Source organism: Rhea pennata, chromosome 2 (assembly GCF_028389875.1).
Source record: "Rhea pennata isolate bPtePen1 chromosome 2, bPtePen1.pri, whole genome shotgun sequence".
Classification (NCBI taxonomy): domain Eukaryota; kingdom Metazoa; phylum Chordata; class Aves; order Rheiformes; family Rheidae; genus Rhea; species Rhea pennata.
In genome coordinates, this window is record NC_084664.1 from 157,234,702 (window position 1) to 157,378,880 (window position 144,179).

At 38.3% G+C, this 144,179-nt stretch overlaps 1 protein-coding gene across 3 annotated transcripts; it reads left to right on the plus strand.

Annotated features, from left to right (window-relative positions):
* Positions 1–1,428: 1,428 nt before the first annotated feature.
* KHDRBS3 (KH RNA binding domain containing, signal transduction associated 3) lies at positions 1,429–92,317 on the plus strand. 3 transcript variants are annotated; one of them, XM_062568431.1, is made up of 10 exons: positions 1,429–1,668; positions 31,613–31,731; positions 40,522–40,638; positions 47,477–47,623; positions 52,301–52,440; positions 62,479–62,589; positions 63,949–64,141; positions 73,904–73,986; positions 88,594–88,652; positions 91,930–92,317. In XM_062568431.1, the coding sequence occupies exons 1-10, from the start codon at positions 1,581–1,583 to the stop codon at positions 92,019–92,021; spliced, it is 1,149 nt and encodes a 382-aa protein (XP_062424415.1). In that variant the 5' UTR covers positions 1,429–1,580; the 3' UTR covers positions 92,022–92,317. The 3 variants fall into 3 exon arrangements, with proteins under 3 accessions (XP_062424415.1, XP_062424416.1, XP_062424417.1); XM_062568432.1 differs by having other exon boundaries at positions 62,482–62,589; XM_062568433.1 differs by lacking the exon at positions 62,479–62,589 and having other exon boundaries at positions 1,430–1,668.
* The last annotated feature ends 51,862 nt before the right edge of the window (positions 92,318–144,179 follow it).

Genomic DNA, 144,179 nt, shown 5'->3' on the forward strand with positions numbered 1-144,179 from the left:
GACCTTTCCAGTAAATGTTGGTTAAAAATGTTACTCTAGCATTATGTTTTGGCTTTCATGTTTTAGAAATGTTCTGTTTCTCCCTTGTGAGGGAGAACAGGGGAGAACAGTTGCTCTCTCTTCCCATGGGTTTTTGTCACCACGGTCTCATTGGTGAATCTCCAAAGGTCAAGCGAGGTTCTGCAAAGCCTCAAAGCTAAAGACCAAAGCCAACAGTGATCTAATATACTACGTGTATCCTCCGGAAAGTATCTAGGAATGAAACACGCTCGAGTGCAATCTCAAACTTGGCTTCTCCTACCTGTGAGAGGGGCTGTTCGCGGTGGAGCGGCGCCAGCGGACCGGGTTTCCCCCCAGCAGCGCTCCTGCCCCTCCGCAGCGCCTCGGGCGGCCGAATCGCCACCCCCGTCGGCGTAACCACGCGGGAAACAGGATTATTCGGCTTGCATTTATGAAACGCTTTGTACTACTAGAGAGACAAGTATAAAATACGGGCTAAAACGTGACTTTTAGGGGAAGGCCCAAGAGGGTTTTGGGGCTGCTTCGGGACTAAACGTCGCCTCCGAGTCGCGACAGCCAGGCCAGGCCGGGCCGTTGCCTCCTTCCCCCAGGCCTCTGCGCGGCCGCTGCCCTGAGGGGAAGGCAGCAGGGCTGCTCCTCGCCGCCTGGCCCTTCCCGCGCCGTTCAGGCCCGCGCGCCGAGCTGGATGCGTGCCCACAGACCCCGTAAAATCTTACTATTTTAGATTTTATTTTATTCGTTCGAGGCCATTGGGTCTGCAGCACCAAGGGGCACTTGAAGGGACTCTGGGGAGCTCCCGCAGCGCCAGCCCTTCTCTCGGGGCCGGCGAGAGCCACTGAAGCGCGGTGCTCTGCCGGCCGCGTCCCCCCCAACCGCAGCCGCCGCTCCGCGCGGAGGCGCCGCCACCGCCCACACGCCAGCGAGGTGAGGGAGGGCTTCGGGCTAGGGGGTGGGGCGCGAGGCACACCCGCCAATCCCAGGCTGCGGTAGGCCGTTGACTGACATTTCAAATCACCCAATAGGAGGCGTCGGATGAGTAGGCGTGGCCACAGCGGAGGAGGCTGAGCCAGCACCGCCCGTTGGGAGGAGCCGGCGGGCGGGAGGGGTGGCGGTGGCGGGGCGGGGCTTGGCGGGCAGCGGGGCGGGGCTTAGGGGCGGTGACAGGGGGCGGGGCTCGCCCGGGGGTATTTAAACCTGGCGCCGAGGGGCTCGCCCGCTCAGTCGGCGCAGCGCGGCTGCGGGTGCGGCCGCTCCGCCCCGTCCCTGTGAGAGAGCGCGCGCGAGAGAGGCGGGGGGCGCCCGGCTGGGGCTGAGCCGCTCTCGGGGCGCGGCTCCCCCTCCGCGGAGGGATCCGCCCGGGGCCGAGGTGGGTGGGGTGGGGGCGCCCCCGGCCTGCGCCCCTTGTGCTGCCCGCTCTGGGCCGGGGGCTCGCGGCGCTTCCCTCTGGCTGCGTCCCCGCCGCCGCCGCGGGCGGGAGGCGGCCGGGGGGGAGCGCTGCCTCGGAGGATTTACCGCCGCCCGGGGCCGGGCCCCGCGCCGCCCCGCCGGGGCTCGCCGCCATGGACGAGAAGTACCTGCCCGAGCTGATGGCGGAGAAGGACTCGCTCGACCCGTCCTTCACCCACGCGCTGCGCCTCGTCAGCCAAGGTGAGACCCGCCGGCGGGCCCCGCGCGCGGCCCCTCGCGCCCCACGCGCGGAGCCGCCGCGGCGGGCGGCAGCTCCGGCCGGGCGAGGGCGGCTGCGGAGCGCGGGGCTTGGTCGCCCCGGCTCGTCCATATCTCTCTCTCACACGCACTTCCCTATTTTTTTTCCCTTTCCTCCCCTTTTTTTCCCCGCCTTGCGCGGAGCTGTCCCGCCGCGCAGCGCGGGAGCCCGCGGTTCTCAGCCGAGGCGGAGCGGCGCTCCCAGGGGAGAGGAGCCCGATCCTGCTGGAAGGGCCCCTTTCCTTTACTACTTATTTATTTTCCCTCCCCCGCTCGCAAACACCTGTTTTTTGCTGGAAGTGCCCCAAGTTGGGGCGCTGCGTGCGGAGAATTGCGCCAGCCCTCTTGGGCTCGGGGCAGACTGCCCCCCCCGCCAAAGATGCTCTGCTGTTCAGAGCGGTTTTCACCTCTCTGAAATGCTCCTGCATAATAGGTTGTTTATAAACAGTATGTTATTGCTTCCATATGCCTCAAATTTATCTTAAAGGTGCTTGCAAACTAAGCCTTTTCCTGGAAACTTGGGACTGTTAAGGAATTAAAAATGCATCTTGCTGAATCTTTGCAATACCTAAAGCAGGTTTTTATTGTTTTGCAATCAGATAATTTCAGATTATCAGCCTTTTTTCATGCATTTTGCTTTAAAACATTTTGTATGTCATTTTGTTTAAGTGCTAGCTCTTTAAGTGATGCTGTACTGAATATAGAAGTAATTCCATGTGGTTTGCATGATAAGGCTTGATGTAAATTTGGGGTATTGTATAATGGATAGGTGACTTTCAAATGCGAGTCAGAGATAGACACTTAAAACAGTGCTTATAATGGTCAAAAATAACAAATTATGGACTGATTATATAATATAACTTAAAATGATAGCCCAAAGGATTTTGGCTTCAATTACTTGAAGCAATTAAGCTGTGCTAGTGTACTTCACAATAATTTAGAGCTGTTTCAATTATGTGATTTCTCTCAATGGCTTGTTATAGCTTTTTGTGTAATGGACTACAAAATGCTAATGTCTAAACCTGAAGGGGAGTCAGCTGTTCTCTGAAATATTGCATCTTTCTGTAGGTGTGGAGTGCATGTGCCCTGTGATCTGTAGCTGCATGTCCTTGGACTTGGTGTTTTGCATATTTTTTGGGAACTTCCTAGCCTTAAGCAACGGATCTGTAAAAATGCCATTGTTCATACTGGTGTTTTTGATGGAGTGGCACTACTGATAGCATTGAAGGGGAAATACTAGCAAATAGTTTTGTGTTATGTGCTGCAAATGAGCTTGTTTAACAACTTTTAGCTTGATAGCTGAGATTTTTATGGTTATAAATTAGGGAAGCTCATCTGAAGATATTGAAGGAAAAAATGGTTTTGATGTTTTTTGCTTGTGTAACCTATTTTAAGGACATTATAAAAGCATGTGAAATTCTATTTTACAATTAGGGTTAATGAAAGAGTATGATTACATATTTGTAATGATTCTTGGGACTATTATAGTGTTTTGGATGTTATCATAGGAAACAAGTAGAACTACAGAGGAAAATAACTCTTGCCTGTTCTTTTAATCATGTAATACTTGATATCTGCATGTTTACTTTCAGCACCAAAACCAATAAGCAATACATTCACTGAACAAATGAATGTAGATGAATACATAGATGCAACCTCATTCTAGTATGTCTGATCTTTTTTTTGCTTGGTTTGAAAGAGGAGTCTTTAAAAATAATAATAATAATAAAAAAAACAGATTGAGTATTTTGCCTATTACAGACAAATAACTAAAAAGTAAAGCACAATGACCTGTTAGCTGTACAATATAGATTTGGATAATTTCTGTGTAAAATAACTGTTTTGGTTGTATAGTCACTAAGGAACCAAATGAGGTGAAACATCTTCATAATCAGTGGGGAATGGACTGCTTTAAGAAAGGTGCTTTGCAAACTCATCCCATTCCGTCATGACACTAACTTGACTAGTGACTAGTTCATTACTTCACTGTTCTAAATTGTTATAATTATTTGTGGTTAATTGTAAGAAGCTATTATTGAGAAGGTATCTGTAACTACCTCTTTGCGCTTCCTAAGTCAGATCCCTCAAGTTTTCCTTTCCTTGTATAGTAGTTTGTATGAAATGGCTGGTGTAGTTTGTTTTAACTTGGAAAGTTGTATATTAGTTTTTCAAATTAGAATGGAATGGGTGTTTCTTTTAGTTTGATTTCAGCTAGGTATTTGTGAGACTTAAAGACAAGTTGTAATTGCTTAAAATACTGAGCTTAATTACATAATACTGGTTTGACTTCTGGCTGCCCTGGTACTATTGTGTTTACTTAAACTGAAATACTGTAGAGAAGCCAGCTTTCTGCAGAAACTTAGTATTGATTTGTAAGAAATAGTTGAATTAAACTGTTCTGTGAGTCTGAAGGGACTGAAGTGTGTATATTGCAAAAATCACTGATCTCTGCTCATGTTGAAATTTGGTTTCTAAGGAGAAGTGGTCCAGACTTTGAAAATCTGCTAATTATAGTTCTTAAATGGAAGTGGACATATTTGCATATTTTATGCTTATAATTGCAAATTATAAATTGGATACACAAATTACATAATTGCAAGTGATATGGGGCAAGGGGAGGAGTAAAAGAGCTCAGCATGTTTTTTAGCATTCCTTCATAGCCTTTCAGGGGAAAAAAAGAACAGCATAGAGATCCCTAGGATGCTGGGAGAATACTTACGGTAGTCCTACTAATCTTTTTTTTTTTTTGGAATTGGAGGGCAGCAGCTCCCCTCACCCTGTAAAACCTGTATCAATTCTGATAGCATTGCAATCTATATGTATTTACATAGATATATATCCCTCATTGTTGCTGCATAGTATGTGGAAGTACTGTTTTTTTTTTTATTTAGAAAAATCTGTTGAAGTCAGACTTGCCTTTTTTGGGAAACAAATGAGAAAGGTATTGTTATAATTGTACTTTAAACAAGTGTTGAAATACTCAACCACTGCTTAAATCTTTAGAACATGAGAAATCTTTTGCAGGAGACTAGCGTATTTTTGGCTTCAAATCAGATGTTTTACTTGTATACTTGAGGACAGTTAAGCCTTAAAGTTTATAGATAAACTTTAAATCTATAGAGGCAAAACAAACTGGCTTCTAATGTGTAGCAGGATGATCATGCTAATAGGATTAATCTGTAGCTGGTAGCAAATAGTGGGAACTGCAATGTTATGCCCAATTACTGTCCTGAATATTGCAGCTTCTATAGGTGACAAATCTCGAGAAAGACAAAATTCTCTAGTTATGAAGCAGCAGGAGATTAGTATCTTTACATTGTGCCTGTTTCAAATTTTGTCAGATGCTACATCTTTACAGGCAAAAATTGAAAAATGTTTTTGTATATGAAAGTGGTGCTTTTCTTGAAATCATACCAGTTCTGTGTGTTTATCAGTGGAAGGTAATGTGGGTAGTTTTACTTTTCAACCTTCTTTGAGACACAACAGCAAGCTATTTCAACCTTTAAAAACAGCTATGGCTTAATAAAGTGTCAACTTGCTTTTTTGGACTTAGCTTTAATAGGAAAATATTTGCTGTTTCTAATATGCATATATATACATATATTCAGTTCTATTTATCTGAAAATTGTAGCTATAGCATACTTCTGTTTAAAAGGAACAAGAGCAATTCAAATAACCTATGAAGTAAGGGAGAAGCTGTTTTACTGTGTCATAGTTAAATTTGACAGATGTTTAGAAGTTAATCTTGTTGTCAGATACTTTAGAAGTATCTGACAACAAAACCACTCTTTAAAACCGGAAAAATTTTAATAAAGTGCCAATGGATTTGGGGAAACCAAGCCAAGCAGCTTGTCTGGCTTTAGGTATGCTGAACCTCTCATGGTTCACTGTCAAGTTTCCCGATGTATGATCGTGTCACCCTTTCCCAAGCTAGGTTTTGTTAGTAAGGCTGGCTCTTTGTTTGCCTTATGGATCGGACATAAGATATCTGTAAATATGTAAGTATACTATTGATTATTATGGCTTAGTTTACAAGTAGTGCTATAAACAATGTAGAAAGATCAGTAAGAAGAGTTTGCTACCTTAATTTCATTCTCTTCTTTTAGACCTATGTATAATACTGATTTATGGCAAGTGTTTTGTGAATGTTGGGAAAAGTATGTGAATTTGCACATTGAAGAAGCTAGCTGTAAATAAAACATGTTGGTACCAGACATGTTTTGTGACAAAGGGAGGAATTAAACCAGTGTCTGGCAGTTGTTTATTTTGTATAATATTAAATGTGTAGGGGTAGAGAAGTCTCCTAGTTCAAAGTTAGGACAGCTAAAATCTTCACTCCAAAAGCTAATGAGTCTTGGTGCTATTGCTGAAAGACAGTTTTTTCCTTGTGTCTGTGGAACTCTTCCATGTAAACTTGTTTTAGTTGCTCTGGAATTTGAGGCTGTCGTAAAAATTGGTAAGTCTATCCCTTTCTGTGATAACAAGATCTACAGGAATAACAAGCCTTCCCAACAGTAGATGGCTGTATGTGCTAGCTATGTATTGAATCACTTTACTGACTCCTGCAACTTGTAATGACCATTAAGGTTTACTTTATGCTGACTTTCAGGAGTAGTGTGTGTGTGAGGGGGGGGAACCTAGAAATTTCTTAAACCCAGGATTTCCCATATCCCAGAGTCTTCTCATATTGAGGAGGATTGAGAGTGTAAAAGTGTACTGACTTACTGCACTATGCAGCTTATTAATAGTCTGATTTTCTGTTTAGTGGGAAGGGACTAGCACTGTAAAAGTAACTGAAATTGGAACTTATTAAATTAAGGTTCCATAGACAATATTGACTCTGTAAATCTCCCTTGGAATGCGAGGGCTGCTGGACACATCTCAAGGATTTTCTTTAATTTTCGTATAGTTCTAATCGTCACAATTCTAAAAGGTGCACTTAGTTAAGTGATACTCATATTTTCCGTGATGCGAATCAGTTTACTAGTGTATTGGTGTCTCAAGGATGTGTTCTGCAATGTGAAGTAGATGTGTGTTGCTGTCTGTTCTCAGCCCATAATGGGTCTTATATATACATATACTGCTGTATAACCTCAGACTCCTTCATTTGTCATTGCAGCCTCTCATAAGAGTGAGGAAGAGGCAGCACTGGTTTCAAGTGTCCTTCTGAGGCTGTCAAAACGCTTTATGCAGGTTATAGGCATTTTGTAAAAGTATAGATAAAGAAATCTGTGTGTGTATGCTAAGTTAATAGGATGTTCCAGATAATCCTGAGGGAGATACTCAAGTTTTGTGACTTAGGCATGTTCCTCAGCCTGTAAGATTTTTAAAATATAGAGTTGTTTTAAATTGTCCCTCTTAAAGGTTAATTGGAAAGTAAAACCCCTTCTATTACCTTCTAATAATCAAATTTTAGAGAAATAAAGCCTGTGAAAACTTGATGGACAGAGAAAAGTTATTTGGCAGACTTTATGTACAGGAGAAACTTAATAGTGCTGGTAACGTGTGTGAATGCGGTTTATTGACAGCCCCATGAAGCCAAGGCAGGGTGAGCTAGGTTTTTTGTTTACTTAAAATACTGTGTATAGTAGTGAAGAAAAGTCAGTGTTAGATCTGTGAGTGAAGTGGCAGTATTTAGACTGATTCTCTCATGTCTTAGCCTGGCTGTGTCTTGTATGTCCACAAACGTGCTCGTTTCAGAAGCTGAGGATTGTAATGTCTGTCCGCTTTTATTTCAACAAAACGGTATTGGGGGAGTCATGAAGCTCTTAAGAATTGTAGAAACTCAAATCTGCAATTGCTGAAAGGAGAGGGAAGTGACTTATCAAGCATTCCACTCGTGTTATCAGGGAGGCTGCAAAATGCAGCTTAAGATAATCATACATACTTCATCCTAGGCTTATCTGCTCTGAAGCATGACTCTAGCCTGCAGCCACTCACCAATGATCACATTTAGTCTAAAACTGACTTCTAATTTACTTGCACACTCACTTTGGCAGTCAATGAGAGAGATCGAATTTAAAGCTTTCAAATTTGAACTGACACGGTTTGTCACTTCTAATCCTTTTCGACACCAGCCATGCAAATTAAAACTGTAACCTTCTGAGTACTTATTTACTGGAGAAATCAGAAGGAAGGTCACAGTGCTGAAAGGCTGCACTCCTGGCCCTTGGCTTGTTTGACTTAACTTGCATGGAGTTAAAATCTACGTATGTGGCCTTCATGCCCTCTGAGTTGTCTCCCTTCTAACTTCAAGTATAATTGAGAAATAAGTTTTGAATGCCCTTTGGTTGGAAAGAATTAGATATTAAAACTCAGGGTTGAGTAGCTTTTATAAGATATTTAATGTGGTACTGCATGACTTCTTAATTAGTACTAAGCAATTTCAGTAAAATGTGTTTAAATGAATTAGCTGGTAACTGACATACCTAATATTTTATGGTGAATTAGCTGATGGTTCTTACATTAAGCTCCTGTGGAGCTCAGCTAAGCTTAATGTTTACATTATTTATACTGTTTTTCAAATAGAAAATGGTAAATAAGGGCATGACAGTTACACTGGACAAATTCAATGCCTTGAGAGTGGGGTTATTTGCAAATATAAGTATCCGAGGCTGAGGAAGGCAGGTCTAATCTACAAAATGAGAGCTGGACTGAAGGGTCATGGTGGTTCTGGGAATGACTTAGGGGCCTTTTACTGCTTGCTGAGTGTCACTTCCAAGTGTGTTACTGTAGCAAGAGAGCAAATACTGTCAATGGCCTTACAACTAAGGGTATATGGAGTAAGAGAATCTTTATTTTTCTGTCATTCTGCGTGCGGAATTCTGTGTCAATCTTTGTGGAAGTCTACAACACACTTAGCAAGCATGACGAAACATCTGTAAGCCTGTTGCTAGTTTGTTTGGCTTGAAAATCATGATCACTAACTTCCATCTTCAAAATGGAAGAAACAGCAATATAAAGGTATTAAGAGACCCTTTAATCTAGAGGTGGGATGTGTAGCAAGAAGTAGTGACTAAATTTAAATGAAGAAAACACATTCTTCAGCTATGGGGTGATTAGCTGTTGACACAAATGTGGGAGGTGGTAGGTTCTCAGTCTCTTGACATCTTTGAGTCAAGTGTGCAGAAATGTATTTCACTTTGATCTTGACCAATAGATCTTTGGGCTCTTATGAGGAGCTGTCAATGAATTGGGGTGTATAGTAAGTGCAGGTTATTTTCAGTACAAGGAGCAAGTTGAAGAGTAGCAACTGGAGAGGTGGAAGGAAGTAACCTTCTCAGCTTATGGCACAAAAATGTTTCATTTTGAAAGCTGTAGTCTTGACAGCTAGGCAATGCCTGTTTTACTCTTGTATTTATCCTATCTTAAAATATTCCTTTGCTAGAATTCAGCTTTGTCATATTTATCACTTCTTCCTCTTTAGTCTGTTCTGGTGTTGTCATCTTTCTTCATATCTCATGTCTTTGTCAAGTGAAAATTAGTAAGAAATAGGAAGGTTAAATTAATTTCCTTACTTCCTATTCTCCATTTCCAATTGCTGTTACATTGCTGGATACCATTCTTATTTGATGTATTTATGAAGCTTTGCTTCAGCTAACAGCTCAACAGGAACAAAGTTGTGAGGTGACATTCTGATGTAATGTTAGTTGCTAGTAAATAAATTCTTCCCTTAAAAAAAAAATGAAGGCCTATAAAGAACCCCTCTACACTCAGAAGAATTAATCTCAGAATGCTTTATCTCAGTGATTCAGAGTCATTTCAGTAAGCCCTTGCTATTGTTCATTCACTGGATAACATTCTTTTGGATTATAACTAACCTAGGTAAAATATAGTGACAGTGTGAATTTGAAGTTTCAATTTCTTGGAAGTTTTTGAGCTTTAATCCATGTGGACTGTACAAAAGGAATAATCACTAGAAAATGTTTTTTAATGCATGTGACAGTTAAAGATCTTGAATGAAGTTCAGATTGCTGTAGTTAGCAGGATATCCAGTGTCAGACCATGTTCATTGTTCCATGCTTGGAGAGTAAATGCATCTGCAGTGTCTACCTCTGATATCCATCCACCTGTACTAACAGTTCTTTCTAAAGTAAGGTATTTTCAGCCTGTTCTGCTGCTTAGGAATAATAGTGATGGTGTTTGCAAGATGTAGAAGCTGAAGGGCTGGTCTCTGTGCGGTGAGAGCTCAGATACCTCCTTTTGTTAACTGGTAATGGATAGTAGTCATTGTTACTGGCCCTTTGATGTGCACCCCAATTGCTGTTTCTTGGGGACAGCCAGAGGTCTATCAGGATGATGCAGACTTGGGGGGTTGGACTAGATGATCTCCAGAGGTCCCTTCCAACCTTACTGATTCTGTGATTCTATGCCTGGTGGCAGTAGCCCAGCTCTAGCTCATTAGACTCCTTAACCATCAGACACTGCGTATGTGTTCTTCATGTTTTTATTCATGTCTTTAGATGTTAGCAGGAGAAATATGGGAGAAGTGACATTATCATAGAATCAGTAAGGTTGGAAGGGACCTCTGGAGATCATCTAGTCCAACCTCCCTGCTCAGCAGGGTCACCTAGAGCATATCAGACAGGGCTGCATCCAGGCAGGCCTTGAAGATCTCCACAGAAGGAGACTCCACAACCTCTCTGGGCAACCTGGTCCAGTGCTCTGTCAGTCTCACAGGGAAGAAATTCCCCCTCACGGTCAGGCGGAACTGCCTGTGCTTCAATTTCTGCCCATTGCCTCTTGTCCTGTCACCTGGGACAACTGAAAAGAGTTTGTCTCTGTCTGCTTGACACCCTCCCTTCAGGTGCTTGTACACATTGATCAGATCCCCCCTCAGTCTGCTATTCCCCAGGCTGAAGAGGCCCAGCCCTTGCAGCTGTTCCTCATAGGGCAGTTGCTCCAGCCCTCTGATCATCCTTGTAGCCCTATGCTGGACTCTCTCCAGTAGCTCCCTGTCTCTCTTGTGCTGGGGAGCCCAGAACTGGACACAGGACTCGAGATGAGGCCTCCCCAGGGCTGAGTCGAGAGTCAGGATCACCTGCCTCGACCTGCTGGCAACACTCTTCCTGATGCACCCCAGGAGACCATTGGCCTTCTTGGCCACAAGGGCACATTGCTGGCTCATGGTCTATCTGTCGTCCAAGTCATCCATTATTTCCCATGCAGACTTAAATGATAGTTTTATGGAGTAAATTAGTGAAGTGGACATGTGCATTAATTCACCCTTCTCTGTTCTGACTTCCTCCAAGCTAATTATGTCAAATGGTAGATTCTTTTACAGAAGTGAAAAGTTCCAACAATATTTTTTTTGGTTGTTTCATGGCTTTTTAGTATGCTTAACTGTTGCATATGTCCCTATCTTTGATCTAAATCATATCTTTCTCTCCTGGGTTTCATGTAGGTTGGGTAAAATGTTATTAGGCCATTTGTATAAGCATGGCAGTTAAACCTAAGTGATTTTTTCACTATATTAATTATCTGTATCTTCCATGATTAGTATTTCAGCCTACCTTCATTCTGGGAGTAAGATGCCCTAATTGCAGTAAAGTGTCAGTTCTTTGGGTTTTGAGTTTTCTGCCTTTACAGGAGTTCTGCAAAATTTTGGGGGTAGGTGGAGTTCATTTTATTTAAAGAAACACAAACTCACCACTTTCTAGTGATCTGACTTGGTTTATCCTTTTAAATCCTAGTTGTGTGTGAGGGAACTTTTGCTCATCTATGTTGAAGCAGTACCTTTAACTCTAGTTAACACTGTTCTGTTTATAGGACTGTCCTAATGATATCTTAACGTGAATCTGGAGTGTAAAATGTGCCTGCTCAACACTAGATTTTAATATTGGAAATGAATGTTGTGATTCACTTCGTCTTCCAGCGCAACTGTAATTCAACTTGGTCTTAAAGATTCTTTTATCATATATCCTTGACCTTTATATTACACTGTTCATCCATGGTCAGGAAGAATGATTAGGTTATTAGCCTACTTGATAACAGAATGCAACAGAGGAGTTCTTAAAGTTTATTGAATCAGTTCTTTAAGCACTTTTTTTTCTGCAGACAATCCTATTTGAAGTCTTCAGAAGTCTGTTAAGACAGTGTGAAAATGTCAGGAATGACATAAATACAGTAATCTATCAGGCATGTAGGAAGTCTGTCAGGAATTAGGTATTCTTAAGATTTCTTCCAACTTTTTTTTCTGCAGACCTTTCTGAAGGTCTCTAATTATGAAATAGTAATCTGATTACAGCTTGGAAAAAACAGAAGTTCTTCACCATGACACTTCCTATAGGATAGGTATAAAGTATCTTAATGCTAATGTTTTAGACTTAGCTTACCAAGAGTGCTTTTTGGTTCTCTGTCAAGATTTTATCTATGTCAAGAAAAGTTAGATCCATCGCTATGCATTTTTATTTTGCTTACATTTTTTTTCTGAATTGCTTTCTGGATTTTTTTTGTATGCTAAAAGCAGCCTGTGTCTTCAGGGTGATGCTGTAGCCCCTTAGCTAATACTGAAAATGTGCCAGCAGGGGGAGCCGATATTCAGCCTGAAAAACATCATCTGAAATGTGAGAGCGGAACTTTTCAGTGTGGTCTAAGGTTCCAGCCTGGGAAAATGAAATTGTGTCCGTTTGCCCCTTGCAAGGTAACCAGGGAGCTGCTGTCCTGGGAACCATGTGTGACTGCTGTGGTCATCAGGGCTCAGCTGGTGTAACTTTCAGAGCCAAACATGTTGTGTTCTTTCTGCTTCTTGAAATGCAGATCTCTTGAAGGAAAATAAATATGAATGGATAATCTGGAGACTTCAGTATTTATAGCCTCTTTAAAAAATATTACTTGTAGGCATACTCTGTGAATACGAAAAGCTACTGCTCAAACTATAAAGGTTTTAATTGATAACTACCTGTTTGAAATCAGCTCTGATTGCATTTCTGCTTTGCCACCTCACAGGCTTTTGTCTCTTCTTGTACCTTGACTGCAAACTTAGGCTCAAATATGGACCGAATGCTGTATTTGTAGCCCATAGATAAAATAGTTTAATTACAGGTTTACAAATACAGTAGAGGTATGTTGAAGTGGAAACAATTTCTACCAGTGCTGTTCTCTATATACTTGCTTTAATAAGTAAGACTAAGTCTGTCCAATTTGAACAGTAAGTGAAGTTTTAAAATCTTACATCAAACTTAAAACTGACCTGTCTTAGAATCTCACATAATTATCAGCTGATTAAATGGAAATTGCAGGGAGACTTCCATAACATGACCTATTGGATCACTTGTTCATAGATGTGCTTACAAAACATGTGCAAAGTCCTCTGAAGTAACGGGTACTGTTTGGAACACCAAGTAATGGTTGTCCCAGCTGAATATAAGGTTAATAAGTGTTACTGTAGTTCATTAATGTGTAAGTGGCAAGTAGGTGGCTGTGTAGTGCAGATCTTTATGAAGAACTCGAGTGCAATATCAGTTGTAAATTAATATCTGTTGCATGGAAATGGACTTAGATCAATTTCTTTAGACTTGAGTTAGTGGCATGTTCAGCATTAACATCTCATGTTTTCTGCCTGTGAGGAAACTATTAAATCCTTAAATGATTTTTTTTTGGGGGGGGGTCTGTGTGCTCAAAGCAATGACCAAGACTTTGAACGGCTGCTCTCAGTGGCTGGTTCTCTAGGCTAAAGGCTACCTATTTATGTTGGCTTTCTTGAAGATACTGAGAAGTGAGCTGATTTACTTCCCTGAGAACTTCAATTGCTGAAGAGTTCCCTGCTTGGACTCTGTGTTGGGAGAAACTGAGAAGGATGGATAAAACTGAGCTTAGGTGCTCTTACTAGGCACTTGGATGAAGAGGACAGTAAAACTTTATTGACCACATTTTACCTAGTCTTTCAGAATCCTTTGCTTAATTTGATATTATCATATTAGAGTAATATTTGGCTAGAACATCAGTCTGCAGTTGAGTAAATTTTTCAGAAGTAACTGTTCATTATTCATAAGTCTGTGCAAATAGTGCTAATCGTGTAGTTGTCTCTTGTCAGTGTTTGTCTGAGGTACTTTTGGGCTCTTCATTTGGAAGGTTTTGATGTTACCAAAGCAGAGACTTGATGCTTTTGTGCACAGCCATCTGAATGAAAGGTGCCCAAGTGCTGAGACTACAAAAACTAATAGAGCCCATTTTTTGTTACAATTCAATACCTTAAAACATGACTGTGTATTTGTCAGTAATAGATGTCAAGCTGTGTTGTAATAAAACACATAATAGAGAGGATTATTTTCCCTTCATTTTATTGATGACTAATTGGTTATTTGAGCTGTAAAAAAATTATAGGCAATCCACTTTTGGTAATAACCTCTTTTCTTCACCTTATAGCATTTCATCCTCAAGACAGCCTGAGATGGAAGAAATTTTTGTGTGTGACTAATTGAAATCCTAACAGGATGCTGAAAGCTGATTCAGGGTAGGGCATGAAATGAAGAAATAAAAGCAGGTTGCTTCAGAAAAATTAAAGAGAATAGATGCTCCTGGCCAGCTATGCAGTGAATCCCTTGCCTCTTGTCAAGAGATGCTGCCAATTACTGGTTATTATGCAAGAAAGCAGCTGTATGAATTTAATGGAAAGGGGAAAAACACATTTTTCCTGTGTCCTAGGACTTTCTGAATCAGTGCTGGGGCTATCTTTCTAGTTTAAGGTATGTAGTAAATTGAAATAATCTCTTTAAGATCCATATTGCTTCAGAAATAGCTACTAGCAAAAACCAATTTTGAGTGAAGTTCCTTTTTTATTCAATGGAGAGTCCTTCTGGCATAGCTGTTATTTCCTTGTTTTATGAACTGCACTGTGACTGTCTCATGTCAGAAACTTTAATAGATGGCTTTGTGCATGTTTATGTCTTATTAAATTCTCTTCCTCAAGCCATCAACTTTCCCTTGTTTAATGTTCTTTCCAGTTTTAGCATTAAATGGGCAGTCAGTTTCTGTTTAGTTAAGCACCTTATTTCTTAAGTTTATATTAAGCAGCACACATTCAAACATTTTAAGTAGTTATTCTCTTTTTGAACTAGCTGAAGTCATTCCTGCACTTGTTTTGGAAAACTGAGAACCAAATTCTCCCATCTAAAAGCAAATGTTGCTGAAACCAGAAATATTGACTCCTTGGGTTCTTGGCATTTCCACTTCCCTTTTTGTGCCTCAGCAGCAAAAAGTGCTGGGAAACAGCAGAACTTCGAATGTATGTGATTATGAAGGTAGATGAGATAGGCCAGGGTGACAGCTACTGTGTTTTATCCCCAGGATTGTATCATCTCAGGCCAGTAGTACTTGCTGAGCTTTGTTTTTGCTCTCTTGATATTTATGTAGGTGCACCTCACTGGTTGTGAACTACTCCAGCAAATATTAAGCTGCCTTATGCATGTGCTGCTTCTTAGTAGTTGACCACTTTGTGTAAAATTTTGTAGAAATAAACTGAAGTTTAAATAAACTGTTAGAGAACTGTCTGATGCAGGACAAAGTTTCTTACAATCTTTGCTGGGAAAAAGTTGTATGTAGTTAAGTAAAAGGCAGGAATTTTAAACTTGGGTGGATTAAAGTTGTAAAAAACCAATACCAATTCTAAAAATCTGGTTATCATGTAACTACACAATTTGGTATTGGTGTTTTAGACTAGAACTGAAGTATCAAATTTTACTCTTCCACATGAGCAGTTGACTTTGAATTGCTTTGAAAATAAATTCTTAGATTCAACTAAAGATTCAGCCCAAACTACAATATTTCTACTGTACAAGGTCCTTGTTTAGAAAGGCAACTTCATGCAAATGTTCTTGCATACAGCATTGGACAGAATCGGTGTATTTTGGATAAACTTGACCTCAGGTTTTTTAAATGCTACTTGCACACTTAAACACATTTATCTACCTGAAATACACCACTGAAATCAATGATCTATTTTCAGAGGAAATGGTTTAGTTTTACCTAGGCATATTCATGTTTTTTTAAACCTTGGATTAAAAAACAGTGATATAAAGCTACTTCCTGTGGCAGATAAAAAAAAGCTTATGGAGGGATTCTTATACCATAAACACTGCTAGAACTATAGCCTGTTTTAAAACTTTTTTCTGACTATACAGAAAAAGTTCCAATTCAGCTAAAGCTTACTGGCAGAAAATGGATATATTAGATTTATGCAGATATAAATCATAGATCTATTTCATTTTCAGTCTTAACTGGAGAATTACAGCAAGGGTGGTGGTATGCTGGGTGAATTCTGGAAATATTAGGTTGAGAAATTAAAAGAAAAAACTCTTAGGCTTTGCTTGGCAAATGTCTTAAAAATTGGAAGGTAGCTTTCCTGAGTGAAGTTACTAAATGGATAAGTACATGGTCCTACAGAGAACACTGATTGCAGACTTGGCCCTCACTTCCTTCCCTGAAAACCTTGCCTGTTAGCAGAGAAGCGTAGTCTGTTATTGGCTTGTGAGAATTGCAGTTGGGATGGTCTGTAAATTGGATTTTCCAAATTGATCTCACTTGTAAGGAAAGCTGGTTTTTAAATATGAAATTCTTTGAATTTGGAGAGACTCTAATATAAGGTAAAATCCACAGGGCTAAAAAGACAGAACAATGCCCTCATGCTGCTCCTTCTACACGGAGATATCTTAAATTCTACTGTGTCATTTTGGGTAATGCTTTCTTTAAACTTTATGATCATGAATTATAATGAAGAGTATTTTAAAACACGCCTGCTCTAGTTTCTCTAGTCTTGTAGAGTGGAAATGCTATGTTTTCTGTAGTATGTTTATCAACGATATTCTTGTTAACTATCTATTTTGCAGTTAACTACTTTGCAGGACTGTACAGAGCTTTAAGTAGAATTGGGTGATGTCACTTTGTACTTTCTCAAATTTATCAATAGTTTCTGTAAAAAATCATTCTGGAAATGATATTGGTCAGGTAACATTATGGGTCTTGGGCCTGTTTGACTCTTGTGCCAATTTGACAAATCTTAGATGGGTCAGTGGTCTGAAATCAAATTAAACACACTTATGCATTTTTATCCTTACAATTTAAGGATCTAACCTACTTATTTGTTTTTGCAGGGTGTGTAAGTAAAGGATCTATTTAAGAGTAAAGGCAGAGAAATTTCTTGAACTGGACTGCTGAAACCATATAGCTGTTCTCCTCACTTTCCAGCGTATGTGGAAGTTCACACAAATGTAGTATTTAGAATGACTTCTGAAAAACCTATGAGTGTAGGTAGTGATGCTAACAGAAGGAAATCTGTACAGCTTGGTTCTCTATGTTGTGAATCAGCCTTGGTTCTCTGTGTTGTGAATCAGCCTTCATACACTTCACCCTGAGGATAGTTAAGCATTGGAACAGGTTACTCAGAGGTGATAAAATAGGCTGTTGGATGAAATTTTCAAGATGAGACTAGGCATAGCTACAATAAAATATTTGAGTTAACAAACACTAAAACTCAATGTGTTGGATCTTACACTTGCAGTAATAGTTATGTTAGATCTACTGGATATAGATTTTTCTCAAGGCCTGACAGTGTTCTCATGTCCAGTGTTAACTGTTTAGATTTACTGAATGCAGTACAGGAACAGACTCATGATTTTTTCTTCCATTCTAATACTGTGTGAAACATGGTAAGGACTGAAATATGTTTTAGGCAGCGTGTTCTCAGGGACAGTTGAAAGAGGCAACTTCGGAGGTTTGGATATGCTTTCAGACATGCAAGAACAATAAGGAAGATATGGGAAAATGGAAACAATTTTACTGACATGAGACATTGCCATAAAAGCTACATTTCATATTTCAACTGATTTTTCATACAGTATTTTAGCAGGATATGAACTGATTACTTGAATATGTAGAAGCCTTCCTTTTAGAGGAGGGAGAAACCAACTAGCTTAATTGTAACCAGCTATCTTCATTGAGGAGGGACTGATGGACATCCTGATAGTTGGAAGGCAAGTGTCATGAGTCACCAATAAAATTCATATAGTTAACAATGCATGAGTGAAGAGAGCTGCAAAATAGACTGCAAAAAAGTGCATTGCTGTTAATTTCGAGGATTACTGGTGAGATCTCATGAAAAATTATTCTTGCGGTGGTTGCAGAATGGAATTCAGGAAAACTAGTATTATCAAAAGAAAAAGATGCAACAAAACTTTGCTTTAAAAAAATCCTTTTAAAAACTCCTACAGGATTAAGTAGAGATTCTCAGACATGAATTAAGTGCCTTCCTAAAACTTCCTCTGGAGATTGCCCAATCCAAATCCTCCTGCTCTCAGAGCAGGGTCAGAGAAGGTTGCTCAGGATTTTATCCAGTTTTGAATATCTCCAAGGATGGAGATGGATCAGTTCATTGAAATATTGTTGAAAGTTGTTCTCTGACTTACTTTAAAATGAATAAAACCAAGTTAAATCCCTAGACATGGGCATCAACTATATGTTCTGGAGATCTCTTATGGCTGTAGAAGAGAACACGAGAATTTGAGATTCTTGCAAGTTGCTATAGAAACAGAACTTTTTGCAATTTGTACTTTTTGCTTTATTTGTACTTGAACTTTTTGCTCTATTTTTGAACTTTTTATTTTTAACTTTTTTAACTTTATTTAACTTTTGGCTTTATTTGTACTTGCAAAATCTTTTGCAAGTATAAATAAATTATTTCAGTGCTCCAAATGCATGCTAACCTCTGCCTTACATTAGTGTTTTTTTTTAAACTGGTGTTTCATAAATTGTGGTGTGCCATTTCCCACCGTATTTGATAATAATGCATACTTCTGGAATAGGGTGGAATATTTCTCTTACAAAATTACCAGATTGTATTACTGTGTTACCAAAACTTTCTAACCTAAATACTGAATTTCAACAGCTTGTTACCTTAACAATCCAGCTTCTCACTCATGTGATGTGTTGACTGGCCTTATCGATGTAAAATAGCACTTAGTTTTGTAAGACAGAAAAAGCTTGAATCAAAAGTTCAAGAAACTAGCTGAGTAATCAAATGCATGATAAAGTTCTTTAATCTGAACAGAGAAGCTCCCAGTTTCAGGTGTTTTCAATTCTGTAGTGTTATTGAGGTTGAAAGGGACCTTTGGAGAGTATCTAGTCCAATCTGTCTGCTCAATACAGGGTCTGAGCAGGTTGCTCAGGGCCATGTCTAGTTGGATTTGGATGTTTGACAGCCTGTTGCAGTGCTTGACTGCCCTCAGTAAATTTTATTTGAATGGAATTTCCTGTGTTTCACTTTGCCCATTGCCTCTTGGCCTTTCTCTGGATACCACTGACAATCTGGCTCAGTTGTATTTATTCCTTAGTTGCATATTTGTGCATATTGATAAGTCCCCCTGAGCTGCCTGCTAAGCAGCTGGAGAAGCTCTTGTGCTCCAGATGTTCTACTCCCTTAATCATCTTTGTGGCCCTTTGTGGTTGGACTTGTTTCAGTATGTCTGTGTCTCTTGTACTGGTGAGCCCAGAAATGGAAGCTGCTCCAAATGTGGCTCACCATTGCTGAGCAGGGAGGAATGATCCTCTTCACCTGCTGTTAATATTCTGCCTCTGGCTGTTGGTCACCTTTGTCATGAGGGCACACTGCTGGCTCATGTACAATGTGTTCACCAGACCTCCCAGGTCCTTCTTTGCAAAGCTGTTATCCAGCCAGTTAGCCCCCAGCCTGTACAGACTGCATGATGCCTACATCAATAGTGCTAGGTAAAAAACTTGTTAATTATCAATTATAATGTACAAATATTTATACATACCCTCATAATATTGTGTGAGATGGAAATTCTGACTGATGTTTTGGTAGTGTATGTATCTCACTACCTCATGTGTAGTGTTACACATGATACTTATTTGAATCCCTAGTCAAAATTATGAAGCCTTTCCCAATCAATACATTAACCAGTTTAAAGCAGCAGGTTTGTGATTATGCCTAGGCCTGTCTACTTTAGATTACAAAAATTGGATGTGTTGTGGCTATAAAATAACTATTCTAGTTTGACAGCCTCTTGTAGTGTGTATATACATGTGAAGAGCTGCAGACAATATCTGCTCATCAGATATGAGATCAGATTGTACTCTCCATGCCTGTGGATGGTAATGAAGCAGTTGGTGAGAGTTAATGGTATAAATAGGGCTGTGTGTATATAATGAGGAAAGGATATACAAACTTTCTCAGTATAGAAAAGCCTTGCACAAGGGTTATATGATCTTCATAAGTTGAGAAGACAGAATAATAATAACAACTATTTGTAAAGGCTCTTGATGCAAAATACTAACTTCATTTTTGTCTAAGCCTTAAGCTTTGTAGATTCTTATGTTGGATCCTCTTATAAAATGAAAATAGTTATCTACATTTGCATTATGCTTTATAATAATAGCTTTATAGATAGTTTTCATGCTTGCACATGCTTCTTTTTGAGGGGATTATTTTAGGCTAACGTTTAAAACAACTTTTAAGGTTGTATCAGGACAGTATATTCAACTTCACTATATAAGCTTCTTTTTGTCTTTGGGTATCCTACCTTTTATACTGATGCCATTCTGTTTTCCCATGCTTTCCTAATGCAGTGTTTTTTTTTTTTTAAAAAGATTATTAATACTTGAACATTTGATAATACTGAAAGCTGCATGTTTGAAATGCTCTGATGTAGTAAATAGTGTGGGGGTAATTTTTTTTCTGCTATTGTAATTCATAACTAATTCTTTATATTTAAACTGTGAGAAACACATACTTAGAAGCAATGTTCGGTGCATCTTTGACACTAATTTTAATATAGGCTATTTCATACTTAAAATAAAAGCCCTCCCAATAATGTCATACTACCTGTCTAGGAAAATGTATGTAGCAAACCAGTCAAAATGTTCAATATTTTTCTAGATTTAATTGGGCCCTCTTTGTTTTAGTGCAAGTCTTCTAATGTGAGAATCATAGAATCAGTAAGGTTAGAAGGGACCTCTCGATCACCTCGTCCAACCCCCTTGTTCAACAGGGTCACATAGAGCATGGTAGACAGGGTTGCATCCAGGTGGGCCTTGAAGATCACCAGAGAAGGAGACTCCACAACCTCTCTGGGCAACCTGTGCCAGGGCTCTGTCACTCTCACAAGGAAGAAATTCCCCATCATGGTCAGGAGGAACTTCCTGTGCTTCAATTTCTGCCTATTACCTCTTGTCCTGTCACATGGGACAACTGAAAAGAGTTTGTCCCCATCCCCTTGACACCCTCCCTTCAGGTGCTTGTACACATTGATCAGATCCCCCCTCAGTCTTCTCTTCCCCAGGCTGAAGAGGCCCAGCTCTCACAGCCGTTCCTCGTAGGGCAGGTGCTCCAGCCCTCTGATCATCCTTGTAGCCCTATGCTGGACTATCTCCAGTAGCTCCCTGTCTCTCTTGTGCTGGGGAGCCCAGAACTGGACACAGTACTCGAGATGAGGCCTCTCCAGGGCTGAGTCGAGAGTCAGGATCACCTGCCTCGACCTGCTGGCAACACTCTTCCTGATGCAGCTCAGGAGACCATTGGCCTTCTTGGCCACAAGGGCACATTGCTGGCTCATGGTCTATCTGTCGTCCACCAGCACTCCCAAGTCCTTCTCTGCAGAGCTGATCTCCGCAAGGTCAGCCTCCAGCTTGTACTGGTGCCTAGGGTTATTTTTTCCTTAGGTGGAGGACTCTGCACTTGCCTGTGTTGAACCTCAGGAGGTTCCTCTCTGCCCAACTCTCCAGCCTCTCTAGGTCTCTCTGAATGGCAGCACAGCCCTTGGGTGGGTCAGCCACTCCTCCGAGCTTGGTATCATCAGCAGACTTGCTGAGGAGGCACTCTGCCCCCTCTTCCAGGTCATTAATGAAAAGGTTGAACTGGATGGGACCCAAGACTGAGCCTTGGGGGATACCACTAGCCACAGGCCTCCAGCTAGACTCCACGCCACTGATGACGACCCCCTGAGCTCTGCCTTTCAGCCAGTTCTCAATCCACCTCACTGTCCACTCGTCTAACCCATGCTTCCAGAGCTGCTCTGCGAGGATGTTATGGGAGACAGTGTTAAAAGCCTTGCTGAAGTCAAGGGATACAATGTCCGCTGCTCTCCCCTCATCTACCCAGCCAGTCAGTCCACCCTGGAAGGCTATCAGTTTGGTTAAGTGGGATTTCCCCTTTGTGAATCCATGCTGGCTACTCCTGATCACCTTCTCCATATGCCTGGAGATGACATCCAGAAGGAGCTGTCCCACCCCCTTTGCAGGGATGGAGGTGAGGCTGACTGGCCTATAGTTGCCTGGGCCCTCCTTCTTGCCCTTTATCAAGACTGGAGTGACATTGTCTGTCTTCCAGTCCTCAGGCACCTCTCCAGTTCTCCAGGACCTTTCAAAGATGGAGAGCAGCTTGGCAACAACATCTGCCAGCTGCCTCAGTACCCGTGGGTGCATCCCATCTGGGCCCATGGATTTGTGGATGTCTAGCCTGCCCAGAAGGTCTCTGATCCTTTCCTCCTCAACCCAAGGAAAGTCTTCTCTCTGGACTTTCTCCCTCACATCCAGGCTCTGGGATTCCTGGGGCTGCCCTTAGCAGTGCAGACTGAAGCACAGAAGGCATTCAGTAATTCTGCCTTCTCTGCATCCCTTGTCACCAGGGCCCCTGCCCCATTCAGTAGTGGGCCCACGTTTTCCCTAGTCCTCCTCTTGCTGCTGATGTATTTGAAGAAGCCCTTCCTGTTGTCCTTGATGTCCCTTGCCAGACTCAATTCCAGCTGGGCCTTAGCCCTTCTCACAGCATCTCTATGTACTCTGACGACATTCCTATTATCCTCCCAAGTAGCCTGTCCCCTCTTCCACTTTGTGTTCTTTCTTCTGCCTGAATTTGGCCAGGAGCTCTTTCTGTGTTCTTCTGCCTGAATTTGGCCAGGAGCTCCTTGCTCACCCATGCAGGTCTCCTGCCCCTTTTGCTGCCCTTCTTACTCAGGGATGCACTGCTCTTGAGCTTGGAGGAAGTGATGTTTGAATAGTAGCCAGCTCTCCTGGACCCGCCTTCCTTCTAGGGCCATAACCCATGAGACTCCACCACTTAGGTCTCTGCAGAGCCCAAAGTCCTCTCTCCTGAAGTCCAGGGTTGGAATCCTGCTTATTGCCCTAGTTCTTTCCTGCCAGATCCTGAACTCCACCATCTCGTGGTCACTGCAGCCAAGGCTGCCCCCAACCTTCACATCTCTAACCAGTCCCTCTCTGTTGGTAAGGACAAGGTCCAGCAAGACACCCTTCCTCGTAGGCTCCTCCACCATTTGTGACAAGAAGTTATCATCGATGCATTGCAGGAGCCTCCTGGACCGTTTGTGCCTTGCTGTGTAGTCCCTCCAGCGGATGTTGGGGTGGTTGAAGTCCCCCATGAGAACCAGGGCCTGTGATCTTGAGGCTACTTCCAGCTGATCAGTAGGGAAAAATGTGACTTGTTCTACTCTTATGTATAGTGGAAAAATACAGAATTAAATGTTACTTTACACTTTTTATAGACTCTGTTAATGCAGTCATTCATACTGTCTCATAGTGTGGTGCCAGCAGGATAAACAGGAGATGATGAATCTTCAATGAAGTGAAATAAGTTTCATAAGAGTATGTCTGAATAAAACTCATCTCTTTGGATCATTACTTCATCTAATCAATATATATATATTTTTTAATTCAGATCATTTAAGGCACTTAATTGATGACATCAAGGTGGATAGCTGTGTGCAACAGCTAGCCTTTTGCAGGATAGCTGCTGGTGTCTTACAGGATACCTACATAATCTTTAAAAGAAATATAACTTAACCCTCAGACTCAATTCTATCCTGTTTTCAAGGCTGTATAGTGTGTGAATTTCAGTGATGTTTTTGTAGTGTAGTTTAGGAAGGAGATGGCATAGACTTAAAAGTTTTACTCTAGTTTTCAATCTCTTGTGTGTTGCTTTCCATTAATTTTTGGTTTTCATTTTGACTCAGACTTGTGAATCTTATGTAAGGAGATCTGTGCTTTGTTCTAGTGTATTTAATACTTGTGAAAATTTGAATTCACAGATTGGTTATAGTAAGCTTAATTTGGAATATTGATTTTTTTTGTCATAAAATGCCTCAGTTCTCAAGCGCAAGCTTTTAAGGCCACTGTCAATTCATGAGGAAGTAAAAACTCATTGAAAAATCTATTTTGATTTTAAACTACCCTAGTCACTTTTAATGATATTACGAACAAGCATAGAAAAGTGATAGTGCATGCTAGTAAAGCTAGTAAAGAACACTTGTGTTAACATTTATTTTAATGCAACACAAGCTTGTTTATTTAGGTTTAAAAAAATGCTCCATGTGCAAGTCAGTTTGTGATATACAGCACTTATCCTAAATACATATTGCAATGTGAAATGAATAAAGGAATTAAAACTTCCACAAACCAACTAATATAATGGAAGTGTCATTCCTTCTCACTAATGTAGGCCAGTGCAGTTTGTTGCTTTCCAGTATGCTTTTATTTCACAGCAACAGTGCAGCAATTCAAGACATTTACCACTCTGAAGGTTCACTGTGTATTAAAATATTTGCTGTTTGTTTGTGAAGCAGAAACTGCAAGATGTGTCTGACTCTACTGCAGTTGCATGAGAAATTCTAATCAGATTACTGAAAGTATTGAATAATAGAATAAATGATTATTGGGAGCAATTCTTGAACTTTGTCCTTTTTTTCAATAGTTTTTTGTGAACAGCTTGTGCTGCCATATGACAGTGCCAAAAAGTGTTTGCAAAGAGAATTGCATTATCTATAGTACACGGTGGATAAATTCAAGACAGCGGGGTCTATTTTCAGGTACCTTCCCCTTACAGGATAGGATCTTAGGATAGTTGAGGTTGGAAGGAACCCCAGGAGGTCCAATCCCCTGCTCAAAGCAGGGCTGTAGACTGTTTGTCTATGAAGGCCAACACTATCTTCTCAGTACTTCAGGAGACAGGATTAGGTATTTTTGAAGTGGGGAGGAAGATGGAAGTCCAGTGACTTTCCCCTCCTTGTAGGATGCAGCACCCAAGTTAGAAGTATTTTTAGTGTAGAACAGCAAGTGCTGCATATCCACTTTGGATATTTAAGTTGGAAACTTACTTTTTTTTTTTTTTTTTTTTAAGGCATGGAACAAATTAGTTGTCTTTTTAGCAAGTTTAGGAAGGAACTAACTGCAATTTAAAAATGCACATGTCCAAAAAATTGTCAACAGTTGCTCAAGTGTGTGGGAACTTGTGATAATCTTATATAAGTAAGATTTCAAAACTATCTTCACAATCAAATACATTATAAACTTTGGTGGAGCAGGGTGGGTATGTGGGGGGCTTTTAAATGAAGCCAGTATTTGCATCTTTTCTGAATGTGCCTGAACATCTGAACGTATTTCAGATTTTACTTCTCTTCTGACAACTTCTATAGTACTCTAGTTTATTGCTAATATTAGTCTGAACAGATTTTAGTCATTTTTGATGTGAAATTAATAGGTGTTAAATTAGTTTTGAATTGCTTAAAGGTTATTCAAAATATTTGCTATATTAGTGACTGAAACTTATTTTCAGACCAGTACAGACAGGAGTATTTAGACTAAAATAGAATTTACAATGCAGTTCTTGTCAAAATTGATGCAAGTCCTTCACCAGGGATGTTACATTAATTGAGTATGCTGAGTACTGAAGCTCTCATTTTAGCATAAACTGCTCATTAATTCAAATTGGGTTCATTGTCAGATGTCTACAAAATTAATGTAGCAGATCAGTTCCTTTGAATTCAACATTTGGAATACCATGCATTTGTTAAATTCCTGTGCTTGAAAATAGTTCATGTTCTTAATGTGTTCCTTTTTACTCCAGTTCAGGATTAGGATTTACCATAGAGCATAAATTTACGGTTTAATTTTTTTGTTTTAAATTGCCAAAATGATGGTGGAAGCGGGAAGGTGGACTCTTCTAAAGTTTATACAGAGGAATGTGGATAGGTGCAGTGGTAGAGCAGCTGCATTAAAGACTGAAAATTTCATTGCATTTTTGAGTAACTCATTTAAGATGAATATAGATGTGACTGTTCATGAAGATACTAATCAGCACTTTTTTTGAGAAAATAAATCCTATGGATGGGAAAATAAATACTTGTTCAAGTGCATCCTTCTATCAGTAAATTGCTAAGAATTTTCAGAAAGCCTTGTGAAGTGTATGAAAGCCTTGTATGCAATTGAGTAAAGTGCATGTTATGCAGTACTATCTTCTGCTGAAGAGACAAATTTGTTGGAGAGGTACTGTTTCTGATAATGTTTTATCACCTCATTAGGACTCCTCCCTTAAAGAGGGTCAAAAGGAGGCCAACCTAGGAGGTATATAAGCTGAAGCTCAGTACTAGTTTTACTATGGCAATAACCTCTTTGAACCCGATAATAGTCCTGATTTTGAGGAGAGCTCATCATCCTGCCCTGCTGCACTTTGGACTAACCAGAACTAGTCATGGAAGGACTGTGAGCAGTAAATCGGCGTGTGTTACAGGCTCTCTGTGGCTTTGCTGCAGTGCAGAAGTCCTCACTATTGGTATTTTCAGAGTGAACCGTAGCTTTGAATCTTGACATACAAGAATGGATTTGCCATGATGATTTGCCACAATTAAAACTTTCTAATAAGACAGGAGGATTTTACATGTGGTGTAAAGGTAATATTTCTTCCAAGAGTTCTGCTTCCTGAGACTCTTGTAGTTACTGATGCTTAGAGCTGGAAGAACTGTGGAAGTTGAAGAAACTGAACAGCTCTTGTATTGTCCTTGTTTTTTCCTCCATTGAGGAGAAAATATTTTTGTCTTGGAATTCTGCAGAATATTTTTCTATTCTACCTGACTTTCCCTCCTTTCCTTGGAACCTTTCATCTTTTTTTTCTTTTTTCCAGAGCTTGAATATGTTCCTTGAAGGTCTTTATAGAAATGCAAGCTAATAAAGTCAAGAGTTCTTTCTATCATTGTAGTATGATCACTTTTATTTTTTTTAACATGAGAACACGAAGGCTGTCTGTGTCAATAAGGCAAGATAAATATCTGGCTCAGTATTGCACCTCTAGCAGTGGCTAGTAGCAAGTATCTTTTGAGAAACAGAAGGATAGAGAAAGCATATAATGATGCTTCTTCAACCTTTCTGAATGAAAAATGTTGATACTTAACAGTAATGTTGAAGTCTTGAATTTACTGAGAAATACTGTTATTACTGGATCGTATTTCTGCAATTTCTTGTGACATGCTGATTTTGGCTGGACCTCATCTTAAGGTTTAACCTTTATTTCTCTTAACTATAATTTTAAAATTGGAATTGACCAAATACAGCAATGTTTGTTGCTCCTATTGTATGATGTTAGTCATCTTCAATACCTCTTCGGTAGTAACTTCATAATCACGTGTTATTTAGGAGTATTCATAAGGGTAACATTCTCATGGTGGTATTTCCAAAATGAATGTTGAAATTATTCCAACTTCTAATGAAACTGAATATCCTAGAAGTGCAATCACTGCCTCAAAAAAAAAAAAAAAAAAAAAAAGCTTCAAACAGCCTTGGATTCTTCATTTACTCTGCCACCTGAAATAGAAAAACCAGATTTTTACATGGAATGGTCAGTTGAATCTAGATTTTCTGATGAGATTTCTGAATCTAAGGTGAAATGGTAGAATTTTTTCTCAAGGACTTCCAGATAAACATTTAGTTTGTTTCTGATTTTGTAAATATTTACTGGAAAACATTATTATGTGTTTTTATGAAATACTCAATAAAGGAGATTCAAAAGGAAAAATGCAATAAACATTTCTGTTCCTTTTGAGTTTGTCATTTGGTCCTACACAGACTATATCTACTTACAGTTACAAGTATGGAGCATCACTTAATTCTGCATAAACATGAGTATTTATACCCTCTTAGTAGAGGGAGTGGGATTCCTGGCTTGTCCTGCCATAGGAAGATTAATTCTACCTTGAGATTAAAGTGAAACAATTCTACTTTGTCATTAGCTGATGTATCTACTAATATTATTCAGTGGATTAACTGAGGAGTAATTGTGGCTTAGATCTGTTATGATTAAATTTAAACAACAAAAATCTATGCAATTAATACTTCATTGAGCTAAATTCCTGTAGTTTTGCAGTACCTGCATCCTTGGCCTGAGAACACAGGATTTTTAATCCCTAGCATTATGTGAAGCTTTAATCACATCTTCATTTCCTATTTCTGATCTAGCAAATGTCATGACTTTATATAGCTAAGCAGTGCAGAGTGTAATCTAAGGATTAGGAAAAGGCAAATCTTCCTATCCACTTGACCTTGAAAATCTGATTGGGTCTGATGTGTGATCTGGCATGATTTTTCCCTAATTATCTGAACCTTGATGTACATGAATGATAGCTTTCAGATGAGTTGTGCAAATCTTCTAGGTCTAATGCTTAACTGTATTTCATATTCCCTAAAAAGCTTCAAGTGCAAAGAAAGGACAGGAAAAACAATCACAGGAGAAATTTGTGGTCTTGACATAAGATAACTGTTTTTAGGGCCTGCTTTTTCTTTTAAAATTGAAAGCTTTTGATAGCAGAGAAGCTGCATAAACTCATGAAGAGGAAATAGGAAGAACTTCTATTTTTAGTGTGATTTCTTATGGTTTATCATAAGACAAGTTGTTCAAGCTTTAAACAAATGGGAAAAAAGTGTTCATCTGTTTAACAGTTTATTGGCTGCCCCTTATGGGTTTCAGTGTATTGATCAAGCAAGTGGAAGCTTGGTTAAACAGTAGAAATAAGCAATAGGTAAGGAAATGGAAGTCTTAAAATGATCAGTAAAAAGTATTTGGTAATTCAGGGGAGGAAAGCTGATCTCCAGACTAATTTTGTCTGCCAAATTTATCTTGGCCTCTTCAAGAGGAGTGATTGTTGGTAAAAGAAGGGAATATTCTTTTGCAACCTCTAAAAGTTTTTGTATTATATAGTTGTGTTACTATAAGTATGGATGTAAGTGAATCAATTCATGAATGTATGTATTACTAATCAAGTTATGACCATTAACAAATCCTTCAGATACAGAGTTTGGATAACATTACTGTGTAAGCTAAAATATTTAGGAAACTCATATGACTTTGATCTTTTGAAAAACTTATGCAGTTGGCTCATCTGCATTACAGTAGATATCATTAGAATCGTAGAATCACGGAATCAGTAAGGTTGGAAGAGACCTCTGGAGATCATCTAGTCCAACCCCCCTGCTCAGTAGGGTCACCTAGAGCGTGGTAGACAGGGTTGCATCCAGGCAGGCCTTGAAGATCTCCAGAGAAGGAGACTCCACAACCTCTCTGGGCAGCCTGGTCCAGTGCTCCGTCACTCTCCCAGGGAAGAAATTCCCCTCACGATCAGACGGAACTTCCTGTGCTTCAATTTTAGAGCTGCTTTTCTAACTGTTCAAGTGCATTTGAACCATGACAAATTTTAGACCTCTGAATATTCCTGAATGGAAGCTCTTGCTTTCAATTTTATATTTCCTTAATTTTCTGTGGAGGTCCTTGAACCACTGTTCATAAATCCATAAATATAGTTTACAGTGACTTATTCTTCTACAGTCTTTATGAAACTAAATTTCTAGATGGACAGAGGATAAAAGGGCAACATACTTGTGTACAATAGCACATACCTTTGTAGGAGAAAAGTTTCTAGCTTTATCTTTGACAAAGTGAACTTGCTTTTTTGATGTTTTTAAAAAAGCTACTTTTAGTCTATAAATCCAAGTCACCTGTTAGCTCATGTCTTTACTATAACAGTAATTTTAAGCATATATTTCCTTTAGTTATTGGAAAATTAAAAAGGGCTTATGTCAGTCTACCGGAAGTCTTCTATGCACTGATCTTTTCTCAAATACTGTATCAGTATTTCACTTTGAATCTGGAGTTTTATAATTCTAATATCTCCCTGAAACAAGTCCAACTATCTTGGATACTTCTGTTTTTCTGAACAACTAATCCTAACATGAATCAAGTAATTTTATTAAATTGTTGTAATTGCATTTGTTTTGGTCATGGCAAAGGTTAACATTACAGTTTTAATATTTGGTATATCTGGGTGTAAAAGACTCTTTCAGAACAAAGACCCTGAAGAATAGAATCTCAGTCACTTAATTATGCAGTCAGAGGAATGAGCTTAAAATGTGTGTAAAAATGTATGACTTCTATAAGTCATATAAAACTTAAAGTATCTATAAAACTTTAAGTATCCAGCCTTATTCTCCAAGAGAAATCAGAGCTTCATCATAATCTCTCTATTATATTGGGGAGCAGGGAAATTAGTAGTTTGCTAGTATGAGTATTGCAATAGTATTAATCAAATGTTTCCAGATACGTCCAGATTTGAAGTATAGGGCTTCTAAAATATCAGGCATCTGCTTTCTGAGTGTGAACACTATGCCCTATAAAATTTCATGATTTCATCTGACAAGGAATTTCAAAATAACTCTAGTTGGCCATAACACTCTAGGAGATAAGTGGCATCTGGAGAAACATGTGAATTATACTTCATTAGTATTTACCTGTTAAAATGTTCCTAAAATAGTGGTTGCTCAGCCTGTGGGTCTGTGGACTGAGGGATGCTACAGCATAAAAGGTGCTTTAGGAGATTTAGGGATTATGAATCCTCTAGATCTTTTCTTTTTAAGATTTCTGGGTTAATAGAAAGTTTTGGAGGATCTGGATTCTAGGGACTTACCAAAAAGTTCTTCAAAAGCATAACCATAGACTCCTCTTTCAGAAGCATTGAGAATTAAAGTCTAGTTACTTGTTTAGTTCTTCAAATTTAAGAAGTTAACTTGGCTAAAAAGTACTTTCTATTTGGTACTAGTGAGATGGGAACTTGTAAAACTAATACTTATTAAGCTGAACTGTTAATGATGCATTTTTTTCAATAGGAAGAAATGTATTGATTTACTAGTCATGGTTCCTCCTATCTTTTCATAAGTGAAAAGTCATTTCAAGCTAATTAGTTTTCTGAAGTGTAGCTAGAGGATTTTTTTTCTTTTTAATCTTTTTTTTAGTCAAACTTCTTGACTGCACTCAAATTCTGTGACTCTCTCCTGTTTACCTGTTTTGATTACACTGAAGAAACCTCTAAAGTTTTTTTGACAAATGTCATTAACTTCTCCCTTCTAGTCAAGTAGAAGTCAAATTTAAGTGGTGGCATGTGGGAGTTTGTTTTATTTTTAAATTCTGGAATTTAACTCGCAAGCTACTAAGATGATTGTGGAGGACATGTTTATTCTAGAAGACCTTTGGTAGCAGTTATGTATTTGGTTGTATTTTGATAGTCTTGTGGTGACATGTTCAGTGTACTGCAGCCTCCAGCATGCTGGAATCTAGTCCAACAAAGACTCAAATGTAGAGTAGTTCAGTGAAAACATCATTGTTAGTGTCTTCATAAAATCCTTGTGTTCACCTGTGAAATGGAATTTGCCATATGCTCATTAGCAGAGAAGATGGTCAATATTAAGAGTTTTAGTAAAATATCAGTTCTCTGTATACTTGAAATATGTCTGGAATGCATAGTGTGAGGTCTAGGTTTGGACTTTAAATATTATTCCTAACGATCTGATCTTTAATGTAACATTAATCCAAGATTTTTGGGTATGATTTATGTGCTTATTAGCATTTCTGGAAATTTTGAAAGCGAATGGATTGCTTGCAAATGTGCATTAAGCCTGGTTAACGCCAGGGTCCTGTGTATCTAATGCCATTGTGCATTATGCTGTAATGCATTAATGTGTGATTTTTAACTTACATTGTTTTTTGGTGAGTGACGACATTTTGATTATAGTCTTAATCTGAGAAAATAACAGACTTTTTTTTCTTGAACAGAAATTGAAAAATTCCAAAAAGGGGAAGGGAAGGAGGAAGAAAAGTATATTGATGTAGTCATCAATAAAAATATGAAGTTGGGACAGAAAGTTTTGATTCCAGTAAAACAGTTCCCTAAGGTAAGTCCACTTGTTATACTTTACAATTCTAAGTGCTTTTAAGAGATAGTTACCTAGTTAAGATATTGGAGGAATTTGTTACACTTGTGTTACATACAACAGTAATAACCTACTAATGCTATTCTGTGGTCTGTTCTGTAGAAATTCTTATGTAATTGTTTTTACAGAAAATAGATTTGAACATAGATGTTTTTGGATATTTACTAAGGTAAACTGTTGCAAGCAATATTCCCCTTGATTGTGCTGGAAGAAAGAGCATGTTTTCCATTTATGTAATAAAAAGGAAATGATTGTTCGAACTGTATTAAATATATTCAGAGTTCCAAGAAACCACCTCTCAAAATCAGCTTTAACAATTATAGCTTAACATGAGAATTATATGCCTAAATACTCTGCTTATAGTCTGAGTCTAAATACCTCTAGATATCTAAACTTTCTAAAATGCTGTTCTGTATACAGTACTGAATTTTCTGTTTGGAGAGCTGGGATCTTTCTCTCTCCACTTTGTGGATAAGGTTTTGACTTGCATTTAATATTGGATTATTCAGGCTAATAATTCTCTTCTAATAAAGGTTAGAAAGGTGATGGCTTAGTTCTCTGCTCAAAGTAATACTTGGTAGCATTTTGCTTTGGCACTGACACAAGTGAACTCTCCAGTAAGGAAGATTTCTTATTACAATAAATGAGCAGGAGAGTGTTGCTAGTCATGCAAAAAGGTGGTATTTTGAGAATGGGTGATAAGGTTTTTCAGATAGCTAAAAATAAATCTTCTTCAGAAAGCAGAATCTTTCTCAGAATAGCAAAAGGGACAAATTATATTTGAGTTGACTCTAGTGCTGTACTCAAACTTTATTATAGGCAAAAGTGCAATTTAAAATGCACTACTAGAAAATGAGTTCACTATGTAAATTTACTTTCCTCTACAATACAGTATGAATGTTGATTAGGTTTACCTGCACTACTAAATTGTATAGTCTTCTAGGGAAAGTAGGGACTACTTTGTTCATATATTTGGCCATCGTGAATTCTTAATGTTTCTTTCCTGCCAGCTGTTGTTCTGGAATAAAGAATTGCAACATGGAAGCACTTATTCAACATTCAGTAGGCTGTGAAACTTTATCTCTTAATATTTAACACTTATTCTATGGAAAGCAGGATAGTATCTTTTTGCTTGTTTAAAATGGCTTTCTTTTTTCCTACTGGAAACTTCAATATTGCTTTTGTCTCTGCTTATGGAGCAAAGAAATTCAGGTATTCTTTCTTCTGTTTCACTCAGTCTTTTCTGAATATGCTATTTGTGTTTTCTTCCTAGACCATGCTGGGTTACTTGGAGGGGTTACTTTATATCTGAGCTTCAAGGTTTCACGGAAGGTTGCTTCCATGAATTTTTCTGAGCTTGTGTAATCCTTGTATATAGGCATCTGTTTGAAGTCAAATTCAGTTCTGTCTTTAATGACTGCAGAGAATTATATGCAAACATATGCAGAATCATAAAGGGAAGCTAAACTTTTTTCTAAAGCAAACAGTCACTGGAATTTGGTAATGTCTTATTTACCAGAACCATGTGTGCACTTGTTTTTCTTTTATAATCTAATAAATGCAAATGTTGTACAATATGATATAGCTTCAACATAGCAAACTGATAGCCTTATCCTGGGATACTATTTAGTCTGTGGTGAGTGATGTCAGGCTTGAATGCCTGTACACAGGAGATCTGAAAGTCTTTTGTATCGTAACATTTGCTGTAAATACTAATTATTTTTTCCTGTCAGGTGTGTTCAGAGGCTCAAATCAGAAATGCTTTATCAACTCTGTAGGGGATAGATATGAAACTACTCCAGTCACCTTACTGTCACTGACCTGGATTTAGAGTGCATGTATTATATATTCAGATTGTGCAGAGTTGAAGCAGAAGGTATTGCGCTGTGAGTATAAAACCTGAAATGCTTCAGGTAAATGACTTCTGCCTATAGGCTGTGGTTTTCTGTGCCTGTGTGTGGTTTGCCAGACTTCACCTATTCTGCCTGCAAGAGGAGTGAGTGTTAGAGTATTTAATGATGCACACATCGTTAGAAGAAAGCCAAGTGATGGTGCATCACAACTTGTTAAAAGGCTGATTTTTCAACACTTCTCCTTTCTGCTAATTTTTAGTGATAAATGCTTCACTAGCTTGGAGCTTAAGACTCATTCATGGGCAAAATCTGTGCAAGAAGCTTATCTGTGTGTAAATGTCAAATTAGAGGTATTTTTCTAGCAAGCTAATTGTCCTGTTGCTTTCTGTATGTCTACAGTACCCACTGAAGCTGTTCATACAAGGTCATGGACAAAGGTACCTCCAGTCTTTCCAGAGGTAGCCTTCCAGGTGTTGGCAAACTGTGGATCTGCTGTTTAGGCCTGACCAAATTCAGTAACAGAAATCTCCCAAACTAGTGTTGGGACATCTCATCTACATACTAGTCTGCGTTGAATTTGACAAACCTGGACATTGAGCAAGTGAGGAGGAAAAGCTAAATTCACTTCAACTTTGGAAAAACAACAACATTTTTTCCCAAATAAAAACTACATTAACATTCATCACATTGCAAAACTAGTTATTAAATCCGTAGAGTTTAATATCTGAAAACTAAACTAGCTGTAAGTGAAAATGACTTTTTGTTTGCAGAAACTATTCTTTTGTTTATATTTGCCAAGTGATTCTTCCCATTCAGACAGGTCATGATACCAAACACAGGGTTAACTGATCCAATATAAGCTTATTTTTAATGTTTCTTTTTTCCCCTCCAGATCTTCCTCTTTAACTCTGATTCTCTGAATAAATCAAGATATCCTTGAAACTCTAGCTTTGATCTAGTCAACCTATCATTGCCATGCCTAGTTGTGTTATCTGTCTTTTCAGATGTTCTTGCAGGATCATAGCTAAGTCCTGTGTGTACTCAGCATCATCACCTCTGACAGCCCTAGAAGATGACTGAGTAACTGCAGCAGAAAGCTGTTCAATTGAAGCTCAGAACATCAGATTTTGTTTGTTTTTTTTTTTTTTTTGAAAGAAGTCTGCTAGGCCTCAGAACAAAGTATTTTTTTTCTATCTGAGCATCTGTCCTTCCCCCCCCCCAAAAAAAAAAAAAATCATATGCCTTTACTTGCCTTCTGCTTAGTGCTCACACAGATGAGACTTTCCACTGTCTGTGTGGATATGTTATACTTGCTTCCTATGTAACAGCTCTTGGTTGCTTCTCTGTTACCGTGTGTGTTTCAGACTTTTGTCATGCTCAAATCTGAGTGTTAACATTCCTAATATCTCATACTGAAACTAAACAGCCTAGACTGCTTTATGGAGTAGGTAACATAGAAGAACCAGTACGAGGTGTACTACTAGAAGTAACTGAGTTACTTTACAGTAATTGACCAAGTTTCATGTTGAGTGTATGTTTAAAGATTTGATACTGTACTGAGTTGTGTGAAGGAAGCAGTAATTTGATGTGGTATGACTCAGATGCTTGAGGTACTTACCTTTCTATAGAAACCTTATTATTTGAAATAATGAAGAAAAATCTTGAGGCTCTAGTTTCAACTCACTGTAAGGGTGTAAGATTCAAGGTGCTCTTGAATCTTAAAGTAACTATCTATATCTTTTCCTTGTGATCCTGTCACTGAAGAACCATTAGAAAGCTAAATATGCCAAAAGTTTTCTGTGGCTTTGACATTGGCTTGTAGGAGCTTAACAGTTGAGCATTTGGTCAAGCATTTATTCTTTCATTAAGTATTTAAGCTGGATGAAGTATTCTCAGCAGACTTGTCTTGATGGGGATAAACAAGGATTACTTTTTCTATTATATCTCCATTTCTGTAACTTTTCCTTTTAAACATGCAGTAGCACTGGCATAGATTCCTTTTCGCTGAAATTCGTAAGGTAGATCAAATGCTCACAAAAATGTTTCACTTGTATGCTTTCTTCGTAGCAGTCTTCTCCAGAACTGTTCTTGGAGAGTAGTTTCAAGCAATGTGCTGCTACGAAAATATCTTCAGGTTACTGTTGTAGGCATATTTTGGCAAACCAAAATTCTAAAGGAAATGAGTTCTAAGCAGTGATTTCCCCTATCTCCATTGTACTATGTCTGTGCAAAAAAATGGTCCTTAAAATAAGGACTGACAAATACTTAGAGATGAAACAATTTTCATGTAAAAGGACTGACAAATACTTAGAGATGAAACAATTTTCATGTAAAAGGACTGACAAATACTTAGAGATGAAACAATTTTCATGTAAAACATGTTGATTGTTAGAAAAGTTTTCTGGTTTTATTAGTATAAGTCTTTCTGTACATATATTAAATTGAAATATTTCGTAGCTACACAACAGTTGAAAGTAATCTGTAAAAGGGGAATTACTGCTTTCAGTGTAGTTCAGCTGTACTGGTAGGCTAGTGGACAGCATGGCCAAGAGACACTGAACTAGGGTGCTAGTGTTTGAGGAACTAGGGTGTTGACACTTAATGCTGTAATTTCAGTCAGATTAAACCAGTGGTGGAAGAGAGGGATGTACTTTTAATGATGCAAGATAAAGTTTTTGGGAGACAAGGAGAGGAATATTCTGAATCTCATGTCCTGTTGCTCACTAATATATATCTAGTGATATGTTGATACAACTCTGACAGATTTTGGTGGGCATCACTTGTAACTGCTAGCGTATGGCTTGAATAATAGCTGCTATGACATTTCTTTACCTTCTATAATCCTTTCAACAGTTCTGTTCTGGATCTTGATGCTATTGCAAAAGTGGCTTAAGTGATAGCTGTGGCTTATATTTGACCCATTTTTTGGAGCAGGTCCAGAAGCAGCTTTGAGATACGGACTTCATTGTCATGTTTATATACAATCAACCAAAATAAGTTCCTAATTCTTACCTAAGACATCAGAAGCTACTTCAGCTTATAGGCAATTCCTAATTTTAAGAGAAGTGATTCATCCACACTGGAGAATAACTCTTCATGATTGGCAGTTGCTCAAAGTTCAGGTGTCTATTTTCATTCTGTAGTGTCCAGACCCCCTTGGCTTGGAGAGCAGTGCAGCTGCTTTCATACAGTGTTAAACTGATTGATTACAGGTTCAGGTAATCGCATGCGGTTTGGATATGATAATGCTGTACGAGGGAGAAAATTGAATGGAGAAAGGAGTCTGATTTTGAGCCAGAGCTAATATGATTGATTTGAACTGACTTGTCTGGAACTACTGACATACCTTGCTGTTTACCAGTGCCTCTAATTCAAAGATTATTCGCAAGTTGGAGCTGGTTGTCAAACCTGAATTTATTTTGCTCATTTTTGTGAGAGCATACAAGCACATAAGAGGACAAACTCTAGAATGTGATGTTTAGGATGTGATCTGAAGTGCCTGTGAAATTCATGCATGAGCGAACTTAGGTAAGAATTAACTTGGATCCTCCAGGATTATTTGCTTCTGGTTCACCAGCAGCTGGGCTGGGTTTGTTGTTGAAGACTTATCTTCTATGTTTTTATGTATTTAGGTCTGAGTTTTCATATTCCTATTGGTGTGTAAATAATAGCAGTAACTTAGCAATTCATATATCCTAAAGTGTTCAAATATGCCCTATAAATTTTTTGAAAACAAACTTCTGATCCAATGTTTACCATTTGAAGTGAGAGAAAACAATAGTTCAAGGAAAACTCAGTACTTATTAAAAGTAAATGATTTCTTTCTATTTTCTACTGAAAGTATTTATTCAATACGATCAATAAATATCTATTATTTCATAAATAAAACTTGAACTCTGAAATACACCATTGCTTTTCTAGCTGTGAGCAAAGTCTTTGAGATGACATTACCAAAAAGTTTACAGTCTTCACTAATATTCGCATGATTTTAGGCTATATCTAGCGGTACTGTATCCTCAAATCAGCGAGGTTTATCAAATTTGCAGCCCAGATTCTTGTGCTTCAGACTTGTCAAATCTAATATTTTGAGCCTCAGTGCACAGGAAAGAACAGTTCACTCTATCTCAAGATACAACTAATACATTTTCATGTTCACTAAATGTATTGCCTGGAACATCTGTGCAGCTACCTGTACAGCTACTATAATGTCTAATTTCCACATTAGAAATATTTTGCCTTTGCAGAGAAGACTATTTTTGGCGGTAGCAGAGCTTTGTAGGGCAAGCTTTAGGTAGACATAAAAACTGTTTAGTTTTAATTAGAATAATACAGCTGGAAGAAGCAAACTGGCTCTGGGGCACACAAGTCTCCTGTTTAAGTACTTTTGTTCTAGGGCATTTTTCCAGAAAAAGGTACACATGCAGTGGAATGTACTTTTGTTGCAAGTGTGCACTTTAATGTTTTTCAGTTTCTTTTAACTGTTGAATGGTTGAATTTTTCAGTTAAGAAATGATATTCAGTGCTGTGTATTACACAGTTAGATATAAGCTTTCCTTTTCCTAAATCTCTGTCAATTTGTTTTGTATTAAAATTAGATCTGGATATACTAAGGTGTTGAAACTATCAGACTGGGTGTGCAGTATTCTGAAATAGATGTGTAGTGTGAATGGAAACTTATTTAGAAATATATGGAATATCTATGTTCCTTAACTTAGAACCTATTTTTAAAAATAAGCATGTTACCCTAAGTAATGCTTTAAATGTTGATGAGATATGAAGACCTCTGGGTTTAAATATAAAGTAATTTCTTAATTCTTTGTTTAAGATAATTTTTAACAAGATATCATTGATTTTCAGAAGTTCTGTATTTATTACTCATTCTTTCAATTGCATGCTTTCCTTGTAGATATTACTTCCAGTAATCATAAAATCAGACTTCCAATTTGGTAGGGACCTCTGGAGAACATCTGGTCTAATCTTCTGAAATCATGGCCTTAAGCTCAGTTATACAGGGTTAAGTCTTGAGTACTTCCAACAGGGGAAATTCTACTTTGCTGGGCAACCTATTTCAAATACATATTTTTCTTGATGGTAGTTTAGGAGCTATAAAAATACTATTGTAATACAGTGAATCAGAACACTAAAACCACAGGATTTTTTTGGATGTTTGAACTCACACAATTTAAGGACTAGTTTATGAAAGACTTAATTCCATAGCTTCTGTGGACTGTCAATAACCAATAATTCAAGTGTGTTGGCTCTAACTCAAGCCCATAATGAGAATCAAACTTGCAAATACTGAGGGTATAACAATTAAGATTTTCTTATATAATAGACTTTTAAAGGTTACATTTCTTTTAAATGCTAAGTAAATTAGAGTTCTACAGTTTGTTTGTTGTAGGGTGACTGTGGCTGGGCCTTTTTCATCATTTTGATAGCAGCTCAGACAAGATCTGTTATTGCTGCTAGGCCATTGTCAAAGTGTTTTCAGGCTCCTGTATTTAGAGAAATAGGGAAATCAAATAAGCTTATCTTGGCCTTTTAATGACACATTAAAGAGTCAAAGATGACCTACAAACTGTTACATAAACCTGAGACCACAAAAGCAAATACTTCAAAAGTCTTTGCTTTACAGAATCATATTACTTGTACCTAAGATTCTCTTGTTAACATTTTTTAATATATTCCAACAGTCTGAAATCTTGGTTTTATAAAGTCTTATTGGGGATGGTAAATATTTCTGAATTGCGTTCTATTAAATGTATTTCAATCTTTTTGTTGGAATTAATCATTAGTTTAAGGAACCACTTACAACATTCTGTACAAATTTCAAAGCATTAATCTTTGTCGGTGCTTGGGGAGGGACAAAGAATAGATGTCTGATGTTTCCTTTAGGAGACCAAGTCTTCTCTGTAATTATCCTTCAAATTTCATATACCTTCCGGAACCAGGGTACATCTCTGGTATGCAAAGCAGAGGACTGAATCTACACACTACTCTTCCAGTCTGTGACTGGGAACACGTGTGCTGTGGAGCAACTCTGTCATGCCTTCTGGCTCCTCTAAGCTCAATTCTTTGTCCCTGCAAGTGGCAGTAGGCAGAGTCTCCTTTTTGTTCTCCTTTGCTATGGAGGATTTATTGATTTGTTTGCTTTAGCCTTCTTCCCATCTAAAACACCTTCTGGGCTGAAAGAGCCCCAAGCATCCACAAGTAGCCTCTGCTTCAGTGTCTTCCTATAAAGAGGAGTAGCTGTGTTTTTAAGTAAAAGCTTCCTTTATTTTATGGCACATCACTTTAAGGTAATTTCAGGAGAGGAATGTTGTTACGAACTGTAACTCATTTTGGAAAACTTAAAGTATAATAGAGGTTGGGTGGCAGCTGAGACTTCATGGGTTAATTTTATTTGGGCTGGATTTACATGCTTATGTTCCCTGTCCTTCTGTGATTGCATAGGGTATATTGTATGGGTTGCTGGATTACTTCATAAATGTTTAAAGGAGGTTGAGCCACTTTCCTCTGCAAAGACTGGTTTGATTGCTGTTGCATGTGTGGGAGACTGCTGCCAGTTTTGTTTTTATGGTTGTATACATATGACTGACTGTCAGAGCTGAGTTGTAGTTTAAGCATCTGTTCTCAGTTTTGAATGTGATGAACATGAGTTCCTTTAATACTATTTTAATTCTTTGAGTTCAGATATTTCTAATTGCTATCTGGAGGAGCTACTGAAGTGGTAGTAACTGTCCTACTCATCTGTATTTAATGATTTTAAAATTCATGATCTGGTGTCTGCATCCACAACAATGTGGTTTCAGCAAAATATTTCCCTTTTCCATTGACTTTTGATGGTTAAAAGTCTGATATAACGATCTAATATTCTGGTGTGTGTTTTTTCTTACAGTTCAACTTTGTGGGAAAACTTCTGGGTCCACGTGGCAATTCTCTAAAGCGCTTACAGGAAGAGACACTGACCAAAATGTCTATTTTGGGAAAAGGTTCTATGAGGGACAAAACAAAGGTAAAGACAAACTGTTAGCAAAGAGTAAAGTCTGGATTTCTTAACTTTCCTAGTTAACTCTTTTGTTACAGGGTGTGTACACCTCTCCAAATGTTGGGGGAGCAAATATAAAACATTGATATCCTAATATTGATTAGGTCCATATAGAATATTAATATTTTGAGTCTACAGTGAACTAATCTCAGACCTCCAGACTATGGTTCCTCAGAGTAAGCAGGGCATTATCAGAGACATCATATAGCTTGTTCTTGTCCAGCTTATGAGTAATACCCAAGTGAACATTAGTGTGTTCAGTTTTGAAGGGAACTGACTTGCAGATGGACCCAAACGAACATTCATTTTTGTTGAAAATAAATGGAAAAGTAGCTGAGGAAAGGAGATGGTAAAATACAAATGGGTTTAAAAGACTTGACTATTTCTGAATGATTCATGTAGTTTAACTACAGTCACAATTTCCCAGCTCCTTTTCATAGGAGGCATTTGGTTAAGGGCGCAATATCTGTTACAAGAGCCACAGCTGACAGCAGCTTCACAGAAGAGAAAGTTATTGCTTCACAGGTGTCTGTATGAACAACTTTGACTCTTCTGTGTAGTGAAATAAGTCTGACTAAACTTACAGCAGACACTGTACATTGGTGAGGAGATATCACAGGTGACATGACAAGATGCACTATATAGTGAATTGCATTTTGTTACTGGGAGCATTCAAAATCATGAATCAAACATGAAAATATTCTTGCCTGTACTATACAATACTTAGAAGGCCTCTAGTGAAATCTGTTGCTGTACTTCCCCCTGTAATCTGAAGTGTAAAAATAGTGTCCTATAAAGTTTGATAATGACAGGCACATGTAAGAGTGACTTAAGAGTGGCTAATGAATCTCCATAATTGAAAGATGTAATTTGTCAGCACAACTATCAGCCAAATGTTATGATTTAAAGTATTGACCAAGAATTTGATTAGAGCCCTTAAATGATTTGACAATTTTTTGCTGTAAAACTGGATTAAACTAATTACTTTGAAAATATTTTGTAAAATATATTCCCATATAATAAAAAGGTGAAAGATGTAAAAAGGGAGAGTTTTGGAATGGGAGTTACATTGGATATTATTGGATAATGTATGGATGTAACTTGTATCAGAGGACTTATGCTAAACAAGTTCCATATAAGGATCTGAGCTATGCAAAGCTGAAAAGCTTTCTCTTAAAGTTACTTGTAATAGTGTAAGATTGAGTTGAGATTCAGATTAGTAAACAGCCTATAAACCAGACTTGTTACAAGCCAGGCTGACAAAGAAAATAGTTCCAAACATTGTCTTCATGCTTGAACTTTTTGGTCTTGTGGAACAGATGTGAAATTGATTCTTTTTGCTGGGTTTTATACAGTTCGTTGTAGACTGGAAGTACTGTGTGTGGCTCCAAGTTTTTTTGCCTCATTTGTAGTACTAATGGTGATTTTGTCTCCTTGGGTGTCTCTCTTCTACTTTTTAGTAGCTGTGTGAGCAAGCTGGAAAAAACCCGTGATTTTTCCAGTCTTACTACTTTCAGGACAGGAGGGATTGAGAGGAAAAGGCTTTTGAATTGTCTCAAGTCTTGGTGACTTATGTAAGGGTTGGATGAAAGTGAAATGTCCTGAACAATACAGTATTGTCCTGTTGGTCAGGACACTGGAGCAATGTCTTGTTATGGACATCTGATAGAAGGTTTCAGAAGCACCTAGATGCACTTCAATGGCACTTGTAAACTGTAGTTTTAAGACCTCTGAAAAACTATGCACTGTTTTCATTTTTGAAGCACTGTTATGGTCAGAGTTTTTGATTAAGATAGCAAAGTTCTTCACATTACTAGCTGAAGTTTTCCTTTAAATTCATGGTATATAAATCAGTACTGATATTCTGAAGGCAAAATTGCACTAAAACAACTGAAGATCTGATGTATAGTCCAACAAGCTTATTGCATTTTTGTCGTTATCAAGCTGGACTTCTCTAACTTCAGTGATGGTGATCACAGATTTGGGAATAAACTGACTGGAGGCTCTGGATCAGATGGTCAGATACTTAGCATGTGTGCTAAGCAATTATGTTAGGTTTCCAGTTTTAAATCTGTAATGATTACCTGAAGAAATGAGGTGATTAAAATTTTCTTAAGCTTTCCAAACAAGACATTTGCACATGTTGAGGTTCTTATTGCTTAAACTTTTTGAACTTTAAGAGGTGAATTTCAAAAGACTGGAAGAAAGTTATTGATGCTAGAGGTTCATAAGATGCTAATAGCAAAGATGACTTGTTTTGCAAGTTCACTAGGGAAAGAGATGGATAAAATGGGAAACAGAATTGTCTTGCTAAAATCATTTTGAGGCAATGGTATTTCTCTAGTTTCTTAGAATACTCTGAAAAGATGATTACATTTGCTTGGTGATAGATGTGAATTAAAAACAGTGTGGTGTTTTTTTTTTTTTTGTCTGGTTCATTAATCCTTAATCTTGTTCTCGAATCAGTTTAGAGTTTCTTTTGCCTTCTCTTTTGTCAACTTCCGGGAGTCTATTTGCTGTATTTACCTGTGATAATATCTAAATTCGGTGACTATCCGGCTCAGTTCAGATTTGTTTTTTTTTTTTTTTTTCAGTCTGTGCTGTCACTTCATTGCTGCCTTTTCACCAGTGATTGCTCAGGGCCCTACTCAGCCTTTCACGTGTCTATAGGAGAGCAAAACAAAGGATTCGTTTCGGGGAGAATTACTTAATTCTGTGAAAATGTTGCCTTTATATTGCTGTTCTAAAGAATACAGTTAAAGCCTTCCAACATGATGGGATATTCCCACTTTTATCAGTAGTTTGAGACTCATGTCCCTTTCTGATACTGATACAGGCCTCAATTTCAATATTGTGACTATGAATGATGCATAAAATCTTAAATGAAGTTTGACTTGTCTCAAACATTAATGTATCAGCTAAACCTAAAGAAATTTAGTACCTAAATTCAAGGTGATGTAGTGAAGATGAAAATGGACAATACCATGAGCGTACCTGATAGCCTTCTCTGATGGAATGACTGACTGGGTAGATGAGGGCAGAGCAGTGGACGTTGTGTACCTTGACTTCAGCAAGGCTTTTGACACTGTCTCCCATCACGCCCTCATAGATAAGCTCAGGACGTGTGGGTTAGACGAGTGGACAGTGAGAGTTGAGCTCAGGACAGTTGAGAACTGGCTGAAAGGCAGAGCTCAGAGGGTCATAATCAGAGGTGTGGAATCCAGTTGGAGGCCTGTGGCTAGTGGTGCCCCCCACGCTCAGTGCTGGGTCCCATCCTGTTCAACGTCTTCATCAATGACCTGGATGAGGGGATGGAGTGCCTCCTCAGCAAGTTTGCTGGTGATACCAAGCTGGGAGGAGTGGCTGATATACCAGAGGGCTGTGCTGCCATTCAGAGAGACATGGAGAGCTGGGTGGAGAGAGACCTCCTGAGGTTCAACAGGGGCAAGTGCAGAGTCCTGCACCTAGGAAGAAATAACCCTAGGCACCAGTACAAGCTGGGGGCTGATCTTGTGGAGAGCAGCTCTGCAGAGAAGGACTTGGGAGTGCTGGTGGGTGACAGATAGACCATGAGCCAGCAATGTGGCCTTGTGGCCAGGAAGGCCAATGGTCTCCTGGGGTGCATTGGGAAGAGTGTTGCCAGCAGGTCGAGGGAGATGATCCTGCCCCTCTACTCAGCCCTGGAGAGGCCTCATCTCGAGCGCTGTGTCCAGTTCTGGGCTCCCCAGCACGAGAGGGACACGGAGCTGCTGGAGAGAGTCCAGTGTAGGGCTACAAAGATGATCAGAGGACTGGAGCACCTGCCCTTTTCAGTTGTCTCGTGTGACAGGACAAGAGGCAATGGGCAGAAATGGAAGCACAGGAAGTTCTGCCTGGATGTGATGGGGAATTTCTTCCCTGGGAGAGTGACGGAGCCCTGGCACAGGTTGCCCAGAGAGGTTGTGGAGTCTCCTTCTGTGGAGATCTTCAAGGCCTGCCTGGATGCAGCCCTGTCTACCATGCTCTAGGCAACTCTGCTGAGCAGGGAGGTGGGATGAGGTGATCTCTAGAGGTCCCTTCCAACCTTACTGATTCTGTGATATTTTGGGAAGTATTTACTTACAAATACTGTAACTAAAGCAGTAGACTGAAATGTGAAGCTTAAATTGGTTTGTCCAACTCAAGAGCTACTTCTGATAGAGTGTGTGAGCAGGCCCTGAGACTGAAAGGCCAGGTTTCCTTTAAAACCAAAGAAAATGACTGTTTTGCTCTCTCTAGTTCAATTTCTTTTTTTCAGCAAAATTTAAGGCAACTGGAATGGGGCTGCATGCAGCTCAGATTTCTGTTACATTGAAGGGGAAAAATATATTTGTTTTAAATACTGAGCAGCCAAACAGCACTCCCATTAACTCGACTAGCCTAGCCAGGTCTCATACTGCTGAGTAATGGAAGGTATAGACTATACTGTAGAGCTAAAAACATTGTTAGTGAGGGGTAGTGGACTGGGAGGAAGCTCTAGCTTTTGTGTTAGGTATCGTGAACAACAAAAAGCACTGGTGTGCTCAATGTCTCACTGGGGGAGGTGTAAGACACATAGGAGTCAGCTCTTTCCCATTTTTATGGTGCTGCAAAGAGCCAGGGACAGCAGTGTATTGCCAAGCTGTGTTACTGAATGTAAAATAAATTACTTTAATCAAAGGAAATGTTGCCAAAAAAAAAAAAAAGCAAAGCAAGAAAAGTTTACCTATGTAAATAATGTAAATGAAGGCTGATCAAAATTATCTTTTATGTTTTGTTGAAACTGTTCCTTGAAATCCTTTTTCACCAGCAGCTACACATGAATTGACTCTTTTCTATTCCTTGCTGTTATTGCTGTGCAAGTTTATTGTATCTTTCTTTTGTTCACTCTTGAATAATTAATGGCCTCTGTTTCTTGAGAAAAGGCTCATTCAAAAACTAGCTGATCCCAGCTAAATTTGTTTTTATTTTTACATTTCTCATTTCCTTCCTGCTGTTGCAGTTCATTCTTGTTCTTCTGTATGTCCCAACTTTTTCTGAAACATTAGCTGCCTGAAAACTTCATTTGTTAAACTGCTTCGAGTGCTGCAATGTTTAGTGCTATAAAACTATTTCAGCTTAGTATGGTGAAGTTCAACTCTGACAGCTGGTGAAAGCAACAGTACTGAGTCAGGGAGTTAATAACACTAGGCAGTTAATGGTGCTACACTGTGTGCAAGTAGTTTGATACCTAAGGAGATTCACCTATGCCATGTGGCCCCAGGAGAAAAGAGTTGATCAGTCAGAGTAGTTATAAAACACAAAAGTTTTATTTCTTTTCAATTTCTTGCATGTTAAGCTGCTCAGTTATCTCCTCTTTGAAATAGGGATGCTTGATAGCATCTGTATATTAAAAGATGAACTATGTAAGGAATTCAGCTGATGAAAGCATAACTGCTTACAGGGCTAATGATTGTTCATATATCTTAAATTAAGCAGTTATTCAAGTAAGAAACATTTGCTATTATAGTAAATATATTTAACAGCAGTAATGCTGATATTAGTTATTTCCTAAGCTCCCTTTTTCACTTGTATTGACAAGATAATTGTATTGACAAACTCTAAATCTGTTGACTCTGGCCTGTTAATTTTCTTGTTCTGAATACTTTAACAGCTAATCAGATTGCTCTAATTTGCTTTTTAACTAATTTTTTCAAATAGGCAAATGCTGTGTGTGACAATGTTAGTTGTAGCAAGTTTCTGCTTCTCACTTACAAATTTCAACCCATAATTATAATGAGGGAGATACTGTCATCAAAGCTATACTTTAAGTAATTGTACCTGGTACTTAAGTGTGATAAACAGCAGAAAGTAATTCTTAATATGATGCTACCTTAAATTTCTAGATTAGTAGATCTGCTATCTATTATCGCAGTGCAATTGTATTGTACAATACATTGATTTTAATGCTTGTTTTGTAATAGTTATTGGTTTATTCTTTTGATGTCCCATCATAAATCCATACTTTATGTATACATATATCTATATAGTGTTTGATACATATCACATACATCCTCTGATGTGAGTGACATTAGATGTCTCTCTGAAAGTAACAAATTATGTCCATTAGGTTTGTGACCAATTTGCATGTGAATGCAAATTGTTCAGAGAACTGAACTCTTCTGTCCATTGAAGCCATAGTTTCTGCTGTCAGGCTGTAGCAGGCTGGATGATGTAGAATAAAGTTCTGAAAGTTAGTGAGCTTTCCTATCCTCTCTAAAATACTATGAAATGCTAGTTTCATATCCATGCTGTTCTGTGAAGCACATGTAGAGTAAAAATGTTAGTGAGATCGCAACAGTGAAGAGTTTTAGTAGTACAATAAGAGAATAAAATGCCCTCAGATAAAATTATTGGTGTGATAGAATATTAAATCAAGTCTGTTTCTCAAGACCATTTATCTTTGAGAGAATTTTGCAATTTCTCTCTAGTATACATTATTGTACAAACAGGTGCACTCAGGAAAACAGAACATGTTTTTTCTTATGGTACTCTTCCTGTATGTGAGCAGAAGGTGGATGTGTGTCTTGCTTTGTGTGTTACCAGTACCTGTTATGGATAGGCAAACTGGTACTGTTATATTTTAAAATCATGGTTATGATTTGAAGTGTATTAAGATGATGTGTGGTTCTCAGCTGTTGACATCTGGATATAAACATGTGTATACAATTTTAATTAACACTTGTCAGATATAATACTATGTTTAAAATGGGGGGAGGGAGGAGAAGCAGCAGCAACAACAAAACAATAATTTTTTCTGTTGTCCTAGGAAGAAGAGTTGAGAAAAAGTGGTGAGGCAAAATACTTCCACCTAAATGATGACCTGCATGTTTTAATTGAAGTCTTTGCACCACCAGCAGAAGCATATGCCAGAATGGGACATGCATTGGAAGAAATCAAGAAGTTTCTCATTCCTGTTAGTATTTTTTTTTTTTAAGAATTCTGGTATTGAGTGAACAATTTGCTTCTAAGTTCACTTATTGGGCTTTGAATATGGTAACAACTTTACAGAATGATAAACAATTCACAGAGCCTGTATTTGACCTTGGTGCTCATTCAAGCCCTTATCCTAGTATTTTGATATTCCTATGTAGAATCAAATGCTGTTAGTTCACGTGTAAGGCAATATTTCTTAGTAGAAATGACACTGGACTCAAAACTGGGGGTCCCAATTTCTGTTCTCTAAAACTTACTGTATGGTATAGGTTAGGTCATGCTCCTTGAACTCTTTCATATTACTTCATATGAACTATTTCATATTACATATTACATGTGCTCTCATCTCATAGTATGACCTTATGAGAGAGCCAGTTTATCCTTAACTGGTCATGTACAAAGTATTGAAGTTTACAAATGATTGAAAAATCTATTAAAATCTGGAAAAATAACCCTTTTCTAAGACAAGTGTTTGGTTATTTTCTGCTGGTTTCATCTTGTATGTTGAAGCATCAGCCTAAGTTTCTATTGTTTTACCAGGAATGGGTAAATTTGCAGTGGTAATATTGTAATTATTCAGTGTTGAGAATCAGTACAATTTCATATTCTATATTTCTTTCATAAAACTAGTGATCCTTTGAGTATGCCATTCTTACTGTATTTCTCAAACGTGCATCAGAAGAAAACTGGCAGTTCTGAAGCCAGTGTTCTTACTCTGCTTAGGCTTTTGAGGTACTCAAAAGTAGATTTCTGGATAGAAAAAAAAAAGTAATTCAGCTTGCAGAGATTTCAGGTATACTTGTGCAATACCAAGCTCCCTCTAACCTAGACATAAGTCTAAATTATATATTAAAAAAATAAAAAAAAAACTTGAAGTCTAGAATCATATCTTGTTCCCTGGAAAAGTAGCTAATACGCTAAATATAAAACCGGTGGTTGGGCTAGTGTTTGCATTTGGAAAATTTAATATCAATAAATGAAAAAAACAGATTTCCAGTTTCTTGTAACTGCTGCAATTAAGAACAGTCACACACTAATGACTTTCAAATGTATAGGTTACTGTAGAGCTTGGATGTGAAACTGTGATACTTGGATGTTTAAAACAAAATATTTCCAGTAGCAGTTTGTATTCCAGGCTAGGGATATGTAGAGACATTGTCATCTTAGCATTTCTCCTGTGTCTTCCATAGGAGATTCCCATTTCTCATGTAAGGAGCAACTTTGACTACTTAGCAGTGTTAAGTGTTAATTGCAGCTATTAAATAATACAACTTGGATACTAGAGATAATATTGAGTGTGAAATTCCTGATTGTTCAAGCTTTCCAGTGTACATTCTTCTGTTACTGGTTATCAGATGAGTTAATATAGAAAGCATGCTCAGTGTACACACACACAGTTTATTCATTATTCTTATCTATTGTTTTATACCTATTTTTATTTTTTCTACTGTTACATAATTTTTTTAATGTTTCTATTGTTCAAGTGATGATTATCATGAGGTCTGTGGAATATGGAGGACCTAGGTAAGGGAGCCTTAGTAATAAGATATTTCTGCATGACAGCTGTACTCAACTGTTTCAGGGTATAGACACTATAACTGTTAAGGACTAGTTGGAGACTTCATATATGTCTGTTAGGGACTACAGCAATTAGAGGTAGAACTGCAATGTCTATTCTTGGGTGAAACAGTTGGTGCTGATGACAGGACAGTGCTACTACTGCTGCATTTTGGGGGTTTTACTTTGACCTATAGTCTAGATACATAAACCTGGAAGTCCTGGAGTAACTAGAGCTGGTTGTGAGCTCCTTGACAATTTCTTCTGACTTGCTTTTTTTCCTGAATGAAAACTAGTTTATATGCTCTAATATTACTGACATCAAAGCAGAGTAAGTAGAGATGATCCAGATGTTCATTTAGACATACATCCTAATACAAACTAAAGCATTAATGTAGGTGAAATTAAGACAATTGAAGTCCAAAGGAATGTCCTGAGCATCGTTTTAATGCAAATAAGCAAGCACTAGGTCATAACTTTGTCCAGAATTTCCAAACTGCTTGTGTTCTGATGTGTACGGAAAAAAGTAAACTTGCTTGTGTTCAGACATCCTAACTGGTTTGGTAGGAGACACCCAGCAGAATATTCATAGGAATACTACATTGTGATAGTATGGAAGGTTGATGTATTTATAGGTAGACCTTCATTATTAATCCTAGAATTAAGAGTGAACACTTGAATATTTTTCAGTTAGAGATCGAGTTAAGTCACTGGCTCTTATACTGCTCAATCTTCTTGGTCCTTGCAGCGTCAGTTTAGCTCAGTACAATAAAGGTACATGATCTTTTCTAAAATACAGGATCAAAGCAATGCTGCCTTAATTTTCCTTTGGCTTTTCAAAGGTAACCTTACCAGACTGGTTCTAAATATCCTTACTTTCCTCCTGTGCTCCCTCTAGATGCAACTCCAGGAGGCAATAAGCAGCTCTGTCCCTTCTAAAACTGCCATTAGGTTAACAGCTTCAGAACAACTTTCTTTTCTGTAAAGTGTAGTGTGGCTTTCTTAGCAAGCTATCAATTGTCTTTCAAGAAAGTTCTTCTGTCTTCTACTATATGACCTTTATAATGTATGTTTGCCCTATGGTGTAAGCTAGCTGTGCTTTCCAACAACAACAAGTGCTCATCCTAATTTATGAATATTGTAGAATATTGTTCAGTTTTTACATTCTAGCAAACTTAACTGTATATTCATCCCTGACGTAAGATACAAAATATCCCTCAAGGAACTGACTTTTTTAAAAACAAAAAAAGCCCTTAGCCTATCTATTGAAATCTTTCAGATTCATGAACATGGAGGTATCAAGAAGGAAAAGGATCCAATATGCACGGTAGCAATCCAAATGTATATTTAAAATACATACTGTATACCTGCTGATGAAAGATATTTTATTAGGAGCTTAATTATGGAGAGGTTGCATTGTGGAGAAGTTATGAAGGTCACCTCTGACCTTTCATGCTGTGTCAGAACTTTGATCAAGGTATTGTATGTTTGCAACTCAATCTTAAATACATTAATACGTTATTTCAAGATCAAGGTTCTTCATGCTTTGTATAAAGTTTTGTATTTGTAACCAGCTCAGGCCGTATGGAGCTTTCGTATGTGAGGTCCAGAACCAGGAAATACAAAATGGGTTTCTGTACAGTAGTTGACCCAGACAGTTATAGTTTGACTCTGATGGTTTGACTGTGTATTGGTCCAACCTCTGTTTTGTAACTGAAGCTTCTCAAAAGCATCAATATTTAGTTTGAAACAGTTTAACTGATTCGATCTTCCAGAACTGTCCTTCTTAGATAACTGTCACAGGCTGAGACCAGCAGTGAGTGTGAGAAGATTAGTTTTGCTTGTTGGCTTCTGCTAAACAGAGACTGATCTTAAATGGGCAGCTGAGAATTAACTGTCAACATCTGTTCAAAAGTTATCTGACTGGTCAAATGTCTGTATACTAGTGTTAAGCATGTGACACTAACTATCTTCACGATTGATATATGAATTAAAACATTTTTACTTGTGTCCATAGGAAGCAGAAGGATTGAAGAGTAATTAAGCAGCATGGGATTCATACCAGTATTCATTTTGCAGTTCAGAGTTAATGCTTTGGAGTGAGCAAGACTGCCTGATACTCTTTTGGTAGCTCTCTTCTAATACATAAATGCAGTAAAATCTGCATTAATTTGGGAGATTGTTTCTTAACTAGATTATAAAACTGGAAAGATCTGGACAAAGCCTTTGAAATAGGAATGTTTATGGAACAATTGTTACATTTACATACTGGACAAAATTTTATTTCACTTAAAGTGAGCCAAGGAAGGCCTTTTTTTTAAGTGGGGAGAAATGATTGAAAAACACATTCAGCTCTAAAGAGTTCACTGTGACACTTGTTATTCCTGTGTAATGTGCCAAATTTGGAGATTGACTCAAGGTCTTTGAAACTCCTATGTATTTGAGAAGTACTATATTAATTGCATGTTAATAACTTTACTTTCATTTCTGTAGACCTTAAAGATCTGTGCAGAATAACAAATCTTGTGTCTCCAGCTCGTTCACCGTTGCATGCTGAAGGAATGGAGATCTTGGAATGCTTTGTTAGATAATAGCATGCATTTGTATTGAACATAATTCATTGTTTTTCTTTTATCTCCTGATTTTAATAGGGTAGGTGCCTATTCCATTCCTTGCTTGTAAGGGGCTGTTCTCAATATATTTTTTTCTGCACTGCATTGCAACACTTGATAATGGGATTTTCACTGTATCACTGTTCTCCACCCCAAACAACTAAAAATCAGATATCAGCTCAGGATGTGGGACCTTGGTTCATCCATTCCTTTTATCCTTCTCTCTGCCTCAAGTCATCTACAACACTTAAATGTTTGTATTTCAAGTAGCAAAGTTACCTGGAGGCAGTGCAGATGAAAAAGGTGACCTGACCAAAAATTGCATTTGATACACAGTTCTCTTGGAATTTTTGGCTACATGATATAATATTGTTCTGCGTATTTCTTACCAATGATACGTTGACCTTCATTTAGATGGAGTGTTTGCTGGTACTAACTTGGTGTGATGGTTGAATAGTTTTCTTCCCCCTGCTCCTCCTCTGTTTTAGGACTACAATGATGAAATCAGACAGGCACAGCTTCAAGAATTAACATATTTGAATGGAGGTTCTGAAAATGCAGAGGTTCCAGTTGTTCGAGGAAAACCATCTATTCGAGCAAGAGGAGTACCAGTTCCTGCTTTGTCCAGGTAAGTATCTCAGCTACAGGGCAGTTTGATTTGAATGTATGTATTTTAGGCTTTCCTTCAAAAAAAGCTGAAAAGTAAAGTATGTGAAGCAAATAAGGACTCTCCCAAAGTAAGAACGGAAGGTAAGAAATCTTGATTCTTCAAAGATAGCCTAATTAGTCTGTTCTGAGTTGAGCTAACGGTGGTGAAACTTGTCTTGTGAAACTTGTGTATTGTTTCTTAATGTAGCTATCACTCATCATAGATGCTCAGTCTTACTGTAGACACCTGCTTGACTCCCAACTGGAGTAGTTGCTTGTTAGGAGACTTTAGATACTAAAGAATTAGCTTGGAACCCACAGCTTTGACAAAATAGTCTCTCTTGCCTTGAATGACATCTGAAATTCAGAGTGATTTCTCTAACTTATAGAATAAACTAATGTTTTATCATTTTGATTGTGACTGTTGTTTGTGACAGTGACTTTTCATGATGGTGTGATAAAAATCTATCTTCACAAAGTAGCTTTTGCATGATTCAGAGGCAAACTTGCTGTTGATTTTTACATTTTTGATACAGGAGGTGTTTTGTTTTTTACTCTTGCATCTCCTTGCAGTATTCCTTCAGCTTCTTTGAGTACTCAAGTGTGAAAACAAAACTAAAAGTACATAGTTGTTTCTGTCACAGTCCAGAGATGAGAGAATGTGGCTGCAGCATTTTAGTTAGCAGCTCTTAAGAGGAACCCTTTTCTTGGCTGTGATTCCCATTCATACAAGTTACATATGAGCATTTAAAATCAGTTCAAAACAATGTTCTGAAGTGTATTTTTGCTTAGATTAAGTGTATTAGAATAAAACCTCAGTGCTTTTTCTCTGTTCAGAAGGATCCGCTTGTGCAGTTCTGTGTATCCTGATTCCTGACGATTGTTTAACAATGCAGAATGAACCTTAAATCTAGAGAACTTAGTGTTGATTACTATGCTTTCATAGGAATTTTATAGAATTTTCTCTGTGAGAACAAAAACTTGTATACTTAATTCTTAGCTAAGTAACTTACTACACAATGCAGCTATTTTCTTAATTTTAATGTTACTCAAAATAGTGCTAATTGTATACTGAGGTTTACTACTTCAGTGCTGTAGCCAGCCATCCATAAATGCTGACAAATTACGGTAGAAGTTTGTTTTGCTTTCCTGTAATAAGATGGGGAAAGGGGTTGCTAATTTTATTCAATGATTTGGATGACATTCACATTCAGAAAGGGAATAATAGTAAATGTAAACAGATTTGCATCTCCACTCGAAAGAATTTCAGTCCACACTGAGAAACACTGAAACAGTTCTTTTGGGTACTGATCAGTACTAATTTTGGTATAAAGATCTTCTGTAAAAGTGTATGTTTACTCATGTTGTTTGCTTCCATAAAACTTACCTGAATTGCTATTGTAAATCTGAAGTACTATCTACATATCTGTCTGCATTTGTAGTATCTAACTTCAAGAGTTCACTTCCACTTTGGGTTATGTTTCCAATCATACTTTTAGTAGTGGATAGTCTATAAAATTAAGATTTGTTTTTAGCATATTTTATATATTAGTATACTGCTTTCTGTGAATGTCATTTGTTTGCAGATAAGCTCTGTTCTTCAATATCTTTAAATTTTGCATAAACATCTGTAACAGCTCTGCTACACATACTGTAGGCTCAGTACAGACTTGCAATTCTACTGCCCTTTTTCATGTCTGTAAACTAGTGCTTCTGTGATTCAGTAGCTGGTTGTTTGTCACATCTGGTGTTTTTAATTGCTAAAGTTTTTGATACCTAATTTACAGTACTAAGTATCTGCTCAGTGCATGCTTAATTCCTGGTAGCACTTAATTCTAATATAACTCTAGTTTCATCTTCTGTGGATTTTGGTAATACTTTCTCTTTAAACTTGCTTTTAATGGAAGACACTTATGCTGTTTTGTGGCTCACTATCTTTTGTAGTTTGCCCTGTTACCATTCAACAGTTAGAGCATCTTCAGAGTAAATCTGTTAGCATTTGATTTGGAAATGATCTTGTAAATACAAAATGAAATTGCTTTGTTTTCTCTTTCATATATAACCTAATGAAAACTGAAAGCTTTTCTTTGACTAAGCTTGAGTGATACTTACAAAATAGCTGCTGAGATACTGAAGCTATTGACTTAGAGATTTCAAACTCAATGTTGATGCTTTTTTTAGCACCAATTGACTTCAGTGAGTAATGTTTTCATCAAAGGAAGACTCTGCTAAAGGCTGTCTTACCATGTTAAATAAAACAGTTTGAATAGCAAGCATCCCTGATGCTTGCAAATGATACTTGGATATCTTAAACAGTCTATAGCCTGAGAAGACTTGTAAAGCTTTTTAAAGTACCTCTGCTTGCTGCTCTCTTAATTGGTACAATGTCTTTAAGGTCTGTCTTGACGCTCAACTCATCCTATTGAGGATATGATAAAGGATTGTTAAAGTTGCTAACTTTTTAAGCCTTTCTATTCTATGTTATTCCTGAATAGTTGTACTTATTTTTTGCCTTTTTAAAGTAAAGAGTACTTTATTGGGCATGTTGAAACAAAATGCATCTCTAAGTGCCTTCTTTTAAGATAACATTACATGTATGATTAGCTTCATATAAAAGTTTTAATGCAGTCAAAGATGAACTTCAGATGCATTTGTAGCATTCCTACCTTGAAGCTGTGGGGGTTGTGCTGACCATCTAACCTTTTTTAGGTATCACCTGTCTCTTTTGTGCAGTAGAAGGGACATGGGAGTTCTGCTCTAATGAAAGTTAGTTTTATTCCTTGATTTTTTTTTCTATTTTAAACTCTTGACACTGGTTCATTCTTAAATAATTTCTTGGAGACAAATATATAAAATAAAGGATTATATTTTTTTAATTTATAGTGCTAGTAAGTTTGAGTATCATTTTGTTTAGTCTGAAGCTGCTACATCATCTAGTCACTATAATGCATCTGCTGTAGAATTAGTGTTTCCTTAATGCATCTGAATTTCTATCCATAGTCAGTGCTGTGTAAGTGATGGGCACAATTTAAATGTGAACAGTCATCTGATTAACTAGAGTGCATAAACAGGCATGTGTTTACACATGTTAATATGTGCCTCTGAGGACATTTTGCAGCTATAAAAGTAGCATTTCCTCTCTACAACTTAAAGCTCTGATTTCATGATTAAAAATGAGATTTAAATCTGAATCCTAACTCAAGCTTAAATGCCGTGTAAGAGCAGAATTTGAGGATGGTAGTAGTGACACTAAGGGTATAGATAAAATTTTCCTTGCTACTCTGGGGTGGGGTGAGAGAGCAATGAGGGTCACTAATAGCTGAGAATTGCTGTTACTCGGTTCATTTTCTAGCTTCATTTAGCTCATTACTGTGGAATAATCTTGACTCAGTTGTGCATAACTGGGAAGAGTTCACTCCCCAGATTGAGAGAGGAAATATATTTGAAAGCAAATATTTTGGTTCCACTAAGATGAGGGAAGGAAATTCTTCTGGTCAATCAAGAGAGCTTTAATGTTTTTTCATGCTTCTCTAAGTATTTGAGCAATATCAGGATGAATAAGAATGATTCAGTGTTCAAAATGGAACTTCCTTCACCTTTTTCTGGACCAATTGTGGCAATATATGCAGCATGACTTCAGTGGTGTCTTTATGCACAGCAGATGCACGTGCTTGCGTCTTTGAAAAACTATTGTATTTAAATTTACTGTCTGGCTGCAGAACTAAGTTTGTCAGAATGTTATGCCTGCCGTGTTTATTCGAGTCTGTACTTTTTCAAAGATTTCAAGCTATGTAGAGAAACTCCAAGTTTCTCTTAAGCATGGCTATATGTACTGATGGCCTCTCTGGAACAGGATTGATCTTCCATAAGAATTGTCAATTGAAGTAGTGTGGTTTTTAATTTTTCTTTTTATAGAACCAATATATATGAATAGTGTAATCAAAAATATCAAAATTCTGTCTTAGCTCTCAAACTTTGAGTTTTTTGCTTTCATTTGTCTTCATATTTCTAAGTATGCAGGCTGAGATCCTATGGCTGTAACATCTGGGGGCGAATGTTACACAAAAACTGTAGTTCAGAGTATGCTAAACTAAGCTGGAAGCTATGAGATGTGGATGACTGCTGTAGTGTATTCTAACTTAAGTTTCATCTGGTGACTCGAACAACTTAAGTCACTCAAGTCACTCCTGTTGTATAATGTCTAGAATCAGCTGGTTTATTCTTTGAAAAACTCCTTGCTGAGGACAAGTAAATGTCCTCTAAGAGGTTACTGTAAGCACAGTCTTGGGAGAGCAAGTTCAGAAACCTGCAGGAAAAAGTATTGTTCAGTGTGTTTTCTTCTGTTACAAATGCAAGATTTATCACAAAAATGAAACTTGAATCTATATATTACTCTTAATGTGACATTTTGTATAGGTTTGGTTTCAGTAGTGAAATACAAAAATCTGATGAAAAGCAGAAATTTTAGTTCTTTATCTATGACTGACTCCCAAATATCAGTGTTTTGTATTTGGTGTTGAGTTATAAACAAACAGTTCTGTTCTTAGATAGCTAATGTGAACTCTTAGAGGAACACTGACTGTAGTTGCTGAAAAGTTCTATTTGAGGTACGTGGACTATAGTTGTCTGTGCTTAAAAATGAAGATATTTCAACATCTGTAACAAATTATACCAGTTTATTGAACAGTTTAAATCTCTGCAGAGATTTAAATAAATGCTAAAATTAAAGAATATAAACAATTTCTTCCTAGATGAATAATATGCTAGGTAATTGGCTGTAAATTTCAGAACTGTTCTTTATTTTGAAGTCATTGTTGCATTTATTTTGCCCTCTGGAAAGAGGCATTCAAAAGGAGCTTCATATAGCATGAACTAATTCTATTTGTGTTGTTCTTCCACTAAAATTTAAAGAGTTAGTTATGAGATGACTTAGTTGGGATTTTGTAATCAAATACTTTTATTAACCCACCCAATTGTGCTGTGAAAAAAGGAATTTGAAATAAAAATATGTATCGAGAGGTGAAGTAGTGATAAATGAAAAGGTAAGGAAGTAGAATTGTTTTTGTGGGAAGCTGGTAGGTAGTTCTCAGCTAGAAGCTATGGAGGCCATGGCCAAGGACTGACTGACTTTTTTTTGCAAACAAATTGCGGAAATAATATAGTACTACCATAAATTAGATACTAAAATCGCTATTTAAGGTAAAAGAGGCAGAACTGTTTAAATACTTCTGTAAGCATGTACTTAAGTTGTATGGGCTGGTAAAATACTGCATCATTGGCAATCGAGGAGTCTATTAATAATGTGAATTACTCTGAAATGTTCTGAAATGTTCTCTCTGCCTAACAAATAGTATAATATGGTTCTGAGAGATACTAGATTTTTCAGAATACTTTTTTGTCAAACTCTTTTTATTCAAACACAGATTATATTACCAAACACAATGCTTAGTGTTCTAAAGTGTAATCACCTTAAGGGATTTCTATAAAATTTCCTAGTAATTACTGTGGTATGTTTAAAAATCACAGTAGCCATATTCTAATGCTTTTGAAATGTCTATTCTCCTATTTAGTGTATTATGATAGATTGAGAAGATTGCTTTATAGAAATAGTCCTTCGTGTCTGCTGTCTTCCCCCTCCCCTCACTTTCTCATGCCAAATCACGAGTGTAATAAAATAGAACTATAGGAATCTTCATTTTCTGACAAAAATAGTTCTCTTGACACTACCTTGAAAGATGCTGTGATATATTCTGTCATCCCCACCCCCTGCTCTACACAGTAAACTGTGTAGCAAAAAGCAAGAATATTAAGGAGAGTTTTATTTGTCCCTGAACCCAAGACTGAAAGTATACTTTTCAGATCAAAGCCTAGAAGGTAATTACCAAGCTCTGAGCAAAATGCATTTGTAATGTAATGACCTAAGTTACCTGTATGCTTGATAGGGAAGTGTTAATTTCCTTTGCTGGATTCACAACTTCCAACTACTAACTGCTAGGAAATCAAAACCAAACTGATGATGAAATGGAGAATTAGTTTAAACCTTTTAATCTGTTTCAGGGCAGCAAATTGTTTCTTTGAGACTAGATCTGAGTGGTCTTAATTGCATAATACCATCTTTTTATATTTGAAACGGACGAAGGTGGTGGTAATAGTACCTGGCTAAAAGCTAGGACTTTGTGTTTAAATACTATCCATCTACTACAGTTTGAGTAGAAAATACCATTAACAGGTAGTTAAGGAAGAGGATTTCCCTCACCCAGTGAAATTCTGTGGAATTCTGGATAGTATACTGAAGATTCAGAATGTTTTTTTCTTTTAAACGTAGCAAAATAGTGTCTCATGATGTGCAACTATTGTAGGATAATATATGTAATTATGTATTTGCAGTATATATCTGAGGGACCACAGATGACTATTTACCATTTCACCCACTAACTGTTTCAGAGTATTGACAGTGGAAGTACGGAGAAGTCTGAAGGCAGATGAGTTAGAGGGTCCAGTGTCCATTTAGGTACACAGCTAGCTTAGGTGTGTTGTCAGTCTGTCTTGCAAAGATGTACCAGGGGCCTTGGGGCAAAGAAGACCTTCAGACTTCTGAAGGAGAGTGAGGTAACACAGTATTGAGGAGGGAAGACAAAAGGGCAGAAAGTCCCTTTTATTTGAAGATATAATAAGCAGATAATAAAGACTAGCATCACTGCCTGATGGAAAATTAGTATTTTAATGTACAATGGTGTAAGGTATGGAGATAATGCTTTGGCCTTTAGAAGTGGAAACAAATACCTTTATAGCAAAGAGCCTGTGGAAGGATTAAAGAGGAGGCTAACAGACAAGGCAGTGTATTAGGAGAATGATCAAATTTCAGATTTAGAAGCAACCTGAATAAATATTAATATAGCATAGTATTTAGTTGAAAGAAAAATATTTCCAGTAATTGTGCTGCTTGTGATGAAACCATACATTATGTACTTGAACCTGGCAGTGTTTCATAGCTACTTGAACAAATACAACACTTTAATTGATGAATGAGAATGACATCTCATCACTGACACTTCAAAACTCCCAAATCTACTCTGTAAACCATGGGTTTATATGAAAATGACTGATAGGAGTGGGGGGAGAATCCTTTCGTTGTCTAAAACTTTTGATGTCACCTGAGATCCTCGTGCCAAATAGTATTTTGTGTGAATTGAAACAGAAGACCATATTTTTGATACTGTTCATCTTCAAAAAAAAGAAAATTAAAAAGCACAGTGTGAGTGTAGGCTGTGTGCAAAGATCAGGAGAGTTGGTGATGACAGCTGAAACTTGGCCTGCAGGATGATGTCCTTGGTCATCATGGAAGCAAGCAGTGAAAAAGGACTTGGAGGGACTAGGAGCCATGTTGAATTTGAGTCAATGGTAAGCTATATGTATGAAGGTGATAGTTTTTTTTTTTTTTTTTTTTGGATGAATCTAAATGTCAAGTGAAGCACAAAAATGCTTGAATCTGTAGAAGGGATGGCTGTAAAAGGAAAGGGAGAGAGAAAAGATGCTTCATGCTGTCTTTGCAGAGAGTTGAAGCAGGCAATAGATGCCCCTGCAAAGCAGGTTATTAGTGGGAGGGAAAAGCCCAGAAAAATAAAACAAAGTTTCAAAAGAAAAAATGAGCCTGGATCAGTGTTGGTAGACACTGCTTGGGGTATGTGGAGGAAATATGGAGACTATAGCTGAAAACATAGATACCTAGCGAGTGCTTTCTAATATAGTGCACATTTGCACATCACTGTCTAGGGTGGAAACGGAAGAAAAGTCTAATTTAATTTAGAATTTGAATTAAATTGGATTATGTTTGTATGTAGGCTTTTTTTGGGGAGGGGGGGAGGGGCAGGAGCCCTTAAACCTAAAGACAAACAAAACCACAAAAAACAGCCATTAAAGAAACCTTAAGGTAGGAGGCGAAAGAACTGGAGAAGTATATAAAGTAGCAAATGGAGAGCAAGAGCGATCAACACAGACCAAAACTGAGGTAAGTGGAAGGATTAGCAAGGAAAGATAAAAGGGTTGGGGGGAGGGAGTCAGCTGGCATGCTGCCTATCTCAGGAGCTCTGCTGGGTGGCCACAAGTATAAGATGACTCCGGGGAGTTGCTGATTTCAGGAGAGCGGCTGTAGTTGCTTAGACCTGAGGACTATCCCATTTGGTATCCAGTCTCTCCCACTTGATGTCACCTGCTTCTTTCATTGGGAAGGACTGATGATTCATTTCTTATGTACCTCTTCATGTTTCAATAGAATTGTATTAGCCTCAGCTGTCTTTTGTAGTCTGCAGAGCCTTAGTCTTTTATTACTTACGTATAAGGTTCCATACTGCTGATTCTGTTATTTCTGCTACTCTTCTAGTTCTTTTATGTTCTTTTCAAATGAGGAAACAGAATTGTAATTTCCAAGACACAAGTGTACCATAAATGTATATAGTACTGCAATGATGTTTTCTGTGTTCTATTCTTTTCTAAAATTTGATTTGATTATTTTTCTACCATGTTGACCACTGGGCCAGTCTTGGTTGTAAGCATTTTATAGGTAGTAATAGCTAAAAGCTTATATACTGTTAGTGTTGTTTGTCTTTAACACTCTTGCACACTCTTGGTCACTGCTTTGAATTTTGTTTAGTTTTCTTTGATATTCAACTTGAGATTCTGGTTAAAGACCTAGGCATCTAAACTCTCCCTATAAATTATAGAGAATCAGTTTTACTTGCTAAAATGATAAATCAGTTGGATGCACTACGCAATGCATGCCCCATACAAGGAGAGTCTCTAGCACAAGAGCCTCGTCCTGTTTTGATTATGTAGCAAAAAACTAAATGAATATATTGTGTGTATATATATGCACACTTATATTTTTAGTGTATATATGTACATATATGTACATGCTGTCTTACAGTATTCTTCATGGATAGTTTGAAGCTCTGGCAGGCTTCCTGACTCCAGAGTTTGAAAAGCAACATTTTTGTGGTGTTTCTTTTTCTTTAACAAATTGATTTTTTTTAAACTGTCTCTAACCTGCTTGGCTATTTTAATTTTGCTTTATTAGTTTTTAATCCTTTGAGTTTAGAGATTGATTCAGCTTTTTTCCTCCTTTTCTACTGTTGAAGTCCGAGTTCCTTTTGCCCTGTCCCAAGTTGTCTTTTGACAATTGTGTATTTGCTGTAACTTACGTTTTTTAAATGTCTTCTCATGCTGCCTATGCGCCTGTTCTTGTATCTGTTTTTAGCTGTCCCTTATAAATCTTTAACACCCTTTCCTTTTCAGTTAAGCAGTACTGTAACTGATCTGTTGGTTTTATCTGTGTATACAATGATCCCTATTCAAGTGGTGGTTCAACATTGAATCGATATATTATTCATGTCAGAATTGGGTGTCTTTAGTTCCTTGGTAAATTCTTACCAAAATTTAGTGTCTAAAAATTTAGTCTTAATGTTGTAACCTGATGTTAACTCTGTGTGGTGACAACTGAACTCTCCTGTGGCTAGGTACTCAGTGTCTGCTCCTTCCAGTCCCCATCAGCCTGGTGCAGTAACCAAGTGGTGTAATGCAAAATTACCCTTCTTGGTTTAAGTTTGCTACAGGAACTCCTAAGGAGACTATGTGAATAGTCTTCTAATACAGGAGAAATGATTTTTTGCACCATCACTACCCCAATCCTATTAACTATTTTTTTCCAAAGGCAAAAAGACCCTCTTCTCGTGTGGATCTGGTATTGTAATACTTCAAGAATAAACCTATGTTAGCTCTAAAAACTGTTCTTGTTTTTTCCCCTCAAGTGTTTTGCCATGTTTTTTTTAGCGTGTCCCATTTCCTGCTTATTTCTTTGTCACCTTATCTAAAGAATGCCATGAAGAAAACTGTGGCTAGTGGTTCTTGAGTCTACTTTTTTTAACTTGTGGTATTGACAGTTGTCTGTGCCAATAGGTTCATTTCCCTTTCTTTGGCTTCACTTGGAAAATGTCACATTTGCTATTTCTTTATATTGCTTCAGCAGGCTGTGTCTGGGAAGCTCACTGCTCACCCCTGCCCCCACTACAATGAAGTCAAATAAGCAGCTGGTACCCTGTGCTGAGGAGGCATTCTACAGATTAGCCAAAACCAAGTAATAAGCACAGTTTTAATTGCTTACTCTCTAGGCTTGTTTAAAATATTCTGCTCTAACTTGTTTTTTGATCAGTTATTAGGAGTAATTAGATCTATCCTGATTTTTATAGTCAGGGTTTGCATTTCTGATTTTTTATCCCTGATGCAGGTTTTTCAAATACTAATTAGTTATAATAATTCTGTTTCTCTGATAAGTTGACTGATTATGATTTACTTGAAAATGAGACAGAATCTCAAGGGCAGATTTGGGTCTTATAGTGTTGGCTGAGTCAGGAATTTGTACTGATATCAAGACAGTATTTTCACTATTAAGTAGAGTAATGGTTTGATAGGTGAGAAGGTAGTGTAGTGGGTGTTTCTGTTCTGCCTGTCTTATGGTAGACGTTAAAGGTGTTGCTTCATCTGAACAATTATATGTGCCTACATATCTCAGTTATACTCAACAGGGAGAAATGGATTTAAAATGTCCATCAGTCATATTTTAAATGTCCTGTTTAAAAGAAAAGTGATTTGAATTTCACGCTGATTGTGCCTTTAGGTCTGTCTTGACCGCTATGGAGATGAGGGAACTAGCTCAGCTGCAGGGACTCCATCTCTCAACTGATCAATTTTTAAAAAATTGCCATGGTTCTGGTTCCAGATCTTATGTGAACTGTCCAAAGTAATAGAATGCAATTCGATCCTTATCACTTTCAGAACTTTAAAATAAATATATGTAGGCATGCCTATATAAACATGTATAGTACTGTTACTTGTCCTCAAGTGCACACAGAACAGCAGATGATAGCCTATAATCACCCTGCACATATTATGTCTTTGAATATTTCCTGCAACAGTACAGTTGCACAGCTGAAAGTCTTCTCTCCTTCTAGAAGCAGAAAAACATATTCTGCCCTGCTTAGTCTCTTACATGCAGAGTGATCTTTGGATTGTGTTCAGCAGCCTACATGAGATCAGAAGGGAGATGCAGTTAATTCCTCTGTGCAGCATTTGAGTACAATATAGTCTGATAGCTTCAAATTATTCTGTGATGGGGATTTCACATACTATAAATCAAGCTGTAGTGAAGCTGACTGATCACTGCAGATTGGCTTGAGTGTCTCAGTGTATGCAATTAGCAGAAAGAATGACTCAAGCTAAGTTCACAGCTAAAAGTCATATACACCTAATTTACCTTTCAGTACTGTATAATGTAATATAACTGCATTAAAGTGTACAGACAAATGCCAAACTATAAACCTACCCTTTCATAGTTTGTCTTATTGTAGTGAAGTGAAGTTGTTATGTGGGGGAGGGATCTGTTGAAAAGGAGACCAGGGATGTGATACCTAAGTGTGATGGATCCATTTATTTGCAGGGGCCGTGGAGGAGTGCCTCCGCCACCCGCAGGAGTACCAAGAGGGGCACCAGCACCAAGAGGAGTGCCTCCCAGTAGAGGACCAGTGAGTCGCAGCCGTGGGCTTTTGGCACCCCGCACAAGAGGAGTACCTCCACCTGCAGGCTATCGGCCCCTTCCACCACCGCCAGCACAGGAGACTTACGGGGAATACGTAAGTCGAGCTCTTCTCGGAGTTATTGATATACCACACTTTCTTTTGAAGGGGTGATCCTAACTATCACTTTAGACTGTGGTAGCATCTTTTTAATTAAGCCTTGCACCTTGAAACAACAGAGACTGTGGTGATCTCACTGCCTTTTCAGACTTGATGAACTATTTCATATTACTAAAAATTCAGCTTATATGTACTGTAAAAACATTTGCAGTGCACTTGCCAAAATAGTTAGGTACCTCCAAAGCTTAGTATGCTAGGTTTCTGTTTTGCAAAAACTTCAGTAAATTTTTAAATCTTAACTAAAGCTGGGAGAATGATGTTCTGCTACTCCTTTTTAGAATCATATTTATGGTCAAATAACTGTTGAATTTAACACAGTTCGTATTAAAGCTTCAGAGTGATCCTGAAGTTTTCACAATTGTATATAAGGCTTATTGGGAGAAGGCTATATTTTTCTGTATTTGTAATGTAATAAAACTCGCAAAGCAATGAGAAACTTACCAAATCAAAACTATATTCGTAAAAGTGAATTTAATCTTCAAGAAAACAGCAATTTCAAATACTTTTTAAAGTCTTAAGGCTTTACAGCCAAGGCTGTTGTCAAGACTTAGTCTGTTATTCAGACTACGAAAAAAGGAGTTCTTGTTCAGACTTCTGCTTTACTTCATCTTTTATCTTTTCTCTCTTCTCTGACCCCACCCACCCTTAAATCAATTCTCAACTGTTTTCCTTTTAATCAGAAATCTGAGTTTCTAGGTAACATTTATAGGCTTATGGAGAAAAAAGGTTAATGTCATAAGCGTGAACACTTACATATACTTGAACAATTCAGAAGAAACTAACGCAGTTTATCAATCTTCTGAGAACTTGTACTTGAATGATGTATCTAAATATCCCCTGCCTAAACCTAACTGGTCAAGGTGGATACTGCAAATAGGTGATTATTGTACAATGCTCTCAGAGCAATTGCTTCCCTTTAAGCTTCTTGTCAGGAACTGTTCCTAAGGCCTACATTGTAAAAGTGATGACAACGTGATAGAAAAACTTGTTCTAGTGATTTCAGATTATATGCATGCTATGGGTAGCAGATGTACAGAAATGTATGGCCTGGTACTAATGGATAGCTGATTGACTCATATTCAAATTCTGGGGGAGAATGATTAGAAAATAGAACTATGCTACATACACTTTTAAGTGATTTGAAATTGCTGTTTTTCTTTAAAGTCCTGGATGCAAACAGGATATCTAGACTGAGAGATGGATTTAAAGCTAGTAGAGCAGTGCTAGTTGATTCATTTGAGTAATGTTTTCAGAGTCTCCTTTGTTAAAGTAGAGCTTTGTTACAATAAAGTTTTGCTAGAATATGAAACATTAGTATATGGTGGGTCAATTGTTAAATTGAATGAATGCTGTTTCCCCCAGTTGCGAGTTGTAGTGCCTTACTGTATGTTTTATGAGTTGTGATACTGTGGTAAGAGTCACCAGTAATGTATGCTTGTTCCTTACTAGTAGGTGTTCAGCGGTATGCAAGTGTTACACACTAGTTTCCAAACCTAAGTATCTGAACAGGAAAAAATGTCACAATTTAAGAAATATTTGTAGAATGAGACCATTAATGAGGTTGTGGGGATTATTTTTTTAACAGCATCTTGGTGGCATACGGTTTCAGAGTGGCAGACAGATGTATCCAGCAAGGTTACAGAGCAACTCTTAACTTTTTAATTGAGGATTAGAAAGTCTGCAGGGATTCATGAAGCTTTTCATTCCCCTAGACTTACAATGCTCTACTCTGTGCTAAATGAAGTATATGGAATGTCAAGGAAGTAAATATATGGTCAGAAGGAAGCAAACTAGATTTGGATGGAAGTCTTCAATCATGTGCTGCTGTAATTCTACCTATAGCTAAAGAAATAGGGGTTTCAGTGTATAAAGTCATTTATTTTTTCCTCTGTGGCATACTGTTAAGTATATCTTGTGACAGAAATGAGGGTGTTGGAGTAATATAAACAGCCTCACTTTTCTCTTACTCCCTTTGGTAACTTAGTCCTGAGTATATGTCAGACCAGTGAATCCTTAACATCTAAGAGTAAGTTACTATATCCTAATCTGTCTCCTCCTTGTTTTTCTATAGTTTAAGAAGTGGTCTTAACATTTAATTAAAATGGGAATACCTACTGCATCCTGAAAAATTAAAAGGATTAATGCTAGAGACAGTGACTCATCCAAGGAAAATCATGGAACAGATGAAGAACCATGTTTACTTGCAAGTTATGGCCAAGACTTGCTTCACCACTGCTTTGGGAAGTGTTTAATTCCAAATGTTCCTCTTAGTATGTGGGGGAAAAAAGTGGTGTCAGAGCTTTAGTTTTGTGTCTAGCTATTTTATTGATGCTTTGTTTCAGTGTTCAGACAAGGATTACCTTAATAGCAGATTTTCCTAATGCAGTGACCACATGTATAATTTCTAACAGTTGATATTAGAATTAGAATGCTTTAATGGGATTGCTTTCTGTAATAAGAAATTTAATTAAGATGAAATGTCTACCAGTTCTAGGCACCTTTTCTAATGTTAAATTGTAATGTGAAAAAGAACATTATGTACTATTTCCAATTAAAGGTCGACATTTTTTGAGGTTGAAGAAGGGTGCTTAGATGCATGTACCAATAACCTTCAAAATCTGATCTTTAAAATCCATGTTTAGTTTGATTTTTGGAAAAGCTGAAAACTTATAAATGGCCAAGTTTTAAATATTTAATTTCTGAAATGTGTTTCTGAATGTTTCCAGAGTTATTTTGGTTTTAGCGGTGGACAGTGCAGTGCTTCATAATTAAGCATCTTGTGATTCTGTCCTTGAATCTCATAGGAAAGGACCCAAAAGATCTTACTGCAATATTCTGGCTAATGGTATCCCATCCAAACAATCAACAGAAGACATGATGCTATATGTCTCCATTCTTAACTAAAGTTCAGGTCTCTGGAAAGTTTGCTGAGCACCAGGCTACTGGCTATTCTTGCATACACAGCATCAGGAGAAATGATTTTATTCCTTTCTGTTTTGCAAGGAATCTTTACAAATCTGGTGGGAGAACTGAAGCAAGTGGGATGGAGGAAGAAGGGAGATGCTCACAGGTGATATGTAGGGTGAATGAGAAAAGATAAACTTAGATTCCAGTTTATGTTCCCATTGCTGTTTATAAAATGCAGATTCATCCATTAATGTAAATAATGATGCCAAAGAGTCTCTTATTTACAGGTGAGTGCCATTCTGCTGAATAACCTATAGCCAGTGTAATGCATCTTTCTAGAAAGCTGGTTCAAGTTTTCTCATGGAAAAATAATTTGATTTTGATCTGCAGCATTCAGCCTGAATTCTGCAACTGCTGGATATTGGTCAAAAGTGGAAACAATATCCCCTTCTCTGTTTGAAAATGCCGAACTGTGGACAAGTTTAGCTCTATGGATTCTGAGTGTAGGGGGCTATGCTTCAGGACCTAAAGAGCTGCTGTTAAATGCACAAATGCACTTTTTCATTCCCTCAGTATTACTGCTCTCAGCTTGTTGAATTAGGTGGATTTCCCCTATTAGATGTTTTGGTATTAGTTTGTAGGCATCTGCAATATGTGTAGTCTGTTTTAGTTGACTTGATACTTTTAAGACACCAGCCTGATTTATCTTCAAAAGGTTATCAGGATCCTTTCTATATCTTATTGAGATCAGACATAAAAGATACTGAAAAAGCTGAGAATTAGGATAAAGCACTTATGAAGCTGCTTTCTTGGAGCTGTTAAGAGAATGATTTTTGCAAGGTAACCTGTTTTTAAAGTAGGAGACTATTTTTTCCACATTTGTCTTGCATTCATTTGCTCATTCATTGTTCTTGGCTGAATAGGGAAGATCTACACAAAAGGAGGAATACCATGGGGGGGGGGGGAACACTTTATTTACAAATGACCCTTTTTCAGTAGGGGAAAAAGGGGGAGGAAGGGGAAATTGAGCAAAGTGAGGGTTGATAGAGAGGTCGTAAGATTCTGAAAAGACTTGAAACTCTGGATTGAGTACCAGTATTCCTGTAATCCCATTTTGGAAAATCCACACTGTCTCTTTTAACTTGCTTTGGTCTTCTAATTATTGATCAGTTTGAAGTAACTTGCAGCAATTTTAACCAAGTTATTCAGGTGTCTTTTAAGTTGTTTTGAATGTAGAGTTATTTTGTTCCTAGAGAAGGGTGTGAGGTAGCTTTGTTCTCTAGGAACTGCCCACCTCTGTGGGTTTCCACTTGCATCTTCTGAATTTTTTTTAATATCTATACTGAACCTTGACATTTCAGAGGAACTACAACTATTTCTTAATTCAGGATGAAATCAGTTAATACTACTGGTTAGAAATGGGGAGAGGAAAGCAAGTTCTTAATATCAGAACACTATTTCAGTGTTTTCAGAATAACTTTTTACAGCTATCAATGTTCTTGTTCTGATATTTTCATTAAACTTTAGCTGAATAGGACAAGCAAGAAAAGTTTCAAAGCTTTTAGTCTTGATTTGTTTCATTTTAAACTTTGTTTTGCATTTTCCTAGTTATTTGTGCTCTTTTGGGAGAGTGGCTTTTCTCAAGCTTTTCACTGTTTTCACAGCTATAGAAATAATTTTCTTGAAGGAGAGGTTGAAAAGTTTGTTTTTTTTTCCCACCTTTCTATCTTGAAGTTCAGACTTGCATTAAAATTATTTTAAAGTTACTTCCTTCTCAAATTATTGGAAAACTTGAGCTCTTAATCTTAACTGACTGTTCTGTGACTTGGTGGTATTGCATAAGCACAAATCCTTCTCTGGATTCTGACACTTCTTTCCTGCTGTTGTGTGTAGAAAACAATTTTGTCTGGTTTGAATGTCACTACCTGTATTCATTAGCTACTCTTCCCCTCCCCATGCTGCATGAAGATAACGCACGCTAGTAATTCTCTTACTCTACTTATTTGTGCACTTATTAATGCTGAAAGTGCACTAGGCTCCTGAAGGAAACCAGATGAGAATCTATAAAATAAGAGCTTAACCTGTGCACGTTTGCTGCTAAAGTCCCTGATGTTTTCATTCAGACTTTAGTAGCTGCCCATAATAGTTCCGATTGCCCTATATTCCTGTTGATTGAGGGGGGGATGTTCCTTCTGCACCAGAGAATGGCTATTCCTTCCCTTTAGAATACTAATTCACTGAAAATATTCTTCACTGAGCCATGGTGATGTAGCCTCATTCTTCCCTCTTTAGTTTAACCTCTGTGTACAGATTTTTGTAATAAGCTACTGCTATAAGTATTAAATTCAGAGAATAAGGAAAAGTTTAAAAACAGCCTTTTAGTTTTAATGATAACAGCCTTATTTTTCCCCACTTGGATATATTTATTTGGCTGAGAAGAGCTGGGAAACTGATTTTTGATTGAATTGAATTTGATTTTTTTCTCCCCACATTACAAGTAGTTTTTTTGTTAAAATGAACTCTTTACCCTCTTTCTTCCTGCTTTTGCCTTGTTCTCTTTGAAACATTAATTCCACCTAAAGAAGGGCCAAGTACTAGTCTATCATTGTCACTGCCAGCAGATTATAATTTAAAGCCACTATTTCCTATTCTCCATGAACAAGGGTATTTTTAAAGTACTTAATGAGACAAATTCAGACGGGCAAGGCTTGCCATGATTTATGCGTTGGGTAGCTGTAGAAGTTTTTGCTAAGACTGCTCTCATTGCTTTCATTAGCTTTTGACCTGTGACAGTAACTTACTCAATGTATTTGAAGGGTTCATATTTGCACACTACTTTTAGTTCTTTCCATGGAAAATTTTCGCTGTTTGCACTGAATGGTTACTGGTACCAGTGCTGCTCTCTGCTCTTGGGATTTATATCAGTTGTGGACACCATCACTGGGACAACTGTGGGTATAAACTTCCTCCAGGACAGACTGCAGTTCCTGCAGACTGCTTTAACTAAGGATATACGAGCCAGGTTTGAACTATTTTACAAAACATCCCTTTCATATACCTTTCAGAAGATCTCTTGTACTTCTGTTATTTTGGAGAATATGAAATTCTTAAAACTGAAATGAGCAGAAGTTGAGACAATTTATTTTTGTATTTCAAATGTTCTGTAGAAAACGTGCAGTTTTAAGAGGATTGAAGCATTTGCAGATCGGTATATGTAGTTTTTCCTGTATTTTAGTTAAGTGTGTGCTACAGTTTTAAACTGAACAAAATCTCATGAATTAGTTTTCTATGTTGTCCTGAATAGTCAAATAGTGAGTGACAAACAATGCTTCAGTTCGTAAAATTAAAGAAATGATTTGGGGCTTTTCTTTTGGTGTAGGAGAGCAAATGTACCTTCACTAGTTAACTGATGCTATTTATTGATTATTGATTGCTCGTGAAGTATCATTCATATCTCTGGGAGGGGTGAGGAAGCAATTACAGTGTATTTAGTAGGCATAACTCAAATGGTGTCTTCCTTATGGAGAAAAATGGCTTTAAATATCTTTATTTATATCTTCCTAAAAACTTAGGAAGCCTTAATAAATACCTGAAATGTGTGCCAAAAACTCAGCAGGAAAAGTATGAAAGTATAATTTTTGTTTGGTAGAAAGAAATCGTTATAGCAATGCCTGTCAGTGATTATTTGGGATGTGCTTAGGTATGCACAGCTCTTCTATAATGAAGTTTTTATGTACGTTTCCTTTATAAATGGAAAAAAAGACCTATTTTCAGGTTTAGTATGATATTTTATAGTATTGCAATGTTTCAGATGACTGAGGATATTTTGCACAGATACCAAGTAAGGTTGGAAAAAACGTTCATTGAAGCTATATATCTGTATTTCAGAAACAAAATTGTCAAAATATTCCAATAGTGGGAATATTTTACTTTGGCTAACCTTACCTGAAGCCTTCAAAAATGGAAAGTTTTCAAATATTATATGATGGAGAGAAAATAGTATGTTGGACTTAAGTGAAAGCTCTGAAGCATACTTGAGCTTCCCCTGCATAATTGTTATTTTAAGGTGACTTGTTCATGGTAACAAATGCTTTGCAGTTTGGATCTCTTCTCTCAGCAGAGCAGGCCACTGAAAACAGCTCTTATTCTATTTTTGCAGCATGTTTTGTGTGCATTTTTTTAATAAAAGCTTGTTTTTATGACTATAAATACAGCAGTAAGGAAGAACTGACAGTTCTATTTTAGCAGGTTATTGTAACGGCAGCAGCCTAGGTTGATCTTGCTAAACCTAAGTGGCAGGAATCTTACCTAAAAAAGGTAGATACCAAATATCCTTCTATTTGTAGCTTAGGAGTAGGAGTGTCATCTTGAGCGAAATCACAATGCAGGGCTCCAAGAAACTCACTACTACTGAAATTACAATGCAGAATGATAGGCAATGAAGAGTTCCCTGTAAAAATTTTTTTATGGAAGAGAAACAGTAATACTATGAATAGTTAAGTCTGATACAAAACATAAATCTGTTTCTCCTAAATACTCTGCTTTCATTCTGCTGGATGTATTGTTAGCCTAAAGAGACCCTTCCTATTTCAAGTTTACTTTGTTCCATTGTTTCTGTCTACAAGAGGTCACAGATACCATAGCTTCAGAGTAGTCTTTATTTCCTGTTTTTTCATGACCAATTTGTTAGTAAGACAATTAACATGTGTGTGAATAAAAACAATTGCTTAGAATTCTCCAAGAATACCTTAGTGGCAAAGCTTCCCTAAAATATAAGGGATAAGGTTAGTCTCAGTCCTCTACTTCATTTGCTGTCACTGATGGGTGCATGTTAAGTTTGAGAACTCCCTCTTTGGGGAGGGATGGTTCACAATTTGTAAATCCTACAAGAGGAGACCAAATGTCATGTAAGTATTCTGGAACAGAGCAAAGAAGTTGTCTGAGATTGCTTCTGCTGTTGATCAATGTCTATGTTGTTAACAGATGTCGAGGTATTGCATCAATAAGTAATAAAGTGCTTGTTCATAATAACTGCCAGGAGGCAGTGGTTTTGTTGGTTTAGCGTGTGGCTCCTCAAGGAAAATCCATATCCTTATCAGATGGGGAAGAAAATACTAAAATACTGTCCTAATTTCTAGCTTCAGGCCAATGAATCTTTCAAAGAGAAGACAATCTCTTTACTTTTCAAGTGGGACCGCTTTCCTTGGTTTCCTCGCAAGTATTTAGAACAAACCATGTTTCTTTAGGCTTACTAATAGGCTGTCAGACTCATTTATGTGTCGAAACATTGAGTCTGGCAGTGGTGAGGTGGTATTGATGGTAGATTGCCTGATTTTTCCACAGAAGCCATTACAGATAACAGGAAAAATGCTATTAAAATCAAACTCTCCTTCCACCCCCCCCCCCACAAAAAAACACTGCAGACATCAAATTCGTAGCTTCATCTCTAGTTTCAAGGATGTATCATTGCTGCAGAAGGCTTTACTTCTGAGATCTAGAAAGCTGTCTGTTTTGAACTACCGGAGGTGTTATACCAAACAATTTGAGTATTCCCTACCTCACTGATACCAGTAGTTAGTTTTACTATTTTCAGTTGTTACTGAGGTAGTCTGCTTTCCCAGGAGAGATGTGGCTCTTTTGGGAGACTTCATCCTTATTTTGTCAGGTTAATATGTTCTGAAAACACTGTACTAGTTCCAGATACATGGAAAACGATGAGCAGTAAAGTTCTCTGTAAAATTTTTATGGAAGAGAAACAGTAATACTCTCAACACTAAAGTCTAATACAAAACATAAATCCTAAGTCAGCTGATGCCTGATTTGAATAGGACCCAGTCTAAGGAAAAGTGTATTCTCTAAATATCCTAATTTGGTGAAGCTGCATGAGGTGCCCTGAATATCCATTGCAGTCTGTGGATATTTGGATACTTGGATATATTGGATACTTGGATAGGACTTCTTAATTCTTTGTTATGATTTCTAGGGATCAGTACAAAGGAAATGCCACTTTTAGTTCTCATTTGTTTAGCTCGGATGTATTGTCAAACTAAGCTAGTTCACTGGATTTCCACATTTCATCTTTCTCAAGGAAAATAAAGTCGTCATATTTACCTTTTGCTGAAATTCCTGTACAGCTTGCACCTGGAGTTAATGTGGTTTATTCAACTTGGTATTTAAATCTAGTGCTGTTTTGGAAAAAAAGCTGTATTGCAGTCCTTTTTTCAGTAGTGTCTTAATGTGCTGAATGCTAAAATTCCACAAGCTTGTGTGTACAGAGGGCAGAAGAGGTAAGAGCTGTTTCTTGCAAACATTATCTCTAGGCAATTTCATTGCCCTTCCCATCTGTAGTCTGTGTAGGTATATTGAATTCAGTGTCCAAAACTGAGTTTGCTATAAGTCAGTTGCATAATCTTATTTAGATGCTTTGATTCCTAACAGAGGCCCTTTCCAGAGCTTTCTTGAAGGTCACAAATTTAAGTGTGTGAGGATATTTGTACTATTTTTCTGTATCAGCAACTGTTTTTAATTAAAACAAGAGGTAGTGTTTAATTAAAACTGTCTCTTTATGCAAGCACGCAATTGTCAGTAGCTCAAAATAAACAATATTAAATGTAGATGGCCTCTTAGGTGGAGTTAGTAGATTAATACCATTAACATCTTGCTGCTTCGTTGTCCATGTGTAGTGGTAGAAATTATTGAGACACCAGTGTCTTCCCTATTCAGTGCTAGGTTGCTACCTTGTTTCTAGAGTGTGCTTAAGGCTAATATTACCTTTCTTTTATATCTTTTCAGGAGTATGATGATGGTTACGGAACTGCTTACGATGAACAGAGTTATGATTCCTATGATAACAGCTATAGTGCTCAAGCACAAAGGTAAGTCTCAAACTTCGCTGTAACTACATCTGAAATATTCCACAGATGGAAAGTTGATTTCATTTAGGCTAATTTTTTTTTCTAATTTCATCTTAAATAGCAAGAATATTTTGAGCTTTATTAGAAATCACCAGTGTTATTCGTGTATTCAGTATCAAAATAGTGGTTGAAAATGATTGACCAGCCAAAAAGAAATGAAAATAGAGATCTTGGAATTTTGATCATGACAGATTGCAAATCAATTTTTAGCAGTTCATAAAGTTAGTTCAGGAAAGATTTTTTTTAGTAGTTTTGTTTATTATGGGAGGGTTATTTTCTTACAAAGAGAAACTAATATTTATCTGGAAAAGAGCACTTAAAGTATTAAATCATGTAAGATAGAGTGTTCATTGAATTTTCACATTGTCAAAAGATTGTTATATTTACAGCAGTGTAAAATATTAAGATCAAATATTTGAATATATCTCCTTTAATCTTTTCTGCACCCATGTAGAATGATCTCTGACTAACTCAAATCTCTTGCCACTTGTGTTCCTTCTCTCACTGTACTTTGCCAACAGTATTTTTAAGCAATTTTAACTTTCTTACAATTTTACTCTTACAAATAAGTCTGATTCTGAAATTCTATGAATTACAAGGAAAATTCTTGTGTCAATTTGCAATGATGAAAGAACCAGATGCAGTGAATTATGAACTACTTTCTTGTCTTAAGTCATAGTTAAAGCTTAATGGCAAATACAAAATTGCATGTTTAGTGGCTTGACTGATGGTCTCATTATGAGGTAGTTGTAATGTGTACATCTTTAAAAAAGAAAAGCAACTTTTGTGCATTTTTTTTAACTTGGTTGTAATTTATTCCTTTTTTCTCCCAGAACAAATGTTCATAATTTGAGCAGTAGTAGCTTTTGTAATGTCATTGAGAACTTCCGCTAAACATGTTTAAGACATCTCCTCTTAGTGTAGCTTCATCTGAAAAACCACAGAACTGTTCCCAGCGCAGTTGTGGACAAAGCCCTTTAGACCCAATGTAGGGAAATGCTTTGGGTGCTGAAACACCCAACTGAAATCTTGTTACAGAATTGAACAGTTTCTGATTTGTTCAATGTGAAAAAGCTTAATGGAAAGTTGAAGTGTCATTGTAAACTGTTTTGAAATATCTGATCATAATGAAAATAATACCCTCCTTGCTGATACTTTACTCCTGTGGAGCCTTGTAAGCTTCTGAAAATCAATAAACAATAATATGAGCTAAGATCTAGTAGGGCAGGACCTCCAAAATATTAGTCTCTGTACAATTTTACGTTTAGAGAGCAGCTGCTGGTGATAGATTTTTTTTTTCCCAAAAAGATTACCAAAATAGTCCTCAGCTTTTATGTTAGTAATTTTGTTTGTTACTGCTTCTAGTGTTGGTAACAGGGTTTATTGCACGTGCATTTGGATTTCATTACCACAGCCATTTGACTGTGCCAAAACTAAAAACATTACTTAATTTCTTTTTCCATGCTGAAGAGGTTTAACTAGGATTTTTTTCTTCCTTTGGACTAAATAAGCAAAAAGCAAATGTCCCAAGGAATGAAATTCTTCTTACAAAGTATTATTGTACAATGTGTATCATTCTTACATTATTATATGGAAGAATACAGAAAATGTATTTTTAGCTTGATCTGGAAAGAGGCACCTCAAAGCAATTGTTTCATTTTGTACTTTACCTGTAGTTTTACAGTGTATACATTTAGATTTATTTTCTGGATGATTGCTTCATTTGTGTTTCTTTTCTTTCAGTATGCAGCACTTGAAAAATGTAAAGAAACACAAATGATTCACTCATACACTTCTCACATGGTATGAACACTCATTTTCTGGCTTTTCTGGCTTGGCAAAAAAAAATTTAGGACAGTATTGGCAGGCAAAAACTAATAACTATAAACAGCCATCTGAGCTACCTAGAACAGTGTTCCTATCTTTAATCTGAATATCAAATAGTAGCCCATATTGCAAGAGTCATTTGGAACCACTGAGATACTTATCACATTTAGGTGCATTACAGTGTCTTTACTGTGAAGCAAATTCTGGAAAAGACAATTGTTTTCCTACTTCAGCTGCATATAAGCTTGATGTTTTGCCCTTAAAGTATAAGAGGAAAACACATTTGAGCAAAGAGGATGTTTGCATGTATAAAATACATTCTTTAGTGATTAGCATGTAAAAAGAAATTTTCTTTCCCTCCATGGGGAGAAAGGAGTAGAATTTTTAGTATATCTTCCAGTATTTTTTCAATAGATCATGATATTAACCGTATATTGTATATTAATGAGGAAACTGCAGAAATATTTCCTGAGTGAAAATAGGGGTTGTTCATTAAATCTATGCTAGTTTAAGTATATAATCCCTGTTTCTTGAGCCTCAGCAAACTTGTTTTATATTCACTAACCTATTTTCCTGTGCGTGATACACTGGAGACAGTTAAAATGCTCATTTGGTTTTTGAGTTTTGTCTATTTCAGTGATTCCTGTGTTCGAGAAGAAAATCTGTGGTAGAATGGGAAAATGCAGTTTTTCTCTAGGTGTGTGACTGTGCTGTTCCCCAACAGCACATCTTTGGGGTGATGTCTGTGTACAGAAACTTGCTCTCCAAATTTGACCGTCCAGTACAGCACAGCCATACTCTCCTGTTTGATTTTTTTTCCTCCACAGAGGTCTGTCCAGCATATTTCCCCAAAAGAGCCAAATCTGAGAGGGCCTGGGATGAGTGATATGCTCAGATATGAGGATTAACGTACTGTATATTTGTGTGTGTTAAGGTAGCTGGGGCTTTGCATGACTTTATGAACAGTTCTGCCTTTTTATAACCTAACTGCTTGCTATTTCCAGATCGTATACGTTTAAAATTCAATGGCATTGCATTTGTTGGTTGCTCCTTCTGTAGTCTTTCTTGTCCTTGACAATTGTAACTTTAGTTAAAACCTGTCATTTGACTAACAGGGAAGGAATCACTGGTATGTTCTCCCAGCTCTCATCCTATAGAAATTCTATAGAAAACTAGTCATTTAATACATTTTTTTAATCCACAATCGTGTTTTATACGACAGCCCCAAACAGTGCTTGAGGATGTCTTTTTAACTGAATTATTTTTAATGTTAAATTGGCCTTAAAGCTATCCTTAGGAGCTATACTAAACTTGGATGGTCACTTCCACAGTTTTTAGAAGAGATGTACCTAAACTGTATAGTGTGGTGTGGGTGTGCTGTTGTTTTTTTTCCTCCAGGGGGTTAATATTAGGTGAAAGTTATACCGATGCAAGCTACCATGATTAATCAACTGAACTATTTAGTATTTTGTGTTTAATTTAACAAATGAATTATTTCTCAACTTCTGAAAATCAGGCTAGCAGACAGTTTTGCCTGAATAGAGTGTGGTGAAAACTGTGAGGTCATTGAATGGTCCTGAACATCAAACTAAGCAAAGCAGAAAGACTAAAACTAATGTTGCACCACTAGATTAGCTTTTCTGAGGGCAGATTTTGCTTTATGGAGGCAGTAATTCTTTCATGACACCTGTCCTACATATTTATGTTTTATATATATATGCAGTAGGATAACAGTTTTATGCTGGACACATGGTTGCAATCTTACTGTGGATTGTGCTTGTGTAATACCACCAAACTAGCTTCCTCTTGAGACCTGTGGTGCTGATGCTCATTACCTGTGTGCAGTTCTGTGAGCTTCACCTGCATTCATGGCTGCTTACAAAACCTACCTGATACCTCGAGGACTTCTCAAATCTGTATAGAACTGTAGTGTTTTTGCTTTGATTTATTGCGGGTGTTTTAATGGTATGATGTTAATGCTAGAGCAATTTTATTAGGAAGGTTCAGAAAAGAATATTATGGAGGAAACAAAGAATTTAGTTGGGTCTTAATTTAAATCTGTAGATCAGTTTAAATTTTTTCAGTGTGAAAATATTTCTATTATCTCTGAAATAACTGTGTTACAAATTAAGCAAGTGTGCTTCTGTCCCTTAGTGACTCCATGCATGATCTACACAAGTGTTTGCGAAGACAATAATAGGGCAAAGGGAAATGGGTGCTAATAAATCAATTGGCGCTGTCAGTTCACTATTTAATGTTCTCCAGAATACATAAGATTTATCACTGAGGAATTGTAGAATAATGGTAGTGTATGGAAACAAAGTCCACTAGGGAGATGTAGTACATCATTTGGATTTAGCGCTGCCATCTGCTTAAGTACCTCTGTAGTCATCTCGATGCTATTATGATTAACCATTCATAGCAGTGACAGATGCTGCAGTGAGTTAACATGCCAGAGAATGAGGTTTGTTACTAGAATTGAGATTATGTGACAAGGTTGCTGAGAAAGGGGATGCCTGCTACCTCTCCAATAGCATTAAAGATTTGCTATTTACTTTTAAGTTCACTATCAAGAGATAGTGACTACTGCTGTTAACCCCCAAAATGTAGAGAATCAGAGACCATGTCTATCTGCCTCACACCGTGCAGAAGTTTCAAATAAAGGTTATGGGCTTTTTTGCTAGTATTTACAACTGGATGCATTAACCTTTTTCCTGAAAAAAGGTGCTTTCCACTGGCTTCATTGTTTTTACAGTAGAGATTGCTAACCTCTATAGTAGGTGAAAAACAACAGTTTGCATAACTCTACCTTGTGCCTGCGTAGGGGAAAGGTAATGTTAATTTGCCCATGTAGTCATTTGGTAATTAATTGTAACTTAAATTTAACTCTATCCTTGAATCAGTCCAGGAGGAAAAAGTAATATAAGTGAAATAGGTGTTCATACACAATATCCTTCAGCTTTAGATCATCAGTCTGGGTGACCTCCCCTTCACTGAGTTGTGGAAGCTATTTTGAGTGTTTAGTCTAGACAGTGATACAGAAGGGGAAAGATTAGGATTTACTATTTCTGCTGGCTTTGTCTGCTGTTTCCTGCACTGTTCCTTTTTCCCTACTTGCTTATTAATGCTCTAGTTTTCTCTTGGAGGTTGGCTTAAACATGAAATGTTTCTCAGTCACTTTCCTGCATATGTAAAAATAACTGCTACCATTTCAAGTTACACCCAAATGCAATACATTCAAATTTACCCAAAGTCTTAGAGCAATTCATTGAGTTAGTCTGAAATTTCTGGGGAACTAACAAATTTCCTGTAGCTATACCCATGTTTACTCTGTGCATCTGGCTTGCTAGGCTGTGTGTTCACTTGTTGATGTGCTGGGAAATGTAAAATGTGTTGCAATTTTATTTTAAATCATTTATTTTGAAAAAAATGTTAATTGCAAATGGTTTGAGGTATGGAATTTGACTTAAGTAGAGAAGACCAGGAATAGGGAGCCTGTAGCTTGAAAGGTTTGAGGAAGGAAGGTCACATTTAGTAGCTTGTGGTAGTTGCTTAAAAGACTAAAAAGTCACAAGTCGCCTATGCCATTATCACTAAATGCATAAATATAGTACAAGTGATTCAATTTCTTAAAAGTCAAGCTCCTAAACCCATGATTTTGCACCAGACCAGAATTACCTTAATTCTGACTTAATGAATTAACAAGACCCAGAGACAACTTTCTTGACACTTGCCATTAGGAACTCAAGTTCCTAGGCACATCTTGAAACTACTCAGTCATACAAAAGATGGCATTACTGTTTATACTATTTTAATAAAGCTTTGAGTATATTGATTAGACCCTAGTTTGTGGAGGTGTTGCTATTGGTATTTAAAAGTTAATTCCTAACATTTTGTTTGTGATGCTCAATGTTTTAAATTCACGTTGTTTGTCAGCAGTCATGCATCTCCAGGCTGTATAAATATGCATTATATGCAAAACAGTGTCTGCTACTGTCACTTTTCAAGATGTAATTCTCTGGATTTTAATGCTAGTAGCTGTTTATTTTTCATGTGCTCACTTAGACAGAAATCAGTCAAACCAAGTCGCAGCAGTTTGATTTCCTGTGATAGTGCAAATGGTTAGGGTTTCGCAATTTGATTGTTGTTCGTGTGCAGCTGGTATATAGAAGCTTATTGAAGTTTATAATTCTGTACAAATCAAGCCTGAGAGCATTTGTGTAAACAAGATAATGTATCTTTTAATTGAAAATTAGTTCCAGATTTTCAGGAATTGATCCATTTGTGGAAATCCGTGCTATGGGGTTGCCTGTGTAAATTTATGACGGTTTTATTTGAAAAGCTTTTCTGCAATTCCTCAGATGTAGGTGATTTTTAGATTTTTGTTTGTTTGTTTTTTCACCTGTAAAGTTGTGCAGGATAAAACACTCAAAATTGCTGCTTTAGCACAGATGTTTTTAATTGAGTTTAGCATACCTGTTTGAACTTAAACTTGGCTTGCAGAAATCAATGATCTATGGAATTTTTAAACAGGAATACCATTAGGGCAATTTGAGTGTAATGAAGAAAGCTGATCAGTAAAGGAAAAATGAGTCATAACACATATGGTGCTAGATTATTTAATAGTTGTTGGAGTTGTTATTAAATTTTTACTAATAATATTCCATGAAATTGCACTCATAGTAAAATTGTTTCTCATGGGGTTGCTATTTTACTTTTTTATACCACTGTAACATCTTCAGAATTCTCCAATGTGTTTCTAAATTATTTATTTTTAAATGAATTCTGTACCTATTTTCGAAATGTTTAAGGGTAGGTATGGTAATGTCACACTTCAAATGTTTGGGAAATGCAAAGAAGGAGTTTATGTTGAGACTTAAATAATATTGCATGAATTACTTGATTTATTTATATGGTTACACAGCCTCTTAAACCTGCATGTTTGAATTACCCCAATACAATTAGAGTATGAATATTGGTAGGATTTTGGAATTTTTCTTTGGCTGACTACAGGGATGAAGTCATAAGAAAAGGATAAGTCAAGGAGGATATTTTTTTTAACCAGTCTTTAAGGAGAGAAACTCATTAAAGAGTGATAAAATAGAACATTGTAGATTATTAATAATAGTGACTTTTTGAATTAGTTTTAGAATATTTTAATTATGAGAGGTTCCAATTTAATTGCAGTGTTTTCACAAAGGTAGCTTAAGCTCAAATAATGGATGTAACAATTAGGTCTAAGTAGCCAAAACAATTTGGAAAGACACTTTTTGGAGAAAGTATCCAGTAGTTAGAATTCAGGATGCTGCAGCGATGACCGTTTGATATGTGGTCTTTGGATGCAGAACGCAGATAATCAGGCTTCCAAATTTGAAAAAAAAATATTTAACTCCATAATAAATTTAAGTGTCGTGCGTCATGATGAGTTTTCTGCAAGTTTCATTAAAAGAAATGCCCGGATAGGAAAGAGGCTGCGCAGTGCCTCTATGATTAGGGGAAGGACGGCTTCATAAATGCACACTTAGTGAAGCATACACGTAGGGCAGGCTTATTTCTCTGCTCTTGGGGTTGGAAGCAGGGAGGGAAAGGGAACTTCAGTGGAACTTCCTCTGCCAGTGTGTGTCTCGTGCCGTCTTAGTCAATGTCTCCCTTGTACGGCACGGGTGAGGGAGAAATCAGGCTTCCTCAGCTCAGGGGGTCACAGAGTCTGTTTTTGTAGATGAAAATTTGATGCTCTTCTGCTGCTTGGTAGTCAGCAGTAGTTGAAAATTGCAATTTTACCTTTTATAGTTTCCTGAACTATTTGGTTTGTTTGCATGGGAAGAAAGGGGATACTGCTTTTCACTGGGGAGGAGGGGAAGTCTGTTTAATTGAGCAACATTGGAGAAGGGACATTTAGTTGTGGAAAAACTTTAAATTTCTTTTTTCTTGAACTTTATTTTTAGAAGAAAACAACAGGTACCTCAGAATTGTGGCTTTATGCATAGTTTTGGCATCATTCAGATGCCAAATAGTAAAAAATATTCAATTTAGTATCCATCAGAATTTAGTTTATTATGGAGTAGTCATGGGTTAGGTGAGAGCTATATGAAATGTTTGCAGCATACATGTTGATAAAGGGGATAGAACCTGCAGAACGAGAGCAAACAAGTCTCAAGCTGCCTTGAATTACCTTTTCAGCATGATTGGAAGGGTCTGCGTTATGGTGCTTGGAGAGGCAAGACTTGGACCTTGCTAGTGACTTGTGTAAGGGGGCATTAGGGAGTCGGTGGAAAAGTCTCAAATGTTGTAATGCATTGCTTTTAAGATCTGCCAGGTACTTGCAATTTACATAGCACTGAAAGCAGTTAAACAGTCTTTCTTTAACCAAATACATTACTTGATGGCACTTTTATTATTTTGAATGATCATCATATAAAACTGGGATAGAATGATAATTTTTTTCTCTCAAATGCTCCTAAATTCCCACTGATGCCTAAGAATATCAAATTTATAGGCAAGTTTGAAAGCTGTACTGTATTCTTTCAATAAATTAGAAAGACAAGGTATGATGCATATCTTATGGAGCGGTATTTCTAAGGGCAGAATGGTGGCATACTGTCTGTGCAAGTTTCGTGGATGATAACATATAGGGGATGTTTTCTTGTACTCCAATATGTGGCAAGTTATCTCAAATCTCTTAGTTATTCTTCTCGCATCCTGTATGAGAAGTTAAGAGGTGTGTTGGATAAGAGATAGAGTCCATCCTCATTCCTGTATGGCAGTGGACACTCTTAAAAAGTCCTTGACTGATACTGGTCAAGTCTTCGCTGGTCTCTGCTTCCCTTGTCCTGAATGGCCTTGTTGGTTTGCACATCCTTTTTCAATAATAACATTCATGGTGTTTCAGGTCTATGTCCATTTGAGGGGCTTGAGTGTTTTGGTACATCCCTGGATTTTTTTAAACCTTCAAGTTTAGTTTCCTCTGATAGGGGTCTAGATCAGTTGCCCCAAAACTGCTTTGCAAAATAGACAAATGTGATGACCAGGGTGTGTGTGGTGTGGTGTGATTTTTTTTTTTTTTATGAACAGGCCAAACCATATAGCATATATGTGCAGCCTGAGGTTTAGTACCTTTGCTGGTTCATTCTTGTTTAATGTAAAATTTCTTTGTCTTCCATGTTTGGGAACGGATTGTCACTGTATTCTACTTGTGGTCTCAAGATAAAGCTGTAGCTTAGAGGAAGCTTAATCAGCTTAGAGGAAACCTGATGTATTTGGTGTGTTTGAGTCACCACTGCTACTTGCTGTTTGCCACTTGCATTTTGAAAGAAGAGATGTGATGGGAGGGGAAGGGCTAAATGAGTTCTCAGGTGGTAATAATTGGGTATTTCAGATGGTAAAACTACTAGCCTTGGGGCAAAGTGTAATCTGCTAGAAATATATAGAGAGACAGTTCTGTGCCTGGTAGTTAGCAACAGAATGCAGATGTCTCCGAAGGTGTTTCACTATTCCTCTGCAAAAGTGCATTTCTTACAATTTCTGCCATAAAGTAGTTTCTAAATAGTGATAGCTAAGGGAATCCTTGAGAGGGCACTCTGGTCATCTTTTAATGTTATATGAAATAGACTTGCAATTGGTTTTGTTTGTATGAAATTACAATGGGATATAATTTAAGAAATATTGCATCATATTTTTGTACTTTAGCAAGCTTTCATGTATAGGTCTCAATTGCTTTGAGATCATTGTCTGTTTTCCTGAGGAATAAACTGGGATGCATGGGTGAGGATAGTTTACTCAAGATGCTTCTACCACGAAGTGGCAGAGGCGGGCATTACATAAAACTTAATCTGAAAGATGCAAGAAAACTATGGATTTTCGCTATCTTGTTTTTGTTACCATACTGAAAGCTTGACTTACAGGATCTGATATATTCATGATCCACAAAAGCATTAAGATCAGATATTCGACTCAATGTTCTAGAAGATTTTGGAGATAAATGAGTAGTTGTCTTTACAATAACATTTGGGACATGCTTCTTCCTGCTCACTGTTGACAGATGTGTTTTGATATCAGAACCCATTGGGCTTGAAAAAGCTGATAGGTAGCAAAAGCATTGTCCTTGTGGGAAAAGTTCTGTTCAGATATGATTGTATCAGTCTGTCATATAGTACCTCATGCTAGAAACTTCTTGTTTCTTCTTTGTTTTTTGGCTGTTCTGTGCTGTATCTCTGGTCGAAGATGATGCTTGTGGAGCTATTAAAAAGGTGGCTCTCCATACCTGGTAGCTTGCTTTGATCTCTTTTGAAAAACTTCTTGCTAAAGGGAACAGCTTCAAGTTGCTTCTGATATTGATGTACATAATAAAAGGATTTTTTGCCATTTCTTCCCCTAATATGTATTGCATTAATTCAAGAACCTGAACTGGTTGCAAAGAAGCTGGTGTTTTATCACTGAGAGGGAAGAGTGCTGATTCTGTTTGTGCCTAGAAATCCAGTAACCAGGCTTGTTGAGGGCTAACAGCCTGGACGCTCCCATTGAACTACAAGGAGAGCTGTCAGGCTCCCTGTCGTTCTACTGCTATTTCAAACATGCAAAAGGTGTAATATTAGTGCTAGAAGACTCCTGCTCTAGAGGGCTGTGCCAATCACATTCATTAGTTGCAATACATTCTGTCTATCTTCATGTATCTAATGCAAACACTACAGAACATCAACACTGTGGTTGACATGCCTATTCTAGGGTTATCCCCCAAATGGCCTAATAAGTTATTCTGGTACCTGCATGAGTGTTAGCTTCAAACTCAGCTGTTCTGTTGATACCTGTCACTAAGATTATCCTAGCATCTCCAGTTAGAAGAAGCTAATAGCTGTACTTTACTGTAATGCTTAGAACAATTATTGCTATTTAATGAAATATTCTTTAATTATGGGTCATCAAGCTTTTTCAGAAAACAGCTCAGCAGAAAAACCTGAGAAGGTTGGGTCATAGTCTACGAGAGCTTATCTGGAATACCTCTAAATCGAAGTATTTGACTCACAAGACAGTGGTTCTAGAAAATCGACAGGTAGCTGCTTAATCTTCTGTTTTACTGGAGAAAACAGCTTTTCTAAGGCTTTACTTCATCAGTGATGCTGTGCTAGAATCTGAGCTTGCTCTGTTGGATCTCAGGCTGCTGCTTAGACGGAAAGCAAACTGTTTCCCCTTGGGTGTATTTAATCCTATAATGTTTAGAAAAAGTGAAGCGAGGCCTAAGTAGTTTTATGTCCAGTTCTCTGCACTTAGAAGCAGCATACTTTGTTTGCTAATCTCTTTGACGACTAAGTGGTTTGGGAGGTTCCCAGTGTTTATGTTAATGTAGAGAATCCAAATCCTTTCCCTTACTATTTATTTTTCTTTACTGTCAAACCAAAGACATTGTGCTGGCATGGAAGTACAAAAGGCATAAATATGAGTAGATATAAACAAGGGCTTTGTACAGAAGACTTAATTCACAGCTGATATTCCAGTGTTGATTATACTTGTACTCTTTACTTGATGGTTAGGAAAGTGCTTGAAAAGTTCACCTGTCCACAATAAATATAATAATGCATGTACAAGGTAGGCACCACATTTTCCAGGTTCTGCTTCCATCTGCTGCTAGGCAGAATTGCACCTGGAAAAGTAAGAAAAACTTCAGAAAAGTTGAGGAAAATGGCCTTAAGACATCTCTCATCTAAGTGTATTAACTCAAAGCAGATTCTAGGCTTAGCATTGCTGGGTTGGAGGAAAGGAATCCTGTGATAGGTGGTTTTTTTTTTTTTTCCCCACCCTTATTTAAAAGAAAGGAGGTGCTTAAAGTTGAAGGAGGATGTGTTTGGGATTTTTCTCCCCTTTCTATGAGAGGAAATGGAGAGAATGAGAGGAAAAGAGTCTTTTGCAGAGCAGATCAGTTAAAAGGAAAAATACATTAAGTCTTCAGTTAGAACTCTTAAGATTCTTTAGGATCTATTTAAAAAAAAAGTCAAAGTTGATTTTCAAACAAATACAAGGTCAGACAGGTCATAGTGTTTTTATTTGTGTAATGACTTTTAAGGTAGGTAAAGTAGGAGACATCTATTTTGACATCATTGCAGCCTAGAGGGAGAATCATATCTTTTATATTAAATTCCTCAGAACCGAATTGACCTCTCAGTTAATGAGTTTAAACATACAATTTGGAGGGAAGTTTCTGATACTACAGATTCCTTTGACTGGTTTTCCTTTTAGCAGATGCTTGCTTCAGAAAACAGTTCTGTAAATTGCTGCTAACTTAATGTATAATACTAGATTTATTTGCATAATTCCTTCTAGAAAATTTAAAGATACCTTAGCTTGTGGACTTCACAGTCAAAACCAATTCAGATGCTGTTGCATTTGAAACAAGTAATTTATTCGTGCTTGCTTTTACCCTGAATCTTTGCAGCTATCTGCATATACTCTTTTGGTCATAGTGTCTCGGTGGTTTTTCCTGAAGTTTTGCATTTAATACATGTTTGAATTGAGAGAGTTAGTGTTGCTTTCTTTATAGGGCACGAATGAAAGTGCTTGGAGTAGAGTAATGCACCACACTGAGCAACTGCCTGTTATAAATTTGTACTTCTAGGGCAAATTGTTAGTTCTGAAGGTCCTGTCCACTAATAAAGATGGATTATGGTAAACTTTCAGTGTAAAGTTTTTCTATCCCAGTGCTTCAGTTTGCAGTTTATATTCCATAAAAACAGCCATTTTTTGTTTAATAGATACTTCAGGTCTGTGAAATGAAACCCTGCTGAAGTAATTCTGGCAGGATTGACAGATACAGTGACAGACCTTAGCTGTTACATATTTCTAAACTAGATGACAGCCTTAAATAAATAATCAAATACCATGTGGAGTGATAGTCAATGTCAATTTTAAGTTTTTAAATGTCTGAATAAAGATTGTTTATCACTGAGCTGCTTCAGGACAAAATTACGTTATTTCCTATTCTTCAAATTTTGCCCTTGTTACACTCATCTGCATTGTATGAGCTGACAAACCATAGATAGTATGTATTGATTTTATTTAATGCTAGTTCATGTGCTAAGGGACAAGTCACACTTTTTGCATTTACAGACACTAGGGTGTTCATTCTTCTAGGCTGGATTATTCTAAAAATTTAAAACTTGTTGGTTAAATAAGTGATCTTTCTGTCTTGTAATTTTGTTCAGCTTAAATTGTGATTTTTAGCTTTTGTACAATATAAGTAATACCTATCTGCTGACTTACTTTAAGACTATAAATTACCTCTCTGATTTTTATCTTATGTTAGCAGTCAATCTATGTTAGGAACATTTTATCAATGTTGGTAATTGCTTGTTAGTGATCATATGTTAAAGTGATTTCCTTCTTGGTCGAAAGCTAAAGATTGGGTAGCATCAGTTGGTAGAGTATTTCTTTTCCAAATATCAGCCTTGATCAGATTATGGGATATTGAACAATCATTTATCTTTCTGTCTTTTTTTTATAACAACAAATTTAGAGACTTGCTCTTGATGTCCTCCAAATATGTCTAATACTTTGCTGTATATAGACTACAGAAGTCTGAAGTCTCTCCACAGCTGTAGTTATATGAAGCATGAAAACATGGTGGGAAAGTAACATGAAATAAGGCTTTTCCTGAGGTTTCCATTCAAAGGTTTTAATATAAATAACAGTAATTATGAAATAAGTTCCAAAGTTACAAAATTGCTTTCTACTTAAAAGCAGTTTCAAGATTTTTCATAGTCTCTTGGTGAGTATCATCTCCTGAGCCTTGTAATGAATTTTGAATGCTGTTTTAACTCATGGTCTGTAATATTACTACACATTCTTGAATTCTAGCTGCTGTACACTTCTATTTATCTCTGAAATTTCTGTTCCTGTTTCTAATATAACTATTAAAATGATAGCCTCTGAATATATGCACATTCATTTTGTTTTGAAGACTGGACCTCCAATACTGAGGGCTAAATACTGTGTCGCTTGTCCTTTATGGTTTCTATTAGTGAATTTTGAATCCACTGCTCTGGTCAAAAGTGAGATATTCTTAATAGACTTTTCAAAATGGAGTGATGAAAATGCAAAGTACTAGACAATGGTAGGTAGTGAGTAGAGAAGTTTGAGGCAAAGGAATTGCATTCAATACCTCTGTCTAACACTGTTCCTTCACTGGCACTCTAAGACCTTCAACTTTCCCTTCTATAAGTAGTGATAACAGTTCTTTTCTCTCCAAGGAAAAGTGGAGTCAATTATGTTTATTATTTAATGACACTTTTCAGTGAATGTACAGAGATACCTCTGTCATCTTAGCTTGCGTGCACTTCACTGAAAGATTTTGGTTTGGAGGTGTAATGTTTGAACAACTACATAAGATACCATGAATGAAGAAAATACAATGCAAGGTGTCCTTGAATACATGTTCATTTCCCAGACTTCATCAATATAAAAATCCCACAGTATCATTCAGTACTATGGACCAGGGGCTCACTGATGTAAAACAATCCCAAGTGAATGTAAATTATTTTAAGAGTTTGTTTTCCCTTCTTGTTAATGGATAGATGGGACTTAAGCTGTTATTGTATCATCTCGGTGACAAGCTTGCTTAGCAGAGTACATGTCTACATCCTTCAGACTTTCATCTTTTCAAAGACAGAATGAGATGGTAAGCATTATTTCTTAAAATTTAACTGTGTATCTTGTTCCTTTTTCTCTTCCTGCTCCCTCCTTTTTGCTGCCATACAGTGGAGCAGATTACTATGACTATGGGCATGGACTGAGTGAAGAAACATATGACTCTTATGGTGAGTAAAGCTATGAGCTGTATGGATAAAGTAGGAAAGGGTTCTGAAAAATAATTGGAAAAGTTTCCCTAAGGAAAGTTTGAATTTTGTCATGGGAAACTGCTGTTCAGGGATTCCTGACAGAGCTCCACCTGTGGTTATTGTAACAAATACAGCAAGCGGTTTCCGCAGTCTGTTAGCTACTCTAATTGTGAAAGTGAGGTAGTTTAGGGGGGTTTAAATACACTTGTGTATGCCTTTCATATAACATTCAACAATATTTAAGAAAATATGAGATGCATGGCCTTAATTCAGGAGATGTTCACGTACGAAAGGAAATGTTTCTAGTGGGGCACAGCTGGCACCAAACTTGGTTTGAGCTAAGAGCATGCTGAAGTTCTGTGCTGGATCAGGGCCTAACAGGGTGCATTTTAGACTTGTACGATCCGCTAGTATTAGTTCACTTCCAAGCTGCACTCATGAAATAAAGCAGGGAGTCATTATGTAAAGGTTATGAAAGTACTTTAGGTAGCTACTAGACATGAGGGCAGTGGGTAACTCAGGGAGACAAAACAGTGCATAATGAAGCAAAAGGAATATGCCAGTGGGATAAATTACTTTTTTACTTTTTTTGAACTAGAAGTGCAGTGGCGACAAGTTTAAGGAAATGTGTTACGGATTAGAAGCATGAAGCATGTTAAGCACCTTTGCTTAAGGGAAAAATGTTAAGTCTCTGGCTAGAGATCAGAGAAACAGAATTGTTGATCACTCAAGAGCCTCCAGTGTTGGAGGATCTCTAGTAACTAATGCGAGTTGTGATTCTGGGTAATGGATATCATAGTGATTTTAGGACCCACATGAAAGTATTCTGTAGTTTATTTCTTAAACTTCATTTTGCAGTGTTTCCTGTGGAAAACAAATTACCTCAACTAAGATATTTGTCATGATAAATGCATCTAATGCAGAGGCTTGTTTAATGTCATCTACTTAAACTAATTCAGTTTGCTATCGGGAAAGTTAGTTCATCAAAAGAAGAGGTCACTTGAAGTTCCTCTGTCTGCCAGCACTTTCAATTAGTCTTGATAATTATATGCCTTAAATCATTTTGTATTTCAGCATTAAAATAAACTGCTAGCCAGTGTAAATCTGATTTCTAAGTATGTCATTAATGGAAAATTGATAGCAGAAAAGAGTACAAAACTGTCTAATCTAGGTAGAGTTAATTAAGAGGAAAAATGTAGATTGCAATATTTAAGGGTAGAAAACCAATCTTAAGTGCAAAAACAGTGAAAGCCTGTAATTTCAATTTGTCATTTATTATAATTATATAATTATTAGAATTTTTTTACCTAAAGAGCAGCCACTCAGAATAGTGAATTACTGCTTCATATTGAGAGGAAGATTGTAAATACCTTAGAGAAGGTGTATGGATTACAACCAGTGAAGTCTTTGTGTCTACAAGTCAGACTTTATTTCTTAATGCAAATAAATCCTTAAGTGCAGAATTAGAAACCAGTCATCACCTATGCGTAAGGAACATTGGATGCCTCAGAATAAGATACATAACTGAGCAGACAGCTGCTTAGAGCTGGCCATGAAGAAGTAGTGTCCTGTAAGGTATCTAAACTTTTCTTCCTCTGAGAGGCTGAAGTTCAGAAGATACAGGAAGGGGTTTAAGATTCAGAGCCCCTAATGACACCAAAAGGAAAACAAATTGAGAGGAATGTGACTTCATCCTGCTGATCTGGCAAATCATGTGAAAAGGAGCCAATACTTAGACTGTTCTTTCTACTTAACAAATACTGCTTTTTTGTGTTTAAACTTAGTTTCTGTAGCAGTGCTTAAAATCTGGGCTTTTCTTTAATACTTTTCCTTGGTCAGCTGCCTTAACTGTTAAGCCAGGGTTCTTATCCCTTCTAGATTGGGATTTTGCTTTGCTTTGACAACAAAGTACAAGCCAGTTCTTGTGCATCTTACCCTGTAATCAAATGATGGGGAGCTTGCCCAGGTTATGGGTTTTATTCTTCCAGCCTGGCAGTGAAAATGAATTTATGCTATTTGCTTTCTGGACAAATGTTCTGTCCACTTAATGGGATGTTTAATCTATGCTCTGTAGGCAGCCCTTGAATCTTAAAAGCTGAGCTAGCTCAGATGAGATTTCTATAAGGAGACTATAAAATTGGAAACTCAAGCTTTCGGATTCCTGTTGTGATTTGAGGTATCTGAGGGAGTTACTTCGCCCATTTGGAGAAGTTCAGGGGTTCTTTGACTTTTGACTTTCTATTCAGTAGAAAGACAGGGTGATGGCTACATTTTAGTTGACCATATCTAGCTGGGTTGGACTACCCAGTTTCACCTCCAGTTTCTTGGTGCATGGGATTCACTTAGGCACCTGCCTGCCTTTGGGCAGGGCAATTTCAAAAAAGCAGAACAAGAAGCACATATGCTATTTCCAAGTGTGTGGGGGGTGGTGGTGCTTGTTTTCTCACAAGGGCTGAATGGTATTCTGATTTGGCTTTAAGTAATTAAAACCCACCTAAGTCCTGTTTCAGTAGTTATCCTGTTTTGTCCTTGGCTCTGCATCTTTCCTTTTGTTGTTAATACCTGTCACAGTAGGCTTTTGGTTCTCATTATCACATTATTACTTCTTATTAATATTACCATTAAAATGACAGAATTATGAAGCACTATAGCACAAATAAAGATTTTTCACAAGTTTCTTTTGTTACCACAATTCAAATGAGCAATGTCCCTTGCCCTTTTAATTTTTTAATAGTCTGCCTTCCTAGCTCTTGCATTTCAGAGGAAGTATCTTTACGGTGCAGTCTGCTTCTAGCTTATGCTGGAAGTCACAGCTGTTTATAGTGAAATACGAGGCTTTTTCCTTGTAGACTGTGTATCTGAATTAAACCTAAATTGATGCAGATCCAAACAAATTTATTTCTGAGGGCTGTTCATTCACCAATATTTGATTCAGATCCTGTGTTCACTTCCTCAATGTAATGGTCAGTCTGCTGCTATAGTTGGCACTTCTGTATCCGCAACAAGCAGGCCCAACTGAGTGCCAGGGACCTAAACAAGGTTTCACCACTGTCACTGCCCACTGTTGTATGTTGAAAGACTTTTGTGAGTAGCTCATGCAGACCTGTGTTGTACCCAGATTTCCTAGTTTGCATTCTGGACTTCAGTTTCTACACCTCTGAGTGAATGTCTTAATTTTTTAGTCATTTAATTGTGAATTAAGTACGTATCTATGAGAACTTTGAAAGAAATCTAACTATACTTTCCCTTCTTGCAGGGCAAGAAGAATGGACCAACTCGAGACACAAGGCACCTTCAGCAAGGACAACAAAAGGAGTCTTCAGAGACCAGCCATATGCCAGATACTGATTGTACTGTCTGATGTTGTGAAATATCCAATCTCCACCAGTCCTGTATACTGTTCAAAGTAATTTTTTCTATGAACAATCCCTTTTTATTAAATCAAAGTACTTAAAAATCTGAATGGATGGACTGAACTTAAAATGTTGTTGAAAGAACAACCTGGACAGAAAGATATGTAAAACAAGGAATTTTGTTATTTTCAAACTGTATTTGAAAAATAGGCAATCAAAAAATAACCTTTGATTAACTAGTGTTAAAAACTAGGTTTACTAAATATGTTAGTCCGTTCTTTTAACATAAGCGTAACCTTTTATTTTAAAGGTTTTCAACAATTTAGTTTTTAGTTTTTATTTTCAGCCATTTGCTAGTTTTTCTCTTTGCAAATATGCGTAAAAAGGGAAGCAAAGTACAAATGCAAATAATGTGGTATTTTGTAACTCAAGTCTTGAAATGTTCTGTAGTGTTAAGCAAAGTTTTACCCTTGCTTGATACTAAATAAACTTTTGAAAGAAAAACAGTGTGTGTGAGATTAATTCTATGCTTTATTTTATAATAAAAATTCATAAATAGTAGTAAACAGGGAGAAATCCATTTAACAATGATCAGCATAAAAGGCTCATATTAAACATTTCACACATTAAAAAAATGGTATAAACCTAAATGTACACCTACATACTCACAGGAGATTTAAATGATGTTTAAAGTATCCAAATGGTATGGATTTGCTTGAGTGCCACATTAAATCAAAATATTTTTGTTAAAAATGGTTTAAAATAGCTAATGACTTTTCTGAAAAAGATGTGACTAGTTTTCATCTTGTTGAGCATTTTTTCAATAGTGCAACTTTGGAATTTTTATGAGAATTTTGGTACGTTAATGACCACCTCGCTCCGTGCTGGAAGCAATAAACACAAAGCTTTTAAAGACTTTCTGACTTGACTAATTGAGGTCGCTTTCGTCAGAGGCAGAGGATGTGTAACCCTTAAAACGGTCTTCATTTGCAAAGGTAAATAAATCAAATAAGATTTTAATCTCAATTTATATAACCAATAAAAACAGGGAGAGTACAACTTAGTTTCATTTTAGAGTTCAGGAAAGGCTTCAAGATCACCTAAATTCTCCTTTTAAAACGTTCAATTTGTGCTAGTAATCTAAAAAGCCTTAGTTTAGTTAGTTAAATTTGGGCAAACTATTCCCTATTAAACAAATGTAAAACCTCATAACCAACAGTTTATAGTATATTCTTTTTCCATAAATTCTAGTAACTTAAATGTAACTTACAAATGTTATCTAAAGCTTTTCATTAATTGTTAAGTTATAGTTAATTTGCATTGTTTTTTTCAGTTTTTATTTGAAGATCTTTCATATTTAGTAAACTTGTTTTTCCTCTTGTCAGGAAACTCAACTCCTTCGAGAGCCAGGAGAACAAAAACCTTAATCTTCTGATGCTTTGGTAGGTATCTACTCATCTATGAAATTGAGATAGATAACGAGGCTTTCAATCAGGTCCTTAATTCTTCGTGTACACTGGGCTTGCTTTAATTACATAATGGTTACAGGTGCTGAGTGCAAGACTGATCAAAACTGATTATTCTGATTTTTTCTGGAAAAATCACAGCTTTAAGAAATAATATGATGTTAAACTATCCTGGTATGTGGACACGGTCCTATGGGCTGTTTTTTTGAGAGTTAATATTTAGCTATTCCTGTGATTAGAAATTAAAAGACATACTTGACTCTGATTACATTTCAGCTGGTTAGGTAGTTTCATTAGGCAGATAAAGGCAAGACAAAATGAATGCAGTTTTATGCTAGTAGTGTTCAAATGAGAACCTGAAACACTAATGCAGTCAGCAAACATGTCTGTAAGCTTGTTTGACAAAGCTGAAGACGACATTTGTAGAATATAATTTCATAAGTCAAGCATTTCTGCATGACGAGTGAACTGGATTTAGTGAAGGAGGGCAAGTCCACTTAGAGACATTAACTGCAGAATAGCTTGCTGTGCTGTTTCTGATGAATTTAATACTTAAAGTATAAAGTAATTTGGCCATGCTTGTGCGCAGATTAAAGAAAAAAAATCTGTAATTATATATATATACACTTGGAGTAGTAATTCTTCCTACTAATTCCAGGAACTCTGTCTTTTTGTGCTTTAAAGCTCTATATTTTGAAGTATTGCACATCCTGCGCTGATTCTGCATACCGCAGGTGATTGCTTTCACAGGCAGGCGGAAAGAACTCTGCGCGTGCAAAATAGTTTAGAACAATCTTGAGAACAAAGATTTAAAGAAAAGGACCCTGTAAAGTTTAGCAGAGGTCAGACAAGATTTCTGCCCTCTGGGACTTGGAGAGTGGAGGTTCAATAACAGTAAGGCTAGCTAGAGCTGCTAGAGCTGAGTGAGTATATAAATAAATCGTGTTAAAATATGTATTGGTCAAACCTTTCTGTTGATACCTTTGAAGTTGCATAATATCAGGGAGTGTTACATAAGCCATATGAAGTCTTCGTTGGTAAACAGAGTTTTACATAAACTGCATACGAGGAAATGTGATGGCTTAAATCTGAAATACCGAGTAGCAGGGATGAGTAATAGAGGAATGACTGAATTGGAAGTGACTTCAGCCTGCCAAAAAGCTTCTCCAACTTATGTTTCTTGATGGCAGCTTTCCTTAGCACCTCCAGTAGGGAAGATGACTTGCATAGTGTCCTTTGCTGCTGCTCTGGCCTGAAAAGCCCGTGAACCTTGCACTTGCACAGACACTGTGGCAGTACGATGCTCCCTCTAAGTAACTGTGGCCCACGTTGACCACAGGTTAACACTTGGGTCCAATTTTAATTGCTCTCTTAATGAGTTGCAGAATCTTAACAGTGATACATAAATATGCAGACAGTTTATATTGACCGTAATAGCGTGGTATGAATTTTAAAACCGTTGTCTCCCCTCTTCGAATCCCTCACACCCATCTGTCTTATTTCTGCTAAGAAAAATCTTGTTGTGCCTTTTTTTATAAAAAAGTTTATGTAAATGTTCATGTCTTATGTGTATACAATGAATTACATCAGTTCAAAGAATACAATGAATTATATCAGTTGCTTTTAGATATTCTTAGAAATTGCGAATTGACGGTTCCTGAAATAACGTGCATTAGCATTGTGTTCTGCCATTGCATTTATGTTTGGGGACTTTTTTCTTTCCTCTTTAGAATAATCTATGAAATGGAATTGGTTAGCTTTTGTATAGGGAGAAAATCTAAAAAGGTGCCTAAATTTTAAATATAGAAATCGGCCTGCCTTTATTGCAGCAAGCTTTAGGAACAGTCATTCATTCGAGCAGGATTTCATGTTTTTTACACTGGTCAATTGTTTGTCAAGCAAATGGTCAAACAAGTTAATCATAATTAATCATATCATTAATTTGCCTTTATTGAACAGAACCTTTTGATCATATTTGCACTGAATTACAGTGACAGCACAGTTTCTGTGATACTTTCCATAAATCTACATACATTTATTACCTGCTTAATTGCCTGATCCCACTGCTTGCAGTTGACAGTCTCCAGAGAATCAGTAATCATTAATCTCCAGCTGTATACAAATAAATTCCATTTTGCTCTTTTTCAGGGATTCTGCCACGTTAATTACGGACTGCTTAGAGCATTGTGCTTGTCAGCGTACCTAGGCAATGAGACTGGCTTCGGAATATGAAAATCCTTTTCTGTATCTTGTATTAAAGCCTTATAAAGTGTATAACATTATACACTTTTTTTAAAAAAAAGCTGTATATAAACCTGTAGCTGTTTAGTGACTCAGCAGTGTTTTACTGGGATCTCAATAAAGAATTTTCTTTTCAGTTCTTGTACAAAGCAATAATGCAACCTCATGTTCCTTTAGTGACTTTTTTTTTAGCTGTATACACCAAGTGTGAGAGGGTGTGTGAAGTCCCATGATTAAAGTTTGAATGTTTTTGGAAATAGCTTGTCTAATGTATGAGCAACATGGACAAGTTAAAAATGAAGATTAGTGTTCTATGATGAAGCTTTCCTTATTAGCTGAATGTGAACAGGCCTGTGGGGAACAAGGCTCCTGGTTAGAAAGAATACTCCAGCTTCCATTTCCTTCGGCGATTTGTTATACAACACGAAGATATTTTAATCCCTGAGTATGTTATGCTGCTTATTCTCTTTCACTTGGTCTTTGCATAGAAATGCTTTCTCCTCTAATCTTACCCAATCACACGTTTTCTAGTGGTAGAATCCTGGATGAGGCTCTCATGCCTTGATAAATCTTGTATCAAACCGTTATGTTTCCTTGATGCTTTCTCTGTTTTGTATTAATTGTGGCTGTGAATTTGTAACAGAAATAAACTTCTGATAATTAACTCCTTGTGCCCCTTTTGTAAACGGTGCTTGCCAAGCATGAGTGTCATCCCGTACCTCAGGCATGTTTCCATCAGTTGTCTGACCTGTATTCATTGAATCTCAAATTCATCTCCAGAAGAGCATGAATTGAACCTGCCTCCTTTACATTTATATTGAAAATGAGCAATATCACTTCACTTCATACTAGATACCTCTTCTTCAACATATATTGATATTTTCTAATTTATTTATTCTATTGAGTGGCTTTGAAATTTAGAGGACTGTGGGGGGAAATTGAGTTTTCTTATTATTCTTCACACCAAATTATTTTGATTGAATATATCATTTATAATAGGCTGTAAAAAGCTTTGACCATAAAAAGTCTGTCTTAATATATTTACCTTTGAACACTTAGGCACATTTATCAATTACTCTCGTAATCCCAAAACATTTTCCCACCATCATCCACTATACTACAATTTCATTTTAGTAATGTTTTCCACAGCAGTAGATGGTGATTACTTAAATAAAAGTAAAAAATATGAGGAGCGAGAGATCTGTATACTAGTGGATTCCCTTCACACTGATAGGTGGGAACCTCTGATGTGGAGCAGTGACTGATGTTTTAAATGCTAGCCAGGTGCAAAAATTGTGTATAAATACTGTGGGGGGAATTCAGGTGAGCAGAATGCAATTTCACTAGCTGTTAATTTGACCCGGACACTAAGATTATTAACATGGTCTCAGCTGAGGAGTGATGTGAACTATTTAACGAGTAAAGCATCCAGTTTTTATGCTGAAGTGGTGGACTGCTAGTCAATATAACGACATCAGCAGCAGCGCTTCCTAAAGTCAATGCTAAAGTGTTTGCCTCGTGTAACTCGTTAAAATATATGGCAACATCACAGCTATTTCTGTGCTGCCCCTGATGGCTTTACCCTTCCTGGTGAGACAGCAGCTCTGAGTCTGTTGTGTTACCAATTTTACATGATGTTGCCTGACTTAAGGGTTTTAGAGCGAGGATATGAGCCTGCTGCCTAAAATGCATTCGGTCTGCACAACTGCTTCCAGCAGGGTTGGCGTTCTTCCGAAGGTGTGTGTGGTTTTAACTATGTTCTATAATTGAAGCTGGAGGCGTAATTTCGATCATAAATGTTCCTAGTGATATGCTGTGACTATGAATTAGAACAAACCTTAAATTTGTACCTTTTTTTGGAAAGGGTGATGGGGAGTGTAGTTTTCAAGCTGGAACTCATCCTTCCAGGGAAAAGAACTGAAAATTTAAAGCTCGGAATACATAGTTGTGAAGTTAATACTGTATTTTTTGTTTTATATATATATACATACACACACATACGTGCACGTGTCTGATGATAAATAGGATTGAATTTAGTTAATAGCTGCTGTTTCTCCACCCACTTATCTTTTTTTCTAATATTTTAGCATTCTATTTAGCTTTTTCTAGGCACTGTCACAGCTCAACTAGCACACAGCAAGAGTCAGAATATTTCTGATTTCAAGATTGCAAAAAAGATGAATTAGTTCAAGGGGCTGAGGATTTTTTTTTTGTTTTTTTTTTTGTTTTTTTTTTTTTTTTGTTTTTTTTTTTTTTTTGCTAGCTCTGCAACTTTGTCCAAGACAGCTGCATTTCTTCAGTAGGGAGAAGTAAACTGTTTATCCGAAGGTATTTAGTTTAAAGCACATATTGCAAAGATGATAGATGTTTGTGTGGCCTTAGATACTGCCTTTGTCTTCAGGCAGGCTTTTCACAGTATTGCAATTTGAGAGGACATCCCTTATAAACTTGCATTTTAAAAATGCTTAGAAACTGTGCCAAGGACAGAGATAAAGCTGCCTTGCTGCGTAGTTCTCTTCTAGGTTCATCATTGGAAAGTATTAAGAATGCATGAAATGGTGACACTGTTACTAAAAATAGCAAATTAGGGAACAGGCTTAATGGAAACCTTTAGCTTTCAGTCAGACACATACTTGAGATTTATGAAATTAAAATTGAGATTTAATAAAGATGCCTGTCAAAACTTCTCAGAAATTTTTTGCTATATCAAGTAATCAAAATAATTCATGCTCTCTCAAGATAGAAAGCTCCTGAGCTTCTATTCCTGACTAAACAAGGTTCTGCTTTCATTACCCTCAGCGAAATCAAATGCAAGTCAGTTCGTGGAGTTCAGTTTCTGCTTTCACAAAGCTACACTCCTCCAGTTCTTTATGCAATTTGATGTAATGTGATAAATGATATTACCTTAACTTAAAATCTTACTGAATTATAGAATAAAAAAGGAAGGATTTGCCTGAAATGAAATGCTGGCCTTGTTGTGAAGCCAAGGTCTTTTACTGACCTCCGTATTCAGGCAGCAGTCTACAAATGCAATAGCTCATTGCCTTCTCTTGCAAAAGTGACTGGTGACTTGTGTTACTGCCACTATCTACTTGTCAAAAATCCTCTTTTTTTTTTTTTTTTTTTTTTTTAATAATAATGTGGCTATTTTTTCTTTCTCTGACTGAGAGAGATTATGCTGGCTCCCAAGTTTCTGACCCCACTACTTAAAGAAGCAAAAACAAATTCTAAATTGATTCTTCTGATAATGCAGTCATGGACAAAAAAATCCCCCCAAAAATCTGCAGATATGGGTGCTATTACTTCACATGCAGCCAGAACAGCTGTGGAGTTACATTGTTAAATGTGCGTTTCTGGGTTTGGGGCTCTTCCCAAATCGTTTTGTTATATTCGTATGACAAAATAAATATTTATTGTTTTAAAAATTCATTAGACCCTTCAGGATATTTAATTACAGGCTTAAAAGCAAATGAGGAGACCAAATATATACTTTGATGAATGCTACCTGTGTGTGTTTTGGAAGTCATCTAACTAATAACATTCACAATTATTCAACTGTGAAAATGAACCTTATTCTGTTTACTTAATGGTTTCCTTCTTTTTACATCAGTTGAGGCTCTAACTAGTTAACTAGTAAAGCAGTTAAACTTTTCTAATGATGGCTCTATTATTCAACATTTGATTAAGACTAGAGGTTTAACGTTTTCAAGATTCAATTGAAGAATAAATTACTGTTACCTCAGAAGTAGAGATCATCTAAGACTGATAGAAGACTTAAGGAAGTAAAAGTTAAAGAAACATAGATGATTCTTAGTTGGGCAGTTATTCCCCTTGAAAAAACTTTGAGAAAAAGAAATTGTGGCAAAGTTTCTTAATATGTTTTATGGTGATGATCACGCATTTTTTATATATATATATATATATATATATATTGCAGTCATCGCAGATTTGAGGAAACGGAAGTGGGAAAAAATATATAAACGTGTATTATACAACAGGAAACTGGATGGATAACAAATTGGTATGTTAAATCTAAATACTAAAAGCCATTTTGGAATTCGCACTGTGGTATGGAAGATGAAAGCCTCCACCATCCAGAATGTAATAGCTGCTAATCTCAAAACTGTCTCTATTTCTTCTTTCTTTTATTTTTTGGCACTATTCCAACAAAATTGATCTATTCATATTTGATGTTAAAAAGATGGATCTGTCCAAGATCACAGGGCTACCCTGTAAGAGCAAGTCTAGGTCCCAAACCTATTATAATCCCTATACCATTTTTCTTTTCTATGTCTAGCTAGTCTGGCATTGGAATGCCTCGTATAGCAGTAATAACAGCTCATTAATTTGATGACTTCCTTCAAAGATATAAACTGATGATTTTTGTAAATGCCACAGTGAGTTCCCCTTTGAAAGGTCACTTTGCGTTCTCCTGTGTAATGTTTCTGCGCGCACATACACACACATATATATATGTAATTTAACGTATTTGGTAAATGCACTTCAGAAGAATGATTCAAGGGACGGAAGAAGATATCTTACTGTGAGATACTTAAAGTCTGATTATGGTTCATAATTACATTCACAGGGAGAAAATAACAAGTACTAAAAGACTCTAGTAGTGAAAAAAAATAAAAAGAGCTGATGTTAGGTATAAAAGTCCTGCAGTTTTAAATGAGAGATTAGGTTCAACTGGGAGTGATTAGCCCCAGCAGCCAGCTGCATTCAGGTGAACTGGCTTCTATGGCTTTTTCCATGTAGGAGGCTAGATTGAATGATCTGCTAACTATATCCAAACTTGAGATTTGTGGATCAATAATGAATGTATAAAACTTCTAACCATCACAGCAAAAGAAAAGAAAGCATTTCTTTTCTGGTTTGCAAGCCAGTAGAGTAATTTGTGAGGGCTAAGATAGTCAAAATACACTTTGTTAACAAGGATGAGCTCTCTGTTTCTGCATGGAAGAAAAAGAAAAAAGCAAGCTATGTGTCTATTAATTGCTTTTCTTTTGCAAATGATGAAAACAACTGTAAGCCAGTATTTACTGATATTAACAGATGATCCCAACTGCTGTTCCTCACACAAGAACCATTTAGAAATCTTGTACATTGCAGTAGTTGACTTGTAAATTATGCCTTTTAAAAAACAGCATCTACCTATTAAGTTAACAAACATCTCTGTAAATTGTGTTGAAGAAGGAAAAAAAAAACAAAGTGGGCTTGTCAGTTTTGATTTATGCATCTACAAACCAGATGACAACCTCTAGGCTGCTTGCCTAAGCTCCCTTTGTAGTCAACAGAGAGAGTCAAGACCAAAGAATAACTAGTTTTATCTGCTACAGAAATACAGTGAGATCAGATGACTCACCTGAAAGCGCCTGATTACTCCCCTTTGGCTCTTACAGGTGACTAAGCTTGTGTGTTTTCACTTTAGATGTCTAAACTGAAGTGCGCTGAATCCCACTCATAATATTTATGTTCCAAATCCAGCTTTTTTGATCCCTTGTAGATGGCAGCAAGTGATAAGAGTCTTGACATAAATAGAAACTTGGAAAAATTGAAGACGACGGACCTTGTAGTGTTGTGCGTGGAAGATGTGGTTTGGTACACGACATGGAAAGGACTATTCCAAACAGAGTAGATGAGAAGATGAGCATGTAACCATGTTCACTGCCTGCCTTCTTTCCTCCCTTCCAACCGTCCATCCATCCATAAGTAAAAGCTTTATGCTCTGCATCTTGTAACTCAGGAGGAGGAGAGAATAGTTAGGGAACAGGTCACTTTGACAAAACTGCAAGTAGCTATTTTATATCGTCAAAAAACTGACCTTCAGGTGAGCTTCACACGTACTTTCTGAATAACTTTGCACTTTTCTTTAAATCACTTTCTCAATGCTGTGCATCCTCGTATATTTTTATCATACTTCTGTCAGCTGTTTCTCCTCCAGACTGAAGAATCTCAGTCTCACTTTTTGATCACCTCTTTAACTCTTCCCCACACTTTCTTTTCCACTGCTACTGTAGCATCATGAGCTGGAGGACACCAGAATTTAACATAACAGATTCACAGTTGCATAGTTATATTTTCTGTTTTGTTTTCTATAATCTATTGCAGCTTTTCTGGTAAGGAAGTCTGAGTTACTTGGAACTAATTAAAAGAAAGGTAGACTGTTTTGATGACTTCTGCTTCCAAAAATCTCTGTGACGTGGCCTTCTTGGCATAGATATTTATCAGGATACTTTCTCGCACAGTGTTTGTTTCCACAGCCTTCTTTGAAACATGCCTGCATGTTTTCATTTGCTTATAAGCACTCTAAATCTAAGGATTAGCTAGAAGATTGGCTGGGTGGTCTCATGCAAGAAGAAATTAATGGTTATTTGTAAATGTGAATTGCTGCTGAAAGAGATTTAAATGGCATCAGCTAAAGGAAGGTCCAGACACTAGAAAGTGTGGTTGAATTTCTGTGCGTAAAAACATCGACAATTGGAAGTGAAAGATTTCCTATTTCAGCATAATGTCTAAAATATTAGTATCCAGCCCTCACTAATAGCCAATATATTAGAAGGAAAATAAAAATAGAAGGAATGAAAAATGGGAGAAAAATAAACACCTTCAGTGTACTTATGCAGTAACGGAGAGCTGTATAAATAAGATTAGCTCTTCTTTGGATGATGAGTAAGAAACTCCTTTTTTCTAGGAAATAGAAAATTCAGTTCAAAAATTCCTTTTATGCAACACTTCTGTTACCGGAAATCTAAGACTTTACACTTGCATAATTCATAACATCTGAGGAATTCGCTAACTGTCAAATGCTGTTGTGTTAAGGAAGAGGTAATACATGTAGATTACTTGGTACTATACAGAAGAGGAGCAAAAAGAAGCTTGAAATTTTTAATCAGTGCATTTTTCCAGTGGATAATTCTGTACCTATAAAATTTTTTAATGAACTCAGAGGTTTGATGTTTCTCAAACAAATTTTCCCAAGAAAATATTTTTAGGAAAAAAAAGAAAACATGTTGGAGACAAAGTTACTATTTCAAAATAAACTTACTTCAAAAAATTTTTTTCAAAGATATTTATTTTTGAAGCATGCCTTTTTCTCAAGACATTCCTGGTGTTTTGTTATAAAGCCACTCAAAAGACATGACAAAATCAACTGGAGAAAAGAGGAGGGGGCAAAGAACAACCAAAAACAGAAACAAGAATGCCACAACTCTGACGCAAAACGCTCTAGTAGGTGTACAAACTGCATTTCTCTATATAAACATAATAACATGACTTCATTTACTACAAAAAATAGATACTTTTCAGTTGCATAGAATTATTATTGCATTAGGGTAGAAAACAGACTAGCACAATGTGAATTCTTGTAGTTCAGTCACAGAGGAGCTAATTATTGATTTGAAGGTCATGAGCAGGTTTTTAGAGAGCCACTGTGTTATGCAACTAAAGTATTTATATCTTAAGATGAATACTGTAAAATTAAGGTGTACCTAACAACAAACCTCTGCATACAGTTAAGCCATTTTGCCATTGAGTAGATCCAAAGAGAGGTAGTAGGGAGCCTTTTAGGATGTGCATTTTACATACAGAAACAATATAGAAATGTAATTTAGGTTGGAAGGACCTCTGGAGGCCATCGGGTCCAATACCCTGCTCAAAGCAAGGCCAATTACATCAGTTGTTCATAGTCTTATTTGATCAATTTTTGAAGACCTCCAAAAACAGAGATCCTACAACCTCTCTGGAAGGTCTGCTCCTGTGTTTAACCATCCTCATGGATTTGTTTTTCCTTATATCTGTTCAACATTCCCCATGTTGTAACTTATGCCTACCGCATCTCATCCGTTCATTTCTTACCTTCTGGAAAAAAGTCTGGCAGCACAGATTTCTCTTTGCCTATTTCTTCAGCCTGCTGAGGTCTATCTTAATAGAGCCTTGCCCTGCAGTATGTTAACTGTTCCTCCACCTCCCTCTCCCCAAAAGTGACGTTATCTACTAATTTGCTTACAATGCACCGTGTCCTATTGTCCAATATTGGGTCCAGTATTCATTCCTGAGGGATGCCATTAGTAACTGGCTGCCAGTCAAATGTAAACCAAGGACCACAACCCTTTCAGCCCAGCTGTGCAGCTATGTTTTCATCTAGTCTAGCTTTCAACTCATCTCGTAGTCCTCCCAACCACTCTTTCTCTCTCCAGTTTGGCTGAAGGGTGTCAAATCTCTTGCCAAAGTAAATGATAGCTACTGCCCTCCCCAAGTCAATGAAGCCAATCATCTCATCACAGAAGGCAATCAGGTTAGTCAAGTATCAAGTCCTCAGGAAATTCATATTGGCTGTTCCCAATCACCTTCTTGTCCTTCATACACCTAGAAATAAGCTTCTGGGAGGATTTACTCCATAACCTTTTCAGAGACCAAGGTTAGGCCAACAAACCCATTCGTCCCCCAGATCCTCCTTCTTGCCCTTCTTCGTAATGGACATGACATTTGCCTTTCCCCAATCATCATGAATCTCTCTCATTTGCCAAATTTGATTTGATTTTATGCATCCAGCATAAAAAACATTGAAGCAATATGAATCTTCTCCTGAAGGTATCTCCATGCTGCATTACCTAGCACATTAGACTAGTTGTTCAGCTTTTACTTAAAGTAGTTGAGAGGAACCTAAAAGTAGAGAGGTCCTTCCTCTGTTCCCTGCTGTAAAAAATACATAAAACGAAGGTTTAGAAATATACTGTATGCTTTCTTGGTGTGACTTTTTCTCCTTAAGGAGCTCATGGCAAAAGATGTTTGAGAAGTTTAAGCACCCTTTTTTCTCCTGCTGCCAGTAGGAGCCAGTCTGTTATAACAGTCTTGTTCACTACGGCCCCCGTTCCTGAAAGATACTCTAAGGATCTGTGGGGTTGCCAAAGGTACTTACAGTGTCAGTGTGTGTAAATCCCTCCACTTCATTGCCAGGTATTTTGCAGGCACTTCAGGTAGTTTGGACTAAGGTTATCCCACCTAATGGGGTCTTACGTTTGGGCTGTAGTTGCTCTAGGTTCTTCTGTAGACAGCTGCTAGAGAAAGCTGTGGAGGAAGGGCAGAGAGATGCCTGCAGGGTGTGATTTGGGATACTTCAGGAATGCAGGAGGACTTTCCTCCTATGCTCTAAACGTCATTTGGTTGCTTGAGGTTAGCTGGCATTTTCTTACTGACCCTCATGAACTACTGTTGAAATAATTGCAGTTGTTAACATAGTAATATAATTAATTTAGAAACGAATAAATGCACTAAGCACTGAGTGTGTGCTCCCTGCTCTGTTTTTTTCTTGTGCAAACACAGTCTGTAAGCGAACTGATTATAAATAAGTTCCATGATAATCGGCATGCGTTAACAGGAAAGGTCTGACTCCCTTACGCTACCCCACCACCAACCTCTTCGGAGTCATTCGCTGAAGATGCCCTGTTCTGCGAATTCAAGTGCGGTATTGTGTAAGTGGGAACGCTGATAATCAGATAGCTGCTTGAGAAACAGTGCTACTTATTAATCATCCCTGCAGATCTTTTGTTTAATTACAGATACATCTAGAGAGCAGGCAACTTTTTCAATTTTATGCAGACATTTATTTTTCAATGAGTTTTTAGTATTAAAAAAAAATAGCCAACTGCAATTTAATTTATTTTGAGCACCTGCAGCATTTCACATCTAGTGGGCAGAACACAACACTATCTTATTTCATGTATCGGTGAATGTATTTTTCCTGTTATTTCTGTGTAATAGACTTTAAAATTTAAAAAGCCTCAACTATATATAGGACACCTCCTGATCCATCTATCTATTTCAAATGAACCGCAGTCAGAATTTTAAGTACCTGAATGTAATGTCTTGTAGTTTGATTAGGAGAGAACAAACCTCAAAAGATTTACAGCTTTGGTTCAGACAGCTGCTCACTGAAAAGTACAAGTCTCCAGTCCTGAAGAAAATGAGCTTCACAATTTTACCTTTAGGGTCCCATTTGCAAATCAGAACTGTTATATTTATCCAAAAAAGACAGATCTCGTAAGTGAGGTGAGTTTTTGAAATAAGGGTTGAATATGCTTCTTTTCTTGCTTAATTTGTCCCACTGAAGAGCATGGTACAAATTCGGAGGGTCCTAAGAGCTGGATTTTTTTCAGGGTCATTTCCAGGACGGCGGAATGAGTTAGGAACAGATGTCCCATTGCCTTCGGCGTAACCGTCTCCTGCCGGCCCCATGAACGCCCTGCCTGAGGGGTCGTCTGTTGTTTCTCATTCCTTCCCTATAACTCTCCGAAATTGTTTTTAATCACGAATTCTTTTTACCTGTCTACATACTGTGCCCCGGGATGAATGCTGTACTGTTATGATGCTGTATATGCACTATGCTGTAATAATTTCAAGGGGATGAAATAAGCTGAAAAACTAAGTGGTAATGACCTCTGGATGAGGTTTGTTTGGATCAGTCTCCCTGCTCTCATCTCATACAGGGATGTCTGATTAAGGTATCTAAGGAAGACAAAGGTATTCACCACACAAGGACAGAGTTGGGTGGTTTGAAGGTGTGAAGATGACAGACCTTAGGTCCACATACGGTGGAAGAAAGGACCAGGTATGATTCCAGCACTATTGCAGGCGGTGGCTTGGTCATTTGTATCAGGCCTCCAGCGGGACTCACAAGTTCATGTTGCTATATTTTGGATTTGAAATTTTGGACACAAAAAACATCTCTTACTCTCCTGAGGAAACCCATAGGTTAGAGAGAAAGTAATAGGGGTAGGTCATGCAAAGTTTAGCTGTGAAAAAAAAATGAGCAACTCTTTGCTGACTCAAAACTCACAGAAGGTAATAACCAGATCGTCTGCCTCCTGTTTACAGCCGTGAGCTGTGAGTCTCTCTAGGTATTCTTTCTCTAGATGCCCTTTACATTTTACCAATGTTTTAATCAGTTGTAGCAAATTCCTTTATGGGCAAACCCGCCATCTCCTGAGCCTCTGGCAAGGCTAATTATTTCTCTTTCAGGTTTTTAGTAACTGCATTCATTTTTCACCCTACACTTTCTGCTTTAAGAAGCACATGAACCATATTGTTAGAACTTCTCATGTTCATGTGGAGCCAGGTAGTTATTATCTCAGTTCAGGTCCCTGTTGACTCGATGGGTTGCACAGCATTTGATTCATATTTGGATTGTTGCCTTTCCTGTTGTTTTTTCTTCCCCCTTTTTGGAAGCAGCCCAAGTTATTAGCACCAGCAAACTCCGTCTGTAACCAAATGCTGCTCCTCAATGAAAATGTATCTGCAGTCATGACACGAGAACAGCACTTGCAGCAGCAGTACCAGAGCAAAGGGCCCTCTGCGGTGGTTCTTGCCAGCCTTCAAATAAGACATCAAGCTTCCAGCTTTGCCACACGTGGGTGTTCAGAGACCCTGAGGTACAGGAAGACAAATTCCCATCTCTGTCCCAGTAATCTAAATGGGTAATGACCGTACGGTTTGTCTAGCAAACTTTCCGAGGCCTCTGTGCTTGCACGTGTGATTTTTCCTTTGCTGTCAAGTTCCTGTGTGGCCCTGCTGGGTGGTGGTACACAGCTGCTTCTTCCTACCCCGCAGAGAGCTGCACTTCAGCAAAAAGACAAAGCAAGTGCTGTTCCTCAAGCATGTGAAATTCCCCAGTAGTAAAGAGATCTTGCTCTTCTGCCTCATTTGACTTTAAAATTTTTTTTCACACCTATCTGCAGATTTAAGAGCTGTGATTTAGGTATTGGTAGGGATGTGTCCTTAAATTATTATACCCCTATAGATGACTAGTTCTCCCCCCACTCCTTTCTCCTAAAATAATTTAGTGATCTCTTCTGGAACAGACAGACTTTTAGGATTACTAAATCAGACTAAATGTTTGCAATTAAATTTCAGTGTGCTGGAGGTCATTTGTATTTGAAATTAACTTTTGATAGAAACAGCCTTAAGATTTTACCAGATGTGCTCATCATGTCTGTTCTTGGGATGACTATATTTAGTCTGAGTTTGCTTTTTATTCCTACTGCAATTTTTAAGCTGACTCCCACAGTTTATACCACAGGAAGATCTGACCTAAGTGTTTTGATGTAATTGGATAATAAACAAACTATCTATGATGTAAATAAGATATTAAAAAAAAAAAAAAAAAAAAAAAAAAAAAAAAAAGGTTCCTACTTGTCCAAGAAAGCAGAAGCACAGCATGAGGACAGTGAACCTGTGGCCTTGGTGTGGAAATCTCATTCCCAATTAGACGTGTGTGGTATGTGAGGAGTGCGTTTCAGGTTACTCCTTCCTGGCACTGAGAAAAATCCACTCGTGTGGTTTGTGTTTTTCAGTTTTAGTCAACTCAGAAAGTTCTCCTCCAAACTTCAGAGGATGCCAATTTCCTAAACCCTCAGGATTGTTCTTCTCTGTGAACACCTGCTCTGAAATCTCCAAGGCCACTTTCATCTTGGCAACTTTGCTTTTATAGCACACAGGAATGCTGCAAGCAGGGACAGGAAACATCTCCAGAGTGTGGAGCAGATACCTCATGTGAGAGACGGGTTGTTTCCCTATGAACAGAGCAAGAGATCGTTGCTTGCTCGGAGGATGAAGTGCTTCTGTACATGGTGGAGAAGGAATCTAAGTTAACCAAAGACATTAATTTAAAGAGGATTAATTGAGTCATAAAAATCTCATATGAGATACTCTGCTTCAGAACTGAGAAAGTGAAGTGCTAAAATTTAGCTTTAGAAACTTCTTAAGAAATCTTAAGAAATTTAGCTTACAAAGTACTGGAAGAAGTCAAGAGATTCTCCCGTGCAGGTGCCTAACAGTTCCTTTTGGGTCTGCTTTGCTGTGGCCGACTCCTCTAACTTCAGTTTCAGATCTGGAAGTCAGCCAGTAAAACTCGAATGGATGAATGGTTCCTGGTTTGAACACTGATCTGGGCTAGAGGATGAGGATATTTTAGCGAGAAATACTTAACAGATCTACCAATGACAGCCAAAGCCAACTGCTCTTAACTCTTGGCATTCCATTTTCCACCTATCATATTAAGTATGTTGCTACAGGACTTGCTTCTTAATGTATATTTCTGAGGTGTACTCACCTATGCATAGAGGGGCATGCCCAGGATTTATTTTTTCTGTTCTAAAAAGTTTAAATGATCATTCCAACTCTCATTTGAGCTAACTCTAATTGCAGTTGTAAAAGCAAGCACTGGAGGCAAGAGTCATGCCAAGCAGTGTGGTTCTGTAGACACGGACCAGTGGAGCACAATAAAACGTGTACTTCTGATGCTTTTTAATTTTTTTTTCTTTAATGCATGTAGCTGAGTAAAAAAAAGTCCTTCTGACCTTTACAGGTGATAATCTGACGGGATAAGTTCTATTGCAAGAAATGAATAACCGTCAGCTGAACCACTATCTTATGAATGAATTGGAGGCAGCACAAGAAATCTCATTTCTCCTAGTGTCTGTAACCAGTTATCAAGAGAGACTCGTATCCTTTCTCCTTCAACAAACACAAGCCCAGTAGTACTTCTAGGAAGAGCAGAACTTCTAGGAAAATGCCACTGATTTCAAGGCTGAATTTTTCGTCATCCAGCTTCCAGCTCTTGTTATGCTAAGAAGGTCAAAAACATTTTAGGGTGCTGACATGCAAGCTTGTGGAGAGAATTAGCCCTGATTGATTACCAGATGTGGACTAGAAGATCATAGGCACTGAGAATGTTATATTCCATGTGGCCAGTGGGTGAAAATCTAGAAGGTGACATCCTGATATCTTTGCTAAAATTGCATAGTCTGTCTCTCCCCAAGGGCCAGAACTGACATAGTAGGGAATTTTCCTTCAAATGGAATAAGTCTAGCAGAACCTGGCCCTAACAGCAGAAATCTATTGGGAGAATAAACTAAGGAGGGAAAGAGGGAAAGAGTCAGAGGGAAAGATGACAAGAAAAAAAAAGTGATTCAGATAAAAGGTTTCCTCCTATTTAAAATTCTATAAAATTCTATGCATTGTTCATTAGCTAGCATATTCACAGAGCTGTTTGTACGAGCTAGTGGATATCCCACCTCCAGTCACAGACAACAGCAAGGGGGAAGAGAGAGCAGATTCACGAGTCTGGTGGGACTGAGAGCTGTACCTAGCAAAGCCAACTCCAGCCCCAACTATCCTGGTGGCCCTCTGCTAAGCTCACTCTAGTTTGTTAATGTCTTTCCTGTACTACCCACCTCTTCTCCTTAAAACAGACTCAGTACCTAGATGTGGTCTAATGAGTGCTGAGTAAAGGGGGATAACCACTTCCCTGAATCTACTGGCTGTGATCCTGTTCATACAGCCCGAGGTATTGTTGGCCTCCTCCCTCATTCTTGAGTTCAGCTTTGCATGGCCAGCTAGGAGAACAGGAGAAGGCTATGTCTTCTGTGGAGCCAGAAAAACCCGTGTGATGCTTCTGTGTATGCATCCATGAGCCTAATATTCCATCATATAGGTATAAGCATAGTAATCTGTCATTAATGGGACTCTTTCAAATCATTCATTGATTATGTAATACAGGTCATACTAAAAGGACCAAATCTGCCTAAAACCAGCTCTACTGGAAAAAAAAAAAAAAAAAAAAAAAAAAAAAAAGGCTTTGGGTTTGGTCTCCTCTTTCTTCCAGTAAAGATAAAGGCCCAGATCCTCAGGACATATTGCTCACATTTAAATCAATTAAAATATAATTTGTTAGCCACTCAAAACCCTGTGGGCCTGAGACTAAGTATTCTGAACAGTACTTTGACCAGTCCAGTGGATGATAACTTGCCCTTTCCGTCCTTGAATCCCATGGGCAAGAGGAACATATCATCTTGCTTTTTAGATGAGAGATGCAGAGGTACTGCCTGGTTTGGACGAAAGCGGTATAGTTATTCAGTGGCGGAGTCATGATTACTATCTGGGCCTCTAACCCTTTTCCATCTTTACTGGACTAGATGTCAAGAATCCATCTGATTTTGGTCCCATGAGGTGGGAATTATCACTAAATTGGGAGTGAGGGTCAGCGAGTACTCCCAGGAGGCACCTGACACCCTCTACAAGAAAACAATCAGCCAATATTAAAAATCAGTTAGCATTTCCACAGAACAACCTTTGCCACACAAGGTCTGGTGACCTTTGTAGGCCAGAGAAGAGTCAGTTTAATGTACTATTTAATGCCACATGGTAATGTCTTTCCTCACTTAGGTGGCTGGTGATTAAACTCAGTTTTCTCAGCCACCAATTGACCTTTATCCATCTCCCACAATTTAGTGAGTGGAGGTTGGTTAAAACTAACAGGGTATATAGATCATGTAGTGACAACTTCTGCTTATAACAAGATGCAAATGGTTAGTGAGGCACATCTCCAAGGCAGTTTCTATATTTGTCCAGACAAAGCAGGATTTGTTGAGATGCAGTCAAACTATCTTTGTGTTCATCACGCCCTACATGTATGTTTTCCACCCAATAAGAAAGTGGTTATAATAGACTTCTGTTCACTACTGAGCTATGTCGGAGGAGGTCAGTAGTCAGAAAATTTCTGATTAGCAAGAGAAGGATGAGACGTTTGTCATGTCGCAGTTGGTCTCCAGTAAACATGGAGAGAACTTACCATCCTCTCTCTCCACCCTTAGAGATCAAACCATATCCACAGGGCATCATTTAGATGATGTGGTGCCACAGTGCAGGAAAAGGTCTTTGCACTAGCTGTTTGCTTCCTTGCTAACGCAATGGTTTCCCATGAGCCAGACAAGTGCTGGTCCCAGAAGTCAATACAATGTCTTCTTCCATGTCCCAGTGCATCCAAATATAGTGTGTGTGTGAGCGTAGGTATGAAGTAAATAATTTAACCTAAAGAGGAATTTATCATTCACAGTTGTCCTTTCACTTGAAAAGTTCAGATTTTGTAAAGCCTCAATGTGTATGATGTAGGAAAAATATTTGGAAAAATTTATCAAAAATTTTGGAAAACTGGAAAGAAAAATCTTGTTCTGTAAGGACTTCCTTTTGTCCATGCTTGCATTGCAAGAGAAAAGTTAACTGTGACAACCAAACTGCTGTTTTCATTTTGGTATAAAATAATAATAATAATAAATTAAAATAATAAAATAACAAAATAAATAATAAAAAGGATTTTTTTAAAAAGGGAAATATATACTTTTAAAAATGTTTTCTAATTTGGGTGAGAAGGAAGGAAAAAAAAAGGGAATTCTGTGCAGTAGTCAAAGGCTACACATTTGAGAGGCTTTGGGCTGCCCGTATGCTTACCTTGCCTGGTAATACCTCACGATAAAGTATTTCTATTTCTTGTAAATATTCCTCACTATAACTCTCTCCTGGACACAGTATCAGGATGCCATATCTTGAAATCTGTAAATGGGAGATGATTTGTGATCCTTCTGTGGAAAAGGTTCTGGTTAACTCTAGGTCCAGCAATGCCAATACGTCGTTCAAGATGCCCATGTTAATAAGTAATTAGGTGTTCTACATCTTCAACATTCTACCATACTTCACTTCCCTTAAAATAGTAGGGAAGGAGGTAAGAGAAGTACTGTTTCATCGTGTCCCATTCCTATGACCTCTTCTTTCCTTCCCTCACTCATCTTCAAGCTGCTCGCAATGCAGCAGGTGAGACCTGAAGTGGTTTCCCTATCGCAGTCATCTTTCAAAGCTTTCCCTTATCAGAGCTCTCCTTAGGGTGGTTTTATTTGCTCTCCAGACCCCAGTGATGCCAGCATATGGTAATTAAACACTGCCACTGAATTACTGTCTCTTTTCATGGTAATTAGTTTAGACTTTTGGGTCTATTTGAAGGCTGCCAGGAAATGTTCACGGGGTCCGTGACTTGATCGCCTGTCCCGTTAAATGGCTCCTGCTGTGGTTTTGACCCAGGCCAGCTGGCAAGCTCCCACACACTGCCTGGACACAGTTTGGAATCAGCACAGACCAGGGACCATTCCTGGTCAGCAGACTGGATGTGCTTGCCCTGTTTTGCAGGCTAGACAAGTTTAACAGTTCATATGTAGGCTACCTTGTGCCAAAGAATGATCCGAGGTACATACAAATTTCTAGTATAACCATCTAACCATACTGTAAACCAAAACCAAAGATTCCATTTCTCTATTCTCCTAAGAAGAAACCTATTTACTGTTAAGTTTTATTTTCATGTTTTTTAATATATACAACATACAACTAGGGAATCACCTGAATGAACCTTTTCTTTTCCACTTGAACTGATGCTTTTCATTAATAAATATTATTTTCCAACCATTGATTGTATGAGTGTGTGCTCATATTGGATGCCTGTATTGGACTTACTCCATAGATGCATCAGGACTATGTAAAGAAAGTGCCCCACTGCTTAGAGAATGTATATAATGAATAGAAGCAGAGTAGGGGGAGGAAAGAGAGGATTTCTTGCCTGTCATGGCTGAGTACCAACCTGAGTAACTAGATACCGCCTATTCACTGACTATGGAGTTCCCAAGTGAGGCTACACCAAAGATTTATAAGCCACCAGATTAGTCCAGGGTGATAACTTTTTTTAAGTTATTATGACCCTCTCAGAAAATTCCCCATCATTTGTGTGCCTGCAGGGCTGTGGGTATATTCAGCCTGGGCTACAAAGAGCCCAAGAGCACAGGTCATTCTTAGCTTTAAATAAGAGGTGGTGGAAAAGAAGGCAGAAGAGAAGTCTCCATGAAACAGTCATGTAATAGCTTAATCTAGTGTGAGCTTATGGTTTTTCAAGTAGGCTGTATCTTGTGGGATCTTCTGTCTAATCAGATTGCAAGTGTCTCCATGTAGAGATCTTTTCTTCTCACAGGAGACCTAGTGAGACAACCCAGTTCCCACATTTACAACTCTGCTTGGCCTTTCCATGTGTCCTCTTATTCTCCCTTGGACATTGATTGCTCACAAGAAAGCTGATATCATGAAGATAAAGCTGCATCAGTCACACTTTTTGTACAGAAGCTGTGGCCTAGGTGCAAAATGCAGAAGTTGACTTAAAATAATCTTACACTCATTGCAGACTATCCTTGATTCAATACACTAGCAAGAAGTCTGCAGCAATACCTAGAATTTCAGTTCAAAACTGGGAAGATTCTGCAAATAATTCCAAATTTTCATTGAATGTATTGTTTTGCATTAAAAGTTCTATTATATCAAATGAGGACCAACTTTTATATCATTAAAAATGGGATGAAGTTTTAGTTTTTTGTTTCAATCAGCTAACAATATTGTCACATGGTTAAAATAACCCTGTGCTCCAGCAATGTGCAATTAAATGTCCTCAGAATGTATTATCAAGGATAGCAAGTATTATTGATTAATTTCATTATACAGGTTACACTAAAGCATTCACTTTAGAGAGTCACTCAATACTGGTTATCAAAATATATGCAGAGGACAGGTGAAGGTTACGAAATTGTCCGGAGAACACAGCTCGCAAAGTAAACTCTCAGCTCTGAGTTCTGTGCACGACTTACTACTTTTAATAATGTAAATATGTGCATATTACCAGCCCTATTGATCCTTTCTAGCTAAATTTCAAGTCAGGATTAACAAAGATAGTAAGACAAATACTAAAAATAATAGCCCATTAATCTAAGTAACAGAAGTGAAATGCAAAGCCTAGAGTCCGTTTGAAAGTCACTGGTAGAACAAAGTTTTCGTCCATCCCTGTAGCAGCTACACACAGAAGGAGAAAGCATCTGAGACAGGTACCACAACTAGTTCTCCTACAAACCCACATAGTTTCTTGCTGATACTTTAATTGTTTTTCTCTGTGCTCTCAACATATGTGACGCAAGGAACAAGAAACAAGTTTTTCAGAAAGGTCTGTGACTTTCATCTTGCTTTCTTTTCAAGAGCTGATGGGAGAACATTTTATATTTGTGTGTTCCTATTTACTGTAACCTCTGCTTCAGTTAACTGAATGGAATCAAAAGTTCAGAATTCTCTCTCTAACACAAAGATTCCCTAAAACCATAGGAAAGATTTTTCGTCTGTCTTTTTTCTTTTTTTTTCATCGTTCTCTGCTTCTGTTTTTCCTTTTCATCACCTTTCCTTTCTATCGTAAACTTTTTACTGGAATGGCTACTTACCTAGTCTTGTTCCAAACACTGATCTTCCTATTACAGCTGCAAGCCCTATTATAACACAAATGAATAATAAATAACTCTTGTGTACCATGAAAGAGTTTAACTTTTGCTAAAATATAACCCTCTCCCTTAATAACAAGCAAGCAGACAAATGAAAAACATTCGCTCCACCCCCTAAAAAATTGTAGTATCAGTAATTACTTTTTAAAGTATTGTATTTAATTTGTACTACATAGAAAAAGCAAACCATCTGGAAACACAAACACTTTTTTCTACATGATATTTTTAGTATAAATCATGTAAATCTCACTGAATTTACATTGCTGTTGCAGTTGTTGGCCGAAGTGAGTGGGACAGTGGGGGAGCTGAACCACGTCACCCAGGTGCTGAACGTGGTCCAGGTCATTTAACCCTCTTCCTACGGGCTGAACGGAGACTCCTTTCTCTTCCACGGATGGACGTGGTCAGCCAGCCACCTGCCACCGCGGGCTGTTAAAACACCAGCCTTACACTTCCCACGAAGAATTACCATTCCTTCCTTTACTGCTAAGGCGAAAAGGGAAGGAAACGTGGCCTATAAAATGGAAATCAGCACACTGAGCCCTGTTGCGGTGGTGACCGCCCGCGTCTGGCCGGCTAGCAGATTCATTTGGGTGGTAGAGATGCACTGAATTATGGAAGGGGGGGAAGGCGGAAGCGTGAACCCGCTGGAGCCCTGCGAGATTGCTTTTGTCCGTGGTGTGGCAGCTCTGTCATCTTCTGCAGTGACTTACGGGTGATGACAAACACCTTCTACGAGGGAGCTAGTCTCACTCGCCTATTGATTTTTCTGAGTCCTCTGTGCTTGTTTAATAAGAAAAATGTTGCTTGAAACTGAGTCTGATAATCTTAAAGATGTTATTTACTTTTTGAAAGGTGAGCTGGATTATGATTAATATGGTGAATAGCTAAAACCTAATAGAGTCAATGCTTCTTTATGTCTCGCAGTGGTCTAGTCCATGTGTGCAGAAGAAAGCAGCAGTCAAGCCTGAATTAAACACACTCAGCTTTCACGTTTGTGCAGGGCACTTTGGTATATTTATTTATACCTACGTGTCTGCCGCTGTTCAGTCGCAGGAGCTAATGCCATGGCACTGTGAAGACCGGGACCGGCCAGCTCGGCTAATTGCAGGGCACAATCTGCTTCCGTGCTTCCCCCGCCTCCTTTCGAGGGCCTCTCAGGGCACCAGTCTCTGCAAACACCCCTCTCTGATGATCAACCGAGTAACGTGGTATATTTCCCTTAGATGGATCAGAGAAAATCAGAGAGGCCTTTTAGAGGCCCGTCCTTTTCCTTCTTCCTTCCTCTTGTCGCCCACAACCATCTCCTGCCTGTGTGTCCAGATGCTCAGCAATCCCTCATGATAAGATGGCACTAGCTGCTTGCTAAAGGTTTTGCCTTTCTCTGCTGGAAATGGGGGCCCATCTATCATGAGCCTGGAGAAGACACAGCAGATGAGGCAAGATGAATCCCAACCTGCCAGTTCTGCTGTTCCTTGTGGGCTCTCAAATGGATCTCCAGTGACCCCCGCCACCCGTGAAACATGCTGCAGGAGGTCTGCGGCGAGTCTTTCCTAGCAGAGTCACCTCGTGGAGGACGGGAGTTCTTCTTCCTATCGATTAGCAACCGCTCAATATTAAAGTGTCGTAGAAAGCAGAGCTTTACTGGAAATGCCGTTGCTCCCAGTGCGGCCAACTCTCAGAGGCAGAGCACCATTCATTACACCCTTCCTGAGCTCATCTTCCTTTCTCCTGAGCTCGCAACATCCATTTATCATGGTGTGCTCGAACCTACAAACAGCAGTGCTTGCTTTGATTTGCCTCTTGGCATCCCAGCTGGGCAGCGATATGTTGTCTTGTCATGCTGAACGATGGCTTAGTTTTAATATTTTTAAGCAGTGGCATAGTATTTCCCAGCATCTTACCTTGAAATTGAAACTGGGCCCAAACGGATGGAAAATAGCTTATTAAAACTTTCTTATTGAAATGGAAAAATAAGACTAAATAAAAAATTAATAATCCTTTATGTCTGAGTACTCATAGGGGAATTTATCTAAGGGTTAGTTTGATTTTATTATATACTTTTTGAAATGACAGTAGCTTTTGCACTGTCAAAACTTACAAAGTTATTTACCAAAGTGACTTTAATAATATACTCTGTATAGTAAAATTCCTAACTAACTGTTCCAAATAAGATCAGAAAGAAATTCACTCAACCTAAAAAGATCATTTAGCATTAATTTTTCTTATTGATTCTGGGAGGCTATAGGGAGGTATTTGTGAATTATCAGCAGGGATAATCAACTCTTGGGTCAGGATCCATTTTGCTGGAGGAAGAGAGCACAATTATATTAGCAGCATACCAGAGATACTCCCATGTCATGAGGCACAAAGAAAACCTATAACAAACCATGATCATAGGTCATCCTTCCCAGAGAATGGCAATTTAAAGATGATTTTTTTTCTTGTTCTTTTGCTCTGTTTTGCTTTAACAGAAATATAAACGCACCTCAGAAAGGTGCTGATACAAAAATGAACCTGAGGTGTGATTTAATAAATATGATTTAATTTTCTTTGATTGTTTTAATAAGTGCTTCTATGGTTAGCAAAACATTAATAATGAAGTCTTCTCTGGTGTGGAGTCTCAAGTCAAGATAATTGTCTCGTTAGTCATACTTCTATGGGTGGAGAATTTGCAACACTCCCCTGCCATGTGGATTCTCTGGTGCTTAACATTACGGTTAAGGTCAGGGTTCACTTTAAAGCTACTGACTTGAGCCCTAGCTCTGTGTCAGCATTACTGAGTCCTAGCACTAAGCTCTGAGTGCTCATATAGACACTTCGTTTAGGAATATTAACCTGCAGCTGACTCCCTCTTTCAGTATCTCTGAGGCCACTATGCGTCTGTCAGATTTGGTTGGGTGTGATCAACAGGTTAACAGTTTATTAGAAGAAAGGAGGTCATGGACACAAAAAGAAAGCGTGGCTGCGGTGAAGTACACTTCTTGTCCTCTCTTGCTCTCTTTCTCTTTCCCAATTCCTTCTCCACAGTCTTAAAGGCAGAAGAATCTTGTCTACTCGCTATCTAGTGACTCTCCCATTTCTCATTTTTCCTTTGACTTACTTATTCCTTTATCCTGCTCATCTTCAAAGAAAAAAAGAAAACAAAACTGAAAAAACTTGCAATTGCAGAATCACCTTGTGCTGCTTTGCTTGCAGGTCCTTAGCGATCTTCAAATCTAGATCCTCCTTTTGCCCTGCTTTCTGGAGGACATTCATAAGTTAAGGGCATTCCTAGCCATTCTGAGATGGTGTTTTCTGTGTTTTGATCAGCTCTTGTTCTGATTAAGCAAGATATGCAAACTTGCCTTCTTCATATCTGCTTAGGTCACGACTGTCAGGAATACAGTTCCAGACTGCTACTTTGCCCATGTTGTTTCTTCTTGTGCCATCTTTTTGCACCTTCCCTCAGGATTTTCCTTCCCTATTACAAGGAAAAAAGCCAACCTATCTGCCTTAGCTGAACTAACCACACAGCCTCTTCAATCAGCGTCAAAAAGTCAAATCCTACCTCCACTCCACTCACGATGCCAGTTTCCACTTGTGCTCTCCCTACTGCCACTTGCATTTTTCAGGCGTTGTCCCTTAACTAATGGAAAGGTCATAGCCTTATCCGCCTTACCATGAACCCTCTTTAACAATTTACAGCCTCCTACTCTGCAACCTCCATTTTTTCTCTGATTTCTTGTGTCTTCCCCGTTCAGTTGTATGGTGAGCTCTGTTGGGGTAGAGGACACCTTTTGTTCCATATCTGTGCAGTGTGTGGCACTGTGGAGTACTGGTCTATCACCCTGGTGAGCGTTTCTGAGAGCTGGCAAAGAAGAACAGATGGTACCTGAAAAAAGTAGATGATGGATGATGCGCAAAGACAAACAGAAAAATGTTTTGAGCTTAAATCATACCTTTAAACTGAGATCAATGGCTCACTATTATACTTCAAGGCCAAAAAGAACCATTTTTATCATCCACTTGTATGATGATATGCAAACTTCCCAATAATCTACAGAATAACTTCTCGAAAGAAACATCCCATTTTCAATGAATATTTTCCATTTTCCATTGTGCTTGTTTCATTACCATTTACAATAAAATTTGGCTTCTTTTTTTTCTATTTTGCATAGTTTATGACATGGGAGGTTTCTGTGCCTTTTTCTGGTAGATGAGAAAGGCCATCTCTGATATGTATACCACCTCCTGGCATTAAACTCTACAGTTTGTGTTCCCAGTCCTACTATCAACATTTGAATTTCAGAAACCTGACTAAAATGCAGACTTAAAACCCTGGGCAGGTGTGAGTCTTGATTCATCCCAGAGGTATGAAGGTAGCTGGCTTAGACTGTCTGGGGCATTTCTACCTTTTTGCCTTCTGCCAAGGTGGATGAGGATTAAAAGATGACAAATGACTGGTTTCTGGTGGTTGATGTGAGACTTTATTTGCCTTGTGAGAAGTCATCTATGACTTTTCCATTTGTTTCTCAGGGCTAGAAGTAGGAGCATCAGTTCCGGCAATCAAATGATTTGGCAACTAGCATTGTGCAGTAGGTATGTCTACACTCATTAGTGTTAGAAAGATAGTGTTTCTAGAAGGCACTGCATCTTATTGGAGGAGATATGGAGGAGAAACAGTGTCTTTTCTAGGAATCTGGAGAACATGGCAGATGAGGCTGGCCTTCACAGCTTGATACTTGGAGCACAAAGAGCCATGTGGATATGACTGGCATGTCAGAAGTTCACCTTCCAGGAGTGCAACACAAACTAAGCATTTTCTTAGGAAACGCAGGAAAACGTCTTGTCTGCAGCACAATTCAATTCCCCTGGGTTACCAGCTGATGCTTTTTTTTTTTTTTTTTTTTTTTTTTTTTTTTTTTTTTGTGGTCAGTAGAGTGATAGAGCTAGTTTCTGCTTTCTGCTCTTAGGACCATGAGTTTCAAGATGGAAATGGGGCAAAAGCCTTGACTTTATCTGGACTTTACCTCCTTACCCTCCACCTAGAATGGCTTTTGAAGACTGAGGAATTTTGGTATCCTATGACACCAAGTACAAATGAGAACCCTCTATCCAGGAAAAAATCCTGATTTGTGTCGTGAGTATATTTACAGATAAGCCATAAATAAAAACTGTGGCCTCCTATCAATCCCACTTCTGTGCCTCCATCTTTCCTAGGTTTGTGTTGAAGTGAATGGACTCAGGTTAAGAAGAAGTAATTTAGATGCCATTTTTTTTTCTTAAACTTTATAGATTATTTGTACTCACTAAATATGAAGAGAAATGAAGTGAGGATTTACAGGTGGGAATAATTAGGAGTGATTGGGTGCAAACATGATTAGAAACATCTAGCTTTGCTACTTGAGTGGAAAGCAGTCTAACTTCTGCTGGGAAAAAGTGTCCTTAACTGTCCCAAGTCTTATTTCCATATAGCATTGCACTTTGTATTTTAAGGTGTTTTTGTTCCATGATTTTAATCTCAGTATGCTTAGTTACAAACTGATTTGCCTATGCAAACCAGGAGTAACCCAAAAGCCAGTTTTAGATGATTAAGAACACAAAATAGCCTCATATGCCTATTTCTCACTTGCCTAACTCTTCTTTAAGCTTATTGATGCTTCCTCTACCATAATTCCCACACATGGGAAAAACCTCCATGTCACAATTCATAAACTCTTTCTTTTTTTCATTTGACATTATTTCTTTTTCATTTCCATTCAGACATTGCCTTTTCCCCATTTTCTCCCCCAGTTTGTCTGAATGGCTCATCTGTTTTATACCTTCTGTCATTTTACTTCTGAGTTGTCTGGACAAAGACTATGTTGTGATCTAGCTGTATAGCATCTGGTCCTAAGGGGCTCTGATCCCCAGTGATGCTCCTCAGCAGTCCTGCTATCCCAATCATTCTGTCTCCTACAATAAGCAGCTCAGAAAGTACCTTAAAATATTTTCAGCATATAGCAGAATAGCACATCCCAAGAGAATCTGAGTTAAGGCCAAATCTTTGCTTTTACTGTATGCTTTCTTGTTAACAGTTCAAGTTAAGGACAAAGTGTCAGCCTAAATTTGCCATCTTTGGTTATCTCATGTCACAGTCTTAATGCTATTTGGATGCAGTTTACTTAGACATGCAACAAATAAAGGTCATTTCCTTCTACTTAGAAGAAGCTTTGTTTTTAAGCATGACCTTATTGCTAGTGAAGAGATAGACAGATAAGCCACACAGGAGTCTAGAATAGCTTATTCTAGAAGTTATAATGCATGATATGCATGCTATTGATGGTGCACAAGCAAATTCAAAAAGGAATAAGGCTCCTTCTTGCTTCTGAAAAGAGATATACTTGAGATGAAGGGTGAGAGTACAATCATTTTGCTCTAAATACCTGCTTGGACAGTAGTATCACAGAGTATAGGCAGGAAATAATTGATAAAGAAGGATGAGGAAAGGAACACTGAGATGGTGATGTGAGTGTAGATGGGGATTGGGATGTATTGGGATGGAAGCTATGGGTATAGGTATGTGCAGACAAAGCACTGGGTCATAGCTGGTGGGAGGCTTGGAGAGCTGCTTTAAAAGAAGAGAGTGAGGGTGCTCTAACATGAGAGTTGGGAACCGGGAGAGTTGTCTCCTTTTATGCATGTAAATCACCTAGAATAACACTGTGAACCGACCTTCAGCTACAGTGGTATCCATACAAGCCAAATCTGAGAAAACCTTTGTTTACCCTCAAACTAAGCAGCACAGAAGCAGCATTAGTGCAATTTTTCTTCATCTCCACTCTGTGTGAGAATGTCTTACTTTTGGTGCAGAAAGATCTCCCCAGGAGAGGGGTGGGAGGGAGAGATGTTCTGAGAAAGGTTCCTTCTAGCCAACCACAGTTTTCTCTGCTGAGATGTTTCACTAGAGTGTGAAGAACAAAAATCCTTCATGTGCTTGACATCCTACCAACTCTTTGAGGAGAAGTTTCTGGAAAAGGGTAAGACAGCAACCGTGAATGGATTTGAGATAACATCTGAGAAAGGAAAGCTTGCACATCACACCCTACTGCCTCTCAGCAGTTCTCAACCCCCTCCTAACGGCAGGGCAATTTCCAGGGTCCTAGACTATCTACTTTGCTAGCAATGAAAGGAGATTCTTAGACATTTCAAAGAATAATAAAGTTCTCCAGAACTCACCTTTTTGGTGAGACTCTCCTGGCAGGATGTGCCACAAGCTGAAGGGAGAGCCAAAGGTTTGGGTTGTCTCCCAGGCTCTGTGCGCTGGCTTTACTAGGATCCTTGAATTTGTCTTGCACAGGAAATGATGCTGTTACACAAGGACTTAGGTGACTGCTGCTCATCTGCTTCTGCAGCATAAAGGTATTACACTTATTTCAGAAAGACAAGTAGGGATAGGGATAGGTGTAACTGGAAAATCATAAAGTACCTGGCATGAAAGCTACACCTCGCTCCTGAAGGAGGTGGTTCTGCAGAAGGGACAGGAGGCTTGAAATAAGTGTGTGTGAGAACATCTGAAATATTTAACATTAGACAACTGTTGAAATTAAAAGTGAGGAAAAAGTATATTAAAAAAAGACATGAAGATGCACAAAAAGGCATTTCTAAGCATCTTAGGGGCAAGTGAAATTTAGGGAGTTTTTAACATAATGAGATTTTTCAGTGTCAAAACCAGAATGGAATAAAATAAATTAGTAATGTAAGAATTGTATAAAAAACAGATACAAAGCTGTCCAAGAATGACCATACCACTTCTACTTTGGGTTTTCTTTTTCTTTGAAAGTCTTATTTAAAGAGCAAGTTTGAGGCCATATTCCTTCCTCCTTCTAAATCAATTTTAAATGTAAAAGCTTTTAAAGTCCATGCTGCAAAGCCCAACTTGGCCTCAGTGTTGTATATCTGAGTAATGGCATTGACATTGTGTAATCTTTGAAGTATATTGAAAGAAACGTGACCTGTAAGCCAAAGAATTAGTCAGAGGAAGATCTACACCAGCTTTCTCCCCAACTCACAGATCACCATCTGTATGCTTGGTGACAGCTATAATAACTACACCACAAACACTTCACTTGCTATTTGGTGTCTGCAACACTGGCAGTGACATTTCCTCTTTCTCTTTAGGGATTGTCTGAAATTGTAGTATTTCTACCAAAGGATGAATCTTTACAAAATGAAGTAAGATATTACATGTCCTCAAGTACTACTTTTATGAGTAGAAAATAGGGTTATTGTAGAAGTATTTAATAATAATACTTGTGCAATAGTTTATAATAAATAACACAAGATATGAACAAACCCAAAAGACAAAAAATAAACCAAAACAGATTTCCTACAGAAGGAAAATCCTTTTCAAAATAATTATTCTGGAGTCAAGTGACCTAACTTGCTGAACTGAGACCTGAAAAAGTCAGTTTAGTATGAGCAATGGCACAATTCCTTTGCTCCCTAAATAGGAGCGTCCAAATTTGTTTTACAAGATACAGTACGGAAAGTCCTGCAAGGCAGAACTTCTTTGCAATTTCCGTGGCAGTGAACCTAGTAGATTGATGATTTAAACAAGCCATCTAGATTTACAAGTAGATATGTAATCAGAATGGAAATGCACTAGATTTTTTTTTTTTTTATTCGTGCTACACTGGATTTATCTCACCATAAAGACACTTTGTAATGTCCTTTTCTCAGGATCAATGCTGAAATGTCATTCTAGCTAACACTTTGCATTAAAAAGGGCATATTCTATGAAATGTGGAGTTAGTTCTCTTATCAGTTAAAAGAATCCCCCTGATGGAAGATAAAAATGATAAAAATATACAAAACTGTATAATTTTGCCTTGGAAATGTCAGTAGTGGCTTTTGCTTTGCAGATGTGAAAAGGGGTGGGAGAAGCTATATTAAAGGACAAAATTAAAGAAAGGGAAAATAGATGTCCCGGGAACAGCTGTGGGACAAGGGTGTTGTCTGTGGGCACTGCCCACCTTGTCTCTGCCCATGCTGCATTTAGACAGCTGTTGCCTGATATGTGCTAAGCAAATGGTATCTTGTGAATTGCTGCTACTGATTGGATAAAAATCCACATCTGCAACTTCTCTGTGTTAGAATAGTATAATATATAATGATAATAATGAACAAAAGGTATGGATTTTTGTTCTTTTATCTTACCCCTACCTGTTTGCTTGTAATACATGCAGCTGCTATTTAAAATATGTGATTTTAATCAGTTTAACTGAAATACTGCAAATTCTTGCTTGGACACTCCTACCTCAATTTAAACTAAACTTTTTTTAATTTTACATTAAGGCAGTTATGAATAGTCTCTAGTGAAATCAAAACACTTCTCTTTTGCAGTACAGTGGTGAAGTTGATGTAGGTATACATCGATTTGGCATAATCTGATTACAGGTGTTGCCAGACGTGTTCCTGGGCTCACAATCGAGTAGCGTTAAGATATGACAGGCTTTTGGCTAAAAGTCGCTGCCTTTTAGGCGGGATGTGTAACTCATTCTCTCTATGTCAGTGCAGAACAAACAAACAAACAAACGTAGCTCAATATGGTTCATTTTGCATAGAAAGGGATCTGAGGGTACAGTAGTTGGAAATGGAGAAATGGCCACATCTGAGACCATGTGGTGACACTTCTCTGACTACATCCCAGATAAAACCACATTGTCTGTGGACCAGAGCTAGTTCAGTCACCTCCCAGATTTTGGATAAGAGGAACTGGGCAAGAGAAGTCCTTCACAGAGGATTTGATATTTCGTAATTTTGTTTTACTTCTTGTCAGTGCAAAATAAAAATAGAAAATTACTAGTGAATGAGAATAGAGCCCTGACTCTGGAGCTGATGACCAGGAGCTGTGGACACATGGAGACCTTGACAGCATAGTGATCTGCTGGGAACCAGACTGGGATCTTTGGCTCTTTATGGTCTATGAAGACCCCTTGTGCCCTGACCTTGCCTCTGTCCAGCAGGTGAGCTGACAAGAAGCTGAGATCCCCAGAAGCTTTGGTGACCTGCCAGAGCTGGCAAACAGACTGAAAAGGTTTGAGATGGGCAAACTTGTAGGGTACACATAAAAAGTAACCATGAAATTTCACAATTCTGGGAAGTCAGCAAATTCCAGTTAAAAAAGAAAACTTCAAATATCTCTGATTATACTCTTTCTGGGCTACATCTCTACAGAAGCAAGAAAAGGGAGTTCTTGTTTTGTCCAGGCATTACTGAAGAACTAATTTTATATACCATTATAGCCTGGACTGGTCGCCTCGAAATTAATGGAATAAAACATCCATCGTCTTTAATGGAAGTAGGTTCAGACTCGTCTGTAGTTTTCCAATTTCTATTCACCGCTTGTTTCACTCACAGGAATTGCTAAAATGTTTTTAAGAGGTTAGATTAGCAGAAGGAAAATGGAGACACAGGAGATGAGATCCCATATGGGTGAGTTTGACTCACCAGAATACATAATCAAGTTTTTGTCTGCTTTTGCTGGCTAAAAAGCTATTCCTAAGTCTTTAAGATGTTCACCTAGGTCTCGATTAATCAAGGCAATCAACCAAGATAAATCCATTAATCAATCAGATTTTCATTAACACGGATATTAATAGAAAAAGAGGCATTGAGAGTACAAGTCTTGCTGATATAATCCTAATTTGCTCACAGGCACACCTCAAAGAGCACCCTGCCCTGAGCAGGTGCAAGAAATCGCACCACTGCTTTTTGTGCATAAGGGGGCAAAAAGAGGGCTTTACTGCTTCCTCCAAGATACAGTTATGACTTTACTGACCACATGTTTTTATGGGCTTTGTACTTTTATTCCCCCTTGAATTTTCATGAAAATTACAACTAAGGCTCAAGGGTGGGCTGCCAGGTCAAACAGAGGCAGTAGAGTATATATAGTTCTCTTTCGTAATAAGACAGTACTTACATATGTAGTAACTCAGTATAGGATATCAGAGTGATCAAGTCTGCATACCTGATTTTGAAGAAAAGGGGTGTCTGGGCAACCTGGTGGTATTTTTTACACTGTAAAGGGCACTGTCTAGAGGCAGATCCACCTGTGCTGTGAGTTGTGTTCAACTTTGATGATTCTCCACACTGTTAAATGATGTGATCCTGTGATCCCTGTACAACATTAATTGTTTTTTTTTCCACAGAAGGTTCCTGTTTTCTTTAATTTGATAACACATCCCTCTGTCAATGTATGCTTTCTCAGATAACTTGCAGATATCTGGAAAGTGTCCATTTTCAGATAACCTATTTATCTGTGGATATCTGTGGATCATCCATCAACCTGTATTTTCCTTCAGATGCAGATTAAGACCCGACATCTTACTGATGTTTTTCCAAGTGTTGCTCAAGATAGCCTCAATACACTTTGAGTATATTTTAGGTTTTTGAGATTTTTTAGCATTGCTAGAAATTCAAGCCAGTGAGAACTAGTAAAAAAAAAATATATTTTTGCCTCTACCGATTTATGTTGATGCATAATCCCTTTATAATTACTTATCATTAGCATCAATCTAATTACAACAATGCTATCGGGAGTTATCAAAATCGTTTGCTGCGGGTTCTTTGCGTTTCTCCAGGTTACAGCTTAGCAGAGGCAGAGACGCTCTCCTCATTGCTTTTTTTACCTGGCGAGACGCTCCTCGGCAGACGTCTGCTGCCGGGGCTTGCCTCCGGCTGCCCGGTTTGGAGGGCGAGGGGGCTGCGGCGGGCTCGGTGCCGCCGTTCGGAGGCTCCCGCCTGCTCAAGGTGGTTGCTTAGGAACGTCTGCTGCAAATAACAGCGGCGCCTTCCCCCACCTGCTCCCACACTGGCTCTGCGGGCTCCTCTCGCTCTCCTCGGCTCAACAGGCGGGGAAGCACCAGCTGCTGCCGCTGCTGCAAGGCTGGGCTGAAGTTTTTCCTTCTTTTTCCTGTTTTTTTTTTTTTTTTCCTTCCTCCCCTCCCCAACACTTCTTGGATGCTTCAGCATTAAAGCACCTGCTGCCACCCCAGAGGCAGCATCTTCGTGTGATCCCTCCCCACCACACTGAAGTCAACGGCTGTGGAGCTCTTTCCTTTGGCATGCTTCCTCGGTTGCTTTCCCTCCACCCAGCGCAGGACGCCGCAGCTCAGGCCTGCAGACCAAAGCTGTTTGCGCATGGATTTAGATCGAGAGAGTGATAATTCATGTAGAAAGTTTCCTTCTCTCCCCCCTCCCTGTACACATGCATGAACTAGTCCCTTGCAGGCGCTGTGATTTAGATCTCATAATTCACGTCCTCTTGAAGAGAAATAAAAAAGCGTGTGTCAGACTATCCTCTTATTTTAATGATTACTGCTTTTGAATTAATTATACTCCTTTTGGTATTTTTCGAAAGGTCTGTGGCTGATAACGTGAGATTTGATTTCACAGAACAGAAAAGCTGGCCACTCATGTGATTATGAAATGATATACAGTTTTGTAAAAATGCCTTATCTCGACTGAGAACTAAAAAAAGTTCACAGCACACCGTACTATGAATAATCCTCTTATTTCTAATGCCACCCAGCCATGCAGACTTAAAGATAAGTACAGATGAACTAAGGGAGGATGAACTTATTAAATGTAATGGAAATGGACTTTAAATTTGGTGAATCAAAATTTTGCATTACCTTTTTTTTTTTTTTTTAATGCACTTAAATTGCTACTGTAGCAGTTCCATTTTCCTCATCAAATTAGTTAAGTGGGAGATGAAGTGATGCAAGTTCTGATCTACGAGGGAATCACAGCCTCTGAGCTAAAACTAGCAAAGTATGGAAATGGCTGCTACAAAGCCAGACCTGGTGAGAGTGGGAAAGGGAGACTTTGACTGTTCAGAAACTCTTCTGAAAGGAGTCTTGTTCCTCCAGTGAATGCAATGGTGCCCACCATATTCTGGCTTTTTGTCCTGTGTCAGGTCCTTCTGGCCATTTCATCCCCCTCTTCAAACAGCACAAAAAGGGATGCGGCACATCCATCAGCTGGGAAATAAAGAGGCTTGGAGGAAACGTGGTCAGAGTTGTTGCAGGGAGCTTCCCTAACCGTGATTACATCCTCTGGCCAGGGCCAGATGGGCTGCAGCCTTGGCCAGGTCACGGCCGTGATCGCTGTAGCTATGACCTGATCCTCTGACTCAACCTCACGAGCAGCACAGGACGGAGCAAAAGGAAATATGGTCGAGTCCTGCTTAGCATGTGTTTATGTTCAGGCTGGACGACACAACTCCCTTTTGAACTCAAACTGGTGGGACATGCACACTCAAGAAAACCCTTTCTCTCCTCGCTTAGGGGTCACAGTATCTCAGCAGGAAGAAAAAAAAAGACCTAAAACAAAACGCAATCTCATTTCCCAACCTAACACGAACTAAGAACATATACATTGCAACATTTCAGAATCTAATCATTATCTTAGTGAAAGAGACCAAATTAGACTAATCATAAAGTTGTTTTTTTTTCTTTCACTCCCCTTTAATTTCAATTTCATTTTTGGGGAAAAAAATCAAAAAACCCAAACCTTTACTCTTTTTCTTTTTTTTTTTTTAATTCATTTCTTTGATGTAAATCTCCCCAGTTAACAAAGCAGTGCAAATTTAAAATATTCTTGGATTTAGCAAAATTATCTGGAAGTTTTGACCTTTAACAAAAATATTGCTCTACTTAAAATCAATTTGAGCTCTGCTGTGCTGTCCATAGTCATGATTCCATGAATAATAAAGTGTGTGAACAGTTAGCCTCTGGTTAGCCTCCTTGTGAGTCACGTGTCCTTATGCATTAGCAGGTTTGGGGGCTAGAAACACTGCGATTCTTCTCTTAATTGCATCAGTCAGAGTCCTGCCAGCGATTTCAGTGGAAATGAGATTTTTTAATGCAATGCTTTGACGTTTTAGGGTGTCTCCAAGTCTGCATGAGGGTTCATTTATATTCTGAAGAGATTTGTTTGTCAGAAAAAGTGAGATTTTTTTTTCTCCTAACTTTAACCACCTAAGATGTAGGTAGCTATGATGGGAATATTTTGGCTAAACGTGGGCATCCACGGTGCTGCCCCTGCACCTCAGCAAGTCCTGGGCTCTCTCTGAGGTTTGGGTGGGATTAGCCAAGACAACCGATGATAGATTTTAGAGCGTAGTTCCCTTCGTCTTAGAGTAGATGCCTACTTGTGGCCACTCAAATAGCACCTTAGAAGCCACTGGCTTTATTGACCAGATCTCTGATAGCTCTAATGGGGATCTGAAGAGAACCAACCCACCTTTTCAGAGCTTCTGTGAAAGAGTCTATCACAGAGACACCCCACCTGGCTCCGAGGGAGCCCCGTGCCCCACGGTGCAGGAGAGGCGTGCACTGCGAAGCTGGTTTCCTTCCTTTCCAGTTTTGCTTATTGCAACTTTTGTTATCTCAATTTATCAGAGATGGGGGAAAGGGGTAGCTGAGTTCTTTCTTTTGTTCTTTATTTGCACTATTCTTCCTTTAGGATGTATTGGCTATTTATATGGCAAAATGAGTTATTTATTTAATCATTATTAAAATCCCAGTGCCCAGAGACATTTATGCCTGAGAAAATAGGAAGTCCTAACCTCCTACAGAGAGAAACATGAAAAAGACAGTTAAAAAATCAGTGCAGGTGGTTGACAGTGAATATTTGACTGTTCCAACTGCTACCCTATAACATACCCAGAAGCTTGTGCTGGGGCTCTTGTCTCTGGTTTCCCTGATGCCTGTTCACTAAGATACAAAACAAAACAACTGTGTGTTAAGGTCAGCTCCATATTCTCCATCCCTAACTGAATCCACTAATATTCATACTAAGGAACTGAATATGGGGCATATCGTCAGTTGCTGGTTTACTGTTTTTTTTTTCCCCTTTTTTACCATCTGTCTGCTGTGAATACATCTGAAATCCCTGGCTCCACCAGCTAAAATGTACTCAGGGACTCAATACTTTTTTCTCTTTCTAATTATCCTTTTAATTTGCTTCTGCTCAGCTCCCACACTCCTCCCCCTTACCAGATTGTTTATATTTTTCCAAAGAGATTTTGACAATTGCTTATACTGCTCTTTGCACCCTCTCCCCGGTCCTCATTCCAGAAACCACAATCTCTTGTCCCTTTCGTCACTGTGATTTTGCAGGAGTGGATGTGGCTCACAACCTTTCCAACCGTTCCTGATAAGTTGTCCCACAGAGCAGTAATCTCAAAATTATTATTACGAGAATTTTCCTGTTATTCAGCCCTTCCTGTTCTGCATCAGCACATGGGATAGACTCCAATGATTACTGAGAGGTTCGGTACAAACCAGCAGTGCTTTATTTCTGAAAGTAGATACTTCATAAGGTGACACCACTAAGCTCTACAGACAGCTGTTAACTGAGTCTTAGCTCAAAACATTTATCCTAGGTAATATCTGTGAGGCAGAAAAAGTGAAATCCAGAAGGAGATTATAGGACTGATCTTGGGGACAGGATATCAGTGAGAGATTTACGAATAAAACTATCAGTCAACTTCCCAGCCTAGGGCCTAGGTGCAGACAGGGGTGCAGGCTGCTAGTAGAAGATCTGAGATAGACTGATATGTTTAGCTCCAAAATTGCATTTCCATGATAATTTTGCAGGCACCGCACAAGGCTGGAGACATTTGAACTCCCCTGCCTCTTCACTTTAAATTTCCTTAGGCTGAGAACAGCCCCAGTCTGAGCCCCTACCTCTCCTCTAAATGCAATCAGGAAACAAATGAGGCAGAGCGAGGCTCATGTCTCCCAAGGAGCTCAGTACAGTGTTTCAGATCTTACCTAACGTACAGTGACAGAACTAGGTTCCTCAAGAAGCTGTTCCTGGTGGTTTTATGTAATACCCAACTTCACAAACACATCTACAGAGATCTATAAAAAGCATTTGCTGTAGTGTCTGCATATGAGTTGCTCTAAATTTCATGTAACATGCATAATACATATAGAATATGTATTATATGTGATACATCATTCGTGCTAAATCATATATAACCAATATTCTGTGTCACTGTACAAAAATCATAATACTTACATAACATAATAATATACATGTTTTATATAAAACTTAGACAAGATAAAAGTGATCAGAGGATCCATTAGTGAAGCAGATCCTAGCCTGATCTTCAAGTATCCAGTCTCTGTCCTCAGAAATCATCTGTCTTTTCCACGCAGAGGTGTAGAAAAGAGAATATGGCAGGACAAACTCTAGTCCCCTGTAGAAGCTGAGCTACTTTATGCAGTTTTAGCATGATTTCACCAGACAGGGAGCAAGCAAGTGGAGAACACCTTTGTCATCAAGTTAGTGGAGAAATCGTTTGGGAGAGGTGGGCTGGAGAAGGAGATGAATTTGCAGTTTTGGTTTTACAGTACACTTTCACTGCAGAAAATACAGAAATACGCTTTTCTTTAAGTTCTTCAACCCAGGCTGGTGATCATAGGAAGCAAATCCTCGCAGTTTTCAACCCCCCCCCCCTTTTTTCCCCCACCCCTCCATCCACTGCATGGACAGGATCTTTTTTCCCCCTTCTTTTTCTGAATATGGGTTCGTCACCCCAGGAAAAAAAAAATAAATCAACATGTGGTGGATAGTTGACATGTACGTTTGTATGTCAATAGAAATGCTGGAGAACAGCAAAACAGAATGAATGAGAAATATTGGCTACAACAGTTGGATGAAGGTGTAAATAGAGTTTCAAGACCATAGAGAAAAATAAGTAATAAGGATAACACTAGGATAAGAGATAATGCTGCTATAGAATGATAGCTCTAATAGTTTGGGTATATATCAAGAATAAGCCTGGAAAGAATATCCTAGATTCTATAAAGATAAAAAAAGAAAAAGAGAGAGAGTCCAAAATGTGTTGGATAGATACAGTTAACAGATCAAAAGAGGTTAAAAGAAAAGCTAATGTAAGAACATTATATTTTAAATTTTCTCAAAGTTTTCATTTTTCTGAATGAGTGGTGTCTAGTCTGATTTTTACTTTGATGTTTTCTGCTAGGTAGAGATTCCAGTCCTTCAAGGAAAGCTATTTATACAATGATTAGACTTTGAACAGATAACCTAACAATATTAACCCCAGTCTTGATCCTTGAGGGAAACCACAAGAAGTGGGCTGCCAGTAGGACTTTGTACCACTAATCACCACCCTTTGAGACTGATGGTCTAGCCAATTTCCTTCCCATTTTATCATCCATTTATCCAGCCCATATCTTCCCAGTTTAGCTATAAGAAAACTGTGGGACACAGTATCAAAAGCCTTGCTAAAGCTGAAGTATACGATATGTACTGCTCTTACCTTATTGTAGACAGTCTAATAGAAGGCAACAAAGTTTGCCAGGCATGTTTTTGCTTGATTTTGGTAAATCTATGCTGACTGCTTCCAATCACCTTCTTGTCATTCATGTGGATGGAAATAGCTTCCAGGGGGATTTTCTCCAATACCTTCTGGGGCCTGTGGCTTACTTTGACCAGACTGTAGTTCCCCTGAATCCTTCTTGCTCAATCTTCCTTGTCCTTCCTTGAAGATGAATGTGACATCTACCTTCTTCAAGGCCTCATGAACCCTCCTCTACATCCATGGGGTTTCAGAGATGGTAAAGACCAGCTTCAAAATGACATCGGTCTCTCTCTCTCTCAGCACCCTCCTATGCATCCCCATGGACTCAAACAACATCACTTGGCTTAAGTATTCCTAACTGTGTCTCTAGTGTGGTTAATGCTACATTCCCACAAAATCTGCCAGTAGCACCAGGGACCTAAGAGGCCAGAGAGCAGAACTTTTCAGTGAAGAATGTGAAGTAGAAACAGAAAATTTCTTTTCCAGGCCAATCATCCCACATACAATTTTTTCAAACTGACTTAAATTATCCTAGTTCAGAGGTATTTGACATTGACTGGTGTCCATCTAGGCTGTCATGATGGCTTATGAGAAGAGCAGTACCGTGGTTTTCTGTCTTCCTCAGGCTGTTCTTCTAATCTGGACTTTATTCTCCATGAGAAAATGGGGTTTTCTTGATTGTTGAATTGTCCCAGTGACTACATGTCACGTTTTTTGAACAGGAAGTCTTTCTCTTTGAAAAATAAAAAAGACTCAGAGGTTTGATCTTTCAGAAAAAAATAATTATGCAGAAAGGACACAACTTTTCCACACAGTTGTCTTTCACTAAAAATGAGCAAATAAAAGTAAACTTTTCACTTAACCTCACTGGTAGTATTTCCATTGTGTCTCCTTATGTTCAAACTCAGAGCTTATTCTCTGAGTTTAGATCTACTCCTGTGAAAGTGGAGCAGTGCAACAGAGACCTTGATCTACAGATTGACTAACTGGACAGAGGAGACTGCAGGATGTCTTGCAACTGTCAAGGTACAGACAGACCTGAACAAAAGGATGGAGGACAGATGAAAGACCCCAAAACCTGGATCCCTTACAGGAACAGTGAAAGTCAGCAAAGGGGAACAGAGAGGAAACATGCCAGCTGTACTTTGATGCAGATTTTATTTCAGTACAACTGCTGACCCTGAATCCTCCTACCAGTCAGAGATGCTTCAGTATTGGCTGTGCAGTCAGGTTTTCAGCACAGCGAGGACCTTGACTGCACAGTTAATCAAAGGGACCATCAATCAAATCATTCACATTATGTACTTAAACCTCCTGCACAAAGTCAGGTTATACTATACGGTGGACGACCTCCCAAAGTTTGTTAAACTTTAAGGCAAGACCTGCAAGAGGAGGCAAAGCACTAGTAAAATAGTACTTCTAGTTACTAATAATAAAATCAGAACCCCTTCACCTGACCTTTCCTAATGGCCATCTCATAAAATCATGAAAATGATTATTTTTTTAAACTAGCTGGGGATTACCTTTACATGGTAACGCAAGGAGGAGCATTAAAGAGATAAATGGAATAGGAAATCATTGACCATGCAAAGATTGGACAGTGAACATGGCTTTAAAGAGATAGGACTAGCCATGTGTGAATGACAGACATTGTTTTCTTGTTTGGCTCTTTGTGTCAATAAAATGCCATGGAACTGGATGAATTTTCAGACATTCAAGGAGCTCAACATGCAAGACAGATGTTATCTTCCACTGCAAAACCATCACAGATGTGGGATTTGATTGCAGCATGGTTATAGTAAGTAATGGAAATGAATATTCATCAGGATCAGTGTGAGCCTGTGTGTGATTAAAACAGGACCTCTATATGATCCTACTTTTGCCAATGTCATCAGCATTTTATTATCCCTTCAGGATAATGAATTTATTGTTTACATGTTGGGGAAAATTCATATGTTCTTGAATTTGGTGGGAATAATCTGTCTGAATGTGAGTGCCTACAGTTTAGGAGGGTATACATCTGAGAAAGTCATCCTAGGGCTCCTGTGCGGAGTCACTGAAGAGTCAATGAACACAGTCAATGGGACTTAGAGTGTGGTTCACCTGCATCTTAAATGAGAACTCCTATATTCTCCTATATTTGGCCAGATGACACTAAACCCATTGACTATATTGACACGGAGCTTGATTCAGTTGCCTACATGGAGGTTTCTAGCACTGTCTGAGATGGTTCAAGGTGTCTGGAATAACTACACAAGGCAGTCAGGAATCATACAGTCCTTAGACAGACAGGCAGTCTTCAAGACCAGCAGCTACAGGCCAGGTAGGAAACTCTAGGACATTTCAAATGACACAAAATTTGTGCATGCAGCCAACAGAATCAAATCCCAGATCTCCACTAGCTATCATGATCAGATATGGTAGACAGCTACAACACAGACCTCTCAAGCTGGCTGAGACGATTCGTATCCATTTGAGGCCTTACACTACCAGTATTTAGCTGCCTGCCATTCCCTTTTCTCTAGTAGCCTGTGACTAGCAAAGAGGTGAAACTTTACTGCAACACTGCCCTTGTGCCTAGGAGTTCAATATTGGTTTGAACAAACAGCAGCACATTTAGTGGAGGAGGAAAGGAGTACAGGAGGGCTGTAATTTAGACTCTGGAGCGTCATTCATGCCTGTGTCACAGACTTTGCGTATAGGTCACTGTACTATTTTTGTCTCACTTCCTATGTACGCAATGGGCATAACTGCACTTTCATGCATATCATGGAGTGATTTGAGGTGGGATGCAATAAAAAGGAAGAGGTGCTCAGATATGCAAATAAAACATATAGTGATAGAAATGGGGTCGATACTCCATAATAGTATAACTACTGCCAGATCTGCTGTGTAAGAGTCTTAAATCAAACCCAGGGGTTATACATGACTGTAAATTTATATTCAGGAAATACAATATATTGTATATTCCCTAATGATTGCATTCAGCAGACCTGTGGAATGATGGCTTGCTGGAAACAACCAACTTTTTGCTTTCTTAAAAAAACAATAGGCTAAGATGTTTTATACAGGTATCTTGCTGTTTTCCAAGTTGCAAATCTTGTTTTGCTGAAGCTGATGTGCTAGAGCATTTTGAAAGGTGTGGACAGACTATGTTAGGACCTCTGCAAAGATGGTAGGAGTTGCTTATCAGCTGCTCTTCAGGGAAGTGCATTGATGTAAATGGATCTAAAGAGGTAAAGTAGAAGAATTAGGCCTTCTTGTCGCTACAGTTGAACATACAGGAAGAATTAGATATCAAGACTGACTTAATTTGTTTTAAAGAAATGTATTTTAAGTCAAATTTAAGAAAGTTGTTTATCTGCTGTGTCATCATAGCCATTGACAGTACAGAATTGTAATGTGTAGGCACAAAAAAAAAATTGGTTAGATAGTCCTACCTGGTACTCCAGGAACATACATCAGCCCATGGTCTCAGTGTAGGAAATCTGTTTTTATTAAGAAAACATGAGAAACTGACACCAATTAAATAGACAGGAGATGATATACTGTATATCTTTGAAAACCTTTTGCAGTCTTTCTCCTTCTGAAGAATCTCTAACTTGTGTTGAGGCTTTTTGCTGTCTAAATCCTATCAAGGGTCATCTTTGTGCCTTTCTGAAGGTCAGATTGCTCTGGAAGCTGATGGAGCAGAGCTCTGTAACCAAGATACTATTCAAGATTATGTCCAGTGCTTGGTGCTACTTCAGAGACGTAGCATAATCCAGAATATCTGCATGCAGGGATATTTTCTCTCCTTTTGGAAGTCTCCCTTCCCCATAGGATTTCTCTCTGACACAGGAGCTGTAGGCTGCGCATAGCAGCCCAGCAGTGTGTCTGTCCTTGGAGATCCCATGTCTTGCCTGCAATCCTTGAAGAACATAAATACAAATACAAATGTCTTTGGTATCCTAGTTTGGTTCTTGGTTCAGCCATAGACTTTTCATTTGACTTCAATTAGATGGCATAATCTTCTTTAAATATCAGTTTCCCATTTATAAAATAAGGATGTGTGAGTGGCATCCTTCCCATGGGAGTGTGCCAAAATGTGTTTTAGTCTAAACATGCAACATAAGCTTGCCTGGACCTGGGTGATACTGCCCCTCAGACAGGACTTTGGCTTCTTGCCAATAGGAGTTCCTAGTCCTTGTGTTCTGGGCTAAGAGGATCAGGAACTGGAAACCACTCTGCTTCATAGATGGCTCATATCTGGTCTCTCCTTAGCTCCTGTTATTGTATGACACCCCTGTGGGACCTCAGTGACATCCTCTTCAGCCAAGCTGGAGTTCCCGATACCTGTATTGCTCTAGCAGCACCAGGGAAAAATATAAATAATGCATAGCAAAGTTGAAAATCCATGAAAAGGATAGTTGCCCTCTTTGGGAATTCTGCCTAAGGGAAAACATGGTAAAGATTTCAGCAGTTGACCTGGCATCATATCCTACTCCTACACATGGTAGATATAATACATCAGAACTCAGTATCTGTCTAAACTAATTGCAGCTATCACTTCCAAAATAAAGGTCACCTATAAGTACTGGCGGCCATATCATATCTTATAACTATGTCAACATTAACTTGCCAACTGTCATTAAATATATGGAATACTGGTAAAAAAGTAAGCCTATCAAAACTACTTGTCAGTAATAGTCTGTGGGAAAAGTGTGCATGTCAGTAAAGATTTTAAGACAAGTTAGGAGGAAAAAAAAATGTTTTTCCCTTAGTCTGTTTAAGGTCTTGGACTAGATGCATATTTTAATATGTAATCTGGATTTATGGGCTTTTTTTTGATGGTTTGCACTGCAGATTTGACACAAACTGCCATTCAGAATATTACTGTAAAGAGAGATGAGTATCCAAAATTGCTTTGAGATTGTAATTGTCTGGGATGAAGAAAACTTTCGGATGTGATATTTCTATTTATTGTGCTTTTATTGTTTGCTGTTTTGTTAACAGAAAAGTTGGGAGAGTTGGTTAAAAACAAAATGCAATTTTCCCTCTAGTAACTGGGGCAAATCTCTAGGTCATGGTTGATGTGGGAATCTCTAGGTCAGGTTCTTTTCTCCTGCTTCTGCAGGTAGATCAGCCAAAACCAATGCATCAGCACAGCTGAAAAATTAGTGTAAATCTTTTCTGTACTATGTTATCTCATTGGTCCTGCTGATTAGGGGGAGGCATGGGAGGAAGGAGTAGGAAGATCTTCCAAATCAACAGCTAGCTATGCTGCTGGTGTTGGCAACAGGGTTTTGGATTCTGTGACCATGGAACATGGTTTGAAGACCAACAACTGGTGGGGAGAGAGGGGATTCGCCTCACCAAGAGGGGCACATTTGCCTTTGCAAACAAGCTGGCCAGCCTAGTAAAGAGGGCTTTAAACTAGGTAGGAGGGGGGAGGAGGGTGTCATAGAGACAGGGTAGACACCAAAACACAAGTTGGGTTGGGGGGCCTCCAACGGGTGCATACAGCTGGGGATGTGCATTTGGGACATGGCTATAGGGGACCCCCGTACACCCTTGCGGACATTGTATCCCTTGACTTCAGCAAGGCTTTTGACACTGTCTCCCATAACATCCTACTAGATAAGCTCAGAAAGTGGGTTAGATGAGTGGACAGTGAGGTGGATTGAGAACTGGATGAAAGGCAGAGCTCAGAGGGTCATCATCAGTGGCGTGGAGTCTAGTTGGAGGCTTGTGGCTAGTGGTGTCCCCCACGCTCAGTCCTGGGTCCCATCCTGTTCAACTTCTTCATCAATGACCTGGATGAGGGGATGGAGTGCCTCCTCAGCAAGATTGCTGATGATCCCAAGCTGGGAGGAGTGGCTGACACACCTGAGGGTTGTGCTGCCATTCAGAGAGACCTGGAGAGGCTGGAGAGCTGGGCAGAGAGGAACCTCCTGAGGTTCAACAAGGGCAAGTGCAGGGTCCTGCACCTAGGGAAAAAATAACTCCACGCACCAATACAAGCTGGGGGCTGAGCTGTTGGAGAGTGCTGGTGGACAACAAGTTGACCATGAGCCAGCAATGTGCCCTTGTGACCAAGAAGACCAAGAATGGTCTCCTGGGCTGCATTGGGAAAAGTATTGCCAGCAGGTCAAGGGAGGTGATCCTGCCCCTCTCCTCAGCCCTGGGGAGGCCTCATCTCAAGTCCTGTGTCCAGTTCTGGGCTCCCCAGGACAAGAGAGACATGGAGCTACTGGAGAGAGTCCAGCGTAGGGCTACAAGGATGATCAGAGGGCTGGAGTACCTGCCCCATGAGGAACGACGGCGAGAGCTGGGCCTCTTCAGCCTGGGGAAGAGAAGACTGAGGGGGGATCTGATCAATGTGTACAAGTACCTGACGGGAGGGTGTCAAGGGGATGGGGCTAAACTCTTTTCAGTTGTCCCGTGTGACAGGACAAGAGGCAATGGGCACAAATGGAAGCCCAGGAAGTTCTGCCTGACCATGAGGGGGAATTTCTTCCCTGTGAGAGTGACAGAGCCCTGGACAGGTTGCCCAGAGAGGTTGTGGAGTCTCCTTCTCTGGAGCTATTCAAGGCCCACCTGGATGCAACCCTGTCTGATATGCTCTATGTGACCCTGCTGAGCAGGGAGGTTGGACTAGATGCTCTGCAGAGGTCCCTTCCAACCTTACTGATTCTATGATTCTGTGTCCTGATCCTCCTTCCCATCACCTTTTTTATACAAGAGTCAAAAATTTTAAAGAAATGTCTGAATGCTATATAGCAACAATTATATTCTGCTTTTATATAGCTCTTTTCCTTTCGGGGTCTTAAAACTCTTTCTGTGACAATCTCCGTTTCATCATAGCAAAGATCTCACAGAGAGATCAAGGGAGTTTTTCAGACATGCCTAGAGGATTCTGGAGCAAAATCTTTATGGAAAGTGCCCTGGTGATTTGTCTCTTGTGCTATGAGAAGTTACATGTCATTCTTGAAGAGGGCTTTTATCTCCCAGGTATGAGCCCTGAGGAGCTGTCTCCCTTCCCTTGCTTCATAGGGAGATCTTTTATGGCTGTCAGAATTAGACAGGGGTACTCGTAGAGCTGGATGTATTAAGACTACTTTAAGGATAGATTTCAAAATTACAACTCAAGAGAAAAGTCAGAGGCTATGTTTGTAGCAAACTGGCCTTGGGGACATTGCAGATCACACTTCTATATTTATATTGTTAAACTCCCTTCTCCAAAACAGGCATCTGCATCCAAGTTGCCTCCTGAGAATGGTTCTTTGTGCTGTCTCCTGGACCATGCTGACCACTGTCTGCAAGACTGCGTGCTAATGTGTAAACTGTGTATGCACAGTTGCAGGCAGATCTGGGGCCTCAGTTGTGGCCCTGTTTATTTCCTTAATCTATATGTAGTCAAAGAGACAGGGGTGGAAGGAGGCTCACAAATAGGGGTCAGGTGCTTGAAATTGCATCTGCCCTGCTAAAATGCCAAGACACTTAAGGAGCAATGACTAGCCAACTTGTGTACAAACATACGATGAAAAGCAAGGAACTGTTTTCAGCTAGTGGGTATTTTTTACCTTAACTGCCAGGTAGAGTTTCTGCTAGAAGATGAGGCCTTCTACAGACAGCTGGAAATAACCTTATGTTCTCAGGCCCTGGTCCTCATGGGGGACTTTAGCCACCCTGATATCTGACAGAGGAACAGCACAGAAAGGCACAAGTGATCTAGGAGGATCCTATGGAGCATCAATAAGAACTTCCTCATATATGTTATAGAGGTGCCAACAAGGAGAGGTGCTCTGTTGGACCTCATACTTACAAGCAAGGAGGGAGGGGCTGGTAGGAGATGTAAAGGTTGGGGGCAATCTTGGACACAGTGACCATGAGATGGTGGAGTTCAGGATCCTGAGAGGAAAGAGCAGGGCAAAAAGCAGGATCACAACCTTCGACTTCAGGGGAGCAAGCTTTAGCCTCTTCAGAGACCTTCTTGGAAGGATCTCATGAGACAGAGCTCTAGAAGGAAAGAGATCCAAGATAGCTGGTTAATATTCAAGGATCACTTCCTCCAAGCTCAAGAGTGATGCATCCCACTGGGCAGGAAGTTGAACAATGTCGGCAGGAGACCTGCATGGATGAACAAGTTGCTCCTGGCAAAACTCAAATTGAAGAAGGAAGTGCATAGAAAGTGGCAGCAGAGAGATAACCTGGAAGGAATATATGTTGTTCCTATAGAGGGACAGGGATGGGGCTAGGAAGGCCAAGGCACAAGTGGAGTTTAATCTGGTAAGAGATATCAAAGACAAGGCAAAGGGCTTCCTTAAATACATCAGTAATGAAAAGAAGATTAGGGAAAATACAGCTCTGCTGCTGAATGGGGTAGGGGCCCTGGTAAAAATGATACAGAAAAGGTAGAGGTACCCAATGCCTTCTTTGCCTCCATCTTTAATGGTAAGGCCAGCCTTTGGGAATCCCAGGCCCTGGGGACAGAGAGGAAGTATGGAGAAAGGAAGACTTTCCCTTGATGGAGGAGCAAACTGGATATACAAAAGTAAATGGTTCCTGGTGGGATACACCCACGAGTGCTGAGCAAGCTGGTGGATGTTTTTGCTAGGCCACTCTCCATCATTTTTGAAAGGTCATGGAGAACAGGAGAGGTGCCTGAGGATTAGAAGAAAACGAATGCCACTCCAGTCTTCAAAAAAGGCAAGAAGGAAGCCCCAGGGAACTACATGCCTGTCGACCTCTCCTTGATCCTTGAAAGGTGGAGTAGCTAATCCTGGATATCATTTTCAAGCACATGAAGGACAAGAAGGTGATCAGGAGTAGTCAGCATGGATTCACAAAGTGGAAGTCATGCTTGTCCAACTTGGTAGGCTTCTCTGATGGAATGACTGTCAATAGCCTGCCATTAGAGGGAGAACAAATCTCAATGTGAAAAAACAGCGTCTGAAAAACATCATTTTTCTTTCTTTATTCAGACAGGGACCAAGAGTACCAGAAACCAGAAGAAAAAAAATTTTTAAAAAATACATTTTCAGAAACTCATATACTTCTGGGCACAGGTGTGTCTCATGGAGAGAATGCAGCTTGATATGTTTTACCTAGTCCATCTGTTTGCCTGTACCGTGTGCAGTTATGTAAGTACATAAAGTATAAGCATACATACATAAGTAAAAATGACTTATTTTTAAAACCTATTTTGTGTTTACTTGCATCTAAATTGCAGGAGCTTCACTTAGACAAGCTCTTCTTAATTCTTTTAGATAACCTAAGAAATATATGTCTCTTCTTCTTTCAGCCTGATCCCACCTGTCTGTGTAACTATGGCTTTCTTGTGTTTGTGTTGCCTTAGTTTTCAAAAAACATTGGCTCTTTTGTGCTGATGGTGAAGTCATTTCAGAAGGTGAGTGAACAGATAGTCTCAGGTGGGATATTCTTGCTGTCCTCTTGTATAAATGCCTAAAAAAATATTTTCAAACTTAATCTACTTTCCTGTCAGTTGCAGCTTCCCCTCACAAACCCCTATTCCCTATCTCACTGTCCTAATTTCCTCCCTGATTGCATGAGTCTTTCTTCTTCCTTCCACTACTGTTGTTACTGTTGTTACCCTTGTTATTTGGGGAAATGTTCTGCAGTTCAGTTAAGCAACCTGAAGCCAAAGGAAAATGTGTTACAAAGTCACAATTGGGAGGGATTCGGTAGGGACATCTACAATTCTGTTAGGTCAACGGCCCATGGTGTTGACAGCCTGATAGCCCTAAAGCTTAAAGAAACAACAACTCTGGAAAGCTGATAACTTCTGCCACTGGAAATCTGAGGGTCACTTGTCGTAACAAGTGCACACACACCTCCCTCTGATCGGTCAAGATGAAAACTGAGCCTGGAATGAACTGCAAACCTTCGCCTGCTGCTATGTGAAATGCAAGTTGAAAATGATCAACCTGCTGATGGACTGGTCCTACCTTTTCTCATGAGACCATATCAGAAGTGTTCTTTCCAGTTCAGGACCTCCAGTAAAAAAAAGACATCAACAAACTGGAGCCAGTCCATCAGGGGTCAATGAGATGGTCTGGGATGGAGCACTCACTTACCCAGTGAGAAGCCTGAGGGATCAGGCTTCTTTAGCCTGGAAAAGAGAAGGCTAAGAGATCTTAATGCTTTCTTAAATTACTGAATGCAAAAGTATAGAGAATATGGAGCCAGATTATTCTGCATCAGGAATAATTATAGTTGACTATTAGAAAAAAATTCTTCACCATGAAGATGGTCTAATATTGGAACAAGGACCAGAGAGACCATGAAATCTCACCATTGGTGGTTTCAGAAATGAACTGGACAAGATTTTCAGCAACCTAATCTAAACTGGAAAAAAGGTGTTGGACCACAGGTGTTGGCCTCCAGACGTCCTTTCCATCCTCGATTATGCTATGACCCTATTCACCAGTAGAAATTCTTCTTAATTCAGAGAAGATCTAAAGGAAACCCTCGACACTCACATATCTTGTGCTTTTGTACAAAATTAAAAAGAAAAAAAAAAAAAAGAAAAACCTTGGAAGAAGTTAATGAAAGCTAATGATCAGTTAGTGGAAGTCATTAACAACAAGTTTCTATGGACAAAAAAAGAAACAAAACTATATCAAGCTTAAACAAAATTCACAAATCTGAATTCTTTTGTTAGAATAAAAGGAGAACAGGGGAGTCAAAACAGCCTATACTGATGAAGAAATTAGTTAACTGAAAACTTTTTGCTTCCAAAAACTCAAAAGTTCTTGTGTTGCACTTTTTAGGACTATCAGCTTGTCAACACCATGGGCTGCTGACCTAACAGGATTGCAGATGTCCCCACTGAATCCCTCCCAGCTGTCCTGACTTTGTAACACATTTTCCTTTGGCTTCAGGATGCTTAAGCAAGTTGCAGAAAGCTTCCCCAATAACAAGGGTAACAATGAAACTAATAATTTTAAATTTCAAAATGTGAAATGTGACTTAGAATTCAGTTTTTCTGTCTTCACAGAGAAATTGGTTCAGTCACATTTTTCTATCTGTCTCTAGTGTATACTGGCTGAAGTAATCTCTAATACAAAGATAGAAGAAAATTTTCTTCAGCACAAAACAGTGTACTAGAGTTTTTGGAGGGATCTGTGAAGAAGACAGCTCTGAAAACTTCTAGAGACGTGCTAGATGAACCAGCACACAGGAGCAGAGCAGACTTAGTCAACAGAGCAGCCTTTCTATGCTCTTCTTTTTTTGCCAAAAGGTGAGGTTGCCGCCTTGTTCTCTTATTGATTGCAACCACTTGTTACCTTCCGAATCTCCAGCCCCAGAGTGAAATTTCTCAGATTTATCCTATTTTGTGGGTTGAAAGTTCAACTATTTCTGTGTATGAAGTGCAGATTATGTAAAATAAATAAATAAATAAAAACAGTTCATTGCCTTTAACCATCCTCTCTTCTACCATCATTTATTCTTCATTCATGTGACATTATTGCTATCTAAACCTTTTGATTTAAACTGTCTGCATGGACAATTTCATAACCCTCAGCTGGAGGCTGAACTTTTTCTCATTTACATTTTATTGTCCTTTCTCCATTAAGATAAGGCCAGTCTGACTGTATTTATGCTGCCTTGGAGCTTTTCCTTTTCAGTTCTTTCTGAAATGTACTTCTGATCACTGCTTGGCAATTGGACTTGTTCAGATTTCAGAATGGACTGTTCCCAGCAGAGTCCTGCAAACTGCTCAGGGCCCATCTATTTGTAGCATCCATCACTTGTATGTGAGGTGGCATACATGGGACCTCAGCTAATCGATGGGACAGATTCATTTGGAACGCCTGAAAAAAGACTGCAGATGCATCTACTTTTATTAACAAATGCAAATGGGATCACTTTTATAGTTAGCAGTAAAGTGT

What these genes read in the sequence shown, in the direction of transcription:
- KHDRBS3 (XM_062568431.1), top strand. Translation starts at nt 1,581, where the DNA reads ATGGACGAGAAGTACCTGCCCGAGCTGATGGCGGAGAAGGACTCGCTC. An exon ending in TACAGATTAGCCAAAACCAA is followed by an intron (nt 62,590 to 63,948) that starts GTAATAAGCACA and finishes ATTTATTTGCAG; the next exon opens with GGGCCGTGGAGGAGTGCCTC. An exon ending in TATAGTGCTCAAGCACAAAG is followed by an intron (nt 73,987 to 88,593) that starts GTAAGTCTCAAA and finishes GCTGCCATACAG; the next exon opens with TGGAGCAGATTACTATGACT.